Source organism: Apodemus sylvaticus, chromosome 9, assembly GCF_947179515.1.
Source record: "Apodemus sylvaticus chromosome 9, mApoSyl1.1, whole genome shotgun sequence".
In the NCBI taxonomy this organism is placed as follows: Eukaryota; Metazoa; Chordata; class Mammalia; order Rodentia; family Muridae; genus Apodemus; species Apodemus sylvaticus.
This window is the reverse complement of record NC_067480.1, coordinates 110,093,423-110,237,601: the sequence shown is the minus strand read 5'-3', so window position 1 is coordinate 110,237,601 and position 144,179 is coordinate 110,093,423. Positions and strand designations below refer to the sequence as shown.

Sequence of the window (144,179 nt, the reverse complement as noted above, 5' to 3'; positions counted from 1 at the left end):
AGTCACAAGGACAGTGAAACCCAGAGCAACATGGCAGAATTCACAATTGGTCTTCTGCTACTCTCCCAGGATTGTCCTCCCCTTTCACCTCTCACCCCACCCCTCCCCATGACCCCTGTGCTAGGAGTGTCAAGCAGGTCTCCTCCTACTGCTTCTGCCATGAAGGAATGTCACATTCCCTTAGGTGATAATGACAATAGAGTTCAAGGAATGTGGAATCTTCTTAAGGTGGTAGACAACAAATCCTGGCAGATAGAAGAGGCTTTTGCTTGCCCAGAAGAATTGATGTTTGGATAACAAGATGCAGAGAAATATTTTGGTTATCTGAGTCTGTCTTCTGTTGCTATATCAGAATATCACTGCCTGAGCAATTTATAATGAGCCAAAATTCAATGGAATGCCCTCCAGGAGCTGCAATCCAAGATCAAGGTGCTGTCATCTTGTGAGGACCTTCTTGATGCATTACACATGTGGAAGATGAGTTTGTGGTAGATCCAGAAGGACAAAGATAAAGGCAGAGCAGGAAGAAATAAAGCAAGTGGCTGAGGCTTGGCTCAGTGATAAAGACTTGCTGTACAAGCATGACGACTTGAGTTCGAATCCCTAGAACCCATGAAAAATGTCAGCTACAGCAGCAAGCCTGCCACCCTACGCCATGTACCATGGTAGAAGAAGGTACTTGACATCTCACTCTGGTTTGTATATGGATATGTACAGGTAATCCACCCCATTCCCACTTGTATATACATGCAAGTGTACAACACACACATGCTCATGCAGGTACACACACATGCACACATACACTTTCACATGTATGCACACACACATATACGCATGAATGTATGCACACACACATGCACACACGCACGCGCGCGCACACACACACCAGCTCCAATCATACTGAATCCACTCTCACTGTGATGGCATCAGTGTATGTATGAAGGAAACACACTCTTCATCTAAGAATCTGACAGTCCCACTTCCTGATACTGTCACAAGAGTAATTGTTTTTCAGTATGAACGACAGAAGAGGATCAGAGGCTAGACATCCAAACTATAGTAGAGACTTGGAGGAAATTTCTTTTTTTTTTTTTGTCTTTTTTTTTTATTTGATATAATTTATTTACATTTCAAATGATTTCCCCTTTTCTAGCCCCTCCCACTCCCCGAAAGTCCCGTAAGCCCCCTTCTCTTCCCCTGTCCTCCCTCCCACCCCTTCCCAGTTCCCCGTTCTGGTTTTGCCAAATACTGTTTCACTGAGTCTTTCCAGAACCAGGGACCACTCCTGCTTTCTTCTTGTATCTCATTTGATGTGTGGATTATGTTTTGGGTATTCCAGTTTTCTAGGTTAATAACCACTTATTAGTGAGTGCATACCATGATTCACCTTTTGAGTCTGGGTTACCTCACTTAGTATGATGTTCTCTAGCTCCATCCATTTGCCTAAGAATTTCATGAATTCATCGTTTCTAATGGCTGAATAGTACTCCATTGTGTAGATATACCACATTTTTTGTATCCACTCTTCTGTTGAGGGATACCTGGGTTCTTTCCAGCATCTGGCAATTATAAATAGGGCTGCTATGAACATAGTAGAGCATGTATCCTTATTACATGGTGGGGAATCCTCTGGGTATATGCCCAGGAGTGGTATAGCAGGATCTTCTGGAAGTGAGGTGCCCAGTTTTCGGAGGAACCGCCAGACTGCTTTCCAGAGTGGTTGTACCAAATTGCAACCCCACCAGCAGTGGAGGAGTGTTCCTCTTTCTTGGAGGAAATTTCTAGTCTTCTCCTTTACTTGATCTCCAAGGGCAAGCATGGGTGTGGAGAGAACCACATATTGATATGATGTGAGAATCACAGTCTGATCTCAAGGAACTACTTGTCTGTTGATGAATAATTGCCCCTTCCTATTTCCCATGATGCAATCCAGAGGAATCTGTTCACCCTAGTAAGGCTTCCTCCTGCTCCACCTAGACAGACCATGCCTCATATTGAAGTATTAGCTCAAGCTGCCATAATTTATGTTTTATTTTTGTTTATGTAATTTCAACACCAAAAATTTATTTTCTTTACATTTCTTAATACCAGAAGACAAAAAGCAAGGCACTGGTACACCAGGTTTCTGGTGTCAGCACACACACACACACACACACACACACACACACACAGATACACACATGCACACACATACACACATATACATTCATATATACACATACAAATATACACACACAGCACATATACATACACATACACACATACATACAAACACATATGCATACATACATGCATATACACACATACATACACACATACACATACATATACATACACATACATGCACATATACACATATACATACACATACACACATACACATATACACAAACACACACATACATGCACATACACACACACATATACACATACACACATCTACACACATACACACACATACACACACAAACACATATACTCACTCATCAAATCTCATTCCACTGAGAAAATGCTAAGCTACCAATATTTTAGGGCACTCTATTCCCTTCAAAAAATGTCTAATATATCTGTCTATACCTCTCCCTACAAAAGGAAACACTGTTAATTTTAATTTTAAAAATGAAGGGATAAAATAATTTGGAGAGGTATTGGAAGGATCTCCTACAGGAATAAATTGTCAACACCCCTTGCTCTATGCAGTGGCAGGATTCTCCATAAAGATCTTCACTAAGTACCATTCACACAGCCCTGTTCCACCCACAGCAACACTTACTGAAGAGCTGACACAGGCACGTAGTCCAGAACAAAAAGAATGGAGAAAGAAGTTGGGATAACATGGAGGGACCTGAGGACCCTCTGCTCCCAAACAGAACCTCTTCAACGTGGAAGTCCTTATTCGAAATGCTTGAGAGGCCTCACTAACAATTTCCCAGGGAGAGCACGTAACATATAAAGGAAGGGAGAGACTTCTCTCTTTTGAGGGTCCAGTCAGTTTAGAATACAGCACAGCCAATGGCGCACAGAGTTTGTTTCTCATTTCTAACAGCCCAGTGCGGGTTGGGATGTCCTTCTTCACCATGTGGCCTCTGTTGTGCCCATTTCTCCAACCCCAAAAGACCACCAAGATTCAGATGCAGTCACACTGGGGTCTTTACTCAAGCACAGGCTTGGGCTACAGCGTCATCCCTGATGCAGCAGGACAGGAGGGGAAGGAAGCCTTGAGCCCAGTCCCCAGTAAGCATTCACAGAGGCAAGCAAACCATCAAGGGGGTTTCCAGCTTGGCACACATCTGATTGGGAAGCTAGTTATGCGATTTGTGGTCCTTTAAAATGATTGGCTGGTCCTGAGAGTCAAACCATAAACTTCTCTTTTCCTCCTCACTGGTGGTTTTCAGGGAACGGCCAAGAAGCTAGTTCTAGGTGCAGTTTATTGATTAACTCAAATTCAACTTTAGGTCAGGTTCTCTAAGATGGAGCCTGAATCCAAGATGGAGGTGATCTGGTCTCTCAGCCCCCAGAGTCACAGTAGCAGGGTAGAGGTGCAGTGTGGGGAGAAGAACTCTTTTTAAGTTTGACTTTCACTTTCATACTCTTCTTCAGTCCTGAGGGTCTCCTTGGAACTCTGATCTTGCTAATCATTCCCTTATCACAGGGAAATTACTATCTGTTTAGACTAAAACATACTGTTTTGTAAGTTGCTACAAGCATTAGTTTGCATACTGTTACTGTGATAAAACCTCTTGACGAAAAGCAACTTGAGGAGAAAGAGTTTATTTTAGTTTACAGTTCCACATCAGAGTCCACCATTGCATGAGGTCAGGACTGAAACTCAGGCAGAACCTGGAGGCAGGAACTGAAGCAGAAGCTATAGAGGAGTGGGGCTCATAGATTTGCTCCTCTTGGCTTGTTCATGGTTTGAATATGCTTGGCACATAAGGAATCCTTTGGATCAAGATGTAGAACTTTCGTCTCCTCCAGTCCCATATCTATCAATATGCTGCCATGCTTCCTTCTATGGTGAAAATGGACTGACCCTCTGAAACTGTAAGCCATACCCAATTAAATGTCCCTGATAAGAATTGCCTTTGTTATGGTGTTTGTTAACAGTAATAAAAATCCTAAGACACTCATCAATCATCCTTTCTTAAAGCCGCCAAGACCCATAGGTGGCACCACCCACAGGGTGTAGACAAACCTGCACCAATCATCAATCAAGAAAATGCCTCCCAGACTTGCCTATGGATGAATCTGATGGGGACATTTTTTTTTTCAGCTGAAGTCCCTTCTTCTCTCTGGATCCTAATTAGTGTCAGGTTGACACAGAACTAAAACCAGGGCACTGTTTTTGATTAGACATAAGCTGCTACATACCAGATGACAGTCAAGAAATTTATAGATAAACCTACCACAAATCACCAGACAGTGTTCATTTCCCTCGACTGACATTGCATTCCTGCAACAATTCCTCTTCCACCCTGGCCTTGGTAAGTTCCATTCCAGCCTGTGAGCCTGGGAATTTGATTGACTATTTTATATTCTTCATGTAAGTGTTTAGTGTTTGTCTTCTCATAACTGGATTTTTGTTTGTTTTCCTTGCCTAATATGTTTTCTATATCCATCTGTGTTGCGACATAGTACAGAAATTCCTTCTTCTGGGTTGAATAATATCTCATCATCTATCATCTTTTAACAATATTTGAAATTTTTTGGTTTCTTTTAGTAGAAGTCCTACAAATTCAAGCATATTATTGTATTACTTTCTCATTCTCCTTAAAGTCTGTTTCACCTCCTATAGTTAGATGTAGATACCTTATTGCTAGATAGTCCTTGGCCTAGCTCCTCTAGGTTGAAGTTAACTACTGGTACCCACACTGAGTACATTTTTGGAAATACTGTAACTGGTTTATTGCATGCATATTTACACATTCACATTTGTGCATTACACACACGTGTAGGCATATGTGTGTGCATGTCCCTGTGTGTGTATGCTTATGTGTATAGGCCTATGTGTATAAAGATCCAGAGTCCTTGTTGGGAGTCTTCCTTGATAATTGGGTTTTTCTGTATACTGAGGCATACTCTCTCTTTCTCTCTCTCTCTCTCTCTCTCTCTCTCTCTCTGAACCTGGCACCTGCAGAATCCAGCTAGCCTGGTTACCACCTTGTCTGGAGATCCTCTGTCTCCAGAGTGCCAGGATTAAAGATGGCTGCCACATGTGCCCCAATCTTTATATGTGTGTTGGGCCTTCAAACTCTGGTTGTCTTAGTTATGATTACTATTGTTGCAATGAGATACCATGGCCAAAATGCAAGTTGGAGAGGAAAGGGTTTATTGAATTTATTCTTCCACATATAGTCAATCATTAAAAGATACCCTGGCTGGAACTCAGACAGTGCAGGAACCTGGAGGCAGGAGCTGGTGCAGAGGTCATGGAGGGGTGCTGCCTACTGGCTTTCTCCCCATGACTTGCTCAGCTTGCTTTCTTCCAGATCCCAGGACCACCAGACCAGGGATGGCACCACCCACAATAGGCTGGGCCCTCCCCCATCAATCAGTAATCAAGAAAATGCCCTACAGCTGGATCTTACAGAAGCCATTTCTCTACTGAGGTTCCTTCCTTTCTGATGACTGTAGCTGTGTCAACTTGACATAAAGCTATCCAGCACACTGGTCTTCTCAGGTATGCAATGAAAACTGTCTTCTGAGATACCTCCCTGTCTTCATGGCTACATGGATGGTCTAAGCACTGTCTTACTATGCTGTGCTTTGCAGCTTCCTGGGTTTTGCTGACATTTTGGCAGGAAATTGGAAGGAAGGCCACAAACTTCAGCGGAGCTAGGGCTGTTGTGTAGTAGTAGTTGGGGCCAACCCTTCCACACTTACCTTGCAATGGTGCATTTTGCTTTGTTTTGTTGTGTTTTGAGACAGGGTTTTACTCTTGTAGACCAGGCTTTTCAAGAAAACACTATGGAGACCAAGCTGGTCTTCAACCCACAGAGATCCACCTGTCTCTACCTCCCCAGTGCTAGGATGAAAGGCCTGTACCACATGCATCCCCGGAAGCCTGTCTGGAAGCGTGGCAGTTCTGTGGCTCAGTTCTCAATGTATGTGGTAGCACATTAAGCATCCAATTCAGCTTGCTCGTGAGCCCTGGAGTTAGAAGCAGTCTTGTAGATTCACTCTCTTATGCTTCTCACTGTGAGATCTGCACTATCTTTTGAGTTTCATGGACTCCTTCTCCTCTGCTTGGCAGTTTTCTGGCCAGCATTGGGTATCATTAACCTCACTTCTCTAGGCACATCTCAAATGCAAAAGGACACAGAGAAAAAAGTATCAATAGGCATTCATTATATTGTATAGGGACTCCAGATTCTTATATACAAGGAGACAGTTCTCATTCCTTGGAGAAATAAGTTCCTGAGTATCTAGTGGCATTTGTGCTTCAAACACTGGATTGCCTAAGATCTGGGCAGGGACCCAGAGAAGGGATGAGAAAACCTAAGAGAAAGACAGGCCAGGGAATCCTTCCTCAGTCTTCACTCTTCACCTGCAGCCCTGTGGTCAGCCCTCATGCCCACTCATAAATACGGGGGAAAAGACTTCAAATAGATTTTCTTTTTTTTTATTTGATATATTTTTTATTTACATTTCAAATGATTTCCCCTTTTCTGGCACCCCACTCCCTGAAAGTCACATAAGCCCCCTTCCCTGCCCCTGTCTTCCCACCCCCCCTTCCCACTTCCCTGTTCTGGTTTTGCCCTATACTGCTACACTGAGTCTTTCCAGAACCAGGGGCCACTCCTCCTTTCTTCTTGTACCTCATTTGATGTGTGGATTGTGTTTTGGGTATTCCAGTTTTCCAGGCTAATATCCACTTATTAATGAGTGCATACCATGATTGATCTTTTGAGACTGGGTGACCTCACTTAGTATGATGTTCTCCAGCTCCATCCATTTGCCTAAGAATTTCATGAATTCATTGTTTCTAATGGCTGAATAGTACTCCATTGTGTAGATATACCACATTTTTTTTTTTTTGCATCCAGTCTTCTGTTGAGGAATACCTGGGTTCTTTCCAGCTTCTGGCTATTATAAATAGGGCTGCTATGAACATAGTGGAGCATATATCCTTATTACATGCTGGGGAATCCTCTGGGTATATGCCCAGGAATGGTATAGCAGGATCTTCCAGAAGAGAGGTGCCCAGTTTTCTGAGGAACCGCCAGACTGATTTCCAGAGTGGTTGTACAAATTTGCAACCCCACCAGCAGTGGAGGAGTGTTCCTCTTTCTCCACATCCTCGCCAATGCCTGCTGTCTCCTGAGTTTTTAATCTTAGCCATTCTGACTGGTGTAAGGTGAAATCTCAGGGTTGTTTTGATTTGCATTTCCCTGAAGACTAATGAAGTTGAGCATTTTTTAAGATGCTTCTCCATCATCCGAAGTTCTTCAGGTGAGATTTCTTTGTTTAACTCTGTACCCCATTTTTAGTAGGGTTATTTGGTTTTCTGGGGTCTAACTTCTTGAGTTCTTTGTATATATTGGATATTAGCCCTCTATCTGATGTAGGGTTGGTGAAGATCTTTTCCAAATTTGTTGGTTGCCGATTTGTTCTTTTGATGGTGTCCTTTGCCTTACAGAAACTTTGTAATTTTATGAGGTCCCATTTGTCAATTCTTGATCTTAGAGCATAAGCTATTGGTGCTCTGTTCAGGAACTTTGCCCCTGTACCGATGTCCTCAAGGGTCGTTCCCAGTTTCTTTTCTATTAGCTTCAGAGTGTCTGGCTTTATGTGGAGGTCCTTGATCCATTTGGATTTGAGCTTAGTACAAGGAGACAAGGATGGATCAATTCGCATTCTTCTGCATGCTGACCTCCAGTTGAACCAGCACCATTTGTTGAAAAGGCTATCTTTTTTCCATTGGACGTTTTCAGCCTCTTTGTCGAGAATCAAGTGGCCATAGGTGTGTGGGTTCATTTCTGGATCTTCAATCCTGTTCCATTGATCCGCCTGCCTGTCACTGTATCAATACCATGCAGTTTTTAACACTATTGCTCTGTAGTATTGCTTGAGGTCAGGGATACTGATTCCCCCAGAATGTCTTTTGTTGTTGAGAAGAGTTTTAGCTATCCTGGGTTTTTTGTTATTCCAGATGAATTTGAGAATTGCTCTTTCTAACTCTGTGAAGAATTGAGTTGGGATTTTGATGGGTATTGCATTGAATCTGTATATTGCTTTTGGCAAAATGGCCATTTTAAGTATATTAATCCAGCCAATCCATGAGCATGTTTTTTTTTTTTTTCATTTTTTGAAGTCTTCTTCTATTTCCTTCTTCAGAGTCTTGAAGTTCTTGTCATACAGATCCTTCACATGTTTGGTAAGAGTCACCCCAAGGTACTTTATACTGTTTGTGGCTATTGTGAAGGGGGTCATTTCCCTAATTTCCTTCTCAGCCTGCTTATCCTTTGAGTATAGGAAGGCTACTGATTTGCTTGAGTTGATTTTATAACCTGCCACTTTCCTCAGTTGTTTATCAGCTGTAGGAGTTCTCTAGTGGAGTTTTTTGGGTCACTTAGGTAAACTATCATATCATCTACAAATAATGATAGTTTGACTTCTTCCTTTCCAATTTGTATCCCTTTGACCTCCTTATGTTGTCTAATTGCCCGAGCTAGTACTTCAAGTACAATATTGAAAAGATAAGGAGAAAGGGGGCAGCCCTGTCTAGTCCCTGATTTTAGTGGGATTGCTTCAAGTTTCTCTCCATTTTGTTTGATGCTGGCTACCAGTTTGCTGTATATTGCTTTTACTATGTTTAGGTATGGGCCTTGAATTCCTGTTCTTTCCAAGACTTTAAGCATGAAAGGATGCTGAATTTTGTCAAATGCTTTTTCAGCATCCTATGAAATGACCATGTAGTTTTTTTTTTTTTTGAGTTTGTTTATGTAGTGGATTGCATTGATGGATTTCCATATATTGAACCAACCCTGCATCCCTGGGATAAAGCCTACTTGATCATGGTGGATGATCGTTTTTATGTGTTCTTGGATTCGGTTGGCAAGAATTTCATTGAGTATTTTTGCATCGATGTTCATAAGGGAAATTAGTCTGAAGTTCTCTTTCTCTGTTGGATCTTTGTGTGGTTTTGGTATCAGCATAATTGTGGCTTTGTAGAAGGAATTGAGTAGTGTTCCTTCTGTTTCTAGTTTGTGGAATAGTTTGAAGAATATTAGTGTTAGGTCTTCTTTGAAAGTCTGATAGAATTCTGCACTAAAGCCATCTGGTCCTGTGCTTTTTTTGGTTGGAAGGCTTTCTATGACCCCTTCTGTTTCTTTAGGGGTTATACGACTGTTTAGATGATCTATTTGGTCCTGATTTAATTTTGGTATTTGGTAACTGTCTAGGAAATTGTCCATTTCCTCCAGATTCTCAAGTTGTGTTGAGTATAGGCTTTTGTAGTAGTATCTGATGATTTTTTTGTATTTCCTCCGTTTCTGTTGTTATATCCCCCTTTTCATTTCTAATTTTTTACTTTGGATACTTTCTCTGTGCCTTTTGGTCAGTCTGGCTAAGGGTTTATCTATCTTGTTGATTTTCTCAAAGAACCAGCTCCTGAATTCGTTGATTCTTTGTATGGTTTTCTTTGTTTCCACTTGACTGATTTCAGTCCTGAGTTTGATGATTTCCTGTCTTCTACTCCTCCTGGGTGAATTGGCTTCTTTTTTTTCCAGGGCTTTCAGGTGTGTCATTAAGCTGCTAGTGTATGCACTCTCCATTTTCTTTTTGGAGGCACTCAGGGCTATGAGTTTTCCTCTTAGCACTGCTTTCATTGTGTCCCAAAGATTTGGATATGTTGTGCCTTCATTTTCATTAAATTCTAAAAAGTCTCTGATTTCTTTCTTTATATCTTCTTTGTCCAAGGCGTCATTGAGTAGAGTATTGTTCAGCCTCCATGTGTATGTGGGCTTTCTGTTGTTTTTGTTGCTACTGAAGACCACTCTTACTCCATAGTGATCTGATAGGAGGCATGGGATTAGTTTGATCTTTTTATATTTGTTGAGGTCTGTCTTGTGACCAATTATATGGTCGATTTTGGAGAAGGTACCATGAGGTGCTGAGAAAAAGGTATATTCTTTTGCTTTAGGGTGAAATGTTCTATAAATATCAGTCAAGTCCAATTGGTCCAAAGCTTCAATTAGTTTTATTGTGTCCCTGTTTAGTTTCTGTTTTCCTGATGAGTCCATTGAGGAGAGTGGAGTGTTGAATGCAATGTGTGCTGTGAGCTTTAGTAAAGTTTCTTTTACGAATGAGGTTGCCCTTGCATTTGGTGCATAGATGTTCAGAATTGAAAGTTCTTCTTGGTGGATTTTTCCTTTGACCAGCAAGAAGTGTCCCTCAGAGTCTCTTTTGATGACTTTAGGTTGAAAGTCAATTTTATCTGATATTAGAATGGCTACTCCGGTTTGTTTCCTGAGACCATTGGCTTGTAAAATTGTCTTCCAGCCTTTTACTCTAAGGTAGTTTTTGTCTTTGACATTGAGGCATGTTTCCTGTATGCAGCAAAATGTAGGGTCCTGTTTCCTTATCCAGTCTGTTAGTCTATGTCTTTTTATTGGGGGAATTGAGTCCATTGACATTGAGATATTAAGGAATAGTGATTATTACTTCCTGTCATTTTTGATGTTATTTTTATATTTGAGTGGTTATCTTCTTTTGGGTTTGATAAAAGAAGGTAACTATCTTGCTTTTTCCAGGGTGTTGTTTCCCTCCTTGCATTGGAGTTTTCCTCCTATTATTCTTTGTAGAGCTGGGTTTGTAGAAAGATATTGTGTAAATTTGCTTTTGTCATGGAATATCTTGGTTTCTCCATCTATTGTGACTGAGAGTTTTGCTGGGTATAGTAGTCTTGGCTGACATTTGTTTTCTCGTAGAGTCTGCATGAGATCTGCCCAGGATCTTCTAGCTTTCATGGTCTCTGGTGAGAAGCCTGGTGTGATTCTGATAGGTTTTCCTTTATATGTTACTTGGCCTTTTTTTCTTGCTGCCTTTAATATTCTTTCTTTGTTTAGTACATTTGGGGTTTTGATTATTATGTGACGAGAGGTATTTCTGCTCAGGTCCAGTCTGTTTGGAGTTCTGTAGGCTTCTTGTATATTCATGGGCATCTCTCTCTTTAAGTTGGGAAAGTTTTCTTCCATAATTTTGTTGAAGATATTTGCTGGCCCTTTCAGCTGTAAATCTTCACTCTCATCTATACCTATAATCCTTAGGTTTAGTCTTCTCATTGTGTCCTGGATTTCCTGGATGTTCTGTGATACAAGCTTTTTGCATTTTGCATTTTCTTTGACTGTTGAGTCAATGGTTTCTATGGTATCTTCGGCGTCTGAGATTCTTTCTTCCATCTCTTGTATTCTGTTGTTGATATTTGCATCTATGGCCCCTGATTTCTCCTCAAGGTTTTCTATCTCCAAAGTTGTCTCCCTTTGTGGTTTCTTAGTTGTTTTCTACTTCTGATTTTAGATCCTGGATGGTTTTGCTTAGCTCCTTCACTTGCTTGTTTGTGTTTTCCTGTAATTCTTTAAGAGATTTTTGTGTTTCCTCTTTCATGACTTCTGCTGTTTGACTCAATTTCTCCTGCATTTCTTTAAGGTTTTGTGTGTGTGTGTGTATGTGTGTGTGTGTGTGTGTGTGTGTGTGTGTGTGTGTTTCTTCTTTATTGGCTTCTATCTCTTGAGCCTTATTCTCCTGAATTTCTTTAAGTGATTTTTGTTTTTCCATTATACGGGTTTCTAGCTTATCCATGTTCCCCTTTATTTCTTTAAGAGATTCATTTATGTCTTTTTTGTGTTCTTCTAGCAGCATCATGAACAGTGATTTTTAGATCCAAATCTTATTTTTGTGGTGTGTTTGTATAACCAGGACTTGGTGATGTTGGAGAGTTTGGTTCAGATGCTGCCATATTGCCTAGATTTCTGTTAGTAGCATTTCTGCATTTGCCCTTTGCCATCTTGTTATTTCTGGCGTTAGTTGGTCTTGTCTCTGGCTGGTGTTTGTACCTCCTGTGAGGCTGTAGGGCTATTTCTGCAACACTGGATGACTGGGTTTCCCCTGTTACAGATTACTGATGTGCTGTCCTCCTCTTGGGTGCCTTTGGAGCCCTATTGTGCCTTGCCCCAGATTGTCTGTGTGAACCAGGCGGTGCCCGTTTGCTCCTTCAGTGAGTGCTGATGGTCTATGCTGTGGGACCTTTTCTGAGTGCTGGTCACTCTGCTGGGCAGCTGATCTCCCAACCGAGTTGGTGCACATAAGGCTAGCCTAGCTGCTGAGGCCCTGAGTCTAGGCAAAAGCCTGGCAGGCTAAGGCCCAAGCAAAGTTCCCCTCAGGCTATGACTGTTAATTGGGTCTGTCAGGTGGCCAGGATGGCAGAGTGTTCGTGCGCTCCCTGAAAGTGCTGGGAGAGTCTGCTAGGCTAACAACCTCCTGGCCGGGTTGGCACACAGATGGCCCACCGAGCAGCCCAGGGCCTGGGGTCAGTCCAAGGCCTGTCCAGCTTAGACCCCCCGCCCCATGTTATCCTTGGGCAATGACTCTTAGCTGACTTTGCCTGCTAGAACTCTCTGGCGTCCTGTAGTCAAAATGGCGGCGAGCGCCGGGCTGGGCTAACATCCTCCTGGCCAGGTATGCACACCAATGCCCCGCCCCCAACAGCCCAGGACCTGGGTGCAAGCCAACGCCCTTCGGGCTTAGACCCCTGCGATGTTGGCCTTGTGTTATGTTTGCGTACCTCAGTCTGTCTGATTACTCTGGCGACAGAGATCCAAGATCCGAGTCTCTGGTAACTGACTGGTGGGAGGCAGAGTTCTGAAGTAGCTTCTGTGGGGTGAAAGGCACTGTAAATCTGCCACAGCTTGCAGCCTGGCTGGCCAGCGAAGGTCAGTGGTAGCGGGCACAAGGCCTGCCTGGACCCTGTCACCTTGGTTCCACTCTGATTTTCTTTTCTGTCTTCAAATTTAATGTTATTTATCCTTGTCCTGTGCACTGATGGGAGAGGAGGAAGGAGTGTGGTGTGTGCATTTGCACACGATATGGCACACAGGCATGCAGGGAGGCCAGAGGAAAAGTTGAGAATTGATCTCTTGATGCATTTATGTGGGATCCAGAGATCGTAGTAGGTCATCAGGGTACACTGAAAGTGTTTGACCTACTGAATCATCATCTCACCAGCCTTCAAAGTGATTTTTTCTATGCATATCTCCAGGTGGTATAGCTGTGATGAGGTTAGTGTCTCCGTTAGGGTTTCTATTACTGAGATAAAACACTATGAGATAAAACAGCAAATTGGAGAGGCAAGGGTTTCCTCAATCTTACAATCCTCAGGTCCAGTGTTCAGAGAATAGAAGTCAGGAACCGGGAGGCGGGAACTGAGGCAGAGCTGTGGAAGAGTGCTACCCACTGGGTTCCTCTGTATGGCTTATTCAGCCTGCTTACTCATAGCATCCAGGACCACCAGCCCCGGGGAGACACTGTACACAGTGAGCTGTGACCTCCCACACTGATCACGTATCAAGACAATGTACCACAGGCTTGCCCACAGTCCAGTCTGGTGGGGGTACTCTCTGAGTCAATGTTCCTTCTTCCAAACTGATTCAGCTTGAATCAGGCTGGCATGAAACGAGCCAGTAGTCAGGACCGTAGGTGTTTATTTTATATTACTTGAGGTGTTGACCTTGGAAGAACATGAATGGTGAAGCTTTCTCTGAGAACTCTCTGGGAGACCATACAGGATCCACAAGGAAAGGCCTGCAGTGTGTCCTGGAAGGACAGAATCTATACTCAAATGATGATACTGAAATAAAGTGTGGTGACCATTGTATTTGTTCAATGTATGTGAAACAAGAGGCAGGATAAATGCCCTCTGCATCTAGACGGTGCAGTCAGAAAGCAGGGCTCTGCTGAGTCTAGCTGCTCAGCCGAAGTCTCAGGCACATAGGAATTCTGATTATTCCTCTTGCTTTAGTTGATATGCACAGGATAACTATTAATAATGGTTTGCCCCAAACACATACCTGTCATCTCACTGGACTTAGCCATGAGAAAGAGGACATCCGATAAGCATGGACTGGCTATTTCTGCTTTCATGTACATACAAGTCTGAGGCACTGTAAAGCCAAAGGCTTGGGAGCTCAGTTATCTGGGAACAAGATAAACCTTGCTGCACTGGCCAGAAGAGCTCTCTGAGTCTATGATCTCAAGGAGAGACTAACAAGAAACCCAGGAAACCTGGCCAGAGCCAGGGCCACAGTGGTTTAGCAAGTGTAGGTTCCTCCCCACTGCAATCCCACAGAGGTCCTTCCCACAAAAACTTCCTCCAGGGATAATTTATGCTCTTCAGTTCCTCTTTAGCTCTGAGATTTCCAGCCAGGATGCTGCTTAGCGCCAAAGCCAAAGTGGTTTTTATGATGTGGTTCTTCTGTGAAGGAGGATCAGAAGAGCATTTCACACAGGCACCAAGTGGTCAGATGTCAGCGGATGACCCACTCTGCCTGTGGACCTCATTTGGTCCACAGTGGATGTGACTCATGACGAGGGAGCCAGGTCATGAGGTGCTGCCTTCACTGCCCATGTGATGAGCCACATGGGCACCGTTCCATCAGGAAAGGTGGCGTTCAAAAGTCATAAACAGCCACATCAACTCAAACCCTGTTTTAGCTACAGATAAACTTATGAGCATCAATTCACCTTGCTAATCAAAACAATAACCTGTCCCTTAAACACACCATCTTGTTACCAAGGAATACTTCCCCTAAGACCTCTCAATCAGTGTCCATATAGGGCACCACTGTCAGCAGGCAAATGGCTCATGCAAAAGTAAGGCATCTGTTGTATCCTTGGCGCTTGTCAGTAGATGTGTGCACTTATGCCTCAGACTCTGCTTCATGACTGCTGCCTCTCCAGGCTGTAGATAACTACAAATCCATCCCTTGTCTCAATTACACAAACGAACTGGGACAAATTAGCCTCTACTTGCAGAGACTTGGATAAGATGTCTAGCCAATGGAACAAGAAGAAATTGTAATTAGTTCTATCCCATGCCTAAATTTAAATCCTATGCAGATTGTAGCAGCCAAGGGGAGGGCTCTGTCCTCTCTGTTATATACAATTTAGAAGAACTTGACTCAAAATTTTGACACTCTGAGTATTGATTATGTATTTTTTTTTTTTTTTTGGTTCTAGTGACTTGTGATGTGACTTTTTCTTATAGTACTGAGAAGGAAAGAAAGAACAACCTTCACCTAGACCCTTAGAGACAAGGGGAATGACTGCCATTCTATAGTGTACCTTTCTAAGTTTGGAGACAGGATGAGCTCACCAAAAGCATTTGTGAGTCATGACATTTTATGCCAACGATGAAATTATTCAATGGCAGGTCTAGAAACACATGTTTCTTGTTCATGCCTTCAAAGTGGTTCATGCCTTCAAAATAGGGACCCAAATCATATCTACACATGCAGCAAAATTTCTTCTTTTTTTTTCAGGGCATGGGAAGGGGAGTTAAGGGGGTAGTCGAGGCTGAGAAAGGCAGAGAGAAGGGGAGAGTGGAGAAGTAGAGGCCGGCCATGACCACGTGGAGAGAGGCGGGAGGAGCAAGAGCCCAAGAGGGCGAGAGAGAAGCAAGCAGGAAACGGGTAAGAGAATAAGGGAGCACAACATTTCCTGATAGAAGGGCTTTAAAGTTTCAGTCACTCATGCCTAACCAAATAAAACCCTATTTACTTGATTGCAGATATGCACAAACATGTAATATATTCATACATATAATGCAAACAGGCATGCATGCATGTTGGATAGCCCATGGAGCTATTTCTGTTGATTCTGCTCAGGCTACTTGGAAACTCCCAGGGAAATGTGGGCTGAGCGCAAGGCAGAGGTCTGCAGTATTACTCTCTCTGTGTCTGTTCCATAACTCAGACCCTAAAACCTCAGATGCTGCTTCATTCCACTGCCTGTCAAGATTGCTTGGCGCTGAGAGCAGAAAGACTCAAGCTTTTATCAATCTGATCCATGCAGCGCGCCCTGCCCATCAGCACCTCTTCTGGTGGCTGGAGAGAAGGAGGTTCTGCGCTCCCTTGCAGTCCCTTTCATCCTGCGTTCTGTTCTGAGCTCCGTGGCTGTTCCCCGAGTTGCGCGTTCCTCCCAGGGCTTTCTGCCTCACTAGGTCCTTTTCAGGGGAAAAGCCCTTTGGGATAATTCTGAGCCAGTTGAACATAAACCTGTTGGAGTTCTTCACAGGCATGTGGTAACGAATTTGGGTCCAGAACCTGGAACTTGCGGGCACCGACTTCAAGCCTTTCCACGTGACTGTGGGGAGAACCCGCAGAGCCTTTTTGACGAGGTAAGGAAGAGATTCTGGCTCTTGGAACGAACAAAACTTAATTAAAATCAATTTCAGTGTCTGATCAACCAAGGCAAGGTTCACTGCGGCTTGTAGCTCAAAGACTCGGGGTCCACTGATGTACCTGGGACTCAGGATAAATATTCCTCTTCGGCTTTTCTTAATGATGTGCACAATGTCATCTGCATACACTGGAAATAAAAAGTAAATAACTGATATTATTAAAACTTGAGTCACAATGAGTTTGAACCTTCCAGAGATGCCTGGAGGGTTTTATCCAACTTGGATACTCTTGGGCAGAGATAAGGAGAAAGGAACCTTGCCCAGGTATTGTCACACTCTGAACTGTTGAAGAAATGTGCCAATACTCACTGACTGTCCCTGTATCCTGCCGCCTTAAATCACCACCTAAACCCCCTAAATCACGTCAGAACATGACTGAGGGATATGGTGCACTCCAAACTACTTGTGGAAGTATCTGGGACAGGGAAGGCTATCAGGACCTTTGAGGCCTGGATGGGTCTTGTGTGACATCCAGCTAAGAGACCTGCTACACCTCCTGCTGAAGCAGAATTCTAGAAGCCAGAAAGGCCATCTGTTCAAAATGAGAGTGATTACTTCCCAGGAAGAATCCAGAAAAAGCCTAGGTGGCCTTCCCAGGGCCTTCTATTATTTATTATTTTCCTGAAAATAGATATTTTTAGAAGACAGAGCAAGTCTTCAGAGCACTGTTTTCTGTGTTCTTGTCCAAGCTCATATAAATACACACACACACACACACACACACACACACACACAAACACACACACATAAGGTGTGTATCACAATGAAGGCATGACAGAAGAAACTCTGGGCTACAGTAGGTTGCTCTTTGTGTTCTAACTGGTTCCATAGCAGGCAGGACCTACCTCCTCCTGGGGTCACATCTCTTTCAAGCAAACACAAGCTGTATCCGTATGTGTTTTCTAATACTTCTGGGAAAAGATTCAGAGCCAGGTGCTCCTCACTCAGAGATCCTCTGGCTTCAGTCTCAGGAGAGCTCCAATCCGCGTAGGATACAAATGCGTCAAATTCCTTCTTATCTAAGGAAAGGGGACAACAAACAGAACCATGGTATATACAGGTGCTTGGAGCATATGCTAAATGGATAAGAAATTAAGATTTGGGGTCCTTACTAAAAGGAATTAAAAACAAAGCGAGCAGGTGCATCCATTTTAAAATCACACCATGGAGTGGTTTTGATTGTCCATATAAAACGCAATGATTAGTTTATGAAGTGTCCCTGTGTCCTTGCAGGGGATAGATCAAACAGCTGGGGCCTCCCGTGATTGAGGCTCATGTGCTCGGGAGGGCATCGCCCTTCGCATCTGCAGTGTTTCTAGTTCATTAGTTGCACATCAAAGAGGAGTCTGCTCTGTTAAAGAGTGATATTAACCAGAAAGCAACTGCTGTTAAGACCCGGATCCAGTAGCCATCGGGGAGCTGGCGGCATACTTACAGCCATGCAACGGCAACCGATGGCTCAGTTAACAGTGGGCGAGTGGCAGTGGAGGTCCCACAAATTAACAACACACAGGTGACTCCTATCCCGTGACTGCTGTGGCCACCACAGCATTACAACACATCACAATTCTCCTATGTGCACATCACACAGAAGCACAGCCCTCTGACCATGTCCGGTGCACAACACAGGACTATGCCACCGACCTCTACATTTGTCGCAGCTTGCCATGACTGTGGAATGTACTTCTGCTTCTTTTTTTTCTTTTTTTAGGTTTTTTTCATTAGATATTTTCTTTGATTACATTTCAAATGTTATATTCTGTTTCCTCCTTTCCCCTCTGAAAAGCCCCCTCCCCCTGCTCACTAACCCACCCATCTCTCTTCCCTGTCTTGGCCTTCCCCTACACTGAGGCATCAGGCCTTCACAGGACCCAGGACCTCTCCTCTCATTGATGTCCGACAAGGCCATCCTCTGCTACATATGCGGCTGGAGGCACAGGTCTGTCCATGTGTACTCTTTGGTTGGTGGTTTAATCCCTGGGAGCTCTGAGGAGACTTGCTCATATTGTAAGTGGATGCTCACAGACATCATTGGACTAAGCACAGGGTCCCCAATGCAGGAGCTAGAAAAGGGACCCAAGGAGCTGGAGGGGTTTGCAGCGCCATAGGAGGAACAACACTCCCACTTCTAAACAGTATTTGTCCTACAATGCCATCAGCAGCCACACATACCTGGCCTTTAACAAGTCTCACAATGGATAAATGTTCTCCTTTGCTTAACTGGGTGTTGGTTGTTTATCTCATCTTAACCTAGGAGCAGTCGGGCTTTATCGATATATTTACAAATATAGTACCTATCCTGTAGAGATAGGCTTATATACACACACTCTCCAGAGAGCCCGTAGCCTCCTGTGTAGTAGGTTATGCTGTCTAGATTTATACAAGCACACTATATTTTGTTTCTACAAAGAAAAGTAGTCCAATGTATCTGAACATACCCTTGTCATGAAGTGCCATGTCACATGACAGCAGCTATCTGCATGTGAGGTGAGATCAACAGAGATCTCCTTGTAGGATGTCAGTGGTTGCATGAGGTAGCAGATATGCCGGATTAGAGTCTCTGGATCTCACCCAGCCCTCTCCTTATATTTGAGAAGCTACATTTACAGAACTAGTCTTAGGATACTATGAAGGTCACTTGTACTTCTGTTGATAATATTATCAGGAAGATTTGTTATTGGATGCACTAAAAAATAAAAAACAAACAAACAAATAAAAAACCTACCTAGAAGAGAGAGAAAACACATGTTAACTCACAGGCTTTGGGATGGAGCAGCTGGAGTTTATATCCCAGGCCGTTCCCATAACCTCCTACAGTGTTGTTAGAAGTAACTGTAGTGTCTCAGGTCACAAGTTGTGTCTCAGGCCATTCAGCAGTGTGCTTGCCCAATGTGAGTCAAAAGGGAAGCCTCAAGGATTGACTACCGTCCACAAATAAAACAGGAGGCTCAGAGCCCCCAAACCTTTAGAAGTTGGTTTTTGAGGTACTCGATAGCCCGTACAGAATGAGGAGACTCTGAGGACAGCAAGGAAGTGCTGACATGTGCAAATGTGAGAGCTTGAGGTAAGGGCGAGGAGGACAGACAGGACAGGCTGGTATGGAGAAAGGGTTAAAGCGTGAGACCACCTTTACCGAGGAGGCATGAGGAGAAAACAAGGGCGGATGGATATCAATAGAGATGATTTTAAAAGCTAAACTAAAAATGTGTAATACACCATAGCTACCTCTATTCCTCCCAGCATTTTGTCAAAACGCCAGAGGTTTCTATAATTCAAAAGATAAACTTATTTAGCAATGAAATTGCCGATTATGGTGTTAGAGGACCTACACATGTCCTCCTAGTATTATTTCTTTCTAAATGAAGTTTAGACATTCACTATAAACTCTTGGGCTTTCATTTTGTAAACAAATTGTGTTTGACCAGCAGAGGGCGGTGAACCACTGTGCTCCAGAGCTGGATTCTGAGCAAATCACAGAGTTAAAACGTGAAATGACAAAATATCTAATAAAACAAGAGAAAAAAGAAAAGTGAAATGACAAGAGACAAATTTGGCGTTCCCCATCAATTGACTCTGCTTTGTTAACTCCAGAACCTTAAGGTAAAACAAACAAACAAACAAACAAACAAACAAACATTCCAGTGAAAGAGGTGTGGAGTCGCCTAGGGAAGATTGACTAGACATTTGTTCCATTCAAATAAAAAAGGCTAATTACACAAACAAAAATTCTGAAAACACTGTTGGTTTATGGAGCTCAAAGGATGTTATCAATAATTGATCTAAAGAAAGATAAAATGCATATATTTCTCCCCTTTTCTTAGCTTGATTCTAGTGTGCGTGTGTGTGTGTGTGTGTGTGTGTGTGTGTGTGTGTGTTGGGGATTAAACTCAGACCTGAAATACTTCTTACTTCCTTTTCTGGGTGCCGATACTTCAGCATGTAAAAGCCACTGGCCTCAGGAGGACCCTCCCAGTGAGGGTGTTTACATAGCAGGCAGATCTGCTCCAAGCAACAGTCATTCACCAACACTGCAGATATGCTGATCCAAGGCTTCCTGGGGTCCACAAAGCAGCATTCTAGCCCTACAACATGATGGGTATTATAACCATGTCTTGTGGGTGGATTGACAGAAGTGTCATTAATAATAATAGGACTTGTATTTTGTGCAATTTACACTTGTTTGGGACAGAGTGCCTGGCGTGCCTTGTTTTCCTGCCGTGATAACCTAGGTGATGTGTTTCCTAAAGCCAGACTACAGAGTCAAAGACAATGTACAGCCTCTTCGAGTGGTCTAATATGAAGCTCATGGTTTCATCTTTCTCCAAGGGAGCTGTGAGGATAGCAATAAGCAATACTCAGGCAGGGCGTGTGCGTCATTCTCTCGGGACAAGCATTGTTGACCATACCGAGTTTCTATGTACTAAGGTACCAGCCTAAAGGCAAACCATGTCTAGCCTCAGTGACCTCCTAAACTGTCCTCTTTGCCTGCTGCTGTTATAGTCCTGTTTTATGCATGAGGCAAACAGGACACAAAGCTGCCACTTGCTGAATTACGTCAGATTGGTTAAGCAGAGAGAATATTTCTAAGTTTCATAAATCCCACAAAAGTGTCTTCTACAAGGTTCCTGGTAACTAGAGTGAGCTAGAATTGTTTCTTCAGTCTTCCCTGGTATAAAGCCAGAGCAAGAAGCAGAAGAGGAGAAGGAGGAGGAGGGAGAGAGAGGAGGGAGGAAGAGGAAAAAAAGCATAAGTAGGAGAAGAGGAAGAAGAAGAGGAGGATAAAGAGGAGGAGATGGAGGAGGAGGAGAAGAAGAGAAAGAAGGAGAAGGAGGAGGAGGACGAAAAAGAAGAAGAAGAAGAAGAAGAAGAAGAAGAAGAAGAAGAAGAAGAAGAAGAAGAAGCAGCTAAGCCTACGAGATAAGACACTACCTCTGACTTCTCCCATGGGCTGCTCTGGCTGGCAGGAGGCAATGTGAAATCTTACCTAAGACAGTTCTAAGAAAAGAAAGCCAATAGGTATGGAGTAACTAAGTAACAGGGTCTTGTCACTCAGTCAGAGAGACACGCTGGCTGGATGTTCTTACCCCTCAGAGTCTCATCTTTGCTCTTGTAGGATCGGCATAGCAAGACAACTTCAATCCAGTGCCAGTAGAGCAAAGCAGCTGCCACCAGAATGCCCACCAACATCAAGGCCGTGCCGAGGAGGAGGTATACCAACACCGCTAAGGGAAACACAGAGATCTGAGCAAACACATCTGGGCCAACATACCCTGTTACATAATAGAAACCAGTGCTGCTACCTCTGTCACATTAAGTCGGGGTGGAATTGTCCACAATTATCTCCAGAGAGCCAGGTGGATGGGAAATTCCTGATGAGCTGACTCCAATGCTGGGCCATTTTGCTTATTGTTATTCCTATGAGTGTCTACATAGCTCGTCTGCCCCTTTCTTGCTGCCTGTTATAGAGTACCTTTGTGTGTGCTCATCCCCACAGGAGTCTAAACACTCCCATGCCAGGAATTACATCAGCAACACCCTGCACTGTCCATGATTGTCATGTAAATAAGGGATCTGCATAGGAAAGCCACACACAGCATGCTTACAATGTCACACAATGGCTGGAGGACATTTACACTAGTAGATTGTGTCCCAGTCATCAACTGAGCGAGTCCATGACTGACTCAACCTCATCCCTGGACATCTTGTTAAGTATGGGACTCATCAGTCATTTCCCTGAACTGTTGTCATGCTCTCTGGAAGCCAGCAGAAGCAAATGGCAAAGAAAGTGATGCCTGCACACTGGACCTGCCACAGTGGGTGTAGGCAGGTAGGTCTGGGGATTCTTGTAGGTACAGGAGGGAGAAATGGGCTAATTGAGTGCTTTAGGGAATGAATAGTGGGAAGGATACATGAATGGGTAACAGCATGAACGGACAATCTGGGTGAGTTGAGTAATGGGCTCTTCTGCGCACAAATTAGTTGTTAAGAAGCCCAAGTCAAAGTCAGTTGCATGGCCGTGCTCTAGGCCTTAAAGGAGCTACCACAGCAAAGTGCTTCAGTGTCTGAAAAACATTCACAGCAAACACTGATACTCTTCTTTGGGAAAATGTCCCTCCCCCTTTCAAGAAGAACAGTTGTCAATCTTTGGGAACAAGAAGGAAGGCTTACCTCCTTCCTTCTTCCTCAGCTGGATGGTTCGTGTTGTGTTCCCAATGGAGTTCTGGGCAAAGCAAACAAACTTCCTGCTGAGATCTCTTTGGGTGACTTCTCTCAAAAAGATGGTACGTTCAATGACTTCATTCTTGAAAGTGGATTGAATCCTAGGAAAGGAGGGGAGAATTCACACCCACTCAGGAACATCAGCTGCCATTTGTGAAGCTGTGCTCAGAAGGCTGACAGAGTGCCAGTGGGGATTTCTCATAAGAAGACCATAGAAGATCAGAGAAGAGGACAGAGAGAGGAGGCTTGTCCTGGATCTGGATCTAGCGATGGAGTCTGCTAAGGGTTTACACTAAAGCACAAGCTAACATGCCCTCCTCTGCACTTTATTGTAAGAATCCCACCTTGGGAATGAAGAATATTGATAATTTATGAAGTCTCAGTCTGTAGAGTGTTTCCTTCCCAAGGAAGCCCTAAATTTAATCTCCAGGACACATGCAAAAAGCCAGGTGTGGTAACATGTATTCATAATCCCAGCATCAGGAAGGCAGACGTAAGTGGATCCCTGTGGCCTTCTGGCCAGCCAGCCTAGTTTAGTCAGGAAGAGATTCTGCTCCCCAACCTCCACCCCAAACAAGGTTAGTGATCTCTGAGGAATGAAACATGAGATTTATCCCTAGCCTCCAAATGCAAGTATACGTATGTGTACATACACCTACATACATACACACACACACACACACACACACACACACACACACATACCACACCACACCATACCACACTTAATTCCTCTTGAGGCTTCTACCAGGGACATGGCTGAGCACTGACTCTTTAATCTCTTCCTTCATCACCACACAAACTCTTTGGAGCCATGTTATGAACATCCTGACTTGGTAGTGTTAGGGGCAAGGCTCAGACAAGGAAGAGTGCTTAGCCATAGTAATGACATCATCTTTTGGTATGTCCCACCTCCAGCCTGGCACCCAGATCTCTGCCCCACCCAGAAAACTGTGACTCTCTGCATTCACTTAGTTCCCATTTTCTACAACTGCATCGTTCATTGGTCACATTAAGGGGCTGTGTTGAGATGGGTTATGCTGTTGTGAACCTAAAATTAGCCCACAGACTCTTCCTGCTTGCTGCACATTCTTACGTGCACGTGGCTTCTAACATATCTGTCCCTTATGGTGACCTTGAGACATGGAGGCTTTTAGTAACAGAATATAGCTATGTGATGGGTCTTTCAGAAGGCCAGAGTCACCTTGCTACTCCTGGAAGGCGGACTGAAGTCCACAGGTGAGGTGGTTTGACGACCTGGGCTTGGCCTCACTTCTCCTATGTAGACTCCCATGTGGCATCAGATTGAAATCCAATGTTTTCCTTGATCTTAGAACTTCTTGCTAAATGTTGTTTCTCTTAATAAAATCTTTGCTTAACTGTTCATCTATGATTTTCAAAATACTACACCTGTCCAGTGAAATCCTTGAAAAACTAGAGGATTCTGTGGATTCTTACTTGGAATGGGAGGGTAATATAGAAAATTGGTAGGACACATCTCTTATTGACATGCCTGGCTGGCCATAATGGGCCCCAGCTCTTTTGCTCTAGGATAGAGTTACTTTTCTAGACACTGGAGGGCTTGGCTCTGAAGGTCTACAGTTTTCCTTTCAACTGGTCAAGTTCTCTCTCCCATAAATTCTGGAGTGTCTATTCGTCACAGGTAATAAATGAAGTCTAGCTATCATAAAATGTTTCAGCCTGCGAGTATTCCAAGTTGACATCTCTCCTCTAAGGCTCTGCTCCAGGGTAAGCCATGTCACCAAGTCTCCTTTGTTAGAGACTGTGGCACCATTTCCTTAGCACACTGGAGGGCAGAGTTGAGGATCTGGTGGGGCAGGAACCACGCTCTCCCATTTGTTTTTAAACCCCTTCGTGGGCTGAGGATTTGGCCTAGTGATAGAGCACTTGCTCAGCACAGTGGATGTCCCTGGTACCAAGACAAAAGATGAAAACTTTGGATATTGTTCAGTTGGTGGAGTGCTGGCCTGGAATGCAGGAGGTTCTGGGTTCAATCCCAAGCATGCACAGGACATGGTGGTACATGCCTGTAATCCCAGCACTTGAGAACTTAAAACTTCTCCCACATAGAGAGTTTGAAATACATGAGATCCTGTCTGAAAAACTTAAATTAAATTGAAAACACTTTAACATGGTCTAAGGTGTTTGCAACCATTGTGCAGACATCACGGGGTACTTAATACAAGCAATATGTCTCTAACATCACTAAGTGATATGGTCTTAGTGGTCTACTATTAAATATGATTCCATCATTGACTAAATGTTCTGTATATCTAGTTTACTTTGTGACATCATGAATGCCTCTGGGTTTTAAATAAATATGATAGAGGAGAGGTAAGAGATAGATAGATAGATAGATAGATAGATAGATAGATAGATAGATAGACAGATAATAGATAGCTGTTAGATAGGGGATGGATGGTGTTTATGTATTTTTATTTTCACCACTAGTAGGTGCTAGTGGCTACCCCACCACCATAAAATCTGTTTTAGCAATTTCTGAAGGTTTGAAAGCACTAGGTTGGGTCTCGATGGCTAAAGTTCACAATCTTTTTCTTACCTTTTCTCCTCAAATACTGGCATTTCCCACTCCTGTGTAGATTCTTTGACATACCACTTTATTACAGGCTTTGAAAATCTTTGGAAGCCAAACTGTACTCTGCAGGGTAGAGTTAAAGGCTTTCCTGAAAATGCAGAGGTCAAGAAAACAGGAAGGGAGCAGATGAGAACACTGATGTGATGGGAAAAGACCATAAGGCTGCAGCAGGATGTAGGCAGCTGTCAGTCAAGTGGGTACCAGGAATAAGAGCCAACATTAACACATCCCACTCAGCAACACCATTCTGCTTACAATGGTCCCTTGTGGCTAAGTTGTGTAAGTCAAACGTGTAGCTGTGTCCCTAACATGAGGAAATTCACATTCAAATTGGAGCTCTGTGAACAGGCTACTCTGCAACCTAGTCTTTAAAATTAGTGATGATGTGTAAATATCATTGACTAGCTGATAGTTACATACTGAATCAATGCCATGAGGTTACCATGAATGGTAATTCTTTTATAAGGCAAACAAAATACACACACACACACACACCTTACCCTGAGCCTTCAGCAAGGACAGTAAAGGTTAGAACTTCCATGATCATCAAAGGACTGGCATGTTCCCGGTCCGCAGCCTTGTTACAATTGATATTGGGCCTTCTCATCCTCCTTAACAAATTCCCTTGCCCACCTCCATAGCTGACTGAACATCCTTATAATGATTAGGATTAGTTTTTAAAGAATGTATTAGTATAACAGACCACTGGCTTCTGCCAACCAAAATGTTAAAACTATCATCAAACAGCTGAGGCCTCTCTCTCCACAGTGGGCTGCAGTTTGTGTATATGATCTTTCCCCCACTGCATTTGAAAAGTGCCTTAATTTAATATTTTATTTTTTCTGTTACCATAAAACTTTATGAAGCTGTTATTTCATTGGAATGTGGATTTGGGGTAACCTGAATCCATGTTCCTGAGTCACACTCACTCTTATCAAACAACCTGTTGTCACCTATGAGAAGAGAACTGTATTTGCCCATAATATTACTATAGCCATAAAAGGCCCAAGATGAACTGTAACAAGGCTGTGGACCAGGAGCATCTAACCTTTCCGAGATCGATCGCTGAGGTTCTGGCTATCAAAGCCCTTGCAGAAGGTTCAGTGTAAGGTGTATGAAGTTTAGGGAAGAAATCCTTTAGATTCTCAGACGTTCAGCAGGCCACACAGTGGGTGGAGGGATGCACCACCATACGTGTTACTGGACCACCCTCGCTCTTCCTGCCCTCCCATCCCCATCCCCCACTCGCTCTCCCTGCCCTCCCCATCCCCCAAGCCCTAGCCCGGATTATCCTCCACTCAGAATTGACTTGTGTGTGAATGGGCGGGCAATCCCGCTGACAACTCATCTTTGGGCCTTGATCTTTTCCACTAGCAAGGGTTTAACATTCGCTGATGCTGTCCACAACCATGCTGTGTGGTTTTACTCTTTCCATGCTCCTGTTTTTCCTCTTCGCCATTGCTATTCCTAGCCCCAGCACGTGCCACTGCCGCCACCTACTGACTTTATGCAGCCACAATGATTTGTTTGCATTTCTTTGAACAAAACTTAAGTTGTTCTCATTTAAAGGGTAAATACTGCATTCAAACACCACCATTTTCTTTCAAGCATCAAAATTTCTACTCGGCTGTGTGTAAAACAATAAATGTCGTTGGCAGAATAAAAGGCAACTAGAAGAAAGTCATTGTCTCCTCTACCCAGAAGAAGGTGCCATTTTGGAATACATTTGAGCAAGAGCTGAAATACTTTTTACTATAATTGTCTTAAGAAATAGCCCATTCACAGGGGTTAAGGCTAACCTGATAAATTCATACAGTATTACCTAAATGGAAGCCTATGAATTTAAAATATAAAACCAGTTCACCTTCTTTAACTCACCAGGCACTTAGAATACGTTTCCTCACACTACCTCAAAAGAATGAGGTGTTGGTACTCTGTCTGGACTCCACCCCCACAGTTATCTGGCAACAGCCAGGTATGCCCCTCGGTTGGGCATCTTGAGCTTAGGTCGATGCCGTCTGCTGAGCTGTTTTCACAGGCTTCCTGAGAGCGAACATCCTGAGGCTCAGCTTGCTTCCTGCTTTCTTGCCGGGTGTGGCAGGGACTTCCCAGGTGCCTGACCTATGGCTTGTTTTTTCCTGTTGTTTTTCACCCAGCCTCAAGTATAAACTGCTGCTCCCTCAGGAAAGCTTCAGAATTTTCCTTACTGAATGAGTCTTTGTCTTCTGTCAGTCCCCCAGGCCTATGCCCGCCCGATACTATACTTGGTGCTTGGTACGTGGCGGCAGCAGGCGCTGTCACCCCTCTCCACAGTCACCTGGCAACAGCCAGGTAGCCCTAGCTCACTATAAAAGGTGCTGCTTGTCCCCTCCTCCCTCTCTTACTCTCTTACTCTCTCTCTCTCTCTCTCTCTCTCTCTCTCTCTCTCTCTCTCTTACCCCTTACCTCCTTGATCCCCCTCTCTCCCCATTCCCTTCCCCCTCCCTCACCACGTGGTCATGGCTGGCCTCTACTTATCTACTCTCCTTCTCTGCCTTTCTCTGCCTCTACTACTCTCTTAATTCCCCTCCCGATAAACTCTATTCTATCCTATACCATCACATGTGTGGTCTCCCAGGGGGAAGGGATGGCTCAGCATGGGCCCACCATAGAATACATCTTAATAGCTCTTTCTCTTTTTATGATCACAACAATAGTGAGGGGCAAATCTGATGACTGGGGCTCAGGATTAAGAAACCATGAGGGGCAACAAAATTAGTCAGGGCCAAGTGAAGGTACACAGCGAGTACTCTCGCTCGAAAGTCTAATCACTCTTCACGTCACACTCTGATCCACTCCCTGAAGCACAGGGTCACCCAGGGATGGTAATATCCAGGTTACTTACCAAGCTCTACGTCCAGTGTGTCTGTAATGGGATCTAGAATGTCTGGCCTCACATTGATGTCCTTATCTGAAAGTTAAAAACAAAATTCACCCTTTGTGTTGAGAAGTCTGAAGGCCTGCTTACTGAAGAGTTTGGGATATTACGCCAACACTGATATAAGATGTAGGTACTCTTTTTGAGTTTCATTTATTTTTTTTAATTTTACCCAAAATGCATAAATCTTGGAATTGAGATTTCCACTCAGAAGGTTGCTTCTTTGGGACAGGGGAGATATCTCAGTTGGTACAGTGCTCACAACAGCACAAGTTGCTTGGTTTGATCCACAGAACTCTCAAAATATTGCCCTCCCCTGACCATGGGCATAGTGAGTGTGCTTGTAATTCTTCTGTGGAGGATTACACATGGGCACACTGGTTAGACAGCATGGCTTATATGACAAGTTACAGGGCAGTGTGAAATTCTGTCTCAACAGAAACTGATGGATTACACCTGAGAAATAAAACTCAAGTTTGTACTCTGGCCTACAAGCACACACATGTATGTGCACATGCACACACGCAGGCACACACACGTACACATAACTTGCCCGTGAAATGACTGGTACACCAGGCTACAAATGTTAGGTAAAAACTAGTTCTTCATGAATCCCTCTTTCCTGTGGCAAATGGTCTCCTCAGTCAGTCCTGCTCACTGCAGACATGAACCTCCATCTGTGTCTCCTATAAGAAGATTTCTTCTTGTTGCCATTTGGCTGAGTCACCAGCCAAGAGGAAGAAGCTGCCCAAGGAACGAAGCTTCCAAACCATCCATCCAGCAACCCTTCAACTCACAGTCTACCTTAGAATGAAGAGGTGATGCATCTAGCCTCTGGTTTTATTTTCCCTTTCCCTTCCTGCCACTAAATGTACCTTCTTTGCCCTGCTTTCCGGTGAAGGTGGTCTACCTCCTGTGAAAGGCCGTGGTCTCTACCGCAGTTCCCATGGGCTTCCTCACTCTCAGTCCTCACGGTTTTCTCTCTTGAGCCATCAGCACCCACAGGATCCTCCTCCTGGCAGTATTAACCTCCAAAGGTATTTTGCTAGCACACCACAAACTCTCCGTCCACGGACGCCTACCCACCAGGGTATGTTTCACGGAGATCTTACTGCTTCAGCCTCTCTTACACATGATGGAAGTACTTCAAGGATTCGGGAACCCGCTCCTTGACTTGGCCATTCTCAAACTCCCATTGCCAGCCCTGAGGTCACCATCATTGTTCTAATACCCCCTCTTTCTTGCAGCGTTATGATTGAAGTCCTTCCAAATTAGCATCTCCTGTCTATCTTCCATTCTTATTTGCATTTATTGATATAGCCTCGAAGAAAACTAGAACGTCTGTTCTCCCTTCTTTTCCTTCATTTTGTAACACACATGGTGCTCTGTTGACTCAGAAATGCTTTTCCTCTACCTCTGAGGTATCCTGCCATCTGTTAGGCTTGCTGACCACACCAACTCTCACCTTGCCCACTATCAGTAGAAGGCAAAGCAGCCCTGACTCGCATCTTTGGCTTCTTCCCTTCCCAGGCCCTACCTTCTCATGGAAGCATGTCCTATATATCTCCACGGTTCATCTCTTCTAATTCATCCATTGTCATGTCCCCCTGGCAACTGCCTGAATTAACCATGTCTTCCCTGCCTCCAAACTTACTTTCAAAAATATTACTTCTTCATATTAGACAAAGTCATCTACCTGTTCATGCATTACAAATACTGAATGGTCCTCTATTGTCCCTTGAATAAAACTCCAAACTTGTTAGAAGTAGTCACACAGGTCTACGATCCCAGCCCTGAGGAGGTGAGAGATTATAAGTTTGAGGCCAACTTAAGCTACATGTGATTTATTCTACCCTGGTATACACAGAGAGACTTTACTCAAATAAGGAAACAAAGGAACAAACAAACTTTACACACAGAGACAAAGAAGAATGAACCAACAACTAGAAACCAGCTTTTACAAGTGTGAAGTGGGCCCTGCTGTCAGACCCAAGCCCACCTGATGATCTCTGTTCTCTGGCCCCTTTCTCACATCTGCTTGGTGTTTTCTCAGAATCCTGGACATGAGTGGTGCTTCTGCTCCTGACACCAGAGAGCAGCACCATACACTCTTCCCGAGTGCATGGGAAGGAGCATGGGTGCTCACTTTTCTTTTCCCAGGGCTCTGACTTGGATGAGTGTCACCTGGCAGACTGTGTTGGGTTGTATTGCTTGGCCCAGGGAGTGGAAGTGTTGGGAAGTGTGGCCTTGTTGGAGTAGGTGTGTCACTGTGGGTGTGGGCTTTACTACCCTTGTCCTTGCTGCCCAGGAGCCAGTATTCTACTAGCAACCTTTAGATGAAGATGTAGAACTCTCAGCTCCTCCTGTACCTTGCCTACCCAGATGCTGCCACGTTTCCACCTTGATGATAACAGACTGAACCTCTGAATCTGTAAGCTGCCCCAATTAAATGTTGTCCTTTATAAGACTTGACTTGGTCATGGTGTCTGTTCACAACACTAAAACCCTAAGACTAGGTCCTTATCTGTGCCTTCTGCTCCTTCCTCTCCTTTTGCAGTGGGTGTTGACCTCCTATTTTCTATCTCTCTGACCCATAACATAGTTATTTCTGAGAGGTCGTAGTACTGATCCTTAATCCAAAGTTAGCAGACATGTTTGGTGTCTGTTCTGTGGGAGTGTAGGGAGAAATCTAATGAAGATCAAGCATAGCAGACAAGACAGAAATGAACGGCGTAGCTGAAACAGACCTGCAAATGAGAAGGGAAATTCTACCACTGACAAGTTAGTGGCTTGTGGTGTCTGTGTAAAAGAGTATTCGCACATCACTTGCTAGAGGAAGTATTGTCTGTGTATAGAATTTCTCTTCTAAGGAGGATTCTCATTCACAAGAAACATGGAAAGGACAAGGGCCTGGAAATAAAAAGCTATGTCTCAGTCTAAATGTATCCATAACTGAACTGTGTCTTGATGTACCCCAACTGGACTATATCTTGATGTACCCCAACGGGACTGCATCTTGCAGTAAGAGAACAAGGAATAAACTCCATTAATAGTTTCACTAAGCGCTAAGTCAACGACTCTATTGTTCTTTGGAATGAAGCATCAATGACTAATTCTGTTATGTTTTGACCCCAGAATATAAGGCCGAATAATTTACAATTACCATTTGACTATGCCATTATTTGTAGAGCTGGTAAAAAGTTATGCAAGGGAGAAGCCAGAGAAGACTTAATCACAAAAGGTAAAAAAGAAAAAAAAATAGGGTGAGACATTTGATGTTTCTGTTAGTCAGGGAAGAACAAATTAGGGGAGAGGAAGTAAAAGCATTACTTGATACTAAACAGAAAGCCTCATGGCCACAATATTACTTAGGAATATTTAAATTTTGTTCATCATGAATAAGGGGTGACAACTGGAAAGCATCTCCTTAGTATAATTGTGTGTGTTTAAGATGCAAATGGAAGTATTATATATTATCAATAGATGCATGCATATATGAAAAAACACAAAAAGCGTAAATTTATCTAGACCAGGGGTTCTCAACCTGTGGGTTGAGGACCCCTTTAGGGTTCACAGGGATCACCTACAACTATCAGAAAGCCCAGATATTTACATTATAATCCATAACAGTAAAAAATTACAGTTATGAAATAGCAACAAATTTTATGGTTGGGGCTCACCACAACACAGAGAACCATATTAAAGAGTCACAGCATTAGGAAGGTAGACTATAATTTTTCAATGGCTCATGGGAAGCAGATGGAGCACAGATCTTAAGCTGTAGGAGTGATGTTCCTTTTCTTAAAAGAAATACACAAGATTTTAAACATGTGAAAAAACATTAACACATTTTAAACAGGTTCATGGATGTCACTTAATGCTTCATGTAGAAAATATCTAATGCGTATTTAAATTTATTGCAAAAATTAAACCAGAGAGAGAAAGGAATAGATATCCCTCCTCAAGATGAACATGACCCAGAGCTGAGTCTCTCTGTGTGATTAGACCTCGGTTGATAGAGACACTGGGTTTGCCAACATGCAACCCTTTGTCACACAACGGTTGCCAGTGTGTGACTATCTCTTTTTTTAATCTAAAGGAAAATAATCACTTAACCAAATAAAGATGATTTGCACTGGCCAGCAAGAGTTCAGAAAAAGTCACTTACCAATGGTTCTCACTTGAACCACAGCTCGAACTGTCCAGGAACTCATGTTATCTGATTGAGTGTAATCACATACATACAGGCCTTGGTGAAAATCATAAGTATCTTCTACCTCAATTGGATTTTTCTTATACTCTGACAGGAGTCTTCCATCCTAATCCAAAAGATAAGAAATGAAATACCTTTCTGTAACCTCAGAGTTCCTACTGATATTCATTTCATACAGAGAAAAGCTTCAGAAACTCTAAACTTAGGGTCAAACAAGCAGATATCTCTTAGACATCTTTGGTGACCTTCACATTATTGCTGAAATTCCTCACAGACTGATCTGGTCTCCTGAGCTAAGGCTCCTCTACATGCCTGTCTTTCGCTGAGGGGTCACACTCTGTGGGATCTCTGCATTCCCAAGGCCCTCACCGCCATCCCCAGAGCACAGGCTGCAGCTCCAGCCACAGCTCCAACAGGACACAGATTATGGGAACAAAAATCCTGACTCGCTCCCAGAAGAACTTCCGTTTCCCCTCTCCAGAGGCTTGGAGGCAATCAGCTGTTACAGGCAGGGGTATCCTTCTTACAGTAAGGATGTGATGGAGCTACATCCCTGTCTACAGTCTTTAAAAGTAATCATTAGCCCGAGGAAGCAAGTGAGTTATGGGCCCACGGCAGTGAGCCAACATGAGTCCCTTCACCCAGCAGACTGAGACTCCAGGCTCTGAGTCTCAAGCTTTTCCCTCACTTCACAATGTGCTCAGGGAGCCCTTGGCGGCAGCAGATCTCAGCTCGTGTAAAACAGGCCTGCTACCTCCTTGAGTCTGAGGAGAGCTATGAAGAATGCAAAGGAACCAAGTAAAAATCAAGGTCACTTTAAGACAATGTAAAGCTCAGGTATAGGAAGGAAGGCTAAGAAGCCCAAGGTGGACTCTAATTGGGTTTCATCTTTGTTTCTCTAGTAAATGGTTTAAGGAAGTGTGAATTTAGGAGAACCCAAAGCAAGAAAAGTTTTAATGCAGGAGAGTCACATGATAGGACATTTTGAGAAAAGTGTCTATAGTTGGCTGTGGAGTTCTTAGTTTGAAGTAAAGACTGTGATAACCATTTTCCTATCACCAGAGTTTTTAGGGCACTGTGGGAGCTCAGTCAATATCCGTGGAAAGATTTCTCACCACTGTTCTGACTCCTACAGCTTAACTTCGTATAGGATGCTTCTATGACACATGACCTTCCACTTTCCTGTGAGCATCAATAGTAGATCTTTTACAATTATAATTCAAAGAAAGGAGAAAGCACAGACAACAAACTGGGGAGAGTCTGATCACTACAGAGATTGCGAAACTCTCTCTTCCGCATGACCTCATGAGGTTGTCATTCGATCACAAACCGCCCAGATGTCACTGCCTTACACGTCAGGCCAGCTGCTGGTGACTGACCTTTAGTCTTCCTCTTCTCTCAACTCTCCCAGTGGGCCAAATATTCCTGCTTCCTCCTGATGTAGGGCACACTACCTCCATCAGAAACCTTTAGGAAAGGACACCTTGCATTGCCTTAGGAGACTGATGGAGAGTGTAGTCTGTGGTTTCATTAACTTCCCTAGTAAGGTTCTTACCTAAAGGACAATTCCTCTCAGAGTGCCTCTCTCTTGAAGCACCTCTCTGCTTCCTTTCCACATGACCTACCCCTTGTCCAAAGGAGTCTGACTTGGGAATCACACGGATTTTATCTCTGTTTATTTTACAAATGAGAAGACACGTATTTTGGAGTTTAAAACTAACAGGAGCATGCCTGGTAAATGAAGAACTGAATATCAAACATCGTTTTTCTGACTAAGAGTCTTATTTACTGCTTGAGGGATTTCCCTTCCACTGACCTTCTCACAGGTAGAAGCAGGAATTCCCCCTCCTCCAAGTGTCTGGGGCAGTTCCTGTAGCCCAACAAAGAACTTCTCCTGGGCTGTCAAAGAGCCTGAGAGGGCCACACTGGTCATAGAGAGTAGTTACAAGACAGGAAGAAAAGTCGGAACAAGAGGCAGAGGCAGACAGCTTAAATATTTATCAGGTGATTGTGAAGATCAAGAACACTCCAGAGTGAATAAGAAGAACTGTGCAGAGATAAAGCTTTGGAGAACCCACTAAGAGCGTACAAGGAGCAGAGTGTAGACTGGGCAGTAAATCTCCCGAGAATCTGATGGAGTGATGACACAGTACACCATCACTAAGAAATACCGTAGTCAGTCCATTGAGGGGAGTAGATGGTAACTAAATAGACCTGTTCCTCGTTTTATAGACAGTGACCATGGCCTAGTATGTGCCATTAAAAGACTTTGTGAAACAGAACTCAAAAGAAGTGTCAAGGAAACATGGGGAGAGATGTGGAACTCATCAGTCTATTCAGTCACATGCAAGTCTGGCAGGGAGGAGTCAGAGACATTTGCCCAAAGTACTGCGTTGTGCTCCGAGGAGGAATGGTAGAAAATAAAAGTGCAAAGGAGGAGCAACCCCAGTGTGGCCTGTATGGAGAGCCATGGGTCCTAGAAAAAACAAGTGAAAACCAGTCGTTCAGGGGTGCATGAAAGAAGAACTAAATCGTGCCTCGTGAGACTTCCCCGTGACTTTGAAGGGTACTATCCAGAAGCTTTATCACCAGGCACCTCAGCACTAGGACGTGCCCTAAAGTCATAGGGTTCTCCAGGAATAGTGCATTTTATCTTGGCTTCCCCCACCTGTTCTAGGGGACTTCCTGGGCCTATGTATTTAGCATGTTCTCCTTGATGGACTTGAAATGACTGCTCACCATCATCATGATGTCTGGATTTAAGCAAATCATATCTTTGCTATTTATGATCGAGCCACTTTTTATTGTCTACAATACTGTGAATTATTTTGAGCCAAAAATTCTAAAATATTATGATTGCTTCTTTAACTCATCCCTTGTCAAAACATTTGATTAGCCCTCTTCTTCCTTAAAAGTACCTCTTCCCTTCATTCTAACCCCAGTGCTAGTTCTGTGGATCATAATGCACAACGGGGAAGTTCAAATATGCCAGTAGGGCTCCACCCCTGCTGGCATGAGCATGAGCAACCCACAGTTTTTCTTTCCAATCCAGTGGAGTTTACACCATGCAAGAACTCTGCTTCTATCACACCTAGCAGTTTGCCAATCTTTTGCTGAATTGGTTCCTTGCTCTATCTCTGTTGCAATGTTTTTCTTTCTTAGTAAGAACCCGCATAGGTACAATCTCTTGCTCCAATCACCTGACAATGCTAAACTTATGCTTTAGTCCTGTTGTAATATTCATTTTAATAAAATCTATGGCAATTAATAAACCAGACATTTTAAATTATGGGTCCAATGTCAGTTCCCAGCCAACGTACTGAAAAAGTTATTGAACACATGGAGAGCTAGAAAGGAGGTGGTGGTTAATATCACCCAGCTTGCATTTACTAACGACCAGCATTTAAAAGCCATCTAATTCTCCTGCATATTTGAGAACTTAGATTAGAGGCTCGGGGCTCTTTAGTAAGTACATCCAACCTTTACTCTATGGTGTAATTTGGACAATACTTTCATGATCTCCCTGTTAAACAATAAGATACTTATAAGCTGAACAATAGGACATGTGGGTGCCTTTTCAAATAGCTGAATGGTGATACCCCCAGGAGATCCGATGCGCGGCTGGGAGCATTCCCCAGAACCTATAGCTTAGAGAAAAAGCTGTCATCCAAGTTTGCTCAGTATTCTTCCCTCCTCCCTGCACTTTCACTTTTTGATCTTACGTGTTTTGCTTTGTTATATTACAATTTAGGATTTTGTATTTTTAAGGGATCTCTGTGTGTGCCAGTATTTGCATCGGTATGTCTTCCTTGTGCGCTTTCTTTGAATCTGTTTTCTGTTGTTTGTTCTGTTCTGGTTTGTTTGGTTTTATAGCTGCCTATTTGCTTTGTAATGACCAAGAAATATGGGGTGTGGATTTGGGTGGATAAGGGTCAGGTGAGATGACCTGGGAGGAGTTGGGAAAGGGGAACCCATAGTCCAAATATATGATATATAAAATATCTATTTTCAAAAAAAAATTAAAATCATCTTAAAAATAATTACTTGGTCATGTTCAATCTATCAGCTTCAAAACTCTGAGAGTGATACCTAGTATACTGGATTATAGAATTATAAATTGAAAACCCTAAGTTTCTTAACACAGAATATGAGCTAAAACCAATGTACTGAAATCTAACAGGAGTGAGCATAAAGTTAGGAGCATGGGTTACAAACTCTAATCCTAGACACACAGAATGCTCCTCAAACTGTCTGGTCGTAGTTCTTATGGAAAAGGGATGGTGTCGGGGTTTGAATATGCTTGGCCCAGAGAGTGGCACTACTAGGAGGTGTGGCCTTGTTGGAGTGGGTGTGTCACTTCAGGGGTGGGGCTTTGAGATCCTCCTCCTAGTTATTATCTGTGACACAGTCTTCTGCTTGCCTTCAGAACAAGATGTAGAACTCTCAGTTCTTTCTCCAGCACTATATCTGCCTGGAGGCTGCCACACTTCCTGCCATGATGATAATGCACTTAACCTCTGAACCTGTAAGCCAGCCCCAATTAAATGTTGTCCTTATAAGAGTTGCTTTGGTCATGCTGTCTGTTCAACTACAAACACGAGCTGTAAGCTGAGCTGGGTGGGATCCTGCCCTGAGACCACCACCCCCTTAGTCTGTTTATCTCCTTAACACAGGATTCAGCTCCTCTTAACTTCCTGGTGCCCCTTTATTTCTTGAATCAAACATTTTGTATTTTTTTCTTTTGAAGCTTGATGTGCTCTTCATGAGAGTCAACCAGAGGACAAAATCTATACCAGGCTTTGCTGAGACTTCCTTTGTTAATGCAGTTAATCAAAATCTCATTACCTTAGCTTCATGTATACAACAGCAAAAAGCAGCCACATTCTTCACCAAACTATCATAAAAATAGTCTCTAGGCCATATTCTTCCCCTCTGAAACTTCTTAAGCTAGGTCTACACAGTTCAGATCATTCCCAACACCAATGTCTTCCATATTCCTAATAGGATGGCCCACTAAGCCCTACTTAAAGCGTTCTACTGCCTTCCAAAGTCCCCAAAGCCACATTCCTCCAAACTAAAGCATAGTCAGGATTATCACAGCAATACCTCAGTACCTGGTACCAACTTCTGTCTTAGTGTTTCACTTTTTGACTGACTCCATGACCAAAGCAACTGTTATAAAGGACAACATTTAATTGGGGCTGGCTTACAGGTTCAGACGATTATCATCATGGCAGTAAGCATAGCAGACATGGTGCTGGAGAAGTAACTGAGAGTTCAACATCTTATTCTGAAGGCAAACAGAAGACTGTCTCACAAATAGCAAGGAAAAGGGTCTCAAGGCCCCACCCCCAAAGTGACACACTTCCTCCAAGAAGGCCACAACCACTCCAACAAGGCCACACCTCCTAATAATGCCACTCCCTGAGCCAAGCATATTCAAACCACCACAGCACATAAACACAGCTATCAGCAGAAATCCTACAGGCTGAATGAGAAGATATAATATATTCAGAAGTTACTATGTGCAGTGGTTGGAATGACAATGGCCCCATAAAATTTGAATTTATTTGAATGCTTGGTCCCCTGCTGGTGGAACTATTTGGGAAGGATTAGGAGGTATAGCCTTGTTGGAGGTAGTATATCACTGATAGAGCTCCATTGGATGGGCATTCACAGGTGACCAAGCACTTGGAAAAACCATAGCACGGTGAAAACATGATATGTTTTTGCTCTGACTATTTGCTTACCAATTTAGTCAACATCATCATAAACTTCCTCTTGTGCCATATCTCTAGGCATCCTGCCACTTCCATAAGCTTTGTACAAGTCACATGGTGACTTACTGTTCTTTCCTCAATGTCCTCCCCTGTAGAAACCATTCCAACCCCATGTCCTTGAAGACTTGCATATAGGGAGTTCCCTTCCTCTTTCAATCATTGCCCGTTGTTCTCTAAGGCAGAAAAAATGAATTCACCTGTCCTGAGTATACAGACGATTGTTTATACCCTATCAGACCATGATATTGACTTTTTTCTTGACACTGACCCCAAGGGTGACTCTATCAATCTGAATAGCAAGCTGTACTCAACATAAAGACAAAACCACTTTAGAACATAAGTCTTTTGCTCAGGCACAGACCAGCCCTTATATAACTCTGGGCCTCAGGCTCTCTAACTCATGTTTCTATAAAGCACCCATAGAGACATAAAACAATGCTCTTACACAAGTTTTAGAAAATCCATCCATACCTTGTACCAGGTCATCTCTGGACTCTGTACTTCACTTTGGCAGGTGAGACTAGGACAATGAATGGAGCCAATGCTACCAAGAAGTAGGACTTGCTCATCTTGTGCTGAGTTCCCACAGGATACATTTCTCTGTGACTTAACTTCTAAGACTGTCTTGATACAACAAGCCATATCCTGGGGACTCCTAAGAGATAGAGAAGGTCCTGTCAGCACTTGTCTATATAACAGAAAGTTTGAGAATATTTTCAGACTGAGATGATTTTGGAATCAGATTAGGAACATACCTAATTCTGGGTCTACAAATATATGACCGAATGCTGTTCATCTGTGGGGCCAATATACGCAGCATGCCTTTGTTCTGCATGTGAGGAGAGTTTCTACTGATCTCCTCTAGTGGGCCTCCACTCCGAGATTGCATGTACCACTGGACATCAGAAAGGTCCTTCTGACTGCCACTGCAAGGTTTGCGAGCAGGACCTTGTGTTGTGGACACTTGACTTATGTGGGAGAATTTTTGCTTCTGAAGCTCTTGTAAATCACAAAATAGGACAAAGTTCTCCGCACCCCTTGCAGAATATGTCCACAGAAGTTTTCGGGTGGCACAAGCTGAAAATTACAGTGAATTAAACAACACAGAGAAAAATGTTAGAAGGTGGAATTCCCATTTATATTACAAATATACTCAATATAACAAAAGGACCAAACTGTCTATTCCCTGTGTACCATGTCTGTTTCATAGATGAAAAGGGTTCACATTCTGATTTCCTCTCAATGGACTATTGTCTTAATTTGCTGTGAGTAATAGAATCATATACTCCTCTCTAGATGTCCCCAGGGAACACCCAGCTGTGGTCACTAGGATCCCCCAGCTTTATGTTATCGGCTGAAAGAGGCTGTCACCCTCTTTTAACAGTGAGAAGACGTTGTGTACTAATAGATCAGCCTGCTGATGTATGAGATCATCTGTCATTTCAGACTTTGACCACAAGACGCACAGTCTTAATATGCAAAAGAAAACTCATACCTGAATGATTAAATGCTGTGGTCTTCTCTCCTGAAAAAAACCAAAGAAACACCCAGCCCAAACAGAGCATGGTTCTCCTTTGCTGCTGTCATGGCTTCAGTGGCTTCTCCTCGCCAGTGTGGAGTGTGGAGAGAGGCAGACCTCTTTCTCTGGCATCCTTTTCCACTTACAAAATAGGAAATGGAGCAATCAAAACCTGTGGCCAAGCTTCAAGTCACACAGGAAACTCTGAAAGAGCACATCCCACCCAAACGGCCTTCAGAAGCCCGGAGTCTCTGTGGGTATGTTCAGAGGCATGAACTAGCTTCTTCCATGTGTCATCTCTAGGACATACAAAGGATGCACACCTCAGATCCAGGGTTCCCTGAGGACATTACACGGGCCTTGGGCTATCCTCTTAACATTTCTCTTCGTGGAATTATTTTTTCTTTTAATGTTCTCATCTATTGTCTATTTCTGTTAGTAATTTGGAAAAATAATGTTTTCCCTCCCCCCGCCAAAAGATGGACTGGTTTATATGAAAACAACAGATTCTCCACACTTAGGGAAGCTAATGATTAAACTCCTATGTATAAAACCTCAGAGTATGTATAAGGTATTAAACAGTAGTTTAAAATTATCTATCAGATAAATAGGGGTAAGAACTTGTGACTTGAAGGTATCACTATGATACATTCAAATATAAAAGGAGAGAGCATGTGTCCTTAAAAATGAAAGTTAGACCAGGGGTTAGTTCACGGGGTTTGTCTCCTCTGTAGAGAAAGTCACCGTGGGAAACTTTAAATAATTTATAAGCAGTGAGCATTAGGAATTTGGAAAGTATAAAATTGATGAGCATGTAATTTTCAAAAGAAAATGTTTATTTATAGAGCACTATTGTCTAATTTGAGATTAAAAAGACAAAATTTGAAGGACAGATTTTCTGTGATTGTCAGAAACTGCACAGGAATTGAGGTGACCATCCATTAAATGGGCATGTAATTGCCCAAGAACCTATGGAGACTGAGGAATGATGTCTCCACAACACATGGAAGTCAAAATGCTGAAGTTAAGAATAATGAAACAATTTTAGAAGTTGGCAAAGAACAAATGCTAACGTATTACTAAGGTAAATCTATCACAAACCAACCAAACAAACAAATTATACCTCAGTATAATCCCTGAAGGAAAGTATCTAATGATGTATCACAGGAGTGAAAACAGGTAAGTGGCAGCAGAAATAACTGTTTTCAGGAAAGCTATCTTAAAATAGGTAAAGAAAGAAAGTGGAAAAAAGAAAGAAAGCCAAAGGCCAGCACAGTCAGGATCATGACAGGACTACTAAGCCATCACTGTAGATGACATTATAGAATAAGACCTATGCTTATACAAGTAGGGGAGACAAAAAGAGCCTTGATAATGCAATCACAGGAAAGAGTGCATTTCATGAGAAGAACAAACAGACAAAAGAGAGTTAGAAATAGCACGGTTATTTCCAACTTAGAAAACCAAACAACCTTTAACATAAAACAGGGAGAAGAAAATTAAATCAATAAAAGCGTAGAAGGAAACAATTTCCTTTCAACAATAGTCATAGATGCAAGTGGTTGTAATTTGCTGATTAAACTCCTCGAACTGGCTGAATAGATTAACGAATAAGAGCCTATTGTTTGTTGTCTATAAGAAGCACTCCCCTTTGGCTACAGAGTTTGTTGCTGCTGTTTGCTTGTTTTGTTGTGTTTTGTTTTGTTTTATCACTGTGATCAAACACCGTGACCAATTCAGCACATAGAAGAGCTTATTTGAGCTTATGGTCCAGGAGGCTAGAGTCTGTGGTAGCTAAGTAAAACTTGGTGTCAGGAGCAGGAAGCTGCGGGCTCACATCATGAACTATAAGCATAAAGCATAGAGTGTGAACTGGGAATTACAGAAAACTTTGTGTTCTCAATGGCATTCTTTCTCCAACAAGGCCGCATCTCCTAAATCTGCCCAAGCAGTACCATCAACAGAGGACCAAGCATTCAAATATCCGAGTCTATAGGGACATTAGTCAAGGCATTTTTCTGGCAAAGGTACACACAGACTAAATCTGAACAATTAAAAGCTAACATACCAGGCAAATTGAGGCAAAATATAAACAGGAATAGTTATATTTATATCTAACAAGTTAGACTCCATGCCATACTGAGAAAAAAAAGAAAGTTAATACACATTAATAAACAAAGTGATTCATCAAGAAAACAGAATTACTGTAAATGTGCTGAACACTGGGATACCCGATTTCAGTTAAAAAAAAAAAAAACCATACTGGACACAAGCAGATTCTCTCAGATACAAAAACAGAAAATGATTTGTATATCCCATTTTTACCAATACTAGGTCATCTAGATAAAACATCAACAAATGAACCTGGGCACTAACCAGTACCACAGCCCAAATGGGCTTACTAGACATCTATAAAATATTCCATCTAAAATCTTGAGAATATACAGTATTGTCAGCAGTCATGGTAGCTAGCATTATTGTTATCGTCCATAGACTAGCCAAGAACAACCCATTCTGAAAAGTCCACACTCAAGCCCTTGTCTCCCAATGTCTGTCTTTAAAAAGACCACATACTCCTCATTCTACCTTTACCCAAATGCATCAGGGGTTCCAAAGAGACCATCCATGAATAGAGCATCTTAGTTGTTGAGCATTGGCCAACTTAAACCAACATGGCTACAGATTCTGTGTGTGGGAGTAAAAATGACTGACAGGTACCAGTAAACGTAGAAGTCACATTTGTCATTCTGTAAAACGTGTGCTGTCATTCTTGTTTTCTCAGTAAATAATCAAATGTTGCATCACTCATAGCAGTGGTGCTCATTAAATGATGACCACATACCTGTTCAGCAGTAGAAGGGAGAATCATATCTGGAGGAAAAGGGTTTCAAAATTTCTCATCTTGCCACCACAGAAGGAGGTAAGAGGCCAATGGAATGATCTGAAGATCTGTAAGTTCTCTTTCCTAAAAATTTCCAGAAGACTTTTATTTAAAAATTCTCTCTTTTTCTCAGAAGGAGAAAAAGTTACCCCGAAGTCATTCAAAAGATACAAATTTGACCATATTTTAAAGTAATAATGAACTGAGATTTTCAGAGAAGAAAGCTTTTTCTGGGAGGAGAAAAATGAAAGCTCTGAATGAATCACCAGGAAGACTCTCGTCCTATGCACACCCTTGAAATACAAATAAAAGAGAAATGCTATGGACTAGTCTAACAGCTGAAGTATTCGAAGAATACTACGATAATGCTCGTTGTATTTTACAACATCTACAAGCAGCTTGTTCAGTGCTTGCCTCAAAGATGGACAAGTAATGTGTCCATTCAAATTTGACCAGCATTTGAATCCCTCTCTATATAATCCTTCCAATAAAATGTAAGCAGTGTATATGTGTGTGTTGGGGGGGAGGTTTACTTTGTAACTAGTCACTTTTTCAAGTTAAGGTTAAAAACTACACTGAGATACAAATGTTGCTACCTAAAAGCATATCTGTGATTTAAAATATTCCACAAAAAGCAACTATTTAGCAATTTATTTTTTAAGTCCTTTAAAAAATATATATGGGGTTAAGGAATGTAGCGAAAGAATATTCTGTTCTCTTACCTTCGTTTCCTGCTCTTACATACACAACAAATAAAGAACTTCAAGTCTTTATGTCAGTGACAGCTTGTGCATCTGAAAAAACAAAGTGTGAAAACACCCATTTTCAAAGGGTTCCGCTACATATATTTTTTTCTTAGCAAGAGAAGTTACTTGGGGAAGGCGTAAAGCCTGTCCATGTCAGACAGTTTAGAAATAACGAGTTACCCCTGGACACAGAACGACAGCCTCGGAGTGTTGTAAAGGCCCGCTGGTGCTGGGAAACACCTGGTCATACCAAAGGAAAAATGAAGCAAACTACTTTATCCACGGAAGAAAAGCCCTGAAATAAAGCATTCAAAGCTGTCCTCTGGCCAGCCTCCTTGACAAGAAAGAGGTTGTGGTTAGGTTTAGTTGAAATGGTGAGTAAGCCTGCTTCCTTTACAGGAATTTCCTGTACAGAATGTTAACATTCGACACGGTCTCTCAACAAGGGAGTTCTTTTCTATTTCCTCCTCCTCCTCCTTCTAAAACCAGGACCACCAACCTTGCCTTTCATCTCAAACCTAAAGGCTTTCTTCTTCTGATCTCTCTCTCTCTCTCTCTCTCTCTCTCTCTCTCTCTCATTACTTTTACAGAGCAATAATTTATCAATGAGGAAAGTGAAATAATTGTAACTTCAAAAGGTGCTGAGGATATTTCCGTGCTTGTGAACCTTGGAATGTCGAACTAAGAACTGCACTAAGACAATTTAGAGACTGCACTAATCACCAAGCCTCTTAACTGAGCGGTGCTATTGTGCCTCCCATCCCCATAAGGAGAAAGCTGCAGTGGCTGACCACAGCAAGGCAAGGGAATTATTTCAGCACAAGACTGGAGAGCCCAAAATAAACCTCTAGAATATATCAGAGACCTGAGAGGAGGGACACTCAAGACTAAATCCTAGGGACCTTAGATAAGTCTTAGTGTTTACTGACTCTATTGAATACAATGAATTAACTGTTTGTATATGATTTGTCAGAAAACAGATTCCCCAAAATAAGAGATACCTGTGAAAGTATTAAAAGCATACAGAACATCAAGTAGACACATAATACTCAAATATTACATGTGCAGAGGAATCAAAATAGTAAAAGCTATGAAGAAAAACAACAATGTCACATATAAAGGCTGATTAGAACAATGCCTGACTTTTTTTTTACATAGAGATATATTTATATAAATAGTATATATGTGCCACATAATCAACAGATAGATGGTGTTTCTTAGTCTTAAGTCAGGCTGAGGAGTGATCAACGCCTCTGATCAATTAGTGAATTAGTTTTGGGGACACTGGCAGCTGTGGGAATGAATGACTCCAAGTACTACCCTAGAGCTATAAGGAAAGGAAGCTGGTCCCTTCTTGATTCACCCCATTCCTTATGTTGAACAAGCAGGTAGGCAATAGAAAAGCCAGGATTGTCTCTACACTTGTCTATCCCTGGACACTGGGGGGCAGGAGGATGATTCAATTAAAACTGCAGGTTTATTTTCTGTTTACACTTTACACATTTTGCACTTGGGAGGAGGAAAACTACAGCTGGGTCCTCCCTCTGAGGTTTCTCTGGTGGCAATGTAATGCATTTCTTTGTTCCTGTTTCTCTGCTCAAGCCCTGGCTTTGAGCCCAGAGGGATAATATCCAATATATCCAAAGAACTCAAGAAGCTAGACTCCAGAGAGCCAAATAACCCTATTAAAATGGGGGTACAGAGCTTAACAAAGAATTTTTACCTGAAGAACTTTGAATGGCTGAGAAGCACCTTAAGAAATGTTCAACAGCATTAGTCATTAGTGAAATGTAAATCAAAACAACCCTGAGATTTCACCTCACACCAGTCAGAATGGCTAAGATTAAAAACTCAGGAGACAACAGGTGTTGGCAAGGATGTGGAGAAAGAAGAACACTCCTCCACTGCTGGTGGGGTTGCAAGCTGCTACAACCACTCTGGAAATCAGTCTGGTGGTTCCTAAGAAAATAGATAGAATATCTATCTATTTTTGCACTCCAGATTTTATTCTCATCATCTGCACTCTGACTGTTCCACTTCACATACCTCCTCCCCCCAACCCCAGTCTTCACAAGGATGTACCTAACACCCTCACCACACCCCCGCTCCATCCCACAAGATCTCTAAATCCCCTGGGGCAGCCAGTCTCTTGAGGGTTAGGCGCACCTTCTCGGACTGAAACCAGACCCAGCAGTCCTCTGCTGTATATATGTGGGGAGCCTCTTATCAGCTGGTGTATGTTGCCTGGTTGGTTGGTGGTTTAGTGTTTTGAGAGACCTCGGGGTCCAAGTTAATTGAGAGTGCTTTTTCTCCTACTGGGTCGCCCTCCTGTTCTCATTCTTCTAACTTTCCTCTAATTCAGCCATGGGAGTCAGCAGCTTCTGTCCATTGGATGGGTGCGAATATCTGCATCTGACTCTTTCAGCTGCTTATTGGGTCTTTCGGAGGCCAGTCATGATGGCACCCTTATTCTTAAATCTCCATAGCCTCAGGAGAGTGTCAGGCCTTGGGGCCTCCACTTGAGCTGGATCCCACTTTGGGCCTGTCCCTGGTCCTTCTTTTCCTCAGTCTCCTCTTCATGTCCATCCCTGCAGTTCTTTCAGACAGGAACAATTGTGGGTCAGAGTTTGTCTGTGGGATGGCAACCCTATCACTTGATGCCCTGTCTTCTTGCTGGAGGCAGGCTCTGTAAGTTTCCTCTCTCTACTGTAGGGATTTCATCTGAGGTCCTGCCCTTTGAGTCCTGAAAGCCTCTCACCTCCCATCTCTGGTACATTCTGCAAGCTCCCCCCACAACATCCTACTTCCTGAGGTTGCCTGTTACCATGTTTTTCTGCTGGCCCTCAGGGCTTCAGTCCTTTTCTGTCACCCAATAACAGACCAGGATCCCTTCCCCCAACCCAAGCTCCCATCTGTCCACTTTCCCTCCCAGTTCTTTCCCTACCCCCTTGTGATTGCTTTCTTCTTACTCTGGTAGTACTGAGCCATCCTCACCTTCAGCTTGTTTAACTTCTTGAGTTCTGTGGACTGTATCCTTGGTATTCTGTATTTCTTTGTCTTTTTTGTTAATATCCACTTATTACTGATTACATACCATGTGTGTCATTTTGTGTCTGAGTTACCTCACTCAAGATGATATTTTCTAACTTCATCCATTTGCTTGCAAAACTCAGGATATATATAATGTATTAATGTCTCTGCTTAAGTAACTGATATGGGCAAACTAACAATGTAACTGGGTTCTACAATTCCTTTCCTGGTTCTTCGAATGTATAAAAGGAAGAAGCTTACTGAATATGAATATTCATCATCCTCTGCTTCTCAACTAGGTGAAGAATTTCACTAGTTACAACCTCCTGACATCACAAGTGCTGTTTGATGATATCTTGAGCCCTCAAATAATGAGCTATTTTTCCTAATGTAAACAATTTTCTAGAGTACCATTTCACAGAAATAGGAATACTATTTTTTTAAAGTGTTGCTCCAATGCACAGGAGTGAGTCTGATTTTATTGTACAACTAAATAGTTGACACTTAGCCATGGGGAGTATTTTATAGTGACAATATGGAAGAATTTGGGCAGATAAATCCCTACTTTTCATTTATCGAGCAGTACATAGAATGCCCATTTTTGGAACTTTGAAAGAAACAAATACTAACATGGATCTGTCACATGAATACAGGTGCCTGAGTAACAGAGATGAAGGAGAATACTGAAAATGCCATTTTCCAAACACTATGGAGAATCATGAATCAGACAAATTGGAATCTAAGCAATAACATAATTTAATACCATTTATTAATATTAATAGATAAGAATGTGTAATACACAACATAAAATAAATATAGTGAATGAAACTATGTAACAATATGGTTAAATAGAAAACTGAAGTTGTTTCTCGTAATAATCTCTTCTGCTGTGGTTAAGAGGGAGGTAGAAGGGAACATTGAAATAAAATGACCAGCAACTTCTTCAGTCATGAGGAAATTTCCATTGTGAAAAGATATATGTTGAAGTTGTTTCATTTTTCCCTGCTAAAGGAAACATAAAAATTTCATTGTACAAACATTCTCAGATTATAGATTCACCCCATTTCAGATAAGACTAGTTTTTCATTATTTTTTATGAACAAAGAATCTACACAAAGAATTACTTGAGTTAACACTATATCTGAATTTGAATAATATTGCAGGTTAAGATTCTCACATATGTGTTGTGGTGGATTCCCATGCAAATTAATATTTATACCAAATGCTAGGCATTTGGCAAGATCATCTCTCAAACATCATTGTTTTTGTACAAGGATAGCACAGCTTGCTGGCACATGGTTTAATCTTGTAGTAAGTTTAGTGCATTTTTAAATCAAATAATTGTTTCTAAGTGAAATTTTTTAAAAATAATTTCATATCTAAGTTATTCTACATGACTTATGGACCATGGGAAGAAAAGGATAGAAATATAGCAAGTAATATTCTGGAATTCTTACAGGGTTTAAAAAAAGAATTCCCTTGTCATACATACATGTATGTATGTATGTATATATGTGTGTCTGTATGCTTACCTATGTATATATACATATAGTTACATAATTTAAGGGTTGTTTAAAATATTTTCCAATGCTTTAATACCATGATATGCTAAAATGCTGTTCTGATATTTACACATTTATGAAATCAAGGAATGATATTATTGTTCATTCCCTGTGAAAACTAATTAAAAGATCTCTTAACTTGTAGGACCTTCCACCTGAGGAGCATCAGATGAAATCTTTACTTCTGTAGTATGAGCATCTGTGGTTTCCCACTGTGGCCACGTATTTTTTTTATCATAACAGGCGACTTACCAGCAGTATTTACTGATGTCTTTATGTCATCTGACCTCTTTTGGTTGTGGTCACAACAATATTTTTATTCTATCAAAATATATCTACACAGTTGTCAATCATGATACGTATGATAGATATCTGTAACACCACAATGCCAAAAAAAAAAAGATTGTCTTGTCATTTCACATACTTTAAAAAAATTGAAATCAATAAAAAATTGATATCCAAAATGATAAGGAAAGTAGCAGTAACTACAAGCAGATATGAAAGTATGAAATGAAGTCTATGTCTGAAATGGAGACTCTAAGTTCTTTGCAACTAACTTAACCTAGTTAAAATTTCATATATATTGCAAAGAATGGAGAAACTACTAAATCAATGTAACATTTCAGAACTGATATGCTGCCATAATGACTGGTGAATCACAGCAATAACTTCCAAGGTTTCTTGAATTGGTAATTTTTTGCAGGGGTTTGGGCAAAGTTTTATTTTGATGCTTTGAATGGGATGGCCGTGTAACTGCAGGCATCACAATATATGAAACCACCTTTGTGACAACTTTTGGGTGGTTGAAGTGGCTTGGCTTCCTTGTAGGAGGTTTGTCATTGATTAGAATTTAAGGTCACAGAAGGCAGGTGCCATTTGCAGTGTACTCTCTGTGCTTCGTGTTTGCTGCCTAAGATGAGAGCCACCAGCTCTCTGCTTCCTGTTGGTTGTCCTACCTTCCTGCAGCTATGCTCCTCTGTCATGACTTTGAAGGACATTAATCTCTCTGGATATCTAATTCCCAAATAAGTCTTTCATTCTATGAGCTGCTTTAATCTCAGTGCTTTATTAAAGCAATAGAAAAATGACTAAGACAAGTTGGTGAGAAGAGGAATTTTAGTTGAGAAACTGCAACACCAGATTGGCCGATTGTCTAGGGAAGTCTATGGGATATTGTCCTGATTAACAATGGAGTTTGTAAGGACAAGATCTGCAGGATGGTGCCACCTTTGAGCTATATTGAGATAAAGGAAGGTATGAGGTGCAGGTCATGAGGCAGCACTCCTACACAGCCTCTGCTTCAGTTCTTTCCTCTAGATTCCTGCATTGCTTCAGTTTGGGCCCTGACATTCCTCAGTAGTTAACTGTAACAAGGAGTATATTGTGAAGTGTTAACCTGTCCTCTGTAGGTTGCTTTTCATCAGTGTTTTATCATAGCAACAGTAATAAATTAAGACACATTCTAATTGAGGAACCTATTTCTTGGCCCATCTTCCTCTTTTTTGAGTAATACTATTATGACTTTCTTCCTGTGGACGTTATTTCTGGAAGCTAGTTGTTAAAGAGAATCCTAGCTTTCTTTTCTTCTTTTGTTATTGTCTTTTTTGGGTTGTCTACATTTTTCCTTTTCAAAACATATGGTATATATTGATTCTCTGTGAATTTCTCATCGTGCCACCCAGTAATACTCCTTTTCTAGTCTGACCACATGTACTCTTTCCCCTGGAAACTTCCACCCAAAATTAAAAATTAAATATAAATTAAGTAAAGTTTTAAACTAAAATTAAACTGATAGAAGAAGGGGTTTTGAGGAGGGTACTGCAATCAGTCTGCAGTTCGGCGCAGTCGTTCCGCGGTTCGCGCATGCGCAGTCGTTCCGCGGTTCGCGCATGCGCAGTCGTTCCGCGGTTCGCGCATGCGCAGTCGTTCCGCGGTTCGCGCATGCGCAGTCGTTCCGCGGTTCGCGCATGCGCAGTCGTTCCGCGGTTCGCGCATGCGCAGTCGTTCCGCGGTTCGCGCATGCGCAGTCGTTCCGCGGTTCGCGCATGCGCAGTCGTTCCGCGGTTCGCGCATGCGCAGTCGTTCCGCGGTTCGCGCATGCGCAGTCGTTCCGCGGTTCGCGCATGCGCAGTCGTTCCGCGGTTCGCGCATGCGCAGTCGTTCCGCGGTTCGCGCATGCGCAGTCGGTCCGCGGTTCGCGCATGCGCAGTCGGTCCGCGGTTCGCGCATGCGCAGTCGGTCCGCGGTCCGCGCATGCGCAGTCGGTCGGCGGCTCGCGGACTTCTCCCCGCTTGCCGCCTGGAAGCACCACCTGCCTCTTTCAGGACTTGGAGGCAAGGTAAGTGTTTACTTGAGGTGAAGGTGGAAATCTAAGAGGGGAATTAGCAACTGAAAGCAGGTCTAAGCCATAAAAACCATGTATCCATGACAGTTGTGGATCTAACTCCAATCCCAAAAGGATTTGAGATTTTCCTACAGCCTATTGCAGTGTGTGACAGGTTCAGAGGACAGCACATGTGGGCACAGGGTGCTGCAGGGACAGCCCGGGGAATCACAATTTAGACAGGATTAAAAGAGGAATACTGAGGAAGAAGGGAAGAGGACAGGACAGGCATTGTTCATAACAGGCATTTAGTAAATGTTGAGGTACATTCATGGTACCGGGGGTTGAGAGTGTCCTTATCTAACCTCAGAGATCCTGATATAGACCTTAAAGTTGAGCCCAAAGTTACTGCCAGCATGGTCTCCTAAAGTGAATTAATTAATAGTTCTTCCTCCAAAGTTTAATGTATCATTTATAAACTATATTTGGTAGAGAAAAGCAGGACATCATGAAACACAGGAGATTTGGGACCAGATGAAGGGCTTAGTCACCCCAGGAAACTCAGCCTTTAACACTTGGTACAACTAAACTCATTGTGGTGAGAGAGCTGACCTGTGCAACAGAATAGACACTGTAGAAACAACTCTAATCGTGTGTGGAAATTTAGCAAAAGTAGGAAAGAGCACCACAGACTAGATGGAGCTTCGGTAAGTGTGGTACAGTAACTGGGGCCTATGGAAACTATATGACGAACCCTCCCCCTCCACCAAATAGACACTTCCAAATGAACTCAGATTTTTTTCTTACATTTATTTTTATTTTTAAATTATTTTTAAAATCTTTACAAACAAGTTAAAGTATAACTACAACGTGTTTCCTCTTCCCTTGGCATCCCTCTTACCTGATTATTGTCCCTGCTCACTATCCCTGTAGTTGGTTGGCCTTTCCCTCACTCTCGACTCAATCTTTATCCTAGTACATTGTGTGTGCAAGAGAAATTTGGGGTCAAATGTTTTGTGGGTGGATTGATGTTCCCCTTACCCCACTGGAAGTCCCACTTGACTTCAGGAAGCGGCCACTTCAGTCTCCTTATCCCCAACTGTTAAGAGCCTCATCTAGGGTCAACTCATAGCCTCCTCTATCCCAGGTCTCCAGCTAGTCCCAGAGATGACCCCCCACTGATTTCCATCTCTTTCCCAGCCCCCATGCCTGATCCCCAGCCCCACTCCCCTTCTCACCCCATCTCCTGCCCAGTTCCCTCCATCCATCCACCCCAGATGTCTATTTTGTTCCTCCCTTGGGCCCTCCTTATTACTTAGTTTCTTTGGGTCTCTTCATTGGAGCATGGTTATCCTGCACTTTATGACTAATATTCATGTATGAGTGAGTCCACACCATGATGTTTTTCTGGGTCTGGGTTACCTCACTCAGGGTATCCCCTAGTTCTATCCATTTGCCTGCAAAATTCATGATGTTGTTGTTTTTAATAGCTGAATAGTGTTCCATTGTGTAGATGTACCATGTTTTCTATATTCATTCTAAAGTTGAGGGACATCTGGGCTGTTTCCAGTTACTGACTATTACGAATAAAGAGTGGTGTAGTTGGCTCGTGGGGTAAGAACTACTCCCAACTTCCTGAGAAATTGCCAAATGGATTTCCAAAGTGGTTGTACAAGTTTGGGCTCCCACCAGCAATGATGGAGTGTTCCCCTTCCTCTGCATCCTCACCAGCAGGTGCTGTCACTTGAGTTTTTGATCTTAGGCATTCTGACAGGTGTAAGATGGAATCTCAGAGTTTTGATTTTCATTTCTGTGATGACTAAGGATGTCGAACATTTCTTTAAATGCTTCTTGGCCATCAGAGATTCCTCTGTTGAGAGTTCCCTGTTTATTTCTATACTTCATTTTTAAAATTGAGTTATTTGGTTATTTGGGTTATTGAGTTCTTTATATATTTGTGATATTAGTTCCCTGTCAGACGAAGGGTTGGTAAAACTCTCTTCCCATTCTGCAGGCTGCCCCTCTGTCCTATTCCTGGTGTCCTTTGCCTTGCAAAAGCTTTTCAGTTTCATGAGGTCCCATTTATTGTCAATCTCAGTAGCTGAGTAAAGTTGGAAAAGTTAATCTAAAGTGTAGTTTAATTCTTTATGATCTGGAAATAAGTATATACAAAAAAAGTAAAAGGAAAACGATAAACTATGGGCAGTGTTTGAAACTTACATACATAAATCGTGTCATATCTAATGTGGAAATTGCTTCCAGCAATGGGAATAAGATTAAATGTGTCTACAAAAATGTTGACAAAAGGCAAAGGATATACTCCTATCCATCACCGTTGAGACGACAGACAGCACAGTCCCTCTGGGGAGAAATGAGGCAACATCAAACTAAATCACATACCTGTGTCTGCTGACACAGAGAGCCTGCAGATGGGCATGATCTCAAAAATATTCAAGCAAAATATGTGAAGATGTCTTCGAGTAATATTGACTTCCATAACATAATCAATAAGAGCAAAATACTGATGGCCCTTGGCACTGCTTAAATAAACTATGACATAAGAATGTTCCGGGTATTTGTACAAAATAATGAGAACCATTTTCATGTCTCATTACAGAGTAGTTACTAAAATGGTTTCAAAAAAATTACCTTGGAAAAACTCCCTGTAACCTGTGAATGGTGAGCTGTAAACACCCATGCAAATTTACTTAATGTGTGGGGAAATTAAAGTGTTTTGGGTACAGAGTAAATGGGGTAGAGAGGAATGAAAAATGATTTTCATTTCTAACTATATCAAGTAAACAAAAGATAATTTCATATGACTGCAGAACCCACTTGACTTATCCTTTAATGAAATATTCTTAAAAGTAGAAAATAACTTAAAAATGCCAAATTGTTTTTATTAAAAAAACTGTTGTTTAATATGAATCAAAATTATTCTGAGACTATTATACATATTAGTGTACATTGAAGAAGAAGAATTATATTAATATCATCAAGAACTGGAGTTTTCTGAATGCAAATTTTACCAATGTAAAATTGATGACTAAGTAGAACTTGCAGTCTTAAGTGAAATCATCCTTTCAAAGTTGATTTAAGATATCCATCCGCCCTCCTCCCCCCTCCCTTCTTCTCTCCCTCTCCTCGCCCACTCCTCATGTGTCTGCTCTTGCTCTGTCTGGTTTAGGAGAACTTGATAGTTTAAGATTCAGTAAACCTAGGGCTGGTTCCCCAACCCTGAATACAGTTTCTCCATAGCAGCACCTAAAGCTTCATAGAGAGGTGTCTAAGAAACGGCTAGAGCAGCTTAAGACTGAAACTTCTTTCCTGTCAGGAAACCACAACAGCAGAAGGAAGTGATCGAAAGTCAGCAGCAATACCAAAGGACTTAGACACCAACTTTAAAACCATCCCAAGAGGACAGCTTCAGTGTCAGAGGCTTACTGTTAATTTATAACCTGCTGTATGCAGAAAACACCTGTTGCTTATGTTGCAGCACAGCATGCACAGTGACGTCACAACAGAGCGAAAACAGCTCAGGCTACAGTGGGAGACAGGCTGAGCCTGGGAAGCTACCTAACATTTTAATCTGATTGCAGATGCTTTAGTATCTGTTGCATATTCCTCCTGCTGTGTAGGTCTGAACTGTTTGTAACCAACATTTAATCAATAGAGGCAGACGACTGAGTGTCTCCTGTTGTTCTTTTATAACCTAAGTGTAGATTCCCTCTTGGTCTTATTTTACTTTGCTGATTTCATGATCTGAATGGATTGCAGTCAAAGTGACTATAAAGAGACTAGAAACCATTTTAGAAAAATGGATGGCCTGCTTGGGCAGGTTATTTGAAAGAGACGACCCTTATCTGGAAATACAGTCTGTTGACATGTGTCAAAAACACAGCTTACCATGTCCACATGATGGTGTCTGGAGCAGCTGCCTCGGTTAACAGGGAGCTTCTGCTGATTTTCTGACAGTACTGAGGCTGATCCTCGTGAGGATCCTGCCAACCTGGCTGGGGACGTGTCAGCAAGTGATGAAGAGCGTGGCCTGGCATAGTCTGCTGCTCAGCTGTCAGACTGTAGATCCCAAGGGCATAGGTTGGTGTTCGGGGAGTCCAGCTCGGTTACCAGTCAGTGTTATTTAGATATCCATTCTGAAGGACAGAATCATCCAATGAGTGGACTCATAGCATGTTTTCTATAAATCTTTAACCAATTAGGGTTAAAAGGCTTCATCACTGTTGTCAAGGGCCTTTTTCTCTTTCCTTAGCATGCACTCTCCTAGCAACCAGCATCAGAGTAAGAAAATAAGGTCTCTGCCTCTATATGATGGTTTTCTTCTGGAGTAACGTGATTCAAGATAACAAGATAACACTATCGGGTGCCTTTGAGATCTTGTTAAATGATGTGTTTATGTGGCTTATGGTAGAAACTGGTAATCTTTCATTATGGAACAACTGTTTGACTAGTGTGCAGTGTGTGTGCATGTATGAATATACACACATGTATATAAGTGTGTGTTTGTTGTATGTGTGTCTTCCCAGATACCTGTGCACTTGTATGTAGTTAACATCAGTATATTTCTGAGTCATTTCATATTTTACACTGAATCTTGGTCTCTCACCAGAGCACAGAGTTCACTGACTTCGAGTGTAGCTAGCCAGATGGTTCCAGGTGTCCTTTGTCTCTGCCTCATTTGTGACGGGATTCCAGGTGGGCTGCTATGCCCACCTGACATTCACACAAATTTTCAGAGTCCCTCTATATTTACTATAGAGGTTAATTATTTTTTTAGACAGGTTTTGGATGCCTATTCAGCCCACAATAGAGATGTCTACAAGCCTTAAACTATTTCCCCGCTAGGGCCATCCTAGGACCAAGATGGCTTCTAGTCAGTCCATGGTAAATCACCAGAAAAAATACCAGGCTCATTTCCCTCTCATATTAATAATGACCAACTGGAGAACACACAAAACCAATGGCATAGGAGGAAGGCAGCCCTTTGGTGGCATGGCTTCCTCTCTATGGATGGCAGTGCCCTCTTGAGCCTGCCATTCAGCCTGCCATTCAGCCTGCCATTCAAACCTGCTGCTCAGATCAGAGTTCACAAGTGATTGATTTCTTTAATCACTGGAAAACTTCATTACATGGTCAATGTAAGATGCTCAGGAATGCGGACTCACATCTGTGCTCAGGGACTCCTGGCTGCATGCATTTCTTGGCAAGATCAGCAGCTGTGTCATCAGCCCTAGTATTTTGAAGGGTTCGGGACATAGAGAAGAAACATGCTCCTAGAGTGGGCTTTCCTAGCTCTCTACGATCGTATTTTTGACACTCAAACTATGATCCCTTCAGAAGGATTTTCTCCGGATCTCACTCTGTAAAACAGGCTGACCTATAGCTCACTATGTAGCCAATCCTGGCCTCTAGCTTACAGCAATCATCCTGCCTGCCTGGCTGGATTATCTTTCCACGTAGAATATTAGTGGAGAATTCAACATATAGTACATAGCTGTAGCTTCAGTATTTTACGAAGGAGGGGTGGGATGAAGTGGGGGTACCTGGAAACCAAGATATGTTCCCCAGATCTGCATTTGCTATTCCAGAATAGTCCTCATGATATCTCTGAAGTACCCAAGACTCATGTAACAGCACAAAAGCCCACTGACGTGTTCACGATCCATTACTGGGCACACACACACCAAGTTGTAGCAATTATAAGCTAGGAGTGCTGTTCTCTGAGTTTATATGTCTCCCACCAGAAATAGGTCTCAGAGAAACCCAACAGTTGGCTGGAAGCTCCCAAGCTGGGCTCTGATGGCTATCTCTGTGGCACACAGATGCTGTAGGAAGAGCCCCTGTCTTTCCCACCAACACACACATTGACCATTTCCTGTTAGCTTGCTCATTCTGAAGAACCTCCTTCCCCCAGCCCTGCCCCACCATGCTAGAGGTCTCACACGCAAGTAAGTTCCTTCTTGAAAATATGACTTTCTCTAGCTTTTGTCTCTTTTCCAGAGCCACACTTCAGGAGCTGGCGACTCCTGAAATCCTTCCCGCCAGCCTCCATCCACCCTGGAGCATTTAAATACACAATTCGGCTTGGTTTGGGGCTCTTTTTCTGATGTATCCATTCGGACACCATGTCAGTGCCTGCCCCTTCTCACACTTTCTGAGCCCCTGGGCAGCCCAGCTGGCCTGCCACTGAGCATCCGTGCAGGTCCGCTCTAGTCTTCCCTCCGAGTATCTTGGCGATGCCATACGTAGTCATGCCTCACCTAGGATACGCTTTCGTCGGGCTTTGTCTTTCTGCCCCAAGCTGAATGGCACCCTGAGCACCCCCTTGCTCTTTCCCTATTCTGAGCCACACCTAACGCCATTAGTGGCCTGAGTATATGGAGTAACCAGCTGCATCCAGCTCGTACTTGAGGACCATTGCACAGGAGGAAATTCATACCTGGTATTATCCACATGATCAAAAGCCCATGGCTGGGGAGGGCATAGTACCTAGGGTGGGATCTACTATTGTTACCTTGCTAAATGCCTATATTGTCAAAACTCCTTCTAAATATCTGTGGTTATGCCTACAGACCTTGGCTGCTTGCTGCTTTCAACCTTGATTAAAGACAGCTTTACTTTCTTCAGTGAATGGCAGTCAATGCAAAGAAAGACTCATAACAGATCAAAGTTCAGAGGGCAAGTGAATCCGAGCGCTCAGCCTTGAATGAGACATCTTTGTTAGCTCTGTTCTGCCTTCTGCCAAAGCTGAGGGGACATCCTGGAAGAGGAGGCAGGAAGAACGTAAGAACTGGAGAATTCACAGCAGCACAAGACCAAAACAACCAACACCATAGTATCAATGGGAAAGATGTCATGAGGATTCTGGCTGTAACTGATGGCTGCTGCAGGAGATAGAATCTTGGTCTTCTTTGTAGATGTAGTTCCTAGTTAGTGTGTGCATGTTCTACTGGATGGCCCAGGCCTTATCTACAGGGAACACTAACTGGACTTAGGTTATTTCAAAACCGAGAGCGATAGTTATGTGGGGAACATGTTGGGGAACAGAGGATGGTGGCAGGAGAGACCAGGTATGGGTATAATATTTCATTGTATACAAATAGGAGGTTCTCAAAGGATACATTTTTCAAAAATATATACACAAGCGTGAGAGACATTTAAAAACAATAGCTGAAGGTGGGTAGTGTTAATTTCCCTCATCTCCTTAAGACAGGTGAGAATCTGTGTTGACAACTAGGCAGTGCAGTCTTCACCAAAACAAAAGGAAAGGGTGTCAAGAAGTCTTAGAATAAATAAAAAGGACATCAAGAGATCTTTCCAGTCTAGTGAATATATTTGGCAGATTTAATGCAAAATGTATTTCATATAAAATAAACTTCACGTGTTGAAGCTTGGGTGATAAAAGAAAGCAAAGTCTCAAACCCTACAAACTCTTCTGATTCTAGGCTTTCACACACAGGATATAAGCTGTTGAATGAATTCACCTTTTTTCTCCATCAAATAGCACATGAAGTCATGAGCTACAAAAATTACTTAAGAATCCCCATTCTTCTTGTTTTTCTGTTTTGTTTTGTTTTTCCCCAAATCTGTATCTGTTCAGGACAGTCTCTGCTCTAGACTTTCCTAGAGCATTCCTGCTTCACACAGCCAGACGCAAGCTCGTACGCAGCTTTCAGCTTCTTCTGAATCTTCTTTTCCATGCACGGTCAGCATACAAACTCTCATGTATGCCATGTGTGCGTGCATGAACACACACACACACACACACACACACACACACACAGGCAATTTCCACAAACAGCTACTGTTTTGAACCCTGGAGAAGGCCCCAGTGTGACAACTCCCTTTAGAGAAGTAAGTGTCTTCTAGTGACTAGAGATGTATATTTCAGCAGGAGGTGTTGAGTGTGTGTGTGTTTCTGTTTGTTGGTGTGTGTGTTTGTGTATGTATGTGTGTATGTTTGTGTATGTTTGCGTGTGTTTGTGCATTTCCTCTGTTGCTATGTCTTTCCTCTGTCTTCTTCATTTGCTGCTCAAGTCAAAGCCGCTCCCCTTCGCCGACCCGTTTCCCCCCTGCTCTCCGGCTCCCATTTCTTCCACTGTGGAATCACTAAGACAATGAATGAGGGCAGTACTGCCATCTACAGTAAGAGTCATATTGGCAGAGTATTCTTCAGTGCCCTTGTGAAGAGGGTATGTTTACTTTAAACTCTGATTTTAGAGATGAAGAGAGAGAGGTATGAGAAGTTGGATAAAATTCCAGAACTCACAACCGAAGCCAAAAACCCAAGATTGCCCATGAACTTTGGATGCACCTGCCACACTGTCCACCACAGTACTGAATCCGCCTGCATGCTGAGGGCATTAAATGGCTCATAAAAACAACAAGCAATTGTTGGTTGTTTGTTGCAGTTTATCAGCTAATATGATCCTCTGTAGGATCATCTACACACAGCCAACCAAAGCTTTAAGCCACTAAAGTTGAAAGGCCCACTGAGTTCTCTGAATTTAAACTTCCATCTGCCATGACTGATATCACGGGTTCCATTTCAGGTGTCTTGTGAAAAGGTTAAAAAAATAAGCAAGTTCTGCCTTACATCTGACAGAGATTCTAAGAACTACCTGGCAATGCTAAATGCATCCTGAAGCCAAGTTCCTGGAGCTTTCTCTCACCCCATTTCTCTTGTCCATATCCAGCCCTTTCCCTCACCTCTAGCACCTCCCAACCCTAGAAGAGAGTCATGTACCCTTGGGATGCAGCAAAGACTGGAAATGCCTCTGAGCATGAAAAATCTATTGGCATCCATTGTGAGTTGAAAAATCCTGAAGAGGTGCCTTATTTGGGGGCATAAATCAGTTTGCCTGTCTACCTCCATCTTTGCTGAGTGGGACAGTGTGCAGACAGTTCTAGGGCAGTGGTTTTCGACCTTCCTAATGCTTCAACCCTTTAATACAGTTCTTCACGTTGTGGTGACCCCCAACTATAAAATTATTGTCATTGCTACTTCATAACTGTGATTTGGCTTCTGTTATGAATCATAGCGTGAATCTTATTGGAGACAGAGGTTTGCCAAAGGGGCCACAGCCCACAGGTTGAGAACCACTGCTCTACAGGAAGGAAGAATACAAACTGATTTCTTGTGAATCCCAAGGTCTTCTGGGAGTTCAGGATCACAGTCAAGGTTCTGTTTCATCTGTGATGACCCAATGACAGATGTCATACCTGGAGGTGGGACAGAGTCAGAAAATTCAGTCTTTTGAACCACAGCCACCGCTGTGAATCGGCACACACATGACCTCTAGCAGGGCTTCACTTTTGACATCCTGTCTGGAGCTCAAGGTGCTGAGAGAACAGGCCGCGCCTCCGATTCCTCTCTCCATGGCTTGACGGCTTTTGCGGGCATCAGGTAAAGAAGATTCTTCCAGAAGCGTGAGTTGGAAGACAGTGGACTGTTGGCCTTCCATTTCAGAACTCTGTAGGACTTCAGGAGTTTCAGCGATGGGGGGAGAAAGGTGATGTTGCTGGCTGGAGTAAACTCAATTAAGATTATTTTAATCTTCCTCTCCACCAGTGCTTTGTGGAGGCCACTCTCGAGTTCACGCCTGGTTCCATGAGTCAGGTAGCTCCTGCTGAGGACAATGATCAGCCTCCGGCTTTTCTCTATCAGGGAATGGATCTCATCAACAACAGCTGGAAGGGCAAGGTTCACATCAGTTCAGAGAACTAAACGGCGGCGGACACAGAGGCTAAACTATCGCACACTCTTGTTTTACAGTTTTTAACATTTGGCTGCACTTACCAAGGTTTTCTTTAAAAAGTGACATTTTTATCTGTTTTAGACGCCGAGCAAAATAATCATCTTACGGTGAGTGCTCACAGAACACTTATGCCTTCTTTAAAGTTTTGTGTGTATTGATACATTTCTCCCTGACAGCCACCTCATAGAAAGGTTCTGTCACTCCCATTTTGCCAAAGCACAGAGCAATGAAGACCTTGCCCACAGTCACACAGCTGGGGAGTCACAGGCAGACAACCCAGAAGAAGCACATTTTTATCATTACCGACTTGTTCTTCATTTATGTAGGAAGGTTAAAGATTTACAATAATACCCTAAGCAGACCCCAAACCTCTGGATTATTTTAGACCAGAGGTGGCTTATCCCTAAACGGCTGGGTAATAAACACTTGAGGCGCATTCTTCTTCCCTACCCAGCAGCTCACGGAGATGATGTACTAGTGACCATATTTGACTGTTCTGGGTAAGCAAGGCTAGCCATAGATCCCAAGCTGGGCTCTGGACACAGAGAGTTCAACCAAGCCTAGTGAAAACTCAGTGCACACAAAAAGAAAACTTAAGTATTTTTTTAAACTTAGAAGGAATAGAGGGAAATATAATAAAATGGTAGCAAAAACATGGGTCCATACTTTAGAAATAATGATGTGCTTTCTAAATAACTAGCACACCAGCATGGCCTGCGCCTCATCAGCAATGCTGCACCTTGTAAGACATGTTTACCTCCAATCAGTACTGACCTTATTCTTTGCACTTACCGCCATTTTCCCTTTCTGATTTGTACTGTAAGGAGAATATAGAGCTAGTTCCTAGTTACTGCTATATTTTCTTTCTTGCTGAACTTAATGCAGGTGTGGAACATAATTACTGGATGAATGAATTTTGGTGACAATGACTACTGTGCTTTTGTATTCTCCTCCTCCTCCTTCTCCTCCTCTTTCCCCTCTTCTTTCTCCTCCTTCTCCAACTTCTCTTCTGCCACCTTGTTCTCCTGGTTCTCTTCCTCCTTTTCCTCCTCCTCCTCCTTCCTCTCTTCCTCCTCCTTCCTCTCCTCCTCCTCCTTCCTCTCTTCCTCCTCCTTCCTCTCCTCCTCCTCCTTCCTCTCTTCCTCCTCCTTCCTCTCTTCCTCCTCCTTCCTCTCCTCCTTCTACTTCCTCTCTTCCTCCTTCCTCTCCTCCTTCCTCTCCTCCTCCTTCCTCTCCTCCTCCTCCTTCCTCTCTTCCTCTTCCTTCCTCTCTTCCTCTCCTCCTCCTTCTTTTTCCTCTCTTCCTCCTTCCCCTCCTTCTCTTTCTTCCTCTCTTCCTCTGTCTCCTATTTTTCTCTTCCTCCTTCTCCTTCCTCTCTTCCTCCTTTTTTCTCTCTTCCTCCTTCTCCTTTATCCTCCTTCCCCTCCTTCTTCTACTCTTATTTCTTCTCCTTTGCCTCCTCTTCCTCCTCTCCTCCTTTGTCCTCTATATCTCCTTCCCTCCTTCCTCTCTTCCTCCTGCCCCTCCTTCTGCTCTTCCTCCTTGTCTTTCTTCCTCCTTCCTCTTCCTCCTACTTCTTTCTCTCTTCTCCCTTCTCCTTCTCATTCTACTTCTCTTCCTCTTCTCTTTCTCCTCCTTCCCCCTTCCTCCTTCTTCCCTCCTTTTTTTCTTCCTTCCTCCCTTCCTCCTCCTTCCTCTCTTCCTCCTTCTGCTCCTTCCTTTCTTCCTCTTCCTCTTCCTCCTCTTCTTCCTCCTTCCCCTCCTCCTTTTTCTCATTAGTGAATTGACTTAACATGCATATGTGCCATGCCTACATGTGTATCTGTGTACACAGAGGTCAGAGTTTGACCTTGAGTACCTTCCTCTCTTGCCTTCCATGTGGTTTACTGAAGCAGAGTCTCAGAAAAATAAATGTCTGTGCCTTTTCGTAGGTGTCAGACCCATGATGCAGAATGAAAGGGTCAATGAGGAAAGGATGGAATTATTTTCTCAATATCTATTGCTGTGTAATAATGAAAAGTTTGTTATCCAGACTAACTACTCATAAACTGATCTGATTTTTCCTGGTTTAAAGGACTTGGGCCATATGTACATCTTTAAGGTAAAAAGACAAACAATCATCTCCTGAAAAGAATTATCTTCATTAACTTTCTGTCCAGGATTCCCTTTCTTACCTCCACCAGGCACCACGTCTCTTTCAAATATGCATAACTTATACCCAAACTGTTGCTCCAGGACCTTGGGTAATGTCTCCACAGCAAAAGTGTACTCTTCTCCATTCTCAGGATGACACTCTTTCAGGTAAGACACAAAGGCATCATATGTTTTACCATCTATGAGATAAAGTGGAATCTTTTAATTTGTGATCATGAGAAAAAAATTAAGTAAAATCCTGTGTGAAAGTTATACAAAGAGAATAGAATTATTGGTTGTCAAGTTTCAGATGCATACCAAGCAACCAGTGATCTAAATATCTTTTTAAAGCCTCTGCTTTAAGACTTACACCATGAAGAGACAGACAGAGAGAGAGAGAGAGAGAGAGAGAGAGGACTAATAATCATGACATTAAGGCATATATGGGGAGCCCAGAAGACCCTCATTCCAATATTGAGAAATTAAGTTACACCTTCACTCATTCACTTCAGTCAACTCTACCACTTTAGTACTTAAGGTTTCACGGTTTCACTCTCTAAAGGCCTTTAAAACACAATGTCAAGGCAAAATAAAATAAAATAAGAGACATAAATCAAACTGAGACTGTATGCCAGAACATGGGAGAAATAGTAAGGATTCTTTGAAGAAGATGCTAGCAACAAGGAAAAAAAGAGGCCATAGATTTAGAGGAGAACATTGGGAAGCATATGGGAGACATGAAGTTGTAATTACATTATAATCTAACACACACACACACCCTTAGGGTATCAAATGTCTATGATCCACTTGGCAGTGATCCTGGAGTGGGCTCCCACTGAATTCTTGATAATGGAGCTGTATTTAGATGTCTAGGAGAACAATGGAGGAGAAAACAAGTCGCCTAACTAACAAAGACAATTCATTCTCTCCACCAGGTGAGTGAACACGGAAGTGATTTCCTTTTAGTTTCACGCAGTCTATTGAAGAGGCACATACAACTTGACAGGACTAAAAGAAACAAGTTCACAGATGAAAGAAATCCTGTGACACAGACCAAGATGAACAAGACAGTTTGACCAGCGAAAGAGGAGGGACCTCAATGGGCACAATTTCCCAACAAGGGAAGTTTGGGTGATGTCATCTATTATGTAAGTTGTATAGACGGGGCAGCAGAGTTGTGGTAGTAGAATTGTTTTTATCATATAAAAACTTAGTAGATGGCCAAGGAGTTAAATCTGCACTGACTGAATTGAAAGGTAAACATAGCTGTGTCTTTTATTAAAACAAGATGGGATGGGACAACTCTGATCTCTTACATGCTATGCATTCTAAACACAGTGGCCCAGCTCTATTTCTTCACAATCAAGTTCACAAATCAATGCTTTCTCCATCTGGCGAAAGCTCACCCAGTTCTTCTCACAGTATGCTGTTCGGCCAATTTGTTAGGACCAATTGGTAATATAAAGCAATTGGTTTAGCACAATTGCATGAGTAAGAAAATTTTGATAAAGATTACAGAATCATATGTTCATCAAATGCAGGAAAGATGGGTGATAATAAAGCTAGTTAGTATTTTAACCAATAACTACTGCCTCTGGGTAATGCTTTTAGATTGCTGTGAATTATAGCTACTGTCCAGGCAACGAGGAATTGAGCTTTTATAAATGTTTTTATCAAGTCAGTGGTGAAAATAGGCAGACAAGCAGGCAGACAGGCAGGTAGGCAGACAGACAGACCAACCAACATGAAGACAGACAGACAGACAGAACAGTTGACCAATACACAGACAGACAGATGGTTGAACAGATAGACCAACTGACCAATGCACAGACAGACAGGCAAGAAGATGGATGGATAGACAGACAGGACAACTGACCAACATGCAGACAGACAGACCAGGCAACACAGAAAGACCAACCAACCATCCAACATGCAGACACACAGACAGACAGACAGACAGACAAACCAACTGACCAACATTCAGACAGACAGATTAACATATATACAGACAGACAGTCATGCATGCACGGTCTGAGCAACCCTGAAAGATGAGGGACTTCTTCCATAACATGAGCAAATACATACGAAATCATAAAGCAAAAACTGAAAATAATAAAGTATAGTGACTAAACCAAGAATTGTTTTTTTAAGGCAGCATGAAGTAAGAATCCACATTAATAACTTGCTGGATGTAAGAGCTTGGGGATATTGTGGAAATCTGAGACATGAACAAAACAGGGAAGTACATTTACTGTTCGTGTAAATTTACAAATTTATAATTTGACCTCTATAAAGTTCTTTTTTCTATTAAAACCCATGCCCGCCCCCATGTGTGTGTGTGTGTGTCTGTGGTGTGTGTGTGTGTGCCACAGACAGCACACACACCACAGAGACACATGCACACACACACACAACAGAGTTAGGTTACTTTTTCAGAGCATAATAATCTTGAAATTTGAAGATTTTCAGTTACTTTTAAAACCATTGAGAAGCATAGACCATTAGACATGATGGCCACTAGGAAATGATGTATCTAGGAGACTGGAACCGAGGTGATTTTGTCCCCCTCCGCCCCTGCTGTGTTCCTCCAGGTACATTATTTGGCCTCCTTTTCCCAGTTTAAATGATGAAAAGGACGACAGAAATTTTAATAAAAATAAACTTTATTGGGTATAAATGATATCTCAAGTGTGTAGTGGTGTGTGTGTGTGTATGTGTGTGTGTGTGTGTAAACATGCATGGACTGACAGCACAGGACATGAAGGGAGACAGTTCACAGACATAAAACATCAGAAGAAACACACCTGAAAAGTCACAAGTACAGGCTTGCACTTCGCTCATCTCAGTGTAACCCACACAGCATAACCCCCACTCCAGGCTAGGAACCGGGATTGTGAGCTCAAGGGCTGTGAGCGGCATTGTCCAAATAAAACAAAGACCAGTGTGTCCTGTGCTGGGCGTGGGCGCAAAAACATGAGCTAGGAAGTCCCTGTCATAGCAGCATATTACCTGTTAGTGTCTCATCTCTTTCTGCTATGCGTCTATAGAACAGAACCAAGTCAACTTTGTAAATGACGCACAAAATCACCATGCACACTGCTGCCACAGAGGTGAGGACAATCACGGTTATTCCTCTCGTAAAGACATGGCCTGGGATATCAGGTGTTTCTGCAGAGAAATGAGAGAAAAGGAAATCAGGAATCAACGATGTAGCCAGGTTTTCCCACCGTCGTGTTGCGGCGGTGGTCAGTTCTTGCCTGTCGCTCTGACGGAGGTGTCTGTCTCCCTACACTCTTCCACACTCCACCTCACTCTCCACACCCCTGCTGGTAGTCTACGGTGGGAAAGCTTTTTAGTTCAACTTGTAAACATGTTCAAGGATATCCAAAGACATGCAGTAGAACAACAGCCGCTCAGGCCATCCAGACCTGTGGAATTTAGATTTCTGAAGCAGTTACAGGTTAGGGTGGGGCTCATAGGACTGGATCAAGAATGGCTGTTATTGGATGAGCAAGCAGTATGTTGTCTTGCACGGGGGCACACTGAATAGAGAAAATCTGAGTTTCCTGTATGACTGCATCAGTTGGTTTGTGTTTTAGGAGCGGATCCTCAAGGCTTCTAATCCCTTCATGTGCAAAGTACAAATAATAAATGAGCCTCCTGCTTAGTTTACAGTTGCTAATGAGCAAAACACTCCCACGGAGTGTCTAACAGTGCCTGACACACAGCACTAAAGTTTTGACAAAATTTTAGGCAATATACTCTTCAAAACAAAGAGTCGTGTCCCCCAGATCTATTCAGTTTGTATTCACCATAGATAAACACAAAAGAGTAAAGAGGGGTATAAAAATTAATAATTCTTAATAGCCATCCAAGAAAGTGGTGATAGCTGAGTGTCAAAACCCTCTGGGGAGGCAGAGAGGTGATTCAACAGTTGAGAGCATTTGGCACTAAGGTCCAGGGTTTGCTTTACTCGGCATCTTCTTGGAGACTCACAACCACCTGTAACTTCAGTTCTAGGGGAAATCTGACTCCCTCTTCTAGCTTATATGGACACCAGGCTCACATGTGGTACACGTGTTTACCATCCATACTCAGAGAAATATGAAAAGCCTTTCAACCCCAATGTTTTTATGTAGTTGCAGTTAAATGTCAATCACATTTCATTTCCTCATTTGACCAAGAACTCTTTATTGATTCATAGTATACTAATCTTTATAATGATTCTAATTTTTTGTAAATGTAGACAGTGCTACACTAACTCCTTTCATATGCATTATCGTTTTCCTTTTCTTTCACTTGTTCTCCAGGAGGAAATACTAACGGTGTGGGAATTTCCATATCAGATAGTATAAGCCTCACTAAAGATTCACCCTCCTGTGTGGCTCACTTTGAAGAGATAATCTCTCCAGTAAAATCAGTCATTCCATTAAGTAAACAATAATGTATATTTAATAAGCAAACACTTAGAAGTCATGCTCTGGGGTTCCTACATCTTTGAGAGAGATCTTTGAATTCCTGATGCTCCAGAGACAGAAGATCCTATTCCCCAGGTGACAGACGTGAATTGAGAAGAGCAAGGAGAGGCAGAGGCTCTGAGGTTGTGAGAGGTGCTGAGCTGGTGCTGAGCAGTGCCCAGGAAATACGAAAAGCATCAGGTATCAGAAGAAGCAGCTTAGCCTGCTTCTGTTTCACAAGTGCACAGACCACACAACTGATGCTCACATGACAAGAGAGGGTGATGGAGGAGCTGCCGGTGGGAGGGAAGTGGGGAATCTAGACCTCTAAGCTGTGGCTTTTGTCACCTGGGGCTGTGACCTGGAATGGGCCTCCTCATCTATGGAAGCTCGTTGTTGAGACCGACTGAAATCACACAGAGAGCCAGCACAGAGCGTGTCAGAAGAGCAGCGTGCCTTGTACCTTTTCTCACTAAGATGAAGCTTTTGGTGTCTGTGGCTTCTTCATTGGTCACAGTGCAATTATATAAAACATTGAGATAGTTTTCAGTAATTTTCTGAAATCTCAGTATTCTTGAAGCATGAAGTTTGCCTTCGTAAGTCCTGTAACGTAAGAAGATAATTTAGCAACAGGCTTTGTTCGTGAGCTGTAAGAAGGGAATACCCAGAAGAAGGGAATTTATACGTTTAAAATATTGAAAGGAAGCATCAGCCATGTCTCTGTTTCTGGTATGAATTAAAATTAAAATTAGTTTCCTGCTCCTCAGAGAAGCAGCAGAACTCAGAGTGGTACCTTTTCCCCCTTTTTCTCCCTCACACCGACTTGGAATTCATTCCACACCATCACTCCCACTAACTGTGGCCCGCCAGCTCTGCAGCTGCAGCTTTCATTGCTGTAAGTGAACCTTGGGTAGCCAGAATGGAGGAAGAAAGGATGCTGCTGTTTAGCTTACAATCCAAAGGCATGGCACACGCCCTAGCAGCGCCTCTGAGCCAGGCTGTACCACGGCAGCAGCGCCTGTGGACAGATGTGTGCGGCCGCTCCTTCAGGCTTTAAAGCTATCAGAATTCAAGCACAGGAACTTCACTCTTGGGGCGTTTTGAATAAGAATAGCCCCCAACAGGCTTATAGATTGGAATAATTGTTCACCAGGGAGTGGCATCATTTAAAAGGATTAAGAGGTATAGACTTTGGGAGGAAGGTGTCACTGGGGGTCAGCTTCGAGCTTTCAGAGAGCCCTTTCCAAGCCCAGAGTCTAGCTCCTGTCGCCAGCAGATGCCAGCAGATGGAGAACTCTCTGCTCTCTCTCCAGTACTGTGTCTCCTTGTATCTCTCAGCCCACCCCCTGCCAAGAGGACTAAGCTTTTGAAATTGTAAGCAAGCCCCAATTAAATGCCTTTTTTTATTGAATATTTTCTTTATTTACATTTCAAATGTTATCCCCTTTCCCAATTAACTCCCAACCTCCATATTTCCTCCCCCTCCCCCTGCTTCTATGAGGGTTCCCCCACTCACACACCCACTCCCACCTCACCGCCCTGGCCTTCCCCTACACTGGGGCATCAGGCCTTCACAGGACCAAGGGCCTCTCCTCCCACTGATGCCTGACAAAGCCATCCTCTGCTACATATGTGGCTGGAGCCATAGGTCCCTACATGTGTACTCTTTGGTTGGTGGTTTAGTTCCTGTGTGCTCTGGGGGGTGTGGTTGGTTGATATTGTTGTTCTTCCTACAGGGTTGCAAGCCCCTTCAGCTCCTCAGTCCTTTCTCTGACTCCTCCATTGGGGACACAGTGGTGTTTAGTCCAATGGTTGGCTGTGAGCATCCACCTCTGTACTTGTCAGGCTCTGGCAGAGCCTCTCAGGAGACAGCTATATGAGGTTCCTGTCAGCAAGTACTTCTTGGCATCCACAATTGTGTCTGAGTTTGGTGACTACATTCATAGCAGCCTTTGGCATCCACAATTGTGTCTGAGTTTGGTGACTACATTCATAGCAGCCTTATTTACAATAGCCAGAAGCTGAAAATAACCCAGATGTCCTTCAGCAAAGGAATGGATACAGAAAATGTGATGCATTTACACAATGGAGTACAACTCAGCTATTAAAAACAATGACTTCATGAAATTCTTAGGTAAATAGATGGAACTAGAAAATATCATCCTGAGTGAGGTAACCCAGTCACAAATGTATTCACTAAGTGGATGTTAGCCCCAAAGCTCAGAACACCCAAAATACAATTCACAGACCACATGAAGCTCAAGAAGAAGGAAGACCAAAGTATGGATGCTTTGGTCCTTCTTATAAGTGGGAACAAAATACCCATGGGAGTAAATACTGAGACAAAGTGTGGAGTAAATGCCTTTTTTTTAAAAAAGATTAAGTTGGCATGGTCATGATGTCTCTTCACAGCAATAGGACCCTGACCAAGACAACTACCCAGTCCAGTCAAACAACATTTCAGAGGCCTCACACTCTGAAGGACAAAGTGGCTTCATTCTTCCATTCTCTATATATTCAAAAGACATTGGGAGTCAGACTCCTGTAGGAGCGCAAGAGATGACAAATAACATCAAAGCCACATCAACCAGATAGTCTCAATGGTTAAGAGAACAGACTGCTCTTGGAGAAGACCTGAGTTTGAGTACATATGCCATTTTTACTTTTGTGGCACATTAATAAAAAATAAAGCACTTGACATAGTTTTCAAAAATCCAAGAAACTATGGCGCCCTTTGATTGCTTTCTTATGAGGAGCTTGGTGACTTCCCCCCAGACTCTGACTAACTGGTACCTTTATAAAACAATGCTAAAAATACTAACATTCTCAAGAAATTTCTTTCTTCAAGCTTAGATATGTACAGAAAATGTCTGCATGATCGTCATGTTGGAACATGGTAATAATTATGATAAGCAAATTATAATTACAATTAAAGCTAACTTAAACTTCCCATCAGCCACCCAGGAGCCCAGCCTCTCTTCTGCTGTGTGCACATGTGAGTTTTACAGCATGCACCATGGCATCTCATGTTACGTGTACATACATACCATGTTGTCTTCTTCCTATCTTCTTGCACGTTAGGGTCTGAGATGTCCTCTTTCCTGACGCTCCAGTAAAACAGGTCATTTTTATTCAGTACAGCACTGCAGTTCAGCTCTACATATTTTCCTAGGTAGGATTTTATAGTCTCAGTTTTGAATTTCAAAACTCAGTAGATGTTTCAAATACAATCAGTGTGTGGCTGATTATTAAAGAGCACCACATTAAGGAAAGAAAACTGACGAGGCACTTCGCTTTACATTTTTAAAAATTACAATAATGGAGAAGAATTATGCAGCAACGACTAGCCATCGCCAAGCAATTAACTGACTTCTCTTTAAATATTCACCTTTGCATTAATTATTATAATTTAGAGGGTCAGTGCACTAATCTTCAAATTAGTAGACAGTTCCTAGTCAATGTCTCTCTTAAACGACCAGAAAAACGAGATAGGTATACATAGAAACCAATTACTTAAAAAAAGAAGGGCATTGCCTCTCAGGGGAAAGAGCAAGAAATGGTGAGATTAAAGCATTGTTAGGAAAGCTCTCCCCCAGGTAAGTAAACATGAACAGCCATTCGATTCGTGAGGAGCATCATGGAAGTGAAGTAAGCAGGGGTCCCCCAAACCTTCACATACACACACACACACACACACACACACACACACACGCAGAGCAGAGAGACCAGTTCTGTGGGATATGGGGGTAGCTGCACAGCTCCCTAAGGGCTTGGGTAGCATGAAGCTTCAGAGACTACTTGCAGATGTTTCCGGTAGGGCCATAGAACAGCAAGTGTCGCTCAGCCAGGATGTAAGGGATTCATGACTCCCTTGCAGCTAACAAATTGTGTGTACTTGAGTATATGGGCCAATTGGATAGATATATGAATTAAGCACTGGCTGAAAATAAGACACGAGAAAATTTATTTTAAAGCAATTCTTTGTAATACACATAATTTTACCATTTTTATTAAAGATAAAAGCAAATCTGTATGCTAATGAAATGTGTACTTGTTTGTTTTTTATGTAAAGAACTAAACATTGGCTGAATAATTGGCAATTCATGCTCTGAAGCATCTACAATGTTACTTAGAAATGTCCACATTTTGATTTTATAATCATCAAAGCAAACACAACTTTACATAAATATGTAATACAAAATGGCAGAAATGTATTTAGGGACCTTTCAGAAATTCTATCCTGATCCTGAACTAAAATTCCTCCAACAATTTTTTAAAAAATAAAATTCAACTCTATACCTCAAACAGCCAATTTAAAAAAGAAAGACTCCAACACAATGCAATCCAGGGGCTCATTGCGTTAACATAAGCTCAGGAATGACAGGAGGTGCACACTAAAGGTTTTGTTATCTGATTTTTTTGGTTTTGTTTTGTTTTCTGTAATTAAACCATTTTGTTTCTATAAGACCACAGGCCTTTATAAGCACAGTAATGGGCACGAACCTCCTAATGCACATCTGGGATGAGGTGCTCGGTCCTCTCCCACAGCGGTGCGCAGAAGGGACGCACGCATGCCTGGCACACAGTGTGCATGTGTTCTCCGGACGGAGCACACAGTGGGGTTATACAAGTCAGCTCCATTGACTGTTCCTGGAAACATCTTGGCTTCTTTGCGGCTTTGATTTGGAATTTCCTGCCACTGTGCATTCAGAAAGCTTTTACTTTGCCAGATTTTTCAAGGTCCTCACATGCACCTATGCATCCCCATGTGTGGTCTCAGCTCACACCTTCAGAAGGGTGTTCTAGCAGCAAAGGTTTACAACCAGCATGAGTATATAATTCTCTCTGACCCTGGCTATTTAAGTGCACGACAGATTGGATATAGCACATCTGCTCCCAGCCACCTCAGCTGAGTTCTGAGCAGACTGAGACAATGATGAGTTGTTTGGCCTGTACAGTGCCAGTTATTCAGTTGCTACTACGGAGGCAACATTCCTGTACTTTGGTAGGAAAATGTCTTTCAAAACACTTAGCTCAATATCTGGTTTAGAATATGCAAATGTATTCCATTTCTTCCTTGTTTTTATATTTGAAAAAAATTACCTAATTGTACACACATTATAAGAGCTGTCTAGACCAGCAACTCTCAACCTGTGGGGCAGGATCCCTTAGGGATTAAAGGACCCTTTCACAGTGGTTGCCTAAGGCCATTCTGCATGTCAGATATTCACATTATAACTCTAGCAAAATTACAGTTATGAGGTAGCAACAAAACAATTTTACGGTTGGGAGGAGGTCACCATAACAGGAGGACTTGTATTAAAGGGTAACAGCATTAGGAAGGGTGAGAGATCCTGAAAGTACTGCCAATTCCATCTACGGCCAAATATTTAAACTATACAACAAGCTTGATTTATCTCTACAGAGTATTATTACCAAATTTTCATGTTTTGAAAGGTCAATAGAGGAAAAATAGGAGGGGACTAAAACCATGGCTGAGAGTGTAGTCTACAAACCATTAGACAGCCCCACTGATTTTGAACAGAAGTGTCATTTGATTGGTCTAGGAGATTCAATAGTCAAACAGTGGCATGCTTTTCCTCATTTTGTAATATTCCTCAATAAATATAAAATAAGTCATATGAACCAACAACGAGCCAGATTTACTCTTGAAAACTCGATAATGGCCCCATTTATAAGTTCAGAAAGCACACACTGTAAAACATACCAAAGGATTCCCTGGCATGCAATAAAGACACATGCTCCATTATGTTCATAGCAGCCTTATTTATAATAGACAGAAGCTGGAAAGAATCCAGATGCCCCTCAAAGGAGGAATGGATACAGAAAATGTGGTATATTTACACAATGGAATACTACTCAGCAATTAGAAACAATGAATTCTCAAAAGTTTTAGGCAAATGGTTTGATCTGGAAAATATCATCCTAAGTGAGGTAACCCAGTCACAAAAGAATACACATGGAATGCAATCTCTGATAAGTGGATATTAATTAGCCCAGAAGCCCTGAATACCCAAGGCACAAATTGCATAACAAATAACTCCCATGAAGAAGTATGGAGAAGGTCCTGATCCTGGAAAGGATTGATCTAGCATTGGAGGGGAATATAAGGACAAAGAAAAAAAGGAGGGAGTTGATTGGAGAATGGATGGAGAGAAGAAGGTTTATGAGACATATGGGGGGGGGGGATCCGGGAAAGGGAAATCATTTGGAATGTAAACAAAGAATACAGAAAATAAAAATATTTAAAAAAAAAAAACATACCTAGCTCTACACCAACCTTCTCAGACTTTGATCCAAAAATAGCTGGTGTGATTTTACTCTCCCCTAAAAGTAAAATAAAACGAACAAACAGAAAAGCATTAGAATGTCTGTTAGGATGTGATCGTCCCATGGAACAGAGATTCTAATACTGCATTTCATGATTATCCATGATTTTATTTGCTGTGGTTTAAGTGCACCAAAAAATGTTAAATAGAACATTAACTTGAAATAACCAACTTGTAGTTTTGAAACTGTGTGCCATCCTCAGTTTTCCACCCCATCCATCCAAACTAGGACATGAATCATCCCCTCAATCATCCTTGTGTTCTCTACCACCGGCCTAATCATTGCAGTATCATGGTACTTGTTTTCAAATAACCTGTGCTCTGTTTCATCATGGTCACAAAGCACCAATGTAGCAACTTTGACAATTTTGCTTCTGCATATTGTTACATTTTATTATTAATTATTGTTGTTACTCTGCTGCTGTGCCTAGTTTATAAACCAAATTATGCCACGGGCACCTATGTATACAGAAACATAACATGGACCAGTTTCAGCTCCAACTGTGGTATCAGGAGCCCCACTAGGTTTTGAGTTTTATCCTCGGGTAGCTTCAGTCATTGCTACATATTGGCTTCTGTCATGATCTTATTAACTCTTTATTAACACAGCTCATATTATGAAACCTTTGTTGCCCATTAGCTGCATGATCCCATTGCAGAAAGCATTGTCCATCTAGAGTCCTTTGAAGTCAAATATTGGCTTGTGCTCGGTGAACCTGAAGCTAAAGAAACATCTCATCCAGGGAGACTGCTGCCAGGTACTGAGAGGACCAGATGTTTAGATCATAAAAGATGGACAGACACTGGGAAGAACTTACCTACTCTACGCACCTCCCTAAGTCTATCCTTCTCTCACTGATGGACTTAACAGAATATTTCAGAACTAGATGAGCCATGTGAAGCACTCCTCCCAGGCACCAATCCTACTCCTGAGGGTGTGAACTCTCCAACCCTAACCTTGTCGTGGGTGCATTACTTCTACCCAACCCTGCTGTACAAACCTGTAGACCCAGCGCCATTACTGTCCCTAGTGATCTCTGGTCCTAACCTGAAGTATATAAGCTTCACCTATTTATGTCATTATTGTCAACGTGGACTTAGGTGTTATGGGGTACATTCCTGATTAAAACAATGAGCGCCGCCCAGGCTTCCTGTCTCATACATAGTCATTTACTCTCCAGTCAAGTGGAGATCTTCAGGGATGGGGAAGTGACTTGGTAGACAGAAATGGTTGATGTGCTAGGAGGAGACTTGAGTTTGAATCCCCAAAACCCATGTAACAAGCTAAGCATGACTGCATATGCCTATACCCCTAACACATGGGGATAGAGAAAGGCTGATCTTAGAAGCTCCATGGTGAGTTAGTCCAGCAACATTAGCAAGAGATGTGTCTCAAGGCAATTGGCAGGTGATACAGACAGAATGACATCTGATGTCCTGAACCACACAGCACATCATAGATACACACTCACAGGTGGTCCCTGGTCTGGAATTTTCCAGAACTGCAAGCCAAGTAAACTTCTATGATTTATAATTGGCTGAGTCCATGGCACTCTGTTCTAGCAGAAGAATATGGCCGAAAGAAATTCATATGTGTGATTGCTTAAGCAATTGGAGAAAGGAAAATTATATTATCAAATCATGGTATAAATATGTCTTCATGGGAAAGTCAGAAATGTCAGACTCTGGGAAATGCATATAATGATAGAAGTAGTGGGGGAGGAATAGAAGAAGATGAAGAAAAATGAAAAGACTGGAACATGTGTGTGTGCTCTTGGGCTTGAGGATAAAGTAGTATGTAGTTAAGATAGATAGCCCCTGGATACTAGCAAAAGGCAGAAATATATTTCCCACACACTCTCCAAAACTATACAATACTGCAGCCCTTGACTTCAGCCCTATAAATTTGTTCAGACCTGTGACCTCCAGAACTCTAGATCAAGGTGTGCACTTGTTCAGGACACTAAGTCTTGAGGTGCTCTGCTCTAACAGTAACACGGGACAGCTATCAAAAAGTATCAGGTGACGTGCAGAAGAAACATGTCAGTACAGTGGATGTGTTGGAGCAATCTGTGAGCTTGTGGGTTTGGTTAAATGTGTCATTCGCACTGAGTTCTAGATTACAGGGACAGTAGTGGAGAAGGTCATAATTAGGGTCATGGTCATACCAAATATCTTCCAACAACTGGAGGAGCATTCATAGAGGAACAGACCATCTGTGAAGTTTTCAAAAGCAGATGAAAATCTGTCAGGAAAAGCTAAAGGTGGCAAAATGGACTCTAGGAAACCTACCAAGATAATTGCACACTCAAATTTCCCTATAAGTTCCCAAAACGGTAATAGATGGCAGGTTTTTGGCTGTGCCATCTGAAGTATATCCCCATGCAGTGCAGTTCAGTTAAATTGCCTCTCAGGTCCCTGTCACCATAGAGTCCTAAGTCTTTGATTGTCCTCTGGGCTTGGGGCAAATTGGGCTCTGTGCAAAGCTCCCCTCCAACTAGCACATGGTATCCTTGTTTTGCCAGCTGCCAGCTGCTCTCCTAGCAGGCTCCGCCCCTTCAGAGCACTGTCCCTCCAAGATCCAGACCTGGAAAAGCCTTCAGCACCTGCCTTTCATCTACACAGCACACCCTTCAGCCTCCCTGACAACCCGTTTCATATAGTTACAGCTGAAGTGCCTAGTGCCTCTCTAGATTGGCATAAAATTTCTTGACTACAGTGTATCCCTGGCTTTGGTGAATTCTCCTGTGTCCTTTGCCTCCCAATACTAAGTACAGCTTATTGAATAGAGTCCCTGATAAATATTTGTGACCTCAATAAATATTTGTTAAATGAAAGCGGAAGTTTAATAAGGTCCTGCAAATTACTCAAATTCTAAACAAGAACATGCTTACTTACAAGAGGTTCATCCACGTAAGCTTATGTTTGCTGCTAAGAAAATGTGTTTTTAGTTGCTTTTATGGGTGCCCAAGATAAAGCTTTCAAACTTTAGATTTCAAGTGGCGTTGTATTCTCAAACCCAAGAAGGTACCCTCTCCTCCCCAAGTAACTGCATGATAAAAGCAAGCGCCTGCTTCTTTCACTGGTGTTTGCTTCTTCCACAAACTTTCCCTTACCTTCAATAACTGTTATATTGACAGTCTTGGTGATGTTGTACTGTTTCCCGTTATGGTGGATAGAAAACACGCAGGAGTAATAACCCTCATCTCCAAATTCGGCATCCTTCAGGATCATTGGGGTTTTGGATATTTCTTTACAGTTCTGGTTTTGTCAAGGCAAGTTAAAATACTTTAAGACACTAAAGGCGGCATAGTTTTAATTGTTCACATCCCTAACGCTTAAGATCTTTAGAGATAAAGGGAAACACAACAGATGGCCAGCAGCCCCTAAGTAGGTGTCCCAGCACCTCGCCCTTGCTTCCATTAGAGCAGTAAAGTGCCCTGTTATCATTGCCACTAATGAAGAGTGGGCTCTCATCCCCCCTATTACCCGGTGTTCATACAAAGAGAGAGATGGACCAACAGAAACAGAGACAGAACAATTAAGAGCAAAGTCCCTGCTTAGGTGAAGACTACTCAGGAAACACACCCCTCTGCATGACACTTCGACTCCAATTCTGTGTGTAAGGGGAGGGTCAATGGGAACATGGACAGGACGACTCAAGAGGACTGAGCAGCGCTTGCCCACTCTGGATTCTTGATGTCCTGTACCAAACGGCATAGGTGGCCACATCCATAGGCAAACTTCAATCTTTCTCTTTCTCTCCACGTTACAGTAACCAATAATAACAATAACATAGCCACCATCTACAAACCAGCCTGTGATCAGCCACTCGCAGGTCCTGGACAGTGCAGGAATTATCAGAAGAGAAGATCTGAAAAACGAACTGATCATGTGACTCTGTTCCTGCACATCCCTAGCAAGGAGAGCCTAATGCTTGTAGACTTGCCTCTTGCTGGACGCTGCTGAGGGCCTCTGTAGCTAGACCCAGGCAGTCACCCAAATGTCTTACAAAGTGCCCATGGGTACCTCATATCTGCAAAGTGTTTCTGAGTATAAGTAGCATTTTAAAATATCCAAGCAGATTCTTTTTGATATATACAAAATTCTAGAGGTCTTTGACTTCAGTTCCAATCAGACCTTTTCTGATTCAGCTGCCTTGTACCTCAGGAAGATCACAGATACCTCATAGTCTGAGCGTGCTTAGCCATAAGGTCAGCTGTTGAACCACAAACAGACCTAGAAACATGCATTTCCTATATTTAGGTATTTGTGTGTTGGGACTTCCTTTAAAACCCAGAAACTGAGACTCCCTAATTTACATGTACTGCAAAATGTGTATATTTAACAGGAAAAGAAGGCAGGTAAATTCAAGACTGAGTCATATGTTTTGAAAATATTTCATATAGGAAGCTCCTCTGCTACCTCACACATCAAGACATTACAGAAAGGAAATCGCCAGGGACTCCACAAATCCCCCTGTGCAGCTTTTGACAGGGTCAGCAGTTCAGGTTTTCTCTTCCACAGATATGGCACAGGTAATGTCGTATGTGTGCACAAATGTGAATGTATATACTGTTTTATACATGATAAATGTGGGTCTCAAGTGTGAAAAGCTCCTCTGTGGCATCTTTTCAAAGAGCTCTTAGAACCCAATAAGGGAAAGGCCCACAAAGGAAGCAAACAGAAACCACACAGGCTATCCACAAGAGAAGCTCTATTGGGATATAGTCCACACATTTAAATTAGAGTCATTAAGAGAACAGCGGGAAGACATACCAAGTTTCTGAAATGTTTGATGTCAAACTTTTAACCTTCTGAAAGTATTATTTTTCATGTTAGGGAAACGTAATGAAGGGAGGTAGAGGGTAGGGCAATCAATTAACCTATCTCTGGTGCAGTAATCTATATGTGGAGATTTTCTTGAATGATTAAACACATTATTACAATATTAATCATAAATCACCCAAAGGTTTATAAAAATATCATCCATTATAATCTGTAAATAACTGAAGGACCCAGGAAAGTTAGACGTGTCTAATAACAATGAGTTCAGTTAGTTTAAATTAAGTCCATGCAAAAGTGCAGGCCAGGTTTGAAAGAAGGTTGTTCAAAGAGAGGTGTGAATGAGTAATGACATCATTTTAGTCAGAAAACAAAGAGGGCAGTCAGCAGAACACACCACGTCGAAGGACAGAGGTTCATCTAGTAAGGAAAGGAGCACAGCTGAGGGATTAGGAGCGATTTTTTTGCTCTTTGTTTTTCATTTTCTGTCTCTCACCTTTATAAAGTAAACTCAAATATTTAGAAAACATATACAATTATGTTTCAGTATCTAAACGTTGCAAAATAAAATGAGACGAAGAATTTAAACTTGCTCTCCCAAAACTGGTTTAATTAAATAGAAGGACAATGAAGGAAAAACAGGAGAGAAGAAGCAGTGGCTGTGAACTGAACATCTACTTCCAGGCCACCCTTACTGCATACATTGGCTCTTTATAATAACCATACAGAACACTTCCTCACACAGGCCAGGTCAGCCACGCGGACTTAGACCATTGCTTTAGTTGATTTTCAACGTGTTACCTTATACAGTGATGTGTGGGTGATCAGCTCTTCATAGTTAGGATTTTCACATATTATACGCAGAGATTTCTTAACTTCAACATCTCTGCTTGTCACAAGTTTTTCAGAGAAACAGCTGTGTTTGTTTCTTTTGGTGACATTTAAGGTCCAATTTCGACGATCATTTCTAAGAAATAAAGGTACAGAGGGATTTTATAACAACTGAAGAGATTTAGCAACTTCTTCCAATCTTCCTATTTACCCTAATTCCTATATGAAGAGGTTTAATCATTGATGTGTATGTTTTTCTCTGCCACCCCTTGGTTCAGAGCTGTCATGGGGTGAAAGATTACACTCCAGGGCAGTTTTTAAAAACACATGTGCATGCGCGCATGCACACACACACACACACACATACACACACACACCATCACAATACCATGTTCATACCACATACACATCACACATACATACCAAATGGACTACACACAGGCAGCCATTTGGCATGGATTGAAGCACAATTAATGTTTTAAACTTTATCATCAGTGCTGGACAAATTCAGAGATTTACAGACCAGAATAAGAGGATAGTCTTAGTTTCAAGAGATCTATAAGCAGCTTCCAACCTTGCCTCCTGATGGTGTGTGCATCTGCACAGTGTGTCCTGTTTCTTAAGGCATGTTATTCTATGGACTTTCCTTACTATTGAATAAGTCAGAGCTGGGCGCAGCCCTTGAATGACCAAGCAAAGGTGGGCTTTCGGAGCTCTTCTCAAAAACCAGCCATCTTGAAGATGGTGCTAAATGACATGTTTTTAAACAACAGCATTTTTAAAAGTGAAAGCATTTTCAATTGTATATTTGCTCACACGATGCATGTGACATACGGGTCCACATCCCAAAAGTAACGTATATAGTTAAACTTTCCTGTGACCTGGGAAATGTATATACACTTGGGTTTTCACAGGTCCCCTTTATATCTACAATGAGATGGACAGGAGACAGCAAAGAGGTCTATTGCTCCGACTCCCAGATATTTTACAGTGGTTGGATGCAAGGGAGAATGGCCATTTCCCTAATGTTCATGTGAGTAATAAACAACTTTCCCATGGTCACACAAGTCTCTCTCTCTCTCTCTCTCTCTCTCTCTCTCTCTCTCTCTCTCTCTGGAACCAGGAGGAAATGCACATTGCCCCTAAGAGACAGAAGTGGTTGGTATAATACTACATTTTCACACTCCCCGACACCTTGTTCTTTATCTTGTAGTTCAACATAGAGGAAATCAGCCAGGGTTAGAGCAGTAGCAGACTATCATGCACTGAAAAGCAATAACTGGTAGCCATGCCTAGTGGAGCTACTTGGCCTTGAAAAGAGCTCAGCTTCCCATTGGCAGTGGCCTCTTCTTAAAACTCCTTCTCAGATCACACTGGTTTCTACCTCTGCAATTCTCAATTCCTAACATTCAGCACATCTTGACAGAGTGACTGCTGTGTGTAGGAACCCCTTAGGATTGCTAAACCTGGCAAAACTTGCCCTCGCTGTCAAAGAGGAAGCTCAAAAGCTAGCAGGAAACTGATATCAAGAATGTCAAAATCTAAGAAACCTCCCCCGCAAAACACACACACACACTTCCCTGTCACCCGTGGCCGTGAATCAATGGCACTCTAATTATCATGGCCCCGCCCTCTGGCTGGATGCTGCTCGATAGGGTTTAAGAAACCCCGCTCAGTGGCTGGTGACTCAGTTGTAGAACTCTTGCCTAATATGCACACAATCGTGGGTTCCATCAGCAGCAACCTAAAGCACTAAGAAGGAAAGAGAGAAAGAGAGAGAGAGACCAATAAGGAAGGAAAGAGGAAGATATTAGGGAGAGGGAGAAGGAGGGAAGAAAGGAAGAATTAAAGAGGAAAGGCCTGCTATCTTCTCTCTGGCTCCAGTATAACTGTTTGGTGTACCAGTCTTGGGCTCCTACCTTCATTTCTTCACCTCTACTAGAGAAAACTCTCTTCTGTGAGACTTTCCTTCTTAGCTTATTTTCTTTCCTTTTGAAAAGATTTTAGTTTTTAAAATCATGTGCATATGCAACTATGTGTATATACATGTGTAAGTGTGTAAGTGTCAGTGCTTTACACCAGAAGAGGCCCTGGTGCCTAGAGCTGGGGTTCCAATTGTGTGAGTCACCCAACACAGCATGGGTGCTACAACCGAACTCAGGTCTTCTGCAAGAGGAGTGCATTTTCTTAACCACAAAGCCCTCTCTCCTCCCTCTGATGCTCTCATAAATGCTAGTCAGCATTAATTTCCTTCTTAAAAAGTGATGCAGGCAGTGGGTTCTTCTTCTATCTGAACCATATCTAAAGACATTCAAAGCACCCCCTTCCATGTGGAAGCTCCGTTACCTCAAAACCATTGTCAAAGCTTCCTCCTCCTCACCGGGTTGTGCACCTTTGCCTCACCACCTTCCAGCACACTTCAGGGGTGTCGGAAATACTCTTGAGCCATTTAATGCTCCCGTCTCCCTGAGTCTCCATGCTGCCTGCTCATCCCCCTCATCCTGATGGTCCCACTCTTGCTTCCTAATACAGGTTGTGTTATCTGCCCTCCAAATCAGAAAAATAGATAGCAACCACCCAGTCTCCATCTTCTCCCCAGGATGACCAGACATACCTCTTCCCCTCAAAGGGCTCTTCCCACCTTGTCCAGAATGCCCATGTCTTTAAGTCATGGGCATGCAACTATGACAGTGCGGTCAGGGGCCGTTGTTCTTCCCCATTCATTTTAACTCACTCTACAAAAATGCAGTTAAAACATATGTATTATAATTCTCTCCCTTAAAAATATCACATATACTGACTGCACTGTTTAAAAAACCAAGTTCTACAACTCATTTCTGATGCTCGGAAGCTTCTGTGTCTAATAAACAACTATGACCCCATTTTGTGAAAAGCCACAGGAGCAAAAAGGAGGCTTTGCTGTGAAATCTCACTTCTCTTTCTCTAAGGTGCACTGATAATGATCAGGGTTCACTCTAGAATAAAGAAGGTTTCTAAAGGAAATCTGCTACATCTCACAGCAGCACAGTGACACACCGCCCAGCTAACCCTGAATGGTGTTTTATAGGTCAATGTCAAGTGTATATAAAGAATGTTTGCCCATACATGTGTGCATGTGCATGTGTGTGCACACATATGTGCATTCTCTCTCTCTCTCTCTCTCTCTCTCTCTCTCTCTCTCTCTCACACACACACACACACACACACACACACTCACTCATTCACTTTGTCTATTAGCTTATGAGTGAGTAACAATTGTATCTTCCCCCAGTAACTCTGCCTCTTGTTTCCCAGGAACCTCCAAAATCTAGACTAGGATGTGTTCCTGTAAATCCTCCCCTTTCTCTGAAGCCTGAATAGGACATGCGGGAGGCAACCCCCGCCTTCCCCGACTCAGGCGCCATATCATCTGAAGTCCTCACTACTAAACCCACCTGAATTTCTTCTCTGCTTATCATTAACAAGAGTCCCCCAAAGGACATCTCATTAACATTCAATAAAAAAAATCACTAAAAATATATAAATACAGAGTGATAGGCTTAATGTGTCTGCAATGAAATGTTTGTTTCCTGTTGAAGAAAGAAAAGGAGAGGGAAAACTGCATAGATTACCAGAGCTTACAAATGTGTAGTTGGCTTTCTGAGCCAAGGTCAAGAGTCTTGGGAAATATGTTAAAACAAATTGGCTGGCTCACCCCACTTGAGAAAAGTACGTTCCCTCGTCGTCCAGCTCAACTGGCCAGAATTCCAAAGCGTGACCACGAAAAGCAATTCTGGGAGAGCTCCTGGTGTTCAGCTCTCTATACTCATGGAAAGCATTGCCTTTGAACCATCTCATGGTGGCTGTTTCATTCTTGTGCACGGGTGCAGATATGTCACAGGGCTTCAGATAAAAAGGTTCTCCCTCTACCACGTGAATTTGCGATCGGTGAATACAACTTTCTGCAGCAGATTGAAATAAGAAAGGGAGATAAAACAGGACAAGAGTGAATTTTTTTTTTTTTTTTACTGAGCCTCCCTCCACCAGTATAAAAAGCAAAAGAAATGAGAAAGATATGAGAAATCTCAGCATCACACTCCTGTGCAGTCTTCTCTCTGTAGAGAAGACTTACCGGAGAGAAGACACTTTCAGAACCAAGCTGAAACTGAAGCTGGCAGCTTCCCCTAGACAGAGAGTTGAAGAGCTTAACCAGCTTTCTCTCAGAGGCATTGAGGCCACATGTTCAGAGTATGACGCTTTATAACTTACTGTTAATGGAAGACATAGAAGTCATAGGATCATCATATTCCCTCAAAATGTCAGCACCATGGACTCTCCATGGGAAAGACAAGAAACATGGGTGTACATCTTCAACTCAGTCATAGTAGGTCTCATGTCCCTTGTGCTTAACCAGTCTGTCTACTCCATTCTGGGGAGGTTTGGGAGAGATAATGGAGTTCTTGGGTAGCTAAGGCCCCATGGCGCCATGTTTCCACGTAGCTGACCAAGAACTGATGAGTGCAGACCACCCCCTATACTGGATCCCTTTCTCTTCCTGTCTCCCTGTTTCTCTGCTCTGATCCTTTAGCTTTGGAAATGTATCTATTATTTTTTTTCATCTCCCAAGAGTGGCCCTCTGTTCTAAATTGGAATTGTCGAACAGTTCTCAACCCCACTGGATCTAGAATGCCCTAAGTCCTCATTTAGAAAATCACAGTCTGTTAAGTATGTGCAGTATTTCCTTAAGACCATACACAAAAATGATGTCTCTGTTTTTAGGGTCTATTGTTCAGAGCAACATTCAGAAGGGTGTTAACTTAATGTTAACCACAGCAGAAGGAGGAAGTGGTTCAAATGTCAGTTCAAGAATGCCACTGAGTCTCAGCCTCTTGCTGGTGCTTGTAACATAATCTCTATTCTCCATCTCAAGATCCCAACATGCTTGTTCCTTGACATTCAAAACAACAGTCTTTAGTACTTCAATAACTTCCCCCAGTGCCTTACAGACTCAGGGTTACAGCTTATACAGTATATGTGCTCTCTTCTGTCTGGATCCCTCCACACATGAGTTTTCCTGCATGCAATATGAGCTCTTTCCTCATTATTATGCAGGGCTCAGCCATACCATGATTAGACTATGCATTGTGCATGTATTGGGGACTTAGATTGTTGTAAAAGAATCTGTTGGACATTTGAAGTTATCCTAGGTTCCAACTGTTGATTCATTTAAGAAACAACCCTGCTACAAACATAAGTACTTGTACTTTGGTTGATGAATGCATGAATTCCTTTTTGAAGATGGCCTCCATTTAAAAAAAATAGTGGGCAGTAGGAAGTGAGAAATGTGTAATTATGAGAAGCCTCACGTCTTAAAGTACCTTTTCTTGCATTTAGCATTACAGCCTCACTTTGTTGATTGATGTGATGCTCTATGTTATATAAATGAACAGAAGTCAAGGCGCATGGACTGGGTGAACAGTCAGTCCTGTTCTTCCATGGACAAAGTCAGAGGTTTAAGTTGTTCTATGCAGACAACTGTGAGAGGCCTGTGCCAAAAAGTTAAATGAATTCCACATATAAAATATTGATACATATGGTATCAATTCCTATTCGTGAAAGGCATTTCTTAAGCCGACAAAGGAACAGGGAGCTAGAAACTGTGCCCCAGAGCTAACAGGACGCAGAGCTGATTTTGTTTCATGGCAATCAGGAACAGGTGACAGATGCGTGTCTATCAAGCATGGGACACATGGCACACACCTTGTCCTTTGCGGTCTTGCTCAGTACTCCCTAAGAAATCATTTCATACCAAGAAGAATGAGTGTTCTTTAGATCTGAGTATCACTGCAGTGTGTGGCACACAGTATGCCAACAACGCATGGGTCCATTCATAAGCATACCTCCAGACTGGATATGTATTATACAAACAAAGCCATAGCTAATCTCTGTTTTCCTTTCTCAATAATTCTCAAAGTAAAGGCTATGGCCTTTTTGGATATACCCCTTTGGGCATAACATCCTGAAGTAAATTAACTGACTTGCTCCCTTTCTCCTCCAAGTTCTGTGCCAAAGTTCCTCAGCCATGGGGCTTCTTGCCAAAGAACAGGACCTTCCAATCTGTCTCCACTTGGAGAAGATCTCCAAATCACCACAGCTCATAAGTTAAACGTTCTGTCTAACCTGTTCTGATGCTCCCTTTAGAGTCAAGTCCAGCCTTTCTCTTTCTTATTTTTTCTAGGACTTTGGTGATTTTTAAGAGTTGGAAAGTATTTTCTGTTTACTTCCATTTGAATATTCATTTTAAAATAAAGGAATTTTTGCTATCCGTTCAGGAAACAGAAGCTATATAAAATTGTCTAAAACCAGTAAAGAATATAATTGTTTTCTTCTTCTATTTCAAATGGCAATCAGGAATAGGTGAGAGATACCCTTTCCTTCTAAAGTAGAATTCCGTGTGAAGCCCCTGCCTCTCCACAGAGTGATCTGCACATCTTTATTTGGTCTGTTCCCAGTTCTCTTCCCTTCTCTACCCCAGGAACAGCAAGTATTTCTCAGACTTCTGAAGTAAAATATGAAGTCACTAAATCTTAAATAAATTAGGCAACTTCAGTAACTGTATCAGCCATAAATAAAAACAAGCCCCCATGATTTCCTCCACCTCTCCAGCATGGTTGTTTGTGAGTGTTTACACCCCACTTACTTGAGACACTTTCAACAATGAGAACGCAGAGTGCCAAGGTTAATTCGTCGTGACGCATGTTCAGGCTTCTGCTTCGAATGGTATCTCTAGAGAAAGAATAATAGAAGGTTAAGTTTACACCCTCAAACAAACCAATTCCACCTTACAACAGATGTTTAAACACTCTCAGGGCACATAGACAAAAGCACTCCAGCAATATCTCATATCTTCTAAAATAATCACCGGTGTACCAAACTTTTAGCCACATAGAACTAATAAAGTTCAAGGCAATAAATTTTAGCTCCCACAAAACATAATCATTCAACATTTTTTTTTAGTACGATAGGGCCTGATATCTTTTAACCTGATGCAGTAAACTTTGCCTCCAGGGTCCAAGCTACACTCTAGGAAAAAAAATTATGTGATTCTACTGATTAAACAATCCATGACGTACTGAGGTATGAATGCCAGTTCCACCTGTGCAGAAGTGTGTGGGTATGTTGTGAGTGTGTAGGGGGGGGTGTTATGTGTAGGTGTATTGTATGTGTTGTGTGCATGTTGTTCATATTTGGAGGGGTGTAGTTGTGCTGTGTATGTTGTGTGTCTGTGGAAGGGTATGAGGTGGTGTGTGTCGGTGTGGGTGTGGGTGTGTGGTGTGATAGAGGGTGGGAGCAGGGGAAAGAAAAGCTTACTTTGACTCACTGTTTCATAGTTCTGAGATTTCAGAAAGTTTCAAAAGTCTAAGAGTAATGTTGCCCTGCTCAACAGCAAAGCTTGCGCAAGGCCTGGAGCACAGTGACCACTGTCCCTGGAGCACTGTCCCTAGAGGAGAGTATGACCTGGGTACAGGCCAGCACTGGCTACCCCTTATGCTCACTTTAGGAACGGGGTAAGATAAGTAGCAGCTTCCTGTAGGTACAATGCTCCTCACAGGACTGTGACCCCAGGGCATTACTCTTCCCAAACTGGGCTTTGATCCTAGAACAGCCCAACCTTTGCCATTCTAATATGAGCAAGAGATGCAGACTAGAAGAGGGCTCTTCCCTCAGGCATTCAGGCTAAAATCTTCACAAATAATCCCTCATTTCCTGTTTACAGAACCGCCTGCCTCTTCCATTCCACTGCCTCAAAGGAACTCTGGTCCCAAGGAACACAGCAGGACATGAAGTGATCGGTTCTGTCAGAGGCACACAGAACGGACTAGAATCCCAGTCTGATAACACTCTGGGACCTTGAACAAAAAGCATCCCAAAAACTGTTGGTCCATTCCCAAAACACAGAGGGTAATGTGGCTTCCTCCAGAAGCCTTGAGGGATCACAGTATCTAATGTTCACGAATGAAGACATCTGGGAACCTGGCAGCCTTAAAACCTAGAGAAAGGCCCATCGGTGGCTCACATCCCATCCTACCTCCTCAACCACAGGAAAGGTTTATTGTAAACCTGCCCAAACCACTTACCAGTTTGCAAGGGATGGTGGTGAACACTGTTGAAACACAAAAGGTCTGTTCATGGAAAGTACCAGCCGCTCAGAGCCAAATTAGAACAATGCGCAACTCGAAACCTCTGCCGCCCACTCTGATACCTTTATTACTGTCTGATATGTCTGACTTGGGTAGAATACAAATTTCCCGGTGCCATTTCTTCAGTTAAAGCTGGCACAGGCTGGCACTATCTGTTTTCCTTCCTTTCTTCCTTCTTTCCTTCCTTCCTTCCTTCTTTCTTTTTTTCAATGTAAGTTTCAACAAGGAATAAAATTACACAATCATTTAACACTCTTCTAAGATAAAAGTTTCAACATGAGATGTGTTAAGATCTTAGCATATTAAAACATCCATGCTAACCACACTGCTGTGTGAGTGGAGTCGTGGGCTGTACTCTGATATGCTATTGTGCTTCTTTTCTCTGCTCTTGCTATTTTAATGATCCTTGGATTCCTTCATGAGCATGTGCTATCACTTACAAAATAAACTCTCTTATATAATAACCCATGATTGTCTTCATTCCTAAGGTAGTATATCTCAAGTTTTCATGGAGTACAACCGTGGGCACGAGGCTGTCCGAATCTGAGTCTTCAAGTCTTTCCTTTATCGGCTTAACAACTGTGGGCACTCCACCACACCTAGCCTTTATCCACAGGAGGGATCGACAGGTCTACCTTCCCGAGCTAAAGTGTTCCTGCTCAAAACGTCTAGATGATAATGTCATGTAGATGCTGGCTCTTAACGATGTCCTTATTTCTTATCACTTTACTGGTGTTGTGATATGGTGGGACAGAGAGAGGCCGAAGGCATGATTAATGCAGGCTGCCCAGCCACATTCTAGAAACATCTTGGCAGCGTCAACCTGCCCCAAGAGCGCTAGACACTTTCCGCCACACCCAGGGCACCATGCTCTGCCCAACTCTTCATATCTAACGAGGCTGATGAGCTGGAACAGGGCCTCTGTTGTATCCGAATCTGCATTTTTTTTATTATAAATGAGGAAAATGATCACATAATACTAGCTGTTTCATTTCATGATTGCCAACTTGCCCATCGCAAGTGATTCTTTCCCAGTTCCCCAATGTCTGGAATTCTACCCAATTTCTTTAATTTCTCTTTTGATATATTACCATATAGAAAATTTTTATGACCATGCACACAAGTCAACACTCTTGTTGTGTGCCTGTATGTGTGTTTCCATTTTTTTTTAAAGTGGAGATCATTCTGTATTTCCCTCAAAGGTAACACAGACATTTACCTATATTCCTCAATTTCATGATTTCATTCCTACATTTTATTTATTTTTAAGCTAACATTTTATTTACTTCTTTGCCATGAAAATAGGACCTAATTAAACTTCTACTTCCAAAATAACTATGAATTATTTCTCTGTCCAATCAAATAGTGCTACCTTTCCTTTGAAGTTGGTTGATATTCATTTATCATGTAAAGGCTCTCCTAGAGCATGATGGGAAATCTAGCCCAGGTGCCTGCCCAGGCAAAAATGTGTGTAAGCATAAACACACTCACTTTCTCTCTGTTCTCACTGTGCCAACCTATCCATAGCAACTGCCACTTTATGTTGGCTTCTTTGCTAAATTATTGAATGAACCAAACCCACAAAATACATTCAGATGGGAGTCCTGACTGATCATTCAATTCACTGAATACCTACACCACCTCTAAATTCTTAAAGCATGGCATCTTCAAAGGCTTGTTCTGACAGACATTTTGCCCAATAAACACACAGGGGTCAGCCTGAGCCCTTGACTTTTCCAACTCCCAGCTGATTCCAGTGCAAATAGATGGAAAGCCACCAATCTACAGGTCTTGGCTGTGCACTCAGAAAAGTACATTTCATATTAGATACATTCATAGTTGACATAATAAATATAAAATTAATTCATGTGCAAGCATGTGTGTGTGTGTGCCCATAAATAGGATAGTTACAAACTTAGTTACCCAATGACATAAAATTTGCTCTAGATTAAATTAAGTTCTCTTCTGAAAGTTTTGTGATCTGGAAGCGTAGAGTGAAGGCCAGATGCAAGGTGACCATTATTTCTGTCCCCCAAGACAAGGAGCACTTCCAGGGTGTCCTTTCAAAGGGTACCAATGTGGTCATGTCCTGAGATCCCAAGTTTCTGATTCTGTCTTTTTGGGTCCTCACCATGAGGAAACTGACTACATTCTAGTAAAAACAGTTCATACAAGCTCATAGATTTTAAGCCCCTTAAAGCTTTCCAGTAAGCTCTCTCACACACACACACACACACACACACACACACTCACTCACACTCACACTCATGTGCATACACACTCAGTTTTTAAGGCTGGGAGAGTAGGGAACAGCCAAGCCTCTGACAGATGAGTTTCATTGACTCACAGGTAAACAAGTCACCTCAGTGTCAGCCATTGCTTAACAAAACATGACCTTGAGGTATCCGTAACACTGCTTTGGTGAAAGTTGTGACACCAGAGAGGTTTTACTCTCCACCACCTCCAACCCCCGGTGAGAACTGAAGACAGGGTAGGCAGGCACTCCACCACTGAGCCAGGCTCTCCAAAGCTCTCTTTGTAAACACACAATCCCTTTTGCTACAGTCTCCAATGGGTAAGTGTTTTATTTCATTAACAGAAAGGTGAAACAGTCAGGTACAAATGATCTTGAATACACCTTGCCCTTCTGCTCTAAGGCAAAGGCTGTGCACATATGACTTTCCATCTCTAAGGACAGGAAAGTCATTGAAAGTCAGGACACTTAGTGTAAAAATATCTGCTGCTATTATCTCCACATTTTCCAAACTGTGTCTGCACAAGTGTGGGACAGGACATGCAAACTGTGTTCCCTACCCCTCTTCTCCTCTGGGACCCTAAAGTCCTTGCACTATGACACAAAGTTTGGCTTTGTAGGGAAGCTTGCCAGTCCAAGCTAAACCTACCACACAGCACCTCCACTTTATGCTGAGGTGCCTGGGAGAAGGCTCCCTGCTTTTCCATGATGTGGGCCTAAAGCAGATATTCTTGTGGTTACAGTGTATGCATGTGTGTGTGTGTGTGTGTGTGTGTGTGTGTGAGAGAGAGAGAGAGAGAGAGTGCATGTGAGTGTGTGCACTTGAGTGTGAGTGTATGTGTGTGTGCATGTGTGTGGGCACTTGTGCATGCATCAGTGCACACATACACACATGTACAAATGTAAGGGAGATCGAACTATTCCCTAAATCTGCATAAGTGGGCCATTCGTTGATTCAATAACTGTAGATGTTCTTAGATAAATTCCTGAATCTTTCTCCCCCGCCCCATTTATTAAGCATGATGACAATGCCTGTTCCATTTGTCTCTTAGGAGGATTAAGCAAGGAGAATACAGCACATCTATCAGTACTTTCAGCAGAGGGTAAGCACTGAGTAAACCAGCTGTTCCTGTGTTTCAGCTCTTCATGCCTTTCTACAAAGAACCTAAACATTTGTACTCACTAGTTACACACACACAGAGACACACACGCACACACACACTCCACTCACAATTGATCTTGTTTTCAGGATCCTTGCACCCCTGGGAGTGGGTGGTCCCTTCTCCTTGCTCCAGACAGCAGAAGACAGTGAGGACTGGACATCAGAGACGCCCTTACCTTCAGAGATGTGGCCCACAGACAGGGCGGGGCAGTGGTTCCTCCTTCACTTACTTCTGGGAAGCAGAATTCGCCTAGCAGGTGAGACTGAATACCTCCTGGTCCACAACTGTGACACCAGACAGGGAGGGAGGGTGCGGTGAGCTTGATTAAAGAGAACAAGCGACTCAGAGAATTATTGAAGGAAACAAACAAACAAATAAACAAACAAAACCCAGACGATTCCGGGGGAGGGAGGGTTGGGGGAGGAAGATCAGAATAGTAAGAAGAAAGGAAAAGTTAAGGTTTCAGGTGGGCACCGCCCGGGATGGGAGGAGCTCCCGTCCGGAGTTAAAAGTTGGAGGACTGAAATCTGGAGCACAGGCGGCTCCACCCAGGAGCGCTCAAGTTTTCAGTTCTGGGAAGCCCTGCACTCCTGGCACAGACCTGTGCGGGTTTCTCCGCTCGCTTTCCCCTGCTCACCTATGAGCTCCACAGAACCCCGACCCCGACCCCTGAGGCCATAGAAAAAGCCCCCGGAGTTCTCCTGCCTGGGTGTCAGGGCTCCAGACCTCCGGGGAGACACAGCCACCGCCTCAGAGCGTCCCGGAACCTGCAGCCTGTCTACCACAAGAACCACCTGTGCCCTGTGGCGCCACACCCTTCCGGCAGAGGGCGCTGAGAACCCAGGACTCCTGCACCGAGGGAGGAGAGTCCTTAAGACTGCCAGGTTCACAGAGCCAGCAGAGCATGGTGCCATTGCAGGAAGCTAGGCCTCCTGGATGGCTGGAAATTCACAATTGGGAAGTAATCGTGAGATTTTAAATTGTTCAAAAGAAAGAGAGGCCAGGCAGAGTATTTCTAAATTTTTATAAGAAGCTAGAACTCTTCAAACACATGTGAAGAAAACACTAAAACACTCAGGCACAATTATTTTTGCCCAGTGAAAAATAATTCACCATATAATAACAAATAGAAAAAGGCATAACATGGCTGGGATTCCTGGAAAGCAAGTATTTAACAAACTTCAACACTCTTTCTACCACAACTCACAAACTGGACAGTAGAAAGGCTCATTCCCGTCCTATTCTAATACAGGGATGTCTATAAGCAGCAACAAGGAGAAACGGTTTGTTATCCTGTGACTAGTAACCAATAATGCCAGCTCTACTTGACAAGCACTTTGAAGAAATAGTGGGGCAGGGAGTAGAAACGGGGGAAAGGCCACAGAAGACGTTTTTACACAGGTCACACTCTGAAGCTTTCAAAACAATAAAAGAAAACTAATATTTTGAGTTTAGCAAAATCATCAGATACTAGTTCATTACAGAAAAATCAATCATTTCTTCCCTTTCTTCTTCCTTCCTTCCTTCCTTCCTTCCTTCCTTCCTTCCTTCCTTCCTTCCTTCCTTTCCTCCTCCTTCTCTTCTTTTTCTCCTGGATTTTTGAGACAGGGTTTCTTTGTGTAGCTCTGGTGTCCTGGAACTCACTCTATAAATCAGGCTGGCCTTGAACTCACAGAGATCCACCTGCCTCTGCCTCCCAAGTGCTGGGATTAAAGATGTGGGTCATACTGCCCAGCTCAATTACATGCAAATAGTTTAGAAGTGTCAAGAGTCTTGGAAGGGAGCAAATAATAATTCTCTTTGGTCATTTTCAGTGGGTTCAGCAGAAGACATGAGAAAGGATCGACTCCCAGGGATGAGACTGGAGAGAATTTCATTTTTAAAGGTCTTCATTCAGAACAATCACAGGCTCAAATTCACATGGCTCACGATGAGATCTCATAATCACAAACATTAGCACTTATGGAGTTATTTCTGAAATCCAAATACTTGTATTTTCTGTTAGCAAAAGAATCCAGCACAGTACTATGTTTCATCCAACCTAAGAAAACTGCTATTTGAGAATGCTAAGGAATGTCTTTACAGCCACAGAGCAAGGATTCTGTTATCCGGAGCGAGGATTCCCTCCTGATTACACGTCCTGTGACACGAGACAGTTACACACACAGCGTGCTCTTTATCCATCAGTTTTTGTCAGCTCGCCAAAAGTAGTTGAAACTGCAGAAGCGGAAGAGCACAGCCATCTGCTACAGGGGGCGGTGGATTTAGCAAACCATGCAACCACAGGATGGACGCGAAGGAAAGTTTGAGTTCCTGATCACCTTCAGCTAAAACTTCAGCCTTTAAACTGAACATTAGCAAATGTTTACCTGGCAACCCAGCGTAAGGGTACAGATTAAGAGCACATGGTCCCCAGAAGATTGGGCTACCCCACATTCTCTACACACACTTCTACATGTGGCTTCTCTGCAACCTTGAATGTTGACCATGAGTTCAACATTTCCCTCCTTTCAAGAGTCTCCCAAATTCTGTTTTCATTGTCACCTCAGCCTGGAATCCCATCATTGACTGAGGAACTCAACTAAGGCAGGACTCATATCTGTTGGCAAAATTCAAGGTACCAGTAAGACACTTGCCTTGTCTTGGGATCCGTTCCCTTGGTGCCTAGGACCCCACAGTATATGTGTTCTCCTGGAAGACTGTGCAGAGGACCACTGACTACGGATTAATTCTGTTCTGTCAAAATTCCCTACACATTTCATTGAAGTATCACAAAGGAAGCTGTCTCATGGTGACAGATACATTTCAATAGGTAGGTAAATGTCCTGACAGGGCATGGCAGGCAAGTTCCTCATGCTGCCTGCTTCAGCCAGAGTCTGCAACCCGGTCTAAGATGAGACATTTGGAACATCTGTAAATGTTAAATAGATCAGCCACCAGTTTTCATTATGGTAGTAAATAGAAAAAATGCCAAATCTGTAATGTACAATCTCATCTATAAAAGTTATAGGTATATAAAATTCAGACTTACCAAAATTAATCTTAAGAGCTGTGATTTTCAATGTATTTCCTTTCCTTTCTATTATTTTTATATTTTATCATATTTTTTATACTTTATGTTTTCTTTATTACTTTTAAAGTGAGGAAGTAAGAAGAATAAAAAAATACATAAAAGGCATTTAGAACCAAAAAAGGTTCAACTGTAATGGCAATTTGGATAAGGTGTTCTACCAAATCTGGCAATATTGACTTGACAAAATTCCAGTAATTGACAAATAGAATCTGGTGCCTTAGGAATGAGGTTTACTGAACGCTCTCTGCCCCAGTCAATGAGCCTGATCTCTGAGATGAACCAGAACTTTATTCTAAAAGTGTCAGCTTGATATTTAGAATGTAGATATTTGATGAATGAGAGGGGAGGCCCTGGGTCTCCTGGAGGCTTGCTGCCCCAGCGTAGGGTGGGTTGGCGGGCGAATGGGGGAGCACCCTCATAGAAGCAGGGGGAGGAGAGTGGGATGGGGGTTTGTGGAGGGGAAACTGGGAAGGGGGATAACATTTGAAATGTAAATAAATAAGATAACCAGTATTTTAAAAAAAAAAGGAACACAGAAATAAAAGAAAAGGAAGAAAGGGAAAAGGCTCAGGGTTAGATCTTGTGCCACAAACGAGTGAAGTAGGCGAAGGAAACCAGAAACAACACATGGATGGCTCTTCCCACAACCAGGAAAACAAACCAGAGACTTGGGTCCCCCACCCTTGGTATTTCAAGACTTCACACTTTTACTCCAGTGCCCACTACTGGGACTTTCCAGCTCTGGGTAGGCAGGTCCATGTCTCAAAAGTGTTTCAGGTCTAAGCATGCCTTGTCACTCAACGGAGTCACAACAGACGCCATCTTGGGGGGCCTTTTCGGCACTGGCATTTGGTACCTCACATGCTTCCAGAATTTGGATCTTAGAGACTGCTTGTCTGCCACATGGTCTTCCCTCCACTTGATGGTCCCCTGCATTTTCACGAGATGCTGGAGAGAATCTTGCAGGTCCCCAACCTGCAGTTGGCTTGCCTCGCCTGGAGGCTCCATTTCAATAAGAATCACCTTGGAGTTGTTCTGGATGAGGGCACTGTGCAGAGCGATCTCCTGTTCATAGGCGAACTCTTTGCTGTGCATCATGTGAGGGGCCAGGACAAACACCTGTCTTCTGCTATTCTGGATGCTGCTCTCCACCACGGTGGCTGCATCTACAATCAAGAGAGGGATGGAGACATGCTATCATCCTTTTTGTAAGTTTAATGTCTGAAGCATGAATGGTATGGACATAAGAAGATGGGAGATTCTGAGTTGATAGCATCATATTCAGAAAGGAAGAATGTAGTTATCAATTTTGCTACAAAAATATCCTTTTAAGGGCCCTAAGGAAGAGCCTTCCCAGCTACCTGGGAAAGTGAAGTTCTCTTAGTCTGTCATTCGATGCGAGATGCAGAGTGAACTTCACAGGAGCATGGACGGCAGGTAGCCAGAACCCACCCACGTGCAGTGCACCGGCCAGCTACCAACTTTTTCTAAGGGAAGAGCAGTGCTCTGTTGGCAGCTTTGATGTAACTGGTTGGAGGAGAGGTCAGAGTTCATGCATCTATGGAGAGAAGTAGAAACTATCCAACAGAGGGGGGGGGGGTGGGCAGGGGGGGAGGGGGAAGGAGGGAGTTGGAGGGTAAGAAGATTAAGATAATACCTTCATAATGTGTGCATCTTCAGGTCTTTTATAACAGTGTCAGCATTGGTCAGAAATTTGAGAAGAAACCTATGCACATGCCTGCAAACTTATTGTTCCTTAAATCTCTCTCCTTTAGTAGCCATGTCAATTTAAGAAGTTAAAGAGGGTCTATGCTTGGGACACTCTGTCTCTGTTTTTGTTCTAAACCCTTGCTGGTTTCTAAGGAATCAAAGAAGAATTGACAGGAAAGGCGAGAACGCTCCTGGCCTATGTGTGTGGAGGACAGAGAGAGAGAGACAGAGAGAGAGAGAGAGAGAGAGAGAGAGAGAGAGAGAGAGAGAGAGAACCTCTGATGACATGGCTGGAATTGAGATAAAACTGTCAAAAGTACATGAGATTGCTAAGAAATAGAAGGCTTGGATGAGCCCTGTAGTTGATTGATCAAGCAATACCAAGTGAAACCATATGTGTGTGTGTATACTCACACACATACACAAGTAACACTAAACTGGATAAAGAGGCTAGATTATATGTTTAGGGGTGTGTGTGTGTGTCTATGTGTGCATGTGTGTGTATGTGTGTGTACATGTATGTATTGTGTGGCATGTGTGTACATGTGTGTGCATGTGCATGTGTGTGTATATGTATGTGTATATGTGTCTGATGCACACACGCATTCACGAGCAAGCTCACGTGCATGGGTGTGCACATGTGTGCACACATGTGTTTGTGTGTGTGCATGTATGTGTGTGTATGCAGCGATAACAAATTTTAAAAGGACATGATACAGTGGCAGCAAAGTGGAGGAACTGGAAGGAGTGAAGAAAGGATGAAAATGATGTAATATTTAATCTTTAAAAGCTTCCAAGTTAGCCTAGTGTGATGTAATGGAAACACAGTTGAGGCAATGGTGGCTATTGCACAGCTGAAGCCTTTGACCCATCTCCCATGTTCCAGCCACACTACTGTGACACCTCACCGTTAGGACAGGAGTGGGGTAGAAGAGAAAGCAGTGAGCATCTCCTGAGCAAGAATCTAACAGTTCTGGTCTTGGGACAGCAAGATGGCTGTGTGAGGAAAGGTGCTCGCCACCAAGTCTGAGAACAAGAATCGGTTCCCCAGGACCCAGATGATAGAAAGAGAAAACCGGCTCTTCGTAAGTTGACCTCTCACTGTCATAGGCATGTGTTACACACACAACATATATGTAATTTAAAAATATCTCTGCTCTAAGTCAAGCATGGTGGATCACACTATATCATAATCCACATGTGTTTGAAGTGGTTCATGCTATATCATAATCCACATGTGTTTGAAGCGGTTCATGCTATATCATAATCCACATGTGTTTGAAGCCAGCCTGTACTACATAGTGAGTTCCAGGCCAAGCAGAGGAACCAGGAAAGACCCTGTCTCAAAAAAACAATCAACCAATAGTAAACCGCTGGTCTTGAAGCTAATCTGAGGTGATTATCAATGTAAGTCCTTCACCAATCAGCAAAGAGGACAAATCATTTGCATAGATTAGTTTTTGTTAATGAATATGTGTTTATTGTGAGGTAAGAATTCTAAACTAAAATCCTTATTGCGATATAAGCAATATATAACAGTATAACATAATGTATTAGCATTATATATAAAACAATATGCAATAGCAATGCAATAATGTATTATAATATAATTATATAATATAATAAGTAATTCCTATTACATGTAGGGTATGAACATCAGAATTACATATACTCATTACTATGAAGTTACTATGATCTTCAAAACAGAATGTTAAGTTAAAAATGCAGTAGAGGACATATGTGTGTGATTCACCTGATAAACTAAAAGACTAATGCAATTATATAACTCTCAGTACTTACTGCATGTACTATAAATTTTTATATTTAGAAAAAACTTAAATTGATGTATATAATGTGTTGGACACCATAATGACATTTTGTAACAAAGTGTGTTTCTGGTCTCTCCCTTCCCCATCGGTCGCACCCCTTATTAGTGATCACGATCTATGATCTATGATCTATCTGTCCTTCCCCCACCCCCTCCCTCCTCACTACCTAGCATTATCTACTCAGAGTCTTCTTTCCAGGATTTTTTTTTCAAAGAATTTCAACCCCTGACGTGTCTTGGTCGGTTTACCTTGCCCAGGCAGCAGGTCTCTCCCGTAAATGCATAACTTGTAGCCACATTTATTTTCAAGAACTTCAGGCAGGGTGTGGTGAACAAAGTACTCCACAGAGCGGGCTCCTGCGGCACTGCCCCGGAAGCCCCGGGGGTAAATGACATAAGCATCGTATAGCTTGCCATCTGAGAAGGGAATCAACAAGTATGGCTTCATTTACTGCTTCTCAGACCTCTCGCATTGTCTTCTGAAGGACAGTTCTTACCACCTTTTATGGCTGTTAATAACTGTCTCTCACCCCTCCCATATTCTAAAATCAAAAGATATCAGAAAACTATGGCTATAAAATGTGACCAGGAAATAAGAGATCTGAACTGTTGATTTGTTTGTTTGTTTGTTTACCATCTTAGCTTGAATGATAAAGAACAGAGAGTTTTCAGAATACTTCAAGTTTGTTGATGAGCTATTAGTGTCTATTATTATGGGCTGGGGAGGGTCTTCTCTGTCTATTGACTGTTAAATTTTTCCCACACAGCATTCCTCATTTAGCCACAGAGCAGAGGTTGAAAGACCTCCAGTGGGTAGCTGAACCCACAGATAGTACTGAGCCCTTGGTTCAACACTTTCTTTTACATGCACATACATAATAAACGTGCCACAGTATGAGTTTAACAATCACAGCTAACAATAAACATGGAGTAATGAACTAAAACAAGATGCCCAGCATCACTACTCCAGCACCAAAGGCCATGAACTCAACGTAAAATAACTGTCCATCAAACACAAGGACCACAGAACTTCAGCAGTGAACCTGTCACCTGAAAGGGTAATTGACTAATGCTCGGTTGTTACACATTATCTACTATACAACACGATACACTGAACAAACAGACAATTCATGTCCTAGGCAGGCAACCACATATCTCAGAATTACACTCAACTTAAAACTCACGTTTGTTTTGCTTATTTAATCTTTACAAGCTTCAGTTGGCCTTAGGACATATGCCAACCTTACTACTTCCTTGAAAATTAAAATGCCAATGGCAAATAGTGACAAGGAAGTAGAAATTCTTAAGGAATCTGAATTTCCCACAGATCAAACAACCTCCAGTTAATGGATTGCTTTGTGCACAAACAGCTAACTAACATGTGCTCTTTCAAAAGAAGGTTTCAAAGTTCCTACTTCACCAGGACTCTTCCTGTGTATGTGTAAAGTTTGTGCAGGTGTGTACTCATGAAATGAGGATTCAAGGAAAATGAGCATGTTCTCTGACCCTCTCCACAATCTGCTCACATCCGAAAAGCAGGGATGATTGCTTTGCCCTTTTGTAAAGTTTTATTAACATGCATTTTCCAAAACATCAGAATCTGTCCAGGCCTCAGACAGAGTCTGTTATGGGGACTCACTAAGAATAGCAATCCCACCAAGGAGAATATTGGAAATGAATGTCTGAATGTCAGGAGAACACGCAGTGACAGAGAGGTGTGAAAAATGATCTGTATAGACTCCAAAATCTCACAGATGAGGTTAAAAGGAAACAGATATTGGGCTTAGCAGCAAAACATCGTTAAACAAATAACCTATAGCCCGTGGGACTTTTCCCGGAAAAGAGAATCTTGAAAGCAGATACTCACCATTCTGGGTTTTGTAAGGTGTTACTATATCTCTCCAGAACAAAGCAACCTCAATCCAGAACACTTTTAAGACTATCACCAAGACGTTGATAAACATTAGCAATAAACTACATCCAGCAACTATGTAGTAGATGCTTTGGAGATCAACTATCAAGAGATGGGGAGATGGGGGAAATGGTCATTAGTATCAGTAAAATAAGACAGAATGGGTGTTTGCATGAACTTCTACATCCCCAGAAACCACAAAGCATTCCTACCCAATAAACTAACATTGAATTTTCAACAATACTTTCAAAAATGAGCATATCAATTTTCTTAGCAAATATTCTGTGCAAGTCTTGAGGCTTGCGTGTGCACAAGTGTGTGTTTAAAGGTAAAGGAGCACACAGATACATATAAACCCAGCTAAGACAGGAGGCAAAAAGAAAGGGATTTCAGCTGACAAGGGCATTTTGAACAGAGATTGCTCTATGCTAAAGGTAGGAAGGAAGGCTTCCAATAGAATGGATCACTAAGGAATGAGGAAGATTCAAGAAAGGTCTAGAGAGAGCAACACTCCCCTTCCCAGAGAGGATGCTAAGACCATGTGCAGAGGTGGAAGTGTGTGTTCTTAGAACTGTAGTAGCTACATTTGGGGTATTAGTGGAAGGTGTGGTCAGGGCTGTGCATGACCAGAGACTCTTGCTAGGGAATGTATCCTAATGTGAAAGGGTGTTAGAGATGAAAGTGCTTTTCAGCAAGATTAATCTGATGGCAGTGAAATGTTCGTTTGTATGGGAACGGATGATGTACATGTTCAAGGAATATAACAGGGTAGTATTTGTGGGGGAAGATGGGGATTGGAACTCGTGAAATGATAAGAATGGGATTGGTAAGGTCAGTGTTTGTTGGCAGCCCTAAGGCACATGAGTCAGTAGATCAGGGAGCTTATTGCGTCTAGGGGATGGAGAATACAGGAAAGACCCACTGTTGCAGGTCACAGAGTATTGTGATAGAGACATCAAATTGCTGGGTTTTATAATCCTGACGCCTTCCACTATTGAGATTTTCCTTCAACTATCTCTCAGTTGAGTCCCACATTCCTTGTTTCACAAAAGACACAAGAAACATGGCTTCCAACTTCAGGGACTTATAAGACACATGTACAAGTTGGACACAGGAACTGTCACCATTTATAGTATGCTTGCTGTTGTAAGCATATGATCCTCATAGACTTATTAGAAGTGGTGCTGCTTATACATGAATATAAGGAGATTATTAAGTCAGACCTGGTAAATGGTTCTTTTTCATTTTATTTGTAAATTCCCAAGACCTGGCATGAAGAGCTCTACTAGTAGTGACAAATTCCTCTGCCATCCTTGACAGTTCACCATCTCTCTGAATACAGGAAAAGGAACTCAAGACACTAAAATCTTGTGACTCAAAGACAAGGAAAGAGCTCAAAACTGGCCAGAGCTTGCTGTCTTCACTTCCTTGGGTTTAAGTAAGAACTTCCTAAGGAGGTCATTCAGGAAAACTGTCTAAAAGGCCCACTGGATGTGTGCTAGGAAGGTACAGAGGGCTTGGAAGATACACTTCTTATAGGAACTGTTGTGGGTGAAGTATCTGTGTAGGTGGCTGAAATGTTTACACGAGGTGAGACCTTGACTCAAGGAGACCCAGAAAGTCTGCGTCCAACATCTCTCTACGTGCTCATTGCCTCTGTAAACTGCAGACGGGGGTTCACGGCAGTGATAGACTCAAGTGCTTCCTGACAGTGTTTATCAACAGGAAAATGTGATCCGTGTGGAATCCTAGGTCTAGAACTACAATTCTTGGCAAAGCCTTAGGCTCACTCTGCCCTTGCTTCATTGACTTAGGCAGTAAATTTGACAAATAGTATGGGGTAAAAAGATAAATGAGAAATTCTAAGGCATAAGTAGATCTGGTTTCAACATAGAAAACATTGAATATGAATATAAATTGTTGTTATCACAGACACTCTATTTGTACCTATCAGTGTTTAGAAATATGCAGGAGGCTTTTTAAGTTTTTTGATTTTATAATTTAAGAAATATCAGAAGAATTCATTATGATCATTCCATTATCATAGACATGATTTTTATTTAATATGCTGTGTTGTTCAAACAGTACAAACACATTGATTTGAATAGCAACAGGTGAATTAAAAATAAACTGGAAAATACAAAATCACACACAGACAAAACAAATACAAAATACAGATGTATTTGTATTTGTGTTATATTTGTGTTAAATTACAGATAACACAAATATAACTCCAATACAAACACGAGCTAGAGAACATTCAGAATTCTAGACAAAAGATCCTGTTAGCAGAAGAAGGCATTGAAGACTCAAGGTCATGCTGGGTAAGAGTAGGGCTTGGCTTCTCTTTTTCTGTAGAATGTTCAGTGACCACCACCATCTCGTAACACAGTGCTGTGGTCCACAGTCACCCGGAGTAACGCCATTATCAGGGGCAGATGTCTAAGACCTCACTGAACACGACAGCACTAAAATCCCTCTATGAGTCACAGTTCTGGCCACCTAGGAATCAAAACTCTATTTTATAAAATGTTATAAGCCAGAGGCTCTAAAATCAAAACCAAAACAAGAAACATCCTGGCTGGGTAAGGTGACACATAGCTTTAATCCCAGTACCTGGGAGGCAAAGGCAGGTAGAACTCTAGGAGTCCAAGGGCAGAATGAGCTCTATAGTAAAAACAAACAAAAGAAGACAAACAGAACCAACAAAAATTCCAAATACCATTTCACGCAGAATGTGAAAGGAGCACACAGATACACATAAACCCTGATAGAGGCATTTTGAACAGAGACTGCTCTGTGCTAAAGGAAGGAGTGAAGGCTTTCAATAGAATGGATCACTAAAGGACAAGGAAGACTCAGAAAGGTCTATAAAAAGCACAGTATGACTGTATCCAATAGGTACCTCCACTCTTTCCTTTTAATCAATATATTCATCCAAATAAATGTCCCATGCATCGCTCTGAGCTTAGAGTCAGTGTCTCTCTCCCTCCTAATACCCTCTTGATATTTGAAAGAAATTAAAAATGTTTTTATATTAGTTATATTGCCATTAAGGTAGTTGTCAGTGTTATAAGAGTGATAAGGGTTAAAAAGATGTTTACTCTTTCAAAATGGGATCAAGTTGGTCATCAACCTATCATGATGACTGTACCGGTCAACCCAAGGACCAAGCAAGAAAATTAATAACTGCCCAGAATGAAAGTTTGTAAATTGTTTTCTGTGACAATATTACAGAAATAGACACAGCAGGGTTATTACCGCTCTGAACCCAGTATCAACACCAATGTCCCTTGTAGCCTGTGCAAAGCATGACTGAAGAAGCCACTATTGGGTGAGAAGGAGCCCAGAGAGAAGGAAAGGAGAGAGGGGGTTCAAGAGCACATGAAGGAAGGTGAAGAGATGGGAGGATCTTGGGGAGAACAATGGAGAGCAGAAAGAGGAAGGATACAATGACAGAGAGTCCTACTGGAAGACAGAAACATTTTGGAAAAACCAGATTCAAGGAACTTCCTCAACATGAGAAGCACACTTGATGAAACTGGCCAACTATTCCTACAATCATGACAGATTCTCTGGGACCAAGTTACCATACACAGTCTTCAGAGAAATCAGTTTATAGCTGATTCAGCCAATTTAGTCAAGCATTGTGTGAGGAGCAGTCCTTACTTGGTTGTTTCCTTCTCAGTCTTATGGTGTGCCTTATCACGCCATCAAAGTTCAGAGCCAGGCAGTCATATTCCAGGGACAAGTCGTTAGCTGTCACACCAGTTATCCTTAACACTGAGGTTAAGCAAGCCATGTCATTGCTGGAACTGAGAAAGCAAACTGTTACTGATGGTTTCCTGGCAAGTGCCAGCTGTAAGGAGGCAGAGAGGGGTGTTTTTGATTCATATAGTATGGTTCATAATATGGTAGTATTATATCCCAGTGATTCAAGAAGCAGGAGGATCTCTGTGAATTTGAGGTCAAGGCGGTCTACACAGTGAGTTGCAGGCCATACCTAGTAAGATCTTGTCTCGATAGACAGATGGATAGATAGATAGATAGATAGATAGATAGATAGATAGATAGATAGATAGACAGATGAAACATAGATACATAGATAAATATGTAGATATAGAGGGATGATATATGACATGCCTTTTATTTTGACCTTCCTCTTCTTGAATTCTTGCTTCACCAAAATTTCTGACTCTTGTTTTGTTAATCTGCCAAAGGACAGCAGCCAAGAACTGAGAGCCTTTGCCAAAGCAAGCTGAGCAGGCAATGCTTGCTGTTTTTCCTAGAAAAGAAATGAAAAGCTTTATTACAAAAGTTCAGTTCTGCAAGTGGCATCCAGTTTCACTCAATATAGTAAACGTGTAGTTGCTTCTTCTTCTTGTGCCGTTGTTGTTCTCCATACTTCCTCCTCAGTGGGTCCATGTTCCTGAGAGCCCTCGCACCCTCTCAACTCAGGGAATACAAAGCTTGCTCGAGCCTTGCATAATCACATTAGAGTTGCTGCTAGTTAAAAAGTGAGTTTCTTTTTCACTGGTCTCTTCCACATCTTTCTCTTCCCACAGATTTCCCCTTATCTCTCCATGAGCTACCTCTGGAGATCAAACAGCTTTGTCCAACCCAACTATCAAGTATCCTGGATGTCAACATTCAAAGAGTGCTCTCCTGACCAATACAGATTCAGATGCTTGCTGCCAACCGTCTGACTGAGCACATGGGAGGAGTTAGAGGAAGGACTGAAGGAGCTGAAGGGGTTTGCAACCCCATAGAAAAAAACAACAATATCAACCAACCAGATGCTTCCCCAGAGCTCCCAGAGACTAAACCACTAACCAAAGAATACACATGGTGGGACCCATGGCTCCAGCTGCATATGTAGCAGAGGATGGCCTTGTTGGGCATCAATGGGAGGAGATGTCATTGGTCCTGTGAAAGTTTGATGCCCCAGCATAGGGGAATGGTAGGGCGGTAAGGCAGGAGTGTGTGTGTGTGGTGGGGAACACTCTCATAGAAGCAGGGGGAGGGGGATGGGAAGAGATAAGATGGGTGTTTGCAGAGAGGAAACTGGGAAGGGGTAACATTTGAAATGTAAATAAATAAAATAACCAATAAAAATGAAAGAAAACATTAGAACTGATTTTGGTCATGGATATACATTCAACCTTCCCTTCCCAAATCTTGGCCTCATGCTGGAGCTTGCCTAAAAATGAGTCACATACGAGGCATGAGGACCTGAGCTGCAGAGAAAGGATTAGAGGCCAGCACACTGCAGGCAAAAATCTAATAGCCAAGACTTGAGCTGATGATATAGCTAGACACTGCTTGTTGGCAAGGAAGAGGATGGCAAGAAGGATTTCAGACGGGCGGTTACACATGATCTTGCTCCACAGATATGAGGAGTGATGATGTAGGCAGAATCGGGCTGAATGCAAGTGTGCTGCTCACCAGAGAGTGCTGTGCTGAGGCCAGGCGTGTGGCCGAGTGAGAGGCTACAGAGTGTGTGTGATGAGGGAGGTAGGAGTCATCATGCGTTTCAGACACCAAGTCCCTTGATGTGCCTTTGAGCATCTCTGAGCCTATGTCCCTCAACAGGAAAGGGAGGACATGTGCTCCCTGGGCAGAACTGACGAGAAGGAGAAGTGCTCCCATGAGATGGCAGGAACTCTGAGGCTCAACACAAATGCAGTGCTGACTGTTTGTATGACAAGGACAGGTGTTTCCATACTGTCGCCTCTCATGATCCACAAGTCCCCTCTACAAATTATATGGCCCTTCCATAGGAACCAGACCTGAAATCCTAAGGAAACATTTTCCCAGGTCAAAAGAGAGATGTTTAAAATTTCTTACCTATTTCCACTTCCATTGTCTGGTTGTGTGGAGGGTTTGTAATTACTGGAAACTTAGAAAAGCCTTTTTCTTAAAATTAAAAACAGAAATAGAATATTATTGCAGTATTGATTAGTAATCAATATAAAGCTAGTCTTTTCGTAGTTCTATTTAATTTCACAGCATTGTGTCAACTCTGAAAATAACCTTTGGCAGTACAGACACACAAATGAAACATATTTTACGCAACACATCTGATTACTGTTACTTTTTTCTCTTCTCTTCTATATCATTAATACAAATACTGTTTGATCCATTGACTCTGTGACTTATATAAGATTTGAGAACCATGATTCTATAGAAGCAGCATAGAAGTACAGAGAAGATGATGTCAATATATCCGTGACAATGTTGTGTTCACAAGCCACAGCTTGTCCACTGCTCACAGCTCTCCACCACTGTGCTCATGTGTAGATGGAGATGTTTTTTCTTACTACTCAGGAGTTTTCCCTCACATCACCACTGAGATGGGGTCGGGGTGGGGAGCAGGGAGGTCGCTGGGAACATGGATGAACCTTTCACCCCTATATGCTCATTTATTTCTGGATATCTAGATTAAGAAACATTCAGGATTTGACATTAAACAGTGAGGAGCACAGACACAACTGTGGTCTGGTGATGCTTATTCTTAAGCAATGGAGTGTGGAAAGGCTCTAAACAAAACATTGTCTCCAGTATTGCTTAGTTCTTTTCTTGTTCCATGCCACTTGTATAGTGAGACCCCATCTCTTCGATAGAGGAACTGTGCCCAGAAAACCTCAATTCTACAAATGCCATCAAATATGATTAGGAAATCTTCCCCTCTAATGGCTTTTATAATGTTGAATTCATATTTAGAAAAAGTTCCTTTCTAAACAAGCGACCTGTTTGAAAACACTGATGATGTTAAAAAGCTTTGTAGACCAGGACTGAAAGCCACCCATCAGTGTGAATAAAAGCACTGTGCCCTGTTACATCCAGGCCTCTTCTTTTGTGGCTTTTATATCCATGAACTCAACTAGCTACATTTGAACATTAGCATCTTCTTTGATAACCGTTGTGTAGACTTATCATTCCCTATGAAACAGTACTCCTGCTTGAGCAGTATTGCATTCATTGGTTATTGCAAGCAATCAAGAGATGGGGTAGAATTTAAGAGAGGAGGTGAGGAGTCTCAGAAAAATATACGACACTGGATCATCCAGGATTTAGGTATATAAACATTCTGGAGATCAGAGAGCAGCAGAAGAAGGAGGAGGAGGAGAAGAGACGAGGAGGAGGAAGAAGAGGAAGAAGAAAGAAGAGGAAGAAGAGGAAGAGGAGAAGGAGGAGGATGAAGAAAAAAGAGGAGGAGGAAGAAGGAAATTCAGACTGGATTATCCTTGAAAATTAAGCCTCCAAAAAAAGAATAGCTGTGGCTTTGGTTCAATAATAATAGTATCTTTCACCAGAATTTTTAAACCTTATGTTGCATTGCAACTTCCCTTCATGGTAGAGTATGTGGAAGTTAAGAGGAGGCAGAAGACAGATTGTGGAGAGAGGGTAGGAAATGAAACTGGAAAAGCACAGGTCCCCTGATGATGATGGTTTGAATCTTGTCCCTTGCTGAAGCCAAGAGCTTACCTTCAACTGTGAATGACCTGGTGGCAGTCACGGTGTAGTTGGTTCCGTTCTCCGTGTGTGTGAATTGACATGTGTAGTCACCTTCATCATCACGCCTCACCTTGTCGATGAACAAGTAGGACCTGTGTGCTCTGAATCTTGGTCCTTGGAGAGCTTTGCAGTTCTGAAGCAACAATAACAACAAGACCTTCCAATCTTCTCCCACTCAATTTTCACTCTCAACTACAACACTTGTGCAGATTTTATCAATTTCTCCCCAGATTTCAAACTTTTACCTTAAACCACTGAACAGGTGCTGTCCAATTATACAGATCAATTGTTGGACATGTTATCTTGGAGCCACGTACTGTCGAGTACATCAGATAATCAGGGATGCTGCAGCTTGGTGGCCTTTTATGTATGGTGACATTCAAGTATCCAGTCTTATTCAAGTTTGGGCTATTGAAGTCAAGCATTTAAAAAAGAGATACTTATAACCATGATATAGCTTCATCCAACTGTAATCCTTGGACAATGTTGTACCATTGTTTGTTGAACCAGATGCAGAGTTAGGCCCTCTTCATTTTATTCTCACAGTGATGATTTGGGGATCATAATGATACTACTATATGAATTTTACAGATAAGGCACCAAGAGACAGAGAGGTCACTTGGTGGCAGCACACACCTAACTGGTAGAAGGTTATGGGTTGGAAACTGGGGTCACCAAACCACACCTGGGCTTATCTGACACTTTGTGAGTAGCAGAGATGGTGTGAAATCTAAACAGGTGGCAGTGTTTAGAGCTGCAGTTCAGGCTGAGGAATTTGCAGACACTGACCCCAAGTCTCTGCAGTCCACCTGTTTGTCTAGGACCTTTTCACCCAACACAGATCTTTGTGGTGCTAGATGTCTGGGCTTCCAATTGGAAGGCTAGTTGGTTCTTAATTCCAGAGAACATGGAGCAATAACTCATTGTTCAAATGGGCATCTAGACAAGCTGGACATTTTTCTAATCAGGCTGCCAATTATATATTCTGTTGTTACATATTCAATAGCCAGCCCATCAACCCTCAGGCTGCTGGTCTTCTCAGTTGTACTTTCTCGTTCTAATCACTTTGTAAACTTAACCATTCCACTGAAGGGCAGACCCTGAGAAAGCAAGGACAACTGGGCTATTGGCCATTAATGAATGGGGAATGGGCACAGGGGCTTATAATTGTTTGTTGAACAGTACCTTCTGATAACACAAACATAAAGCCCAGAGTCTTCCACTCTGGCTGGTAGAAACTTCAGACGATCTCTTGAGACAAAGATCTGATTTCTTTTTTGAGTAGGAATACTTTCATTTGTATCTGAGTAATACCATTCCACAGGATTATTCAAGCCTCCTCTTTTGGGGCATCTCACAATTAAAGCCTCATTTTCCAGACCCCAGGATGGTTTGCCTACAAGTCAAAAGCATGAGCATGATTCTGAAATGTCCAAGTGAAAAGACCACAGTTTCTGTTGAGGATTAGATTTTTAAATGGATCACATAGTGTAATGCTTCAAGGAAGAATAGGTCAACAATTAAACCCCTTTATCAAACGTGCCACTTAGTACAATAGACTAAGGAATCAATGTGAGCTAATGTCCCTCTTTGCTCCTAGTCAATAAATCTTTGTAATGACTTCCATGCACAGGTACTGTGATAAGTTTTGATTTACATAACTCAAAAATTACAATCTACTCCCATAGGAAATTCCTTCTGTGAGATTTATGATAAAGAGTAAATGAAGAGGAAATAATTTCCTAACATAAAATTCAGCCCAAAACAACAGGAAGCAAGCAGCTTAAATGAGGCCAAATGCTCCCAGAATTACTTAAGTTAAAACCATACCACTCATCTGAGAATCAGTACTTCTGCCCTCCGTCACTGTCCAATACATGGCAACTATCAGAATTGCCAAAGCCCAAAGCCCCATTCTCCGTCTGTCAATCATGTGCCAGTGATTGATGGCTGAGGTCCCTCGGATGGCAATGAGATAGGATGGTAACGGTGTGCTCATGATGTAGTTGATGTGTGCTGTCTGATGTAGGGTCCAGAAGAGAAATCAGTGTAGATACTGAAAAATAAACCATATAAAACCACAAGTAAAATATTTAACTTGTATTGCTTTTTACTTACTTGATTTGTCCTTGCCAGAAAGGACAGTCAATTGACATATTTATTAAGTTCACATACGTATAATACTAGGGCTCAGGTATACAATATTGCATTCGTCCCTACTGAACTTGAAATCAGACAGCAGTCCTGACAATGACCAGATTTTTTCATAATTATATCTTACCAGTCTCTTGAACATTTCCTCAAAAAAGCTAAATTAAGAGAAAAGGAAACAAAATTTTGCATTTGTAGAAATTAGAACCATAAAATTGAGTAGATGCTAGAAAGCACAGAGTTATTCAAAGCCACAGTCATGTAGTAGGCTGGAACAACACACACATCTGCTGTTTTACATAGCAGTGCACACAGATAGACATCATTTAAAAAAAAAGGAAGGAAGAAAAATGGTGAACTAAAACATCAGTCAGGAGGCCATCTGAGACTGTTCCCCCAAACTTTTTAAGAATAGTAATGCCCAGTCTTGTTCTCAAAAGCCACGGAGGCTTGCCAGAGGTCTGAGAACAATAAATAATCATTTTCTTTTAAAGAATCTATTACTGTACCTTTCCCTTCATCCGTCAGAGGAGGGATACAGAAATCCCCAAAGCTAGGAATAAATATGAAACTCCTCAGTAGTTTCAAGAGGGCGTGTTTCTTTGAATTGCAGGTCCTTTTTCTTTTACAAGCTTAAGACAGTTATTGATTCTTACCCCAGATGAAGGGCTGGAGAGATTGAGCACGGGGCCTGCAGCTACTCCGGGCTCCTTCAGCCGTTTCTGCAGACTGCCCGTGTGGGCACACTCCCTTTCTTTTTAAATACACAGATGTCTTGGCATTTTTTTTACCCAGCCCACCATGAAATTTGAGTTTTAGCCAAAATCCATGACTTGTTCAAAAATGCTGCTGTCTCACTCACTGGGAATTCTTAAACTTACCACATAAATATTTAACCATAAGGACAACGTCATAATCCATCTCAGGGGAACTGCTTAAATAAATCACTCTCCCCTGTTTTTGCTGGGTCAGTGAAGCTGAGATAAACAATGCTGTTTATCATAATGTTCAATCCCAAATCTCTCTCTCTCAAACACACACACATCAGGCTGTCCCCAAGCTACTCAGGACATGACCTCTTGCTGATACCTGTCAGGGGGCACAATCAGTTCCTGGGTGTGACAGTCTCACAAGCCACCACATGCTGGGGAGAGTGCAGGAGGAGCATGGAGATGAACCCTGAGATGCAGGAGGACATCACACTCCCATGGGTGCTTACACGTGTTCTGTAATGGAAAGAGAGTGTCAAGCTCAGTCCAAAGCAGTCTAGCACCTCAGACTTCAATCTATGACTCTCAGCTGGGATAAAGATAACCCAGCGTTCCAAGGAGCCCAACATCTTTTGGGGCTTAACATAAAACAAACATTAACAGCTGGTTTTGAGTTGTCCTGACTGTATTATGAGGCTTCCTTTGATGTCTTCATGTGCAGGAAGGATTGGAGGACCATCCCCACACCAGCACCAATACAAAAAGAATCGAAATCTTTATCCAGCATCTCCTTTATGCCCTATATGGCTCTCTGTGACTCACATGTCAACTCTTCATTCCCCACGTCAGCTAATGCCACACTGTTGTTCTCTCCATTGTACAAATGATGACCCAGAGGCACAGAGATTAAGTAAGGGGTCCACACAAGATAGCGCTAAGAGAATTAGAACCCAAGCAGGCTGGCTCTAAAGATCAGCCACCAAATCCAGCTGACCAGGTGTAGTAAGTCAAGAATGGCAGTACTGCTAAGAACACAACTTGAGTCAGTCCTGTATTGCTTCTTATAGTGGCTGAAACTCCTCCTGACATCTCGTTTCTGCCCAGCTCTTGGGTACTGGTGACACACTGCAAGGCAGAAATACCAGCCTTTTGCTGCCTGGGAACTTGACCTTGAGCCTGTTCCTTGCTGCTCTTGACTCCTATTATCAGGATCGCAGGCAGCAGGAGTCTGAGCACAATCCCAGACTACATTGTTTGGTAATTTCATTAGCATCAGGCTGCTTAAACAATTCAACCAAGCTCACTCAGTTGTGACTGGGGTTAAAACCAAGTTGTTGAAGGAAGGAAACCTACATTCCTTTCTTTTTCCACGGGGCAACTGAAAAATGAGAGAGAGAAACTGTCATGGTCAAAACCTTTTACTGATCATCACCATGACTGAGTTATTAAAGTAAGATATTTCCTATAACCAGGTGCTTCGAGAAGCAATAAGCCCTTTTAGCCCCTATTTGGGTTTGTAGACATGGAATGCAGCTGTTTGTGAGTATGGAGAATAAAGCATCAAGAGACACATCTGAAGGAGGAGGGCCTCCTATCCATGAACCAAACAGGAGATTTAAAGTAGCTAAGTCCTTCAGAATCCAGCTAGCATCTGCCAATTTTTCTGAAAATTGCTCTTTTATGTTTTCAAACTACCTTGTTTTCAAAATCAACCTTATAAAAATCGAACATGATTTTGTACCAATTCCACTGATTTGGGATTACAGTTTTGAACCCATATATGAACCTATTTATCATCTGGTCCCCTGACATTTCTACTATGAAGCAATTAAAACAAATCCCTCTGATGCTGCTGGGAGGACAGTCAGCTCCTTCCATTTGGACCTTGGCACTGGCATGTTTTATAACAGGGAATATTATGCAAAGCATATTTATTTGACTTGGCCAGTGGTGCAGTTAAGTTTAAACTACAAATGTTATAATCCACCTGAGCTGGCTACCGGAACCTCGATCTTATCACAAGTCCACTGTAGGAATTGAGAACTTTTTTGTCATATCAAAAACATATGAACATAAACAGTTTAATAAAGCACAGATACAAGGTGATGCCGTGGACGACAGTGGGGAGATGTTGCAGTTAGGATAGGGTTTACAGGTGAAATTGGCAGCTCATCCACATGGGCTGACCTGCCACATATATAGAGGAAGGCAGATCAAGTATGAAGAATTTAGCTCCGAGCCAATGACAATGTGCTCATTACTGATAGAGGAAAAGCTGTGGAGAAGCCAGCTTTCATGGGTGTCAGTCAGGAGACAAGGCTAGAGGACACGCAGTATCAGGTTCTGCAGGAAGGAAGATGTTTCTCTTGATGCGCATGCTTCTTGTTGTTCGGGCAGAGCGGCAGCTAGAGCAGAAGGACAAACAGGAAGCAAGAGAGCCTGAGTAGCCCTGGAGAAAGTGAATTGAAGGATCCAGGAGAGAAGGAGCATTTCCAGTGATGTCAGGCTACGTGAGATCTGTGACTGATGGATGACAGCTCCACACACACATTCACTAGGAAAAAGAAAAATATGAAAACCCAATAAAAATGTTCTTTAATTTCAGTAGGACAAAGTAATTCATTCTTTGCTTGTTTTGGTAAGATATTCTGAAAGTTATGAACTGCTTATGTAAGCAGCTTTCTGGTGTCTTATCAGTCTCTTCTGGACACACTGACTCCGAAAGAACCCAGATGTCCCTCAACGGAGGAATGGATACAGAAAATGTGGTATATACACACAATGGAGTACTATTCAGCCATTAGAAACAATGAATTCAAGAAATTCTTAGACAAATGGATGGAACTGGAGAACATCAACCTAAGTGAGGTAACCCAATCTCAAAATAACACTCATGGTATGCACTCACTGATAAACAGATATCAGCCTAGAAGCTTAGAATACCCAAGACACAATTCACATAACAAATGATGCCCAAGAAGAAGGAAGGAGTGGCCCCTGGTCCTGAAAAGGCTCAGTGCAGCAGTGTAGGGGAATACCAGGACAGGGAAGTGGGAAGGAGTTGATTGGGGAACAGGGGGAAGGAAATGGGCTTATGGGACATTCGGGGAGGGGGGATCCAGGAAAGGGGAAATCACTTGAAATGTAAATAAAGAATATATCGAATAAAAAAAATAAAGAAAAAAGAATCTAAGCAACTTGCACAGATCTCTACTTCTACCTTAGCAAGAGGAAAAGCCAATATCCTAGAGTGTCCATGTGGATTTATTGACAGGATGCTAAGCCATGATGAAACTACTCTGACCAAAAGCAACACAGCAGGGAGGAGAAGGTTTGGTTGGCTCCCAGGCTACAATCCATTGCTGAAGGAAGTCACAGAAGGAGCTCAAGGCAAGAACCTGGAAGTAGGAGGTGAAGTAGAGACTGAAGAAGAATGCTGCCTACTGGCTTTCTTTCCCGGCTTGTCAAGTCCATGTAGGACTAGGCACATCCTCTCCCAGAGGCCAGACAAGGCAGCCCAGCTAGGGAACAGGATCCACTGGCAGACAACAGGAAGGAAAGTAACTCTGACATTTATATACTGTGTGATTTGTGCGTGAAACAGGGACAACTTCACAACACACACACACACACACACACACACACACACACACACACACACTTGGTTGAATGAGCCAAAATAGCCACAGAGGAAGAGAGTTTGGAATCTGACACTCAAGCTTCAGAGTGTAGGTGACAACGGGAGAGTGATGTACCTCTACTCAGAGACCTCAGCTCTCCTGAAACATTCACTTCCCTCGCTCATCTTTCGCCAGGCCCAGGTCACTCTGGGAAGATCCATGGGGAAACCTTGACCATAAAAACAGCCATCAGCAAAAATGGAGAAAGAACTCTGTGGGGGGTGGCCCTGTTGTGAGTACCCCCCAGCAGTCCTAATTGTTTGCATGTGTGTGGTGACTAAGACATAAGTAAGTCATTCAGACCTCGGAGCACTTCCTGTGTCACATGCCCCTGACCATGTGTCACAGAGTGTGAATTTGTCACACCTTAATTGAGTCCAGGTGTATCTTCCTTTGTGTAACAGTCACTGAGGTTGTGATTTTTCCCAGCACCAGAGCTGATTTTATCTATTTTTTATTTATACACACACACATTTTAGGGGGATTCTAAATTTTTCATGAAAACTCTAAATATTAAAATATCCAAAACACTGTTTCAAAGAAAAGGGAGCCAGTCAGAGGACAGAAACAACCTGACATTAAGAATTCATATATAACTAATATAACTGTAGCAGTCAAAGGCGGGAAATGAACACCTAGAAATAGACTCGGGGAGTGATTTGGCATTCCATGAAAGTATACAAAGAAGTGTATGGGGGAAACATCATTTTCCAACACATGATGATAGAAAACTCTTTCCTTCTTTCCCCAAACCTTTAGCTCCACCTTCCCCTCTTTCTTGGCCCCTCTTTCTCTCCCCAATCTATGGGCAGAGAAAAAAAAAGATGTATGGCTCTAATAAGTCTTACAGGATACTCATATTTTCTCACATGGGCTCCATGGGAATTTTGGGTTTAAATCCTGGTTTGATAAGCTGCTTCTCATAAGCAGGTATAGATAGAAGTGTGAATTAATTGTTTTAAAGATAGCACAATGAAGTCTGCAGGAGACTCATATTCTCTAAGTGGGCTCCATGGGAATTCTGGCTTAATATCCTGACATGACAAATTAGAAAGGCCTAAATAGGCTCATACGGTATTTCTTTAGTTTACTTCATTTGTTTTAAATTGTTCTTATTATCAAAATGTGTGTGATTTTGAGTACCGTCGTTTTATTGTTCCTCTGGGACAGAGGGTAAGCTACAGGTTTTCCTGGTTACCAGCTGAAGTATTCTTTCAGCTGATTTGATGGAAAGTTTTTGTCTCTGTGTTTTTGGAAAAGGTGATTAAGGTATTTACACCTTCCAGAGTTATATGGATCAGATTTGATAGAGGGAGACCCCTTGAAGAACTAGATTCCAGAGAATCAAACAAAAAGGTTATCTTGATGATACTAAAATTTTGTTTGAGATTTACATATTACAGAATACAGCCTGCTGAATTTCATCATCAGACATGCTGAACTGACTCGCCGGAACTCCTGATGTCTTGTTTTTTCATCCAGATCCAGTCAAGACACTGACATCAGAGACCAACCATCTCCCCCATTTTCCCTACACTTCCCCCCACCTTCGAAAATATCTCAACGCCTATATTCAGTCTGAAAAAGTTATAAAGAGTCATCATCCCAGTTCCCTAGGCTTTGGGGCTTGGGGTGGATATTATAGATTGTCTCTCTAGGGAATGTAGAAATGGTCATAACTGGAACAGGGAGGAATATCTAGAATTGATAATATAGCCATAATCTCATTTGGTAGAAATCTCTTTGTTACTAAGTTGAAGTCATAATTTCTTAAATGTTCATAATTTGATGCGAAATCAAGGGTTTCATTGTTATTAAATTCTTTTATTGATAATTAAAATTTAAAAGTACAGGGCTTAGCCCCAGTCCTTCTGTTGCTGTTATTATAAACAGATCTGAGATGTTTAAGCCTGTGAGTTAAGGGCCAAATAGGAAATTCATGGCTCTGAGTTTATTGTTAGGATGTTCTCAGTTATTTTAATTAGAAATGGCTGAGAGTAGTTAATAGAGAACAGTCCAAATTACATAGATAGTTGGTCTTCAAAAACGTCAGAAGTCCGCAAAATGTGACATTTAATGTTATTTATTCACTTGTTGTTGAGACAAGTGTGCTATGATGGCATTCCCTATCTTGAATTCAAAGAAGAAATTTAGCATCAATTGGAGTTGCTCCAGTTGTGAAGAGAGACCCACTAGACAAGAATTGCCTCATTTCATATGCAGACAAAATACTGTCTAGAAAAAGGACTGATAATCTCTGCCAATACAGGGTACCCAGCCCTTCAAAATTCTGCATTACAAAGGTCTGTCTGATGACCCTGGGCCAGAAGGCTAAAGACTGATGCGCCAACATTTTTAAGTATAAAGGATTGTTTAGATGGTCTGTAGTCTCTGTAAGTTGGCTAAGTTTTGGAAGCTATATTTTGTGCTTCTCATATTTTCAGGTAATATTAGTCATTCTTGAATTTCTGATGGGGTTGAAGACTGGTAGTCTCATAGCCAATCAAGCTGTTTAGCATTGAGAAAGATAATAAAGATTCGAGAGGATGATTTTCAGATGGCTTACAATCTAAAACCAGGGCATGAGTAAGGTGTAGAATTATAAGTCTTTTAAGATAGGATTGACAAAGGTACTATTTAATTAACAAAGAGGATGGACTGGATATTAGGTCTCTTGTACTTTATAAATTACAAAATAGTAGTAGTTGTGTTCATTTAAATCTGAGATTAAATGGACTTTTAATTGGACATAAAGAGGGAACTATTATGGATCGCCCTGGAGCTAATTGTATTTGTTGTTAATTCCCTTTTCCTGTGAGGGACTTCGAACAAGGAAGGAGTCAGCACTCAGGTGATTTTTTGTAAGCCTTCTTCCCACCTTAATTTATAAATAAAGGCTAGAGTCAGTGATTAGGCAGAGAAAGAGGGGCTGAGAAAGAGGGGAAGGTGGGGCTGAAAGTTTGGGGAGAAAAGGAGAGAGAGGGGATGATGGAGGAGGAGGAGGTGGAAGGAAAGTGGAGCAGAAGCTCCTGGCCTGGAGAAACTGGAAGTTCTAAAGAGGCTCATAGACGGGGAGGATGGGAGCACAGTGGTAGATTTGCCCAATCTAGGCACACAGCATATATTCATATTAATTGAGTTGTGTTTTCTTTGCCCAGGCATATTTGGTTTGGAGATTTACCACAACATACACACACAAATGACTTCACTGATCCTAAAAGAAGAATGAGTAACTTGGACTTCACCAAAGTTAGATTGTCTGTTCTTCAAACGATACTGAAATTTAAATATGCTAACCTAGAGTTTCTGATAAATAAAATCCACACACCTGAAGAAGGACTTGGATAGCTGTAATTCACAAAATTCTCTTTTACGTCAACATAAAGAAAATGAATCAGGCAATTCAAAAATGAGGAAAAGATCTAAAGTGAAATTTAACAAAACAAAAATTCATCATTCAACAGTAAACTCATAATATTCAGCATTATCAATCATTACACATTAATATAATTAAGTTATTATACAATTTGATTTCACATTCATTTTTGAAAAATACTGGCAATACCAAGTATTGGAAGGCCATGTGCAGACCCAGCTCTCAGACACTGCACATATATTGCCATGAGAGCCTCAACTGACGCCATGACTGCATCACACTACAGTCATTTCTGATTAAACATTTGCTGTAGGAGACAGGAATTCCCATATTTGTTGGCCTGAAAGAGATAATAATGTATGTACACAAAAAGAGTGCCCTGTGAATGAAAAAACACAGGACATGTAGCAACATCCACCAGGATGTACATGAACAACCACATGAGCTCATGGTACACTGCTCAGCAATCAGAGAGAATAAAGCATCAATGTGTGCGGCAAGAATTAACCCAAGATGCTGGATCGACTGGAGGCCAGCAAGCAGAAAAATGCAAATCGAGCCACTCTTATCTCCTTGTACAAAGTTCAAGTCCAAGTGGATCAAGGACCTACACATAAAACCAGACACACAGAAACTAATAGAAAAGAAACTGGGGAAGAGCCTTGAACACACGGGCACAGGGGAATATTTCCTGAATAGAACACCAATGGCTTATGCTCTAAGAACAAGAATCGACAAATGGGACCTCATAAAACTGCAAAGTTTCTGTAAGGTAAAGGATACTGTCAATAGGACAAAACAGCAACCAACAAATTGGGAAAAGATCTTTACCAATCCTACATCCGATAGAGGGCTAATATCCAATGTATACAAAGAACTCAAGAAGTTTGACTCCAGAGAGTCAATAACCCTATTTAAAAAATGGAGTACAGAGATATACAGGGAATTCTCAACTGAGGAAACTCGAATGGCTCTGAATGGCTCTGAAGCATCTAAAGAAATGTTCAGCATTCTTAGTTATGACAGAAATGCAAATCAAAACAACACTGAGATTCCACCTCACACTGGTCAGAATGGCTAAAATGAAAAACTTAGGGGCAAAAGATGCTGGAGAGAATGTAGGGAAAGAGGAACACCTCTCCATTGTTGGTGGGATTTTAAGCTGGTAAAACCACTCTGGAAATCAGTTTGTCGGTTCCTCAGAAAATTAGACATAGTACTACCTGAGGACCCAGCTATACCACTCCTGGGCATATACCCGGAAGATGCTCCAACAGGTAATAAGGACACATGCTCCACTATGTTCATAGCTGCCTTATTTATAAAAGCCAGAAGATGGAAAGAACCCAGATGTCCTTCAACAGAGGAATGGCTACAGAAATTTTGGTATATATACACAATGGAGTACTATTCAGCTATTAAAAACAATGAATTCATGAAATTCTTAGGCAAATTGATGGAACTAGAGAGTTTCATCCTGAGTGAGGTAACCCAATCACAAAAGAACACACATGGTATGCACTCACTTATAAGTGGATATTAGCCCAGAAGCTCAAAATAAATAAGTTACAATTCACAGAGCACAGGAAGCTCAAAAAGAAGGAGGACTGAAGTGGTGGTGCTTTGGTTCCTCTAAGAAAGGGAACAAAATACTCACGGGAGCAATTATGGAGACAAAGTGTGGAACAGAAACTGAAGGAAAGGCCACCCAGAGACTGCCCTACCTGGGGATTCATCCTATAAACAGTCACCAAACCCCGACACTACTATGGACAACAAGAAGTTCATACCAAAAGGAGCCTGTTATGATTGTCTCTGGAGGAGCCCTGCCAGAGCCTTACACATACAGAGGCAGATGCTAGCAGCCAACCATTGGACTGGGTGTGGGGTCCCCAATAGAGGAGTTCGAAGGTGGTCTGGAGGAGCTGAAGGGGTTTACAGCCCCATGGGCAGAACAATGATGTTGGCCACCCAGACGCCCCAAGACACCCAGGGATTAAACCATCAACAAAGGGGTACACATGGTTCCAGCCAAAAATGTGGCAGAACAATGCCTTGTTGGGCATCAGTGGGAGAAGAGGTCCTTGGTTCTATGAAGTCTCAATAGATGCCCTAACAAAGGGAAATGGGGGGGGGGGTGTGGGAATGGGTTGGGTGGGGGCATATACTTGGAAGCAGGGGGTAGGAGGAGGGGTTGGAGGTTTCGGGGAGGGAGAAAACTGGGAAAGGTTTTAGCATTTGAAATGTAAATGAAGATTATATTCGATAAAAAAAGAATTAATCCAAGAAACTTTAAGCTGAAAGAAGTTACACTTAAAAGAATTTAAATTGTGCAACCCAGGGATATTGTCTTTCAAAATCACAAGGGATTAGGCAGTGTGGAAGACAAGGATGGGTGATTATCTGTAAAGGTGGATGCGAAAAGCACAGGGGTGGGGCACTGAAATTGAGATGAGGGTCGCAATCTACAGGAGTGAAAATTTATCAGGCTTCAAGTGTAAGGTGTGTATCTTGTGCATATTAGACAAACAAGATTGTATGCCTAAAAATAAATAAAATCTGCCATATTTCTCAGTACTTTAACTCCTGGAGAATTAAATCACATGTCCACAAAGAAGCCATACCCATAATTCCAAACCTGAAAATGCCTCAGAAGTCTATCAACACAACTGATAATGAAAAGGAATAAATCGTCAGTGATAAAAGGAAGGAATTGCTGGTGTAAGGACATGATGACTTGATGACTCTCAAAACCAGCATGCTGTAAAAATATGGAATTATTTCAAAGTTAAAAAGCAAGCTTTTCTCCAAAATATCCCAAGCAAAAGACAGCATATACAGAACAGTTTGTACTGTCCTGGTGTAGTGCTGACCAATGGGTATGACAGATTCTGGTGATGGAAACTGGAAGCTGTGTGGATGGTTCGCTGGAAAGGGAGGGGACAAAAGTCTGTTTCCTGGGAAGAAGAGATGTAGCCTGTGCTGGATGTGGCTTAGTGGATAGAGACAGGGTCAACTCTCACTCAACAGAGTGTTTAATCATCCCTCGACTAGAGACTTCTTTCTGTACATGTGGCAGGAGATGACAGTACTAAAGTCAGTTCTGGGATCTGTCACAGCAGGAGAAAGCTCTGCATATGGTTGTAGGCATGTTTTATTGCCTTTGCTACAATCCCTGGAAGAAAAGGTGACTCTAAATAAATATTCCAAGAACAAGTTGTTCTAGGAAGAATTATCTTGATTCCTGTTTTTAATCAATTATCATTATTGTTGTATGTGATGTGATAGCACATGTGAGGTAATCAAGAGATAACTTGTAGGTACCCCCTTTATGTGGGTATGTGGGGACTGGGAATTGAACTCAGACTGTTAGGTTGGTACAAGTGCCCTTACATTCTGGGCCATCCAGCCATCCTCCTCTATCCTGGAATTTTCCTCTTCAAACCTTTGGGTAAGTTTTCCCTTACATTTTTTTTTTTTTTTTTTTTTTTTTTTAGTTTTCTACTTAAATTTAAAAGCAGTCAGCCAGGTTTATTTCCAGTTTCTTAGAAAGTATAGATGACCTTAAAAACATTTATCAGGTCCACAGCACACACACTGACAAGCCAGAATGTCAGCTTTCTACAGTGAGGGTCAGGTCTCATTCTGCAACAGCCTCATGACAACCAGAAAGGCAAAGATGCAACTTCCAAAGAGTGTACTGTTTCTTTATTGTGATAGAAATCCACCCTTAGTTTCCCACCTGCAGCTCTTTAGAATCAGATTCAAGACGACCCTATCAACTCCAAATGTTTAAGCCTGCCAGACTTACAGATTCTGGACTTGCAAGATCCTATATTTGTATTAGTCAAAGAAAAAAAGAGCACAGAGTCAGAGATGCCAGGTTGAAAATGTGCTCCTATTGATTTTGCTGCTCCAGAGACTACTACTACAGCATATATCAATACAAGACCAACCCAACAGAACTTGTTTGATCTCAGATTAATTTTAGCACAACTGGTCAATCATAGACTAGCTTCTTTACGTTGAGCACCTGACAATAATACGAGTTTCTCCAAATCTTCATTTCTGCACTATGCCATTGAAAGGTAGAGATGCTTATTTTCTATACATGCTGATGTCTCTACAAACCAGGTTCATTTTAAATTCTATAAGTCACTTTTTTGGGGAGATGCAATGCTTGCAAGATCTGTGAGTGTATGACTAACAGCAGAGAGCAGGTCATCTGCTACCACTATGCTACCTTCTCAAGTCATGTTGATAACCCTCAGCACTTCTAAAGTTGGCTCATACTAACTGCCAACTTTAGAAGAGCTAAAATCAGCTAAGAGATCAGCCCTTCAATCCGGGCAGTTCGTATTGAGTCGACTGAGGTGGGAAGACCTACTCTAAGCATTCACTTTTATGCTCTACAAATTTAAAGTAAGATATGTAGAAATAATCTTTACAAGATAGTAAGGGGTAGGAAGTGATAACAGACATTGAAAGCAACCCAGGTCAAGCAGATACATTTTGAGGGATTCCCAAAAAAGAGTCATGAGGAGTATTCAGAGGACTAAATTGGGCGAGTGAGTCATTGGTAAGGATTTCCAGGCCTTAACATTTTGTAGAGTGAAACATACCAATTCTGCACCAAACAGGCTTTCAACTGCAACATGTTGAACCTCAGACTGATAAGGGAGTTAGACACAGGTCATTGCTTCAGACACTGGAGCTATAGGAAAGTACCAGATAGAACAGAGGGATATGAAACTACCTTATGTTATAAACATTATACTCCAGAAGAAAGGGATAAAAGTAAAAGATCATGTTTCATGATCTAAAGAGAAAGGCAAAGTGGACAGGTATAGGAAGGTAATCTTACAACAGATAATCTGAGAAGGCTACCTAGGAAGGTGGCGTGCAGAAAAACTACAGAAACACAGCTCAGGCGGAAGGACCAGGCCAGCCTGGAACCCCGCTGAAGATGGATGTCCTAGGTCTGAGAGTCAGAAAGGTCCTGTGGCCCAAGTGAAGCAAGGAAAAGTGAAGACATAAGAGCAAGTCAGAGAGTCACTGAGGTCATGCCTCATGAGTCCTGAGCACTTTCACACGAAGTGGATGGAAATGAAGGCAGATTTTAGGCACACAGCTAATTTGATGTAGATTCTAGAATATTCTGTATGATGAAAATATTTTTAATGACACTGACATTAAGGATAGAAGTAAGTATGGAGGCAGGATATATGCTTGCTTCATAGAGCAAGGGAAAAAAACAGAAGATAACATGAGGCTCCCGGCATCTAGGAAAGCACATTTGCTTTGAAAACCTGCCCCTTACAGTTAGAAGAAAAAGCAAGATAAACAGAAATAGAAAAGATTATCATTTTCATTTGGATTGGATTTATTTGGAGATGCTGGGAGTTGAGCAGGTCATTAGATGTGCTAAGCATGGGCTTGACCACTGAACTACATTCCCCACTGCCTAGAATATGTATTCAGAAAGAGAAGAGTGTACGCACTTGAGAGGCTAAGGCAGGAGGTTCACCTGTTTAAGGCCAGCTGGGGCTACACGGCAAGGCTCTGTCTCAAAAGGAAAAGTACAGATACAGAGAGATGTGCCTAGAAGGAGACAAAGAGGGAGGGAGGGAGGGAGGGAGGGATGGAAGGAGAGAAGGAAGGAGGGAAAGAAGTAATGAATGAACAAATGAACCAACCAAGCAACAATGAACAAATGACAATATAGCAGGTAAACATGCAAAAGTTTTCAAGTACCAGAACCCATCCATGCACTAACTTGTGCTAGTGTGTGGTTAATAATTTTTTTTAATCATTAGAGCTCTTAAAACCAGGGACATGCCCTTCCTGCCTATCACTCTTCCTGTAGATTCAGTTGCTCTGTGGGCACTGAATATGTAGGCACCAGGTAGGAAAAATGCCTTAGGACCAAACTCTTTCCCTCAACAACTTAATCAGAAATAGGGAGAATCCCAAGACCCTCTGGAAGATCTGTCCCTTTCAAAGTAGAAGCTCTAGCACCCAGATAGCTGGGCAAATAAAAGAATGTGCTCAGAGCAGGAAAGGGAAATGTACCAGTGAGGAACTCGGACAGCATTTCTTGTTCTCTCTTATCACAACACTAAGGATTCTACACCTAGTTCATGTTTGGAAACCACCCACTGAGCTCGGTGTTCATGCCAACATGTTGGCTGGCATTCTAGACAAGGAATCCAAGACTTAACAAAGAGAACCAAGCTGCCTAAAGTCCAAGGAAATGAATACAAGATCAGGACTTAAATACCAGGTTGGAGGTGTGGCTCCAGGATAAAGCACTTGACCAGCATGCATGAGGCCCTAGATTCAATGCCCCCAAGCCCCAGTGGACAAGAAGAGCATGGGCTGGATGCAGGATTGCATACATCTGAACTGTCTGCCTCAGTTACTATCTGTAGAGAATGATCAAGGTGAAGCATCGATGTTCATAAGGGGACTGGGGCAGTGCTGTGCCCAAAGTCTGGCAGATACAGAAGCACGCTTCCTATTTGTTTTTCATTTAACGTCTAAAAGAAACTACAATGAAAAACAGATGTTCTGTGGGGATGTTTTAGGCCCAGATCTGCTATTATTTTCTGTACACACTCTTCTGGACACCTTCAGAAGAAAAAGATGTGGACTGTCAACCCGAGTGTCAAAGAAGGCACAAGGACGGTGGTGGGAGCTCAGGGATTCCTGACTCCCTCATGGACTGATTATCCCACACCCCTCACCAGCCTTCACTGTCCTCACTTCCCTCCCCCCTTTATCCCTCTGCCTCTGACTCAACACTTTACCCAGGAACATTTCACGACATCATTTCCAGAATCATCTTGTTCCCAGGCGGAATTCAGGAATCCATGAGCGTTCTAGACACATGCTCCAAAGTTTCATATCCTACCACAGCCTCACCCTGGTTCTTCACAACCCTGTAGACCAAAATCCCATCTCATATGCTAGAGTTCAAGAGCTCAACCTTATTACTCTGTGCCTTGGTGATTGTTTTTTATTACCATTAATAATACTATTTTTCTCACAAGCAAAGGTTGTAGTAATTATCATCTTTAACCTAAGTTTGTATTGGAAAGGGCTTTTCCCTTTGAGATGAAGTTATATTTGAATAAATGAATAATAATATGATATAAGTAATGAATAATAATAATAATAATAAATGAATAAATAAACCCTCAAAGGTACTCACCATTAGCCAGAGGTCCTGGCCATCCTTCTTCCTCAGCTTCCCACCACCAGAATTTGTCAGCTGCAAAAGGTGACTTCTCTAATAGCTTTATGCAAATGCAGTTGCCAACCTATCTCTAAATACCTCCCTGATTCCTTATCAGTTACAATACAGGAACCCAGTTGCTGATAGACAAAAACTGTCTCTGGTAACTCAGCTATAACTGTTACCCATCTTCACCGGTTCTACTGTTTGTCTTAGAGATTTGACATAATGTACTTCCAGTTTTAACCTTATCTCCACTGACCTTCAAATATCATCAAAACAAAAACCAGCTGAACTTCTGCTCACCAGTAGGTCTCCTCAGTAGTGCTGTCCTCAGAGAGCAGGTAGATAGACTGAATTCCATACCACTGTGCTCTGAGGGTGACTGCACAGTTCTGCAGACAGTGTTACTCTCAAAACTTCTGTGTCAAGGTTTGGAAGTCTCTGGCACATACCATGTACTTAAGTGTGTGCAATCAGCTCTTTGCATACTGACTAGGCTCACACTGTCCCCTGTAGCCTCCACTGACTGACAGGATTGGTACAAGGAAAGACAAAATCCAAAGCTCCCATAACTGGGCTCTCTCCACCTGTTTCCAAACAGTCTCTCAAGTCCTCATAAGAAAGATTTTCTGAGTTCAAACTAAGTGTTCTAGAATACTAAATACAGACTTTAGTTATCTATACAATATTTTTCTTCACATTAGTAGCTTTTGAATCAATGGGATGTGTAATTAACCAAAGCCTTCCATGTGGAGAAAGAATGGGCGCTTTAGGTACAACCTGGTTTGTCTCTTACTTGTCGTGTAATTTGGGGAAAATTTTGTTTTGATCTCTCAAAATAATCTCTCCTATGCAAAAGGTATTAAATAAATAGCCTATGTAAAGATAACCTATATTAAAGGTTTTCTGCACATTCCTTTTTGGCAAAGCCACATTAAAAAAAAACAAAATGAAACAAACAAACAAACAAACACCTTTAGGATTTATTTGACCAGGAAGAGCTCTTGAAAACTCAGCAGATGAGCCAGGCGGTGGTGGCGCACACCTGTAATCTCAGCACTCTGAGAGGCAGAGGCAGGTGGATTTCTGAGTTTGAGGCCAGCCTGGTCTACAGAGTGAGTTCCAGGACAGTCCGGGCTACACAGAGAAACCCTGTCTTGAAAAAACCAAATCCAAAAATCAAAAAAAAAAAAAAAAAAGAAAAAGAAAAAAAGGAAAACTCAGCAGGTGACACATCTGGTCAAGTGAGTAATGAGTTTGAGAAAGCCTAGGTTTCACTCTTACTCTTCATTGCTACTTTGTTTTGCTTTGCTTTTGTTGTTGTTGTTTGCTTGCCTTTTTGTCCTTGTGTCAAGAGACCAGTTACTTACATTTCAGCCAATGTAAGTTACTGGCATCATGAATAAAAGCTGAAAGGCCAGCAGGCAAATGACATCAGAATACCTACTGTGTAGTCTCCACACTGCAGGAAAATGAAGAAAAGACACACAAGCAGTCAATCACACACCATCTACTGACTGACTTGCCCAGCATTATCCCAGACACAAGCAATCAGTCACACACCACACACTGATGACAGACATGCCCAACATTAAGCCAGACACTCAAAGATTTGAGAGCATGAGACTCGTTCTTAGATTTATGGGATACAGTGCTGTAGAGTTGGGGGAGGGGACATAACATTTCATAAGCCTGAAAATTTAGAGTTCAAACTAAGATATTTGCAAGAATCAAAATCTTTTTGAAAATTTGAGTGGATTGTTCCAAAATTATGTTTGTGTGCTTGTTTGTTTTGCTTTGCTTTATCAATTTGATACAGTCTAGAATCATCTGGGAAGAGGAAACCTCAAAGGAGAGATGTCTCCATCATATTGGCCTGTGGACAAGCCATTGGGAAATCTTCTCATTTAATAATTAATGTGGAAATAACAGTCACTGTGGGTGGTGCCACCCCTAGACCAAGGTTGTATAAAGTCCTTGGTTGTATAAAGAAGCAGTCTGAAGAAATATGGAGAGTAAGTCATGTTTCTGCATAGCCTCTCCTTTAATTCCTGCCTCCAGGTTTCAGACTGACTTCCTGTCCTGGCTTCCTTCAGTTATGGAGTTGACAGGGAAGTATCAGATGAAATAAAACCTTTCTTCCCCAAGTTTCTTTTGACTATCGTGTTTATCACACCAACACAGAGTGAGCTAATGTGATAGTCTTTCCTCGTGAGCAGATCTTTTCCCCATCTGCTGATGGGGTGGGGCGATGGTTCAACCCTAACTCTACCCTAACTCTAGATCTCTTGATATCATTTACTGTCATCAGTATGACAATAACAGTGTTTAAGAACGTGGCCCATGCTTGTCATGGTTATTTATCTTAAAACAGCCTTCATCAATCCTTCATACTTACGTCGTTAGTACTATCTAAATGAATAATGGTTTCCTCATCACTCCCATCAAAAAGCCTAGAGAGACAAAAAGTTGAGGTCCTCCAGAGCTAGAAATAAAAAAGTCTTAGTGAAAAAATTATGAAAAGCCTAAGTGGTTCTGTATGGGTTTGGTATGTGTCTATTTATAAAGGTATGCATCTTGGAGACTGCTAGATCACATCTACCTCAAAGGGAGAATCTAGTCCAACCACCTTGGAAAGTCTCCTCACATCAGAAGGTCTTGACTCCCATTCAGTTTAATATACCCTCATTTTCCACCCAGTAAAAAGAACTATACGTCTTAAAGCTAGGACTCCCTAAAGAAACCAGGTTCAATCAAAGGCGTTTCTGAGGATGGTGAGATGGCTCATGGGTAAAGGCATTTGTCGCCAAGCCTGACAGCCTGACTTGTATCCCCAGGACCAACATGAGAGAAGAAAAGAGGGAGCTCCTCTGACCTTCACAGGTATTCTGCTGCATGTGCATGCATGTGTGCGTGCACGCACACACACACACCATCACAGCAAAAACAAAAAACAAAAAACAACAACACAGAAACAAACCCACAAAAACAGCACAGACATAAAAAAATGTCTCAAGACTAAATGTCCTAAAGCCAAAGATAAGCTGAGGGATTCTGTGTGTGTATGAGTGGGTGGTGGTTAGGCATGCCTGAATAAGAAAGCGAGGCAGAATAATATGTATAACAAATCACCAATTAATGACACCTTTTGCTGGCGGATGCCATGCAGGGGGCAAGTGAGTTCCCTGGAGACGGTCCACCATTTTGCACAGCTGTGGTGGATGCAACTCGGAGGGGCATAGCCTCTGGGTCTTCAACCCCAGATTGCCTCTTCTACTGCTTTGTGTTCTCATCTTTGTCATTGTTATATTCATATATCTGGCGTGGTGTGATTGGGCCTGGAAAGACCCTCACTGACTATTGTCTTAGATTGTATAAAAAGGCTAAGGGGGAAAAAGTTGTTAGAGCCTGCTTGTTGAAGCTTTGCTCCATCCACCAAATGTGTGTGTATTGTGCACCTGTGAAGTTGTAGCATGCTTGTTGGATCTTCTTTCATCCACTAAGTATGTGTGAGTGGGTGGGTGCTTTGCACTGTCTCCAACCCCCCCATCACCTCCTTAGATCACTGAACACACTGTTGAAGCTGCTCTCCAACACTTGCCTAGAACATTCAACAGAAAATAAAACCTCAGCTTTGTTTTGTGCATAAGGGGTAATAAATTCATTTGGAACTCTTACAATTTCATAGTGGGGGGCAAGGGGTAATCTCCTCGTTGATAAGAACTGAATTGGCCCTTAGTGAATTCCAGTTTGCTAACCTGGTCTGAAGAGGGGAAGACTGGACTGAGGTAACTCCTGTCCCCATCTTTAAAGAGTTAAAAGTTACAATCAGGAGAAGTCTGGGTCTCTACCCTTCACTCTTACCACCTCCCCAACCCACCCAAAGTCCACGTGGGTTTTGAGGATAGAAATCATGTTCAATGGACATGCTCACTTGGAAAAAATAATCTTCATCTAAATTTTGATTTTTACATTCTCTATCTCAGAGCAAGAGAGAGAGTTGGGAAAGGAGAGAAAGGAGAGAAGAGGAGAAAAGACAAGAGGAGAGGAGAGGAGAGGAGAGGAGAGGAGAGGAGAGGAGAGGAGAGGAGAGGAGAGGAGAGGAGAGGAGAGGAGAGGAGAGGAGAGAAGAGAAGAGAAGAGAAGAGAAGAGAAGAGAAGAGAAGAGAAGAGAAGAGAAGAAAAGAGGGGAAGGGAGGGGACAGGAGGGGGCAGGAGGGGACAGGAGGGGAGGGAAGGGAAACAGCCCTCCTGAGATTTAGTGATTTCTGTGAAATTTGCAAAAACCATCCCACATTTTAACAAGATTCTTGTCTCTGCCTATTCTTGGATAGATTAAGCAAAAGAATGACCACTTAGAAAACTAATCATGAGCTCTCCAGAAAAGTACGAAAGCAAGAATCTGAAATGGTTCCAGACGAAGTGTCCTGCTTACTCCTTCTGGTTTCCTCACACTTTACCAAGGCAGGCCAATGTGACCAATACAAACTGAAATGCTGTGACTCCTCAGAGCAGAGCTGTGACAATTACATGACATCATCTATTCTCTCTTCTCAGGCATCGTTCGCCCTCAGAGCAGCCCAATGGCGTGCTTGGGCAGACAGGTACAAGAGTCTCTGATCTACAAGCCGCTGAGTGTGAATTCTCTGGGTTCACACAATCTTCAGAGATGGACCCTAACACAGAAACACCACCTAATTCTCTCCAGACTCTTGGAAACCATTAATGTTTGCTACATAAACTGTTGTAGAAAAGCAATCCTTGTTACCTTATAAATCCATAGCTGATTTTTCTCTTGAATTTCCAAGGACATAGAAGCCAAAAGCACCTGCCTGGATAGAACGACTTGACCCTTCTTTCTTCCTGTTTTTTTTTAAACCTTTATGACCCTTATACAAGGTCAGAAGCTCAACTTCTACTCATACCCGTGGGCCTTGTGACATCTGTGACATCAGGAAGTTGGCAGCACTGAGGTTTCCATTATCAGAGGAAGCTTCCGCTCTTAGAGATCATTCCGCTGCTCTTCAGAGAATATCTGATCCATTCTGAGGAGACAAAGCTTGTTCTTGTTCTGTGTTCCTTCTATGCATTTGACAGAAACAAATTCATTTCCCACTGGGAGGAAATTCTTCATTATGTGTCACCTAACAACTGCCTTAGCCTTTCCTGTGCTGCAGCTGCAAGCTTGAGCCCTGACACCTTGATACAATATTAATTTTTATCAAAGTAGATTTTATAAATATATATATTATATCATACATTTAATTAATATAAACACTAATATATAATATACTTAAATATATTGTAGTATAATATATTCTTGGCTCTTAGACATTTTCTACCACCACATCTCTGTGTGTTCATACACACATAAGTGTATAATATATATACATATATGTGTTTATATGTATAAATATTATACACACAAAATATATATGTATGTGTCTTTAACATACATTAAATATATTATATGTTTATATACATATATTACATATATTACACGTACACACACATATATCCTAGAATAAAAAGAGTCACTGAATAATGATAAAGAGTCAATCTACCTAATACTATAATAAATATACAGATTTTGTTCCTAATCTCAGAGCTTTGAAACAGGATGAGGGAACTGGAAAATTCAATGGCAGATACAAGAATCTTGAATCATAGCCATACACTTTCCTTCTTTCAACAATGGTTAGAACTCAATAGAAATCTTCTATTTCCTAGGATATAGAAGAGTCCAAACACTGCCAAGATCTCAAAACTGACATTTGATAGGACAAAGTAGACATAGAATTCTCCATCTAAAAATTGCAAAGAATGTCATGTGGCAATAGTCAAATTAATGTGAATAAAATCAATAAAATAAAATAATAAAATAAGATCAATGAAGAGGTGCAGTGAAGAGGGGACTCAGCACTGACTGTCTGGAAGAGAAGAGAAGAGAAAACAGCAGATGCAAAGGAAGAGTCTTGACCAGCATCTAAGAAAGTAAGAAAAATGTAAATGAAAAAATTGAAAGGAAAAAAGAGTCAGGAGAAAGGAAAACAGCATCAGTACAGAAAAAAATGGAACAGAAAAACAATCAAGGAAAGTCAAGGATGGCAAAACCTGGTTTGTTGAGATTATTAAAGCTAGTCAGTCTCCCTCTAGTCACAGCATTGACAAGAAGAAAGGAGGAAGACCCAGAGGAGCCGTGTCAGGGGAAAATCCTTAGCAGTGTAAGTTCCTGCAGATATTCAGAAGGAAACATCACAATCAGTAAAGAGAGCAGAGTGGTGGGCTGAGACATGCAAGGGACCGGTGAGTTTCAAAATCGCTCTGCAGAGAGGAAGAGCCAGGGAGGCAAGGCATAGAGCATGCTTGTGTGCTCTGTTCTTACAGGAGCTCTGGGAACTCCCTGCTGACCTACACAGACAAGCGCAGGTGCTCTCCTTGGGGGAAGGGCAGGCGGGGAGGGGGAGGGCAAGGGGGATTTTACAAAGGTAAGTGGAAACGTTCATCTTGCTGTGTATGCTCACTAAATTCATTGCGTCAATAGCTGTGTCATATATGTCTGTGCCAAAACTTGCCAGACCATAGAACTTAAGAAGGTGCAATTGATCAGGTCAGTTATATGTCAGTAAAGCTGCAAACTCTGTAAGTATTTTAAAAGGCAGCTTGTGCTCTGCTCTTAGTGTATGCAACACGCACACAGGTCAGCAAATGCACGTGCACAGCGCATGCACACTTACGGGTGTATGAATGCAAAGACGTGGTGGTAGAAAAACATCTCAGAGCCAAGAATCATGAGTTCCTGACAACGTCCATCTTTGAGGGTAAGATGGTGGGCAGTTTTTCCCCTTGATTTCACTCCTCTGGATTTACCATTTCCAGAAACTCCATGTTCAGTTTATGAGCATAGACTCCAGAAAATGTGTTCATGCCACCGATTTGTCACCATTTGCTGTAACACACATTTCTATACTGGCTCTGCAGAACATCATTTCTAATACTGTAACAGACATCTCTAATACTGTAGCATACATTCCAATACTTGTTCTGCAGATGGTCTAATCCCAACTGTGGAAAAACAGATCACTGCTACTATGTCGAGGCAGAATCTAGAGCACAGAAGAAGCCCGCAGCTAACCAAGTGTAGTGTCAGGGGAGGTTACCAGCTGCAGCAGCATGCTTGCTGGGTGGTTGAGACCCAACTCTGGGTTCCCAGCATCCAAAACAACCAACAGTCAAGGATACATCCCTACAAAACACCACATCCTTAAAACGTGACTGAAGATCAAATATCCCAAAGCCAGAGAGAGGCCAGAGAGAAAGGAGAGAGGGAGAGTGAGAATGAGAGAGACAGAGACAGACACATAGAGACACAGAAACAGAGTGACAGAGGCAGAGATGGAGACAGACAGATAGGGACAGAGACAGAGAGATGGATGGAGACAGACAGGGACAGACAGGGAGAGACACAGAGACATAGAGAGACAGAGAGACACAGAGACAGAGACAGAGATGGAGACAGACAGACAGGCAGGCAGGGAGAGACATAGAGATACAGAGACAAATAGAGATGCAGAGATATATAGAGATACAGAGACTGAGAAAGAGGAAAAGAGGAAGGAAGAAGGGATGTCTAAGACAGGCTCAGTAAGGGTTATCATTGATAAGATTCTGAAGTTTAGCTCTAAGATCTCAAGGTGAATAGAAAGTTCATGTTCTAGAAACACACAGGAATTCCAGGCTGGGACTGCTGCTTAGTGTGGCTCTGCCTCTCAAGTGATGGGGTAATGGGCATGCACCTTATTTCTGGCCAATCTTTTCCTCAGTGACATCTAATGTAATTCAGTGAGTCGGTTTTAAAGGGACATACAGAAGAGCTATACATAGCATATATGCCTCAGTACATGCTCAAAAATTCTGCCTCTGTTTTTTCTGGGCTAGAAATACCTTCCCTGGACATTTCTTCTAACTATTTATGAGCTTTCCACAGATACGACTTCCAGACTCTTAGTATAACTTTAATCCTGATCGTCCATTTCGAGCAGTCTGCATCCCAGATTGTCCAAGCCTCCGTTTGTAAAGTGCAGATATGAACACTGATGCTAATTGTTTTTTTTTTTATATAATGTATTTGTCTTTAGAGCACTGACTCGTGGTTGGCCTGTCTGTATGTCTGTGTGAGTGCATCAGATCCCCTAGAATTGGAATTACAGACAGTTGAAAGCCGCCATGTGGGTGGGTGTAGGAGTTGAACCCTGGTCCTCTAGAAGAGTGGCCAGTGCCCTTAACGGCTAAGCAATCTCTCCAGTTCCCAGATGCTAATTATTTAAAGATCCAGACAGCACATTTGGTCCTCACATGCGCTTTATGCTTTAGCGTTTTTAAATGTGTGTGAACACGTGGACATGTGGGTCCGTGCAAGTGTATGGAGGGCAGAGGTCAACTTTACATCTTACACTGTTTTCCCTGCAGACAGAGACACGGTCTCTCTGTGGCCTGGAGCCAGCCAAGCAGGCTAGGCAGGCTGGCCAGGGAGTGAGCCTGGGAATCCATTCACCTCTTCTCCCTCCTGCCAAGCCAAGCACAGCTTCCCAGGTCTCTAACTCCGGCCGTCCAGCTTGCCCTACCTCCCGCTGACAGCATTTTACTGGCTTTTTGTTTGGTTTTGATTTGTTGCTAAAGAAACCTTTTTCCAGGCACATTTTACATTCTATGTCACATGCCTGAAATTTAGAGAGTGGTGTACTCTTTGGTTGGTGGTTTAGTCCCTGGGAGCTCTGGGGGTCTGGTTGGTTGATAGTGTTCTTCTTCCTATGGGGTTGCAAACCCCTTCATCTCCTTCAGTCCTTTTTCTAGCTCCTCCATTGGGGACCCTGAGCTCAGTTCAATGTTTGACTGAGAGCATCGGCATCCGTATTTGTCAGGCTCTGGCAGAGCCTCTCAGGGGACAGCCATATCAGGCTCCTGTCAGCAAGTACTTGTTGGCATCAGCAATAGCATCTGGGTTTGGTAGGGGAATGCCAGGGCAGTGAGGTGGGAAGGGATGGGTAGGTCCAGAGGCACCCTCATAGAAGCAGGGAGGAAGGGAGATGAGATAGGGGCGCTACAGAGGGGAAACTGGAAGGGGGATAACTTTTGAAATGTAAATAAATAAATAAGAGAGAGAGAGAGAGAGAGAGAGAGAGAGAGAGAGAGTACCAGGTAATTCCTGGCTCTGTGGCAACAGGCACCTAGACAAAGAAATGTAATAAAATGCACAAGAGCTCTTGAAGAAAACATAGCCTTTCCACAAGACAGTTTTAAGTTCTGTATATTGACAAAAATCTTAGGAGTAGAAATCTCCCAACTGTGGTGAAAAAAATTAACACTTTCCACTTAGAACTGAAACAAATTCTTACACAAATTAAGGGAAACTTCTTGCCTCACATTAGTCAGCTTATAGTACCCCTAACAAGTTTAGTGATTTTTGTCAGCCAATAAAAACATATATTGTTAAAAAAAATCCCAATATCCAAAATAAAATCATAAACAGTTAAAAACATAAATATTCTGAACCTCATAGTAAAAAATGCAGTTTAGACACAATATATTTTTACCCTCCAAACTGATAAAAAAAAACACACACACAGCAATTTCCATCACTTTTGTGCCAGTAAAAGATTCCATCTTAACGTTTTAAAGTCACGAAATAAGTGATAACAATAAAAACTATACATGCAAATATATCATACATACACACACACACACACACACAGAGAGAGAGACAGAGAGAGAGAGAGAGAGAGAGAGAGAGAGAGAGAGAGAGAGAGAGAGAGACAGAGAAGGACTTCATGTTCATCATCTGATCAAATGAATTACGTCTCCGGGTGAAACCAGAGATGATTGCTGAGTCTCCTTCTTGGACACCTCCTCAGCTTGGCAGCACCTACTAGAGAGTCTCGGCTTCTAGCACACCTCTCGTTATGTGATGCCAAAGGCCAAGGTCAAGTAGCAACCTGTTGAAACTACCAAACTGTACTTTTTGAGAATCAGCTGATGTGTCTCCAGATAAGATAAGCTTCCTGGTAACTGGTGAGGAGGGCTAGATAAGTTAGTGCAAAGTTTGCAGAAGTCTAAGTGGAGGGAGGAAAAGGGCAGACACTAAAGGAGGATCCACTTAGAAAATGCTCACCCCGACTTCTTTCTCAGTGCAGACACTGACCCCCGAGTAAGTCATATGTCCAAAGTCACACATGAATTCTGAATAAGCCCAGACACAGCCCAGAGATGAGAAGGGCCTTTACATGAAGTTGTTCATTGTCTTTTGCCCCAATTCCCTCCTAGTACCACCCGTTACCTATTCCAGCCAGAGGATGTCTGTCCAGTCTTTGGGAAGATCACATGAATCCTAAATATGCCATAGGCACCTTGTCTGGTGGAAGAGGTGTGAGGCTTTTGAGTGGCATTCACAGGAACACACCTTGACGAGCACTGAAAATGTGGGACAACAAGTAATACATCCTCTAATAAGAAACTGGCCTCACATAACTGTGCAGTGAGCATTCTGAAACATGATTATAGAGTTAAGCTAGTAATCACCTATAATTCCCCCATAGAAAACAAGATGGGAAAAGGCAGGAAGCATGCTGTTTGAGTTTGATTATTAACTTGACTGGATTATTAAGAAAGGCCCCGATTCATGGAACTCAGATCTCAGTGTGTCTATGATGACAACAACGGTAAAATGGCAAGGATTCCGGCCTCACTGACTATTAACTCCTGTCTATTCATAGTATGGTGGTCTTGTCAGGAAGATAGTAAAAACTTACACAGGTCTTTGGGTACATCATTGGGGTATATCGTGGGGCTATCTCGTGCCTGAATCTATTCCTGTATCCTTTTTTGTCTGTGTCCTACAGTGAGGTGAGAGAGTGTCTTTACCCCATCCTTCTGGCTCCATGATTTTCTATCCAAGTACACGGGGACAACATATTCATGGACTGAACCCTTAGGACCATGAGCCAAAGTAATTCTGTGCTCCTTTTCATTACTTAATGCCACACAGAAGTAACAAATATGCAAACGTTGAAGAATAGGTAGATAGTGGTGACGTGCCTATGGTTATTTTAAGGAAAAGCTCCCTTCTTGGTTTCTAGCACACTGAGAGCACACAGATTGTACCTCTGTCCAGGCATAGGGTAATTTCTCATTCAGCAAGCAAAATCTTTGTCCTACTCATGGAACTATACAAGAATCAAATCTTGAACTGAATATATTCACTTCTGGAACAGTTTAACGTACTGACCCTATTTCAACCACAGCAATAAGGCCCACAAGTCCAAAGAAATGAGGATCAGCGAGCTAGCAGGAACCTAGATGTCTGAGTGGCCAGTGATCCAACTCTGTCTACGATCGGGCAAACGCCCATCTACCCAGGGACTGTTACCCAAGACAAGAAAGTTAGATTGAGACTTGTTTAAGCCAACGGCTTTGGACTGTGACTGGTGCCCAAGACACCATGTGTACACGGTGGCTTGAGGTTGCTGGTCAAGACTGACATTGTACAGTTTTCCCAGGGAATGTCTAGACTCTTCTCCCCAGCTATATGCAGAGAAAAGGAACGGACTGTGACTTAAGGCATGAAGAGAATAGTTTGTAAGTATCTCATTCTCTCATCTTCATAATGTCTCTTCTTTCCCAACTAGTTTGAGAGTTTGTAGTTGCTTTGATTCACTTTGCTTTGCTGGAAATGGGTTTCACTATGTACTTTAGACCTTAGATTCAAGATCCACCTTCCTCAGCTCCCTGAGAGCTAAGGTTATAGGCAAACGCCGTGGGAGCACATGTCACCTTTGTGATCTCTCAGGTTTTGTGGAACCTTCATAAGGCAACATTGTAGGCCATGCTGCTCTGGCTTCTAACGCCCTAAGACAGGCTGCATGGGGAGGGGGAGTCTGTGTGTTCTGTGTGCTAGCATCTTGTGGTGTTCAGGAGATCTGTGAATACCTATAAGACAGTAGTCAGTATTCTTATGCAGCAGTTGGGGCTTTTCAAAATCAAAGGAAATTGTTAACTAAGTCTAAAAGTGTGCTGAAATATTCAGAACACGAAATTGCTATGTATGCTTAGTAAAGTTATTTTTCAGTAGAATTATCCTGTTACTTTTTTTAACTTATCTCATTGTTTATGTATGTGAACCTGCATGAGTTTATGTATACTGTGTAAAGGAGCCTACAGAGGCCGAAGAGACATGAGATCCTCTTGGAAGCAGAGCTACAGATGGCTGTGAACCATCACATGGGCACTCAAACTTGGGTCTTCTTCTAGAAAAGCAATATGTGAACCGTCTCACAATCCCAGAATTTTCTTGTTTTGTGACAAAAAAAAAAATCTATCCTCAAACTCTTCAAATCTTCCTTTTTTAAAGGTGCAATTAGGTTTGTAATCTTAAATCAAATTCTTACTAAGTTTATATACAATTTTAAGCCTATTTGTAATATTGAAATTTTTAAGAAAAAGGAACTTTGTAAAAATTAATTCATTACCTGGGAGGATCTTAATCAAAGTACTTAAGAAGGAAAATCAGACACATTAAATTAATAAGCAGAGTTTTAAATAGTTATAGATATTTGGCCTGATAAATTTGTAAATGGATAGCCATGTGTTGTGTTTCTAGAATGTGCTAGACTTAAAAATTCCTCAATATTATTTTAAATTTATGCTTAAAATTTTAACTGACAAACTGAAACTAAGATAAATCCATGTTTTCTACCTCCAGAGCTACCCTTAAAGGGACTTACAATATTTATGAATTTACTTATATATTTATGTGTACGTGTGCCTGAGTATGTATGTGCGCCACATGTGCACAGAAACCTCCAGAGGTCAGAAGATGGTGTCTGTCTAATTCCTTGGAATTGTAGTTCCAAACAGCTGTGAGCCACCGATATATGGATACCAGAGAGAGAACCAGGATCTTCTGGAAGAGCACCCAGAGCTCTTAACCTCGCAGCCATCTCTCCAGCCCTCAGAGGAACTGAAAGTTACTCTGACTGAGCTGTAGCTATGGGGGGTAAACAAGGCTGTGTTTGCTCCCTGCTTCCTAACACTGTGAAGACAGAGTTAGACCTAACTCAGCCCCTTCAGATCTGCTTCCTGCTGACCTAGGGAGATGCCATTCACTGCATTTCAGAGGAGACATCTGCATTCAGCAGCAGGGGTCTGCTTTGATACTGCACTCTTCCAGAGAAAAGCTTTAAGATTCTACCGTGGAAGGAAGAACCTCTCCCTGATGATATCACTTTGCACTTCCCATGAAACACACCGCAGGACTACTTCCTCTAAGAAGTCACCGATTGGATTAGAAAACTTCAGCAGGGATTGCAGTAAGGCAGACAGTGCACTCTGCAGGGAGGTCGCCATCCACAGCTCCCATCAGTCCGGCGCCTTCTCTCACATCATCTCCCTCGGTGTTACTTCCTGTCTTCCCTCCTGGATGACTGTTATCACCCCCTCCATACCCCCTCCCTTTCTTCAATCCCTTATCTCATTTTTTCAACGTTAATAAAAACAGCTGCCATTTCTCTCAGTCATATTTTCCCCCGAAAGGGAGGGAGGGATAGAAGTAGGGGAAGGGCCTGAGATTCCTCAGATGGGGAGAAAAAGCTCTGATCCGATGTTAGTTAATTAGTTAATTAATTAGCTACTGAAAAAAACAAGTAAATAAGAAAAAACAACTCAGCATGAATTTAGACATGTTCTACAATTCTAGCTGGGAACATGAACTCCCCTGAGATTCTGATCTCCATTGGAGGAGAGCATGTGAGCTGGGTTAGGGATGGTGGTCCTTAGAGCTGATGATGAAGGATCTGAAGAAGGGTTACAAAGTAACAAATCCTAGGAAACCAGAAAGGTCCAGCAACATTTCCTGCTGTCAGGTGATGACCTGGGGTTTAAGTCCCTGGCTCTGCTATGTAGCAGAGCAAAGTAATCTTTCCAACCCTAGATCTGCAATAGCAATACAGAAGTACTTAGAAGACTGGAGAATGTCAGACTTACTGGCATCCTGCACAAAGATCGCTGCTTTTTAAAATTAGAGTCCTGTGGTCATAGCTGTGGCTACTAACTTACTGACCTGAATAGGTTTTAAAAGGATTCTAAATCAACAAATGATGTTGGCATTTTAACAAATAAAGTGTAGAAGTTGCACTTTAATCAAAACAATCCTTTTTCTGTTCCAGATAGTCGTTCCTCATTTCTCACAGAGAACAAGGCTCTCTCTCTCTCTCTCTCTGCTCTCTCTCTGTCTCTCTGCTCTCCTTCTCTCTCTGCTCTCTCTCTCTCTCTCTCTCTCTCTCTCTCTCTCTCTCTCTCTCTCTCTCTCTCTCTCTCTCTCTCTCTCATGAAATGATTCAACAGGACTGGGGCCCTCTGCATCAAGGTGTGAGGTGTTTAAATGGAACAAGGCACGGTGGTATCGCCAGAATCCATAAGCATTCCCGTCAGCATGAATGTGCTCTGTCCAGCACATCCCATTTCTAGGTAACAGAAGGATTGATGGAATGGACTCTCCGAGCAGTATTCCTCAGCAAAGGATTCCCAAGCCAAGTGAGAGTGAGAGAGAGAGAGAGATCTCTTATGTCATCATATGTAAGATAAAGCTTCCTGGAAGTCTTCCATTCTACAACCCTGCCTCAAGCCTGCTCCACACCAGCATTTAAAGGAAAAGAAGGATGCATCAGCTGCCAAAGCAAATAACCACAGGAGGCTTCAGACTTCCCAGCTCCGATTGAGCTGAAACAGTTTTCCCTCTTCACACAGCCCAGGGCCTCAGCCCACCCACGGCAGCTCACGTCCCTCCTTGACCTGGTACACAAATGGGGTTCAGCACCTTGGGAGTGGTGCACACCACAGATGTCTGTTTCTAGTGTCAGTGAGCACCAGGACTGTGTGTCCTACACTTCAGGAGGGACTTCCCCTGAGAAGGAGAAAACCAGAAAGAACTGTGGGTCTCTCCAGGATGAGGTCCTCTCCCTAGAGTCCCTGCGGGCCCTCCAGGGCTGATCTGAACCAAGAGTAAGGGGGGGGAGGGTAGTGGTAGCAACTGCTTTTAGACTCTCTCAGGATGCCTGTGTGGAGCGGGATCCCTAGCTCCTCTGCAGGAAGCTGAGTGCTGCTGACCCACCCACCCCACCCTACCTTCCCCTAAGCGGCTTTGCCCTGCCTGACTCTCCTTTGTTTTATCTCTGGATCAAATCCTTCCCTACAGGAATCCCACATTTCTTCCATCGAGGTCAAGCATTAAGCAACTCTGCAGCAGCCCCCATCTGCTTCTATGCGGTTATAATAAACCCAGCTTTCACTGACCTTTTCAGCACAATCACCTCTCTATCTGCTTCTCCTTTCCATCCCCTGCCTTGTTCTCAGAGTCTCAGACAGGCTGCCTGCCACTGCATGTGAGACTGCATGCATGTAAGACTGTCTGTATGTGAGACTGCATGCCTGTGAGACTGCATGTAAGACTGTATGTGTGTGAGACTGCATGCCTGTGGACTGCACGTATATAAGACTGCATATATGTATGTGAGACGGCTCAGTGCTGAGTCATAACAGGACTGAGTAATAACTCCCTGAATGTATTGTTTCCATTTTCAACCTTTCCCCCACTCCCTGCTAAGGTTTCTTAGTCTCTATTACCATATCCTCAAGTCCTTGGTGTTTTTCCTTTGTATGGTATAATTGCTATTTCTATTGCTTGTCCTTAACTCCTCTCTTCTATATAATCTTAGTTGTATTACCTTAGTGTCTTTCTTTTATGTACTCTCATTTTTTTCTCCCTAAACAAGTCACCTTTTCATTACAGATATTCATTTGTTTGTTGTTGGTGGTGTTATACAAGTTTTCATTTGCTTTCTGGGCTCACTTAATTCCATTTCTGTTCAATGCCCTGCTTGAACCTTCATTATCATTTGTTTAAATCTTTAACTGAATTAAAACAAGTATGTGCAGTCTTTGTCTCCTGGTTCCATTATCTCTGTAATCTGTGTTTATTTCTACTTAAAGGCTTACCTCTTGATTTAGGGGCCATATTTGCCTGTCTATGACTGTCTAGTACTTGTAATTGTACGTGGAATGTTTTGCATATGAGGTTACTGTAGTTCTGAATTTTGTTGCTTTCATTTAATTTTGAATCGTAGTCTAGTAAAGCAGTTCAGTCATGATCCTCTGAAAGTGCTGACATGCTGTGCGGAGGCCGTTCTGCATGTTACCTGTACCCTGTGAATGTCCCTACTCAGCTTTCCAACTGTTTACAGTGACAGGTCTAATCTGATATTGGTTACTCTGCCCTGGGTGCTTGGGGTTAATTTTAATCACAGTATTCTCAAAATTACTTAGGAGGTCGCTGCTGTACACAAATAGAAAAAAAAATGTTATTCCATGTAGGGACTCATGGCTCCAGCCACATATGTAGCAGAGGATGGCCTTGTCAGGCATCAATGGGAGGAGAGGCCCTTGGTCCTATGAAGGTTCAATGCCCAGTGTAGGGGAATGCCAGGGCAGGGAGGCAGGAGTGGATGGGTGGGTGGGGAGCACCCTCATAGAAGCAGGGGAAGGGAAGTGAGATAGGGGATTTCCAGAGGAGAAAGCAGGAAAGGGGATAACATTTGAAATGTAAACAAATAAAAGAGCCAATTAAAAGAAAAAAGAAAAAAAGAAAAAGAAAACTAGAACACCTATTCTCATGCACCAAAGTCTAGTTAATTCACTGTGGCTTAAGTGGAATCATTTCTTTGGTTTATAACCTGGGCCATCTCTGTGCTAAATAGTTGTTTTCTCACCTCTCCCCAGGGAAAGGAACAACAAATTCATAGTCATATAACAGTTTATATATTTATGTTTATACCTGTATCTCTGTCTACATTAACATAGTCCTAATGCATTGAAAAAGATAATTGTTCTTCATTAACTAATTTTTTGGAAATGCCTATTATAAATTGTTATATCCCCATAAAATTCCCAAAATTTCATAGCTAAAAATGTGAACTGTTATATCATACTTAGAACGTACATGATTCTGGATAAACAAATCCAGAGTTCTAAAAGAACCACAGAATAAAATTTAAATTTAAGTTTAATCCAAAAGAATTTAAATATCAAATGTCCACTAAGGCTTCATATGCTGAAGACTTGCTCTTCAGTTTTTGACACTATCTGGGTGGGAGATGGTGGGAATAACAGAAAGTGAGATATAGTTAGAGGCAGAATGACATTAGGGTATGGCACACACACACACACACACACACACACACACACACGTTTCTTATTGCAAAGAGGTGGGTAGCTTTAAACCTCATATCATGTCTGCTAGGTAGCCAAGCACTGTTTTACCTCAGGTCCAAAGCAATGTATGCATACAATTAATATGATTATAGGTAATAACTTTAGAGCCATGACACACCTTTCAGGACTTAAGGTAAGTTTCACCAGTTGTTTGCACAGCAATAAAAAATAAATGTAAAAAAAATTTAGAAAAATGTGATTGACCCTCCTTCATTTACTGCTTATCCTCCTCCCAAAATAGTATCTATCAAAAACATCATCATGTCTCAGCCCACTTCTTCCAATAGAACCCAGAATTCCATGGATCAAATCATGCCCAGTCACTTAGTAACCATAGCACCCTGGTCTAGTTATTCAACCTCTGTAAACCTCTGTTCTTCCATCTGAAAAAAAGTAAGAATTATATCGATGCTTGTCTCACTGGGATTTGAAGAACAAAGCAATGAGGAGAAATGTCCATGACAGCAACCACCACAGAACAGAAGCTCAGCCAGCCTGTAAGGTATGATGTAAGGCATCAAAGATGTGAGGGCCCTGTCCAGTTGGCAGCTGAGGTTTGTTTGCTCTCTCTAGACTGTGTTCTCAGGATGTATAGCATGTTTCCTCTACAACAAGAGCAGTGCTGGAAGCAACAAAACCAAAAGCCATGGCCTCTTCCCTAGAGATGAGGCACTGACAACTTGTTATGGGAAACAGATCTAAACCAAATAACAAGCGAACAAGGACATGCTGTTGTTAAAAATGGTCCCACAGAGATCCCACTTACAGGTTTGGTCACTAGCAGATTGGCAGCACCATGAGGAGGTAGTGGAACATTTTTAAAGGTGTAGAATGGAGAAAGAGAGTCATACCATGGAGGACATGCTCCCTACAGAGCTGTGGTATCCTGAGGTGTTTGTTCTCACACTTTGTTCCCCTGGAACATGGTCAGAGGTGTGATTATATATCAGCTGTAACCAGTGTGGGTGCCTTAGAAAAGTGATTGGAAAATTGATGAAAAAGACATTTGGGGGAAATGTACAATGGTAAATCTCTCCAAATGGCCAGAGCATATAAAGTTACTTGGGTTTCAGGTGATTGCTATGAACCTCTTTCCCTGACAATCTCTGTCATTTCCTAGTGAGCCTAGGAGCAAAGTAGCTGTGGAAGCAGGGTTGGAGGCTGTGCCTACAACCGGTAACACAGGCTTCCACCCACCAGTGCTGACCAGGAATCAACTGCTGTGGACAGTCATGTCTGCCAACAGCAGAGACCAATGCTGGGCAGCCAATGTGGCAACATTTCCCAAGGTGCCTAGCGGCAGCCTGGCATCATATTAACTAACCTGGCCCATTCCATCAAGGGAAGTGCGACATTTTGTCTTCACTGGCCAAGTTATTGTTGGTGTGGTTTTCCCTGATCTGTGTGTAAAACTTTAGCCAAAATAACCACCTATAACAGGATGTCCTATTTCCCCATCTTTCTCTTTCACACAGCATTGACCCTGAAAAAGGAACTTGTTTTATAAAGAAAGAGGTACAAAAGTGAGCCCATGCTCACGGAAGCCAATGGCCTTCCATGTCCCCCAACTTGCTGGAGCAACTTGCTTAAAATGAAAAGGTGAAATGGACTTAGAAAGATAGAATTAGACTATGGACAAGTGGCAAGATCCTGAGGCCTGAGGCAGATTCTTCAGAAGGCTGTATCCTCAGTATCAGCATCCTACATGGATTGTGCATCAGGAGTCTACATGGATTCTGCATCAGCACCCCACACAGATTCTGCATCAGCACCCCAAACAGATTCTGCATCGGCACCCTACATGGATTCTGCATCAGCACCCCACATGGATTCTGCATCAGCACCCTACATGGATTCTGCATCAGCACCCTACATGGATTCTGCATCAGCATCCTACATGGATTCTGCATCAGCACCCCACATGGATTCTGCATCAGCATCCCACATGGATTCTGCATCAGCATCCCACATGGATTCTGCATCAGCATCCCACATGGATTCTGCATCAGCATCCCACATGGATTCTGTATCAGCATCCCACATGGATTCTGCATCAGCATCCCACATGGATTCTGTATCAGCATCCCACATGGATTCTGCATCAGCACCCTACATGGATTCTGCATCAGCACCCTACATGGATTCTGCATCAGCACCCTACATGGATTCTGCATCAGTACCCTACATGGATTCTGCATCAGCACCCTACATGGATTCTGCATCAGCACCCCACATGGATTCTGCATCAGCATCCCACATGGATTCTGCATCAGCATCCCACATGGATTCTGCATCAGCATCCCACATGGATTCTATAACAGTATCCTACATCATATATTTTGCATCAGCATCCCACATGTGGTACATTTTCTCCTACAGCCAGGAGGGGAAACCAGAATGACACAACCCATCATTATCCATAAGGACGCATGAGCTACTTGTCTGCATCTTATTCCCATTAGTAAAACCCTTGCCACCTGTGTGTATTTATTCCAAATGGAGAACTTCTGTCAGGTATACAACAAGTATTACATTGAACTGGATGTGAAGACGTCAGACTTCTGATGCCCCAAAGTCAACCAGCTAAGAAAGGAGTTACTTTGCTCCCAGGAGTGACTAGTCCAGACTACTAGAGAAAAACTGGACTGATTCTCCCCAAAGTATATGTCTGTGTGTAACAGATTTTTTAGGATTTGGCCATGTCCTGTGTTTAAGATTAGCAGAAAATTAAAACAACCCAACCCAGGCAAGATAATAAATGCACGATAGCCCTCAGAAATGAATGTGTGTGGGTTCCAGGTACAAAACCAAGACCTGCTCAGGTACTTGCTGAGGGTGGAGGAAATATAGAATGGGTAAAGCCATGTGACCAATTGTAGGAAGGGGGTTGTAACACCATTTTGTTATGCTTGTGCACTTACATACATTCCTTAAGCAGATGGGTATTTTTCCCTTACTGCTTTATCATATAACATGGCATCAATTGAGGGAGAAACAGTAATTAATTGTTAAAAATCTATATAGCTACATTTAAGTTTCAGATTACTTAAAGTCTAAGCGTTCCTCAAGAGTCCTCTGGGTGGCAGAGATGGCTCACTGCCCTTGCACAGGACAAAATTCAGTTTCCAGTCCCCACGTGGTGCTTCAGAGCTCTCTGCAGGCACAGTTCTGGGGATCTGATGCCTCTTTTGAGCTCCCTGGGCGCCTTCCTGTACATAGGTGGTACATGTGTACACACTCAGGCCCACATACAGGAAGATAAGTGTAAATAGGTTTTAAAGGAGAGTTTGTCATTTATTCTGGAGGAAAAATAAGGGTTTTTTATTACAAGTGGTATGGCTATATCTTATTAGGCAGAATTATGACCTCATTGCTTTTATTATTTGGAAATTATGCAAGACATATGGAGATGTTAGGTATCAAGCTGACACCGAGTAAACTTGTGGTGGTTAATTTTAGTTGTTAGTTTAAAG

At 42.3% G+C, this 144,179-nt stretch overlaps 3 protein-coding genes across 11 annotated transcripts; all 3 read right to left on the bottom strand.

Annotated features, from left to right (window-relative positions):
- Positions 1 to 15,203: 15,203 nt before the first annotated feature.
- On the bottom strand, positions 15,204 to 43,698 carry Il18rap (interleukin 18 receptor accessory protein). 2 transcript variants are annotated; one of them, XM_052193169.1, is made up of 13 exons: positions 43,529 to 43,698; positions 43,325 to 43,396; positions 42,564 to 42,686; positions 39,698 to 39,862; positions 38,958 to 39,279; positions 38,674 to 38,857; positions 32,378 to 32,528; positions 28,177 to 28,242; positions 25,257 to 25,380; positions 22,625 to 22,776; positions 21,541 to 21,678; positions 17,302 to 17,475; positions 15,204 to 16,584 (listed from the first exon to the last, which is right to left on the bottom strand). In XM_052193169.1, the coding sequence occupies exons 4-13, from the start codon at positions 39,765 to 39,767 to the stop codon at positions 16,082 to 16,084; spliced, it is 1,884 nt and encodes a 627-aa protein (XP_052049129.1). In that variant the 5' UTR covers positions 39,768 to 39,862; positions 42,564 to 42,686; positions 43,325 to 43,396; positions 43,529 to 43,698; the 3' UTR covers positions 15,204 to 16,081. The 2 variants fall into 2 exon arrangements, with proteins under 2 accessions (XP_052049129.1, XP_052049131.1); XM_052193171.1 differs by having other exon boundaries at positions 43,599 to 43,698.
- Positions 43,699 to 59,044: 15,346 nt separating this feature from the next.
- Il18r1 (interleukin 18 receptor 1) lies at positions 59,045 to 90,980 on the bottom strand. Of its 5 annotated transcripts, XM_052193167.1 has the most exons (13): positions 90,830 to 90,980; positions 90,368 to 90,511; positions 86,713 to 86,738; positions 85,275 to 85,360; positions 82,290 to 82,536; positions 78,566 to 78,731; positions 76,096 to 76,240; positions 72,919 to 72,977; positions 69,677 to 69,801; positions 67,093 to 67,232; positions 65,182 to 65,340; positions 62,214 to 62,372; positions 59,045 to 59,971 (listed from the first exon to the last, which is right to left on the bottom strand). In XM_052193167.1, exons 4-13 carry the CDS (start codon positions 85,330 to 85,332, stop codon positions 59,616 to 59,618), a joined length of 1,614 nt encoding a protein of 537 aa, XP_052049127.1. In that variant the 5' UTR covers positions 85,333 to 85,360; positions 86,713 to 86,738; positions 90,368 to 90,511; positions 90,830 to 90,980; the 3' UTR covers positions 59,045 to 59,615. The 5 variants fall into 5 exon arrangements, with proteins under 5 accessions (XP_052049127.1, XP_052049124.1, XP_052049126.1 ...); XM_052193164.1 differs by lacking the exon at positions 86,713 to 86,738; XM_052193166.1 differs by lacking the exon at positions 86,713 to 86,738 and having other exon boundaries at positions 90,368 to 90,476.
- A 219-nt stretch (positions 90,981 to 91,199) lies between these two features.
- Positions 91,200 to 123,431, bottom strand: Il1rl1 (interleukin 1 receptor like 1). 4 transcript variants are annotated; one of them, XM_052193159.1, is made up of 12 exons: positions 123,364 to 123,431; positions 109,474 to 109,610; positions 108,064 to 108,289; positions 107,419 to 107,629; positions 106,479 to 106,641; positions 106,204 to 106,366; positions 104,563 to 104,631; positions 102,859 to 103,000; positions 102,385 to 102,530; positions 98,671 to 98,817; positions 97,053 to 97,220; positions 91,200 to 94,431 (listed from the first exon to the last, which is right to left on the bottom strand). In XM_052193159.1, exons 3-12 carry the CDS (start codon positions 108,230 to 108,232, stop codon positions 94,028 to 94,030), a joined length of 1,782 nt encoding a protein of 593 aa, XP_052049119.1. In that variant the 5' UTR covers positions 108,233 to 108,289; positions 109,474 to 109,610; positions 123,364 to 123,431; the 3' UTR covers positions 91,200 to 94,027. The 4 variants fall into 4 exon arrangements, with proteins under 4 accessions (XP_052049119.1, XP_052049121.1, XP_052049123.1 ...); XM_052193161.1 differs by lacking the exon at positions 109,474 to 109,610; XM_052193163.1 differs by lacking the exons at positions 91,200 to 94,431; positions 97,053 to 97,220; positions 98,671 to 98,817 and adding an exon at positions 100,881 to 101,217.
- Positions 123,432 to 144,179: the final 20,748 nt, after the last annotated feature.

What these genes read in the sequence shown, in the direction of transcription:
- Il18rap (XM_052193169.1), bottom strand. Translation starts at nt 39,767, where the DNA reads ATGCTCTGTTTGGGCTGGGTGTTTCTTTGGTTTTTTTCAGGAGAGAAG. An exon ending in CACAGCATTTAATCATTCAG is followed by an intron (nt 39,280 to 39,697) that starts GTATGAGTTTTC and finishes TGTAATTTTCAG; the next exon opens with CTTGTGCCACCCGAAAACTT. An exon ending in CCAGTATTTGAGGAGAAAAG is followed by an intron (nt 22,777 to 25,256) that starts GTAAGAAAAAGA and finishes CTCCTTTCCTAG; the next exon opens with GATTCAATCCACTTTCAAGA.
- Il18r1 (XM_052193167.1), bottom strand. Translation starts at nt 85,332, where the DNA reads ATGCGTCACGACGAATTAACCTTGGCACTCTGCGTTCTCATTGTTGAA. An exon ending in CAATATAACAGTTATTGAAG is followed by an intron (nt 72,978 to 76,095) that starts GTAAGGGAAAGT and finishes TTTTACTTTTAG; the next exon opens with GGGAGAGTAAAATCACACCA. An exon ending in AGACGTGGTGCCTGGTGGAG is followed by an intron (nt 59,972 to 62,213) that starts GTAAGAAAGGGA and finishes TTGCCCTTCCAG; the next exon opens with CTGTTGTTGATGAGATCCAT.
- Il1rl1 (XM_052193159.1), bottom strand. Translation starts at nt 108,232, where the DNA reads ATGAGCACACCGTTACCATCCTATCTCATTGCCATCCGAGGGACCTCA. An exon ending in CAGGTCATTCACAGTTGAAG is followed by an intron (nt 104,632 to 106,203) that starts GTAAGCTCTTGG and finishes TTTAATTTTAAG; the next exon opens with AAAAAGGCTTTTCTAAGTTT. An exon ending in GACAATGGAAGTGGAAATAG is followed by an intron (nt 103,001 to 104,562) that starts GTAAGAAATTTT and finishes TTTCTTTTCTAG; the next exon opens with GAAAAACAGCAAGCATTGCC.